Source organism: Sinohyriopsis cumingii, chromosome 2 (assembly GCF_028554795.1).
Source record: "Sinohyriopsis cumingii isolate HCF-2022 chromosome 2, ASM2855479v2, whole genome shotgun sequence".
In the NCBI taxonomy this organism is placed as follows: domain Eukaryota; kingdom Metazoa; phylum Mollusca; class Bivalvia; order Unionida; family Unionidae; genus Sinohyriopsis; species Sinohyriopsis cumingii.
In genome coordinates, this window is record NC_142962.1 from 124,776,503 (window position 1) to 124,892,115 (window position 115,613).

General features: G+C 37.9%; 1 protein-coding gene and 1 non-coding gene across 5 annotated transcripts; one reads left to right on the forward strand and one right to left on the reverse strand.

Moving 5' to 3' along the window:
• Positions 1-3,468: 3,468 nt before the first annotated feature.
• On the reverse strand, positions 3,469-66,143 carry LOC149805753 (protein dispatched homolog 1-like). 4 transcript variants are annotated; one of them, XM_089950423.1, is made up of 5 exons: positions 65,826-66,143; positions 53,879-54,026; positions 39,260-39,383; positions 20,353-20,605; positions 3,469-7,924 (listed from the first exon to the last, which is right to left on the reverse strand). In XM_089950423.1, exons 2-5 carry the CDS (start codon positions 53,884-53,886, stop codon positions 5,118-5,120), a joined length of 3,192 nt encoding a protein of 1,063 aa, XP_089806549.1. In that variant the 5' UTR covers positions 53,887-54,026; positions 65,826-66,143; the 3' UTR covers positions 3,469-5,117. The 4 variants fall into 4 exon arrangements, with proteins under 4 accessions (XP_089806549.1, XP_089806551.1, XP_089806550.1 ...); XM_089950425.1 differs by having other exon boundaries at positions 65,843-65,868; XM_089950424.1 differs by lacking the exon at positions 65,826-66,143 and adding an exon at positions 61,691-63,591.
• A 2,128-nt stretch (positions 66,144-68,271) lies between these two features.
• Trnas-gcu (transfer RNA serine (anticodon GCU)) lies at positions 68,272-68,353 on the forward strand. The gene has a single exon. It is a non-coding gene; the product is annotated as a tRNA-Ser (tRNA).
• The last annotated feature ends 47,260 nt before the right edge of the window (positions 68,354-115,613 follow it).

Genomic DNA, 115,613 nt, shown 5'->3' on the forward strand with positions numbered 1-115,613 from the left:
AACTGACAGTAAATGTAAACGTCACTAGCCTTACCAGTGAATACACACTGTAATAATTGAGACCAATGCTACCTTGGCCATCTAAAATTTTCAGAATTTTTTTCAAAACGAGTAAACGATTTGTCCACTTCTCTTTCTCCGAGAGGAGGCACTAACCTAATATTCTTTGCAACACGAAAACTTAAATTTATTTGAAGTGGGAATGTGTTTTTCACTTGCCAGCTCCATATTTTTTAATTATAAATTGATATTCCCTCTCTTTCTTCCTTATCTAATTGCATTTTTCTTTCTCAAATTGTAACTGCATTTGTTTTTCTTGAAACTGCATGTTTCTTTCTCTTCCTTATCTAATTGCATTTGCATGTTTTTCTATCTTTCCTGTCTCTCTCTTTTCTCTTTCTCAAATTGTAACTGCATTTTTTTTTCTTCTTTTTGTAATAACATTTGTTCTTTCTCTTTTTCCAAATGCAACTGTAACTGCATTTGTTTTTCTTCTTTATCTTTCTGAAGTTTCTGCTTCCTTAACTCTAATTCCTAATTTCATCTTGTATTTTAATTTTAATTCCTTTACTTTTATGTCAGAGTCTGATACAAATTTACTGATCAAAACCAAAGCACCTTTATCCTAAACATTCTTTTCTACCAAGTACGAGACCACAATATTTTTTATTTCTTGCTTCATTAAGGAAACGTTTAAATCAGAAAGATCATATTTTCTGGCAAGTTGAATTAATTCATCTTTTTTGAAAAGGTCTAATTGGTCTTGGGTAGGACTTGAAAGAAAGAGTTCCACTTTTGATGACATTTTAGAAAAAGCTTGCTGATTTCACTAAAGATTTCAAAATCTAGGGGAATTAAAAAAATCAAGTTTTCTGAATCATTTTAGCCAGAATTCAAATATCCTAGATGAGCCCACCATTTCTTATGTTACTTGTTTAGACTCTAATAAACAGTAACAAAGAAAGAGTGAAAACAACAAGCTTTGAAAAATTTAACAAATAATTTATTTCTCTGGAAAAACAATGTAAAAATGAAGAGAAAAAAACAGAATTTATGGTTTTAAGAAATCATTTCCAGAAATAATCCATGAATTAAACTTTAGAAGTCCTAGTAAAGAAATGTTCTAATGAATTTGAGTCCCGACGAAAATTTCAAAATGGAAGGTGATGATGTATACTGTAGCTAGTATTGTGTTGTTATGTCAGTATTTCTTTGTTGTTTCACAAACAATATTCCTGTGTTTGAATTTTTGAATAAAATTTCAAGAAATGTCTTTATCCAGGAATACTGTATGAGCACACAAATATTTCCAGGAAAAAGAATTAATCTTTTAGAATCCAAATAACGTGAATGAAAATTAAGATGCAGCTGCAACTGTTCACAAACACTTTCCAGTGCAAAGGCCCAGCTAACTAATTTCTCTACAGACAAAGGTTATAGTAAAAAAAAAAGATGCAAAATAGATACCCATATGAGGGTCACGTGATCACATTCCAGAACAGGATAGAAGCTATTTACGTGTCTAAGGTCACGTATTCCGGTACAACCTCGATCTCAGTCTATGTATCCCACAATAAAAAAAATATTAAAAAAGAAGTTGTTTACTTGATTCTCAATCAAGGTCAGGAACTAGGTCAGCAAAAAGATACAAAGTTCTAGTCTCAGGTGTTTTCAACTGAACAGTCAGGTCAAACTAATTTCTGGAAAATATCAAATTCCTAGTAAACAAAATTACATTACTCTGACATGTAATAAAACTACAAATAAAAAGATTTTAAAACTTACAAACAATTATATTAAAGCAAATATAAATTAAATCAAATATACATAACACTGGTATTTAACAGTGTTGAGTGAATGAAAAGCTGACTGATTGGTATTTAAGTGATGAGTGAATGAAAGGCTGACTGACAGGTATAGCACGAGTTTTTAGTTAATGATAGGCTGACTGATTGGTATTTAAGTGTTGAGTGAATTATAGGCTGACTGATTGGTATTTAAGTGTCGAGTGGATGATAGGCTGACTTACCGATATTTAAGTATTGAGTGAATGATAGGCTGACTGATATTTAAGTATTGAGTGAATGATAGGCTGACTGATTGGTATTTAAGTGTTGAGTGGACAATAGGCTGACTTACTGATATTTAAGTATTGAGTGAAATGATAGGCTGACGGATTGGTATTTAAGTGTTGAGTGAATGATAGGCTGACAGATTGGTATTTAAGTGTTGAGTGGACGATAGGCTGACTTACTGATATTTAAGTATTGAGTGAAATGATAGGCTGACGGATTGGTATTTAAGTGTTGAGTGAATGATAGGCTGACAGATTGGTATTTAAGTGTCGAGTGGATGATAGGCTGACTTACCGATATTTAAGTATTGAGTGAATGATAGGCTGACTGATATTTAAGTATTGAGTGAATGATAGGCTGACTGATTGGTATTTAAGTGTTGAGTGAATTATAGGCTGACTGATTGGTATTTAAGTGTCGAGTGGATGATAGGCTGACTTACCGATATTTAAGTATTGAGTGAATGATAGGCTGACTGATATTTAAGTATTGAGTGAATGATAGGCTGACTGATTGGTATTTAAGTGTTGAGTGGACGATAGGCTGACTTACTGATATTTAAGTATTGAGTGAAATGATAGGCTGACGGATTGGTATTTAAGTGTTGAGTGAATGATAGGCTGACAGATTGGTATTTAAGTGTTGAGTGAATGACAGGCTGACTTCCTGATATTCAACAGCACATCAAGACAGAAAAAATAATATCATACTGTGGCAACTGGAGTAAAGTACCTTGCTTTGAGACAAACCAAGGCAGCTGACAAAATCTGACCTTGGCAGGATTTGAACCCACACATTTCTGGTTGTGATTATTGCATTCAAACAACTGTGCCACTGCAGATCTCTGAGTGTTAAGTTTGAATCTCTTTCTTGACAGTTAATTCCCAACCTAACCTTATTTATTCAGGTATGAACTTAATTGCTCTTTAGTACAGTGTCTGTAATGACTCTAGTGTACACTCTTTGTTTGGTGGTGACTGGTAAGAATTCTGATAATAACCAGAGTTAAATATTCTCAGAATTCATAGTGCATCATATTAAGAATATTCAGAATAATAATAAAGATTTCAAGATTATTCATATCAAAATTAGAATGGTTGCAAATCCTCAATTATTGAAAACTTATTTTTTCAGCAGGACAAGCATAGCTCTATATATGGTTGGAGTGTATGACATTTGATGGGCAATGGGTATTCTAGTGACTGTTGAACACTTTACTGCAACAAAGGTGCATGATTGCAAACAATATTATTAGATGGTCACTACTAAAATTTGAATGTTGTGCTATATAAATGCAGACATCCTTTGTATAAGAACAGACCTGTGAAATATATGATCATACACGACATTATCAAAGGTATACTATGGAAGGTAAAAAACAAAAACACATCAATAAATTTTCATTGCTGATTTATTTTACTGGTAGAATGATAACGATACTGAGCTACGAATATTATAAAATCTATGCTTATAAAGAAAAAAATGTATGAATGTATATAAAGTTATTGGGAATTCATAGTAAAATTTAAATTGGTATACAATTGAAATTTTGATTAATGCTGTTGCTTTAATATGCAGTCTAATCTCATTAATCCCAAATAACCCGTAAACAAGAGTACTGTGAACAGCACATTATATACCGTTCCTGTGTTCAATAATCCTCTATGTAGGAACAAGCTGATTTTGGAGATCAATGGGTCTGAATGATCTGGCCTGGAACAATAGCTACAGTGCAGAACAAATTATTTTCCTTAAATGACTTACCATGACCATGATCTCTGACCTCATGATCCCAGAAAACTGAAGGTTGCTTTATTACCAAAGTGCAAGGCATCCACGAATATTGGTCAAGGAATTTAATCAATGATAACAGTTATTCTGCAAAATCTATTTTTAATTAAGCACAAATGAAATGACTTTTGAAGTTTTTACCCACAATGCAACAGACCTCTTCCATACCTAAGTGCAAGCCCTACACAAACTTATGAAAAGGTACCTGGTCTAGAACAAACATTATTATGATTATTTTTCTTCTTTGGTCACAGTGATCTTGACCTTTGACCTCCAAACCAATAGGCTTCTTCCAACTCAAAGTGCAAGCTATCCAAAACTTAGTCCAGGTCTTGATGTAAACTCACTTCACAATTTTTTTTCTTTCAGGTAGTGACCTTGACCTTCATCTCGTGACTCTAAAATGGAAAGACTTATTTCCTACCAAATGCGCAAGCAATCCACAAAGTTTGGTCAAGGTATGTTACTGTAGAACCAATGTTATTATGCAGAAACCTTTCTTCTTTCAGTCACTGACCTATGACCCCAAAATCTTTAGGCCTCATTGTTACCATAAGCTCAAACTATCCCAAAAGTCTGGTGATGATATGTGCTGTAGAATTGAAGTTACTTTGCAGAAAAGGAAAAGTTACCAGAGAGACAAGGTTACAGCATATGTTCTGCTGATGAATAAAAACAGGAACCACACAAACTGATACCTATCTATAAGGGGCAGTCAAGGGGCCAAAGATCTTGTCCACTGTGGACAGGTGACCGTACAACTGATATTGTTGTTGTTGTTGTTGTCGTAGGGTTTAACGCCATTTTTCAGCACGATAGGCTATACATGGCGGCCAGTATTAATGGTGGAGGAAGAATCCGGAAAACCCCGGAAAGAACCACCGACCCACGAGAAGCTACTGGCAAGCTTTCTCACATGCCCACATTGGCTGAATCTTAGACTCGAACCGCCGCAGACAGAGGTGAGATGGCAGTGATCCGTAACGAAGAGCGCTCTAGACCACTCGGCCACTCGGGGCCCCACAACTGATATTAAATATACTGATAAAATTGAAAGGCCATTGAATACTGTCCATAATTATCAGGTTTCCTTTATATGGATGTGTAGCTCTCAGCACAGATTTAACTGTAGTTGTATAAAAAGGCAATATTTTGAATGACTTTCCATACAATGTTCCTTTCCATAAGCTTATAATACAGTGATGACAGGTTAAATATGTCATACTGATGTCACTAACCTTATTTTTTTGTCTACACTACAGTTTGTTTTTGAACAAACAGTTTTTCACAACCAGCCATTTGCTGAGTGTCTGATTCACTGAGCAATTTAGGTCTTGGGTACACCTCTGGACTACTTCTAAGACTCACTGTTTGTCCATGATGTCTTCCACTTTTGTGCCGAGAAGGACCAGAGTGGAGTTCTGACCTTTCTGTCAAAGGGTCCTGTTCCTGAGCTTCAGAACTTGTATGTGTACAGGGGTAGCTTGAGCTTGAACTAGAAAGCGTAGATTCTGACATGGTATAGACTGTCCGATCCACTCGCTCTGGTGGTGACATGGAACAGCAGTCTGAACTTGGCCAATGAAATTGACCAAAGCCTCCCTGGGGACCAATCACATTGAGCAACGATTGAAAAAACAGTGTCGAAAATGTCCAGCTAATTGAAATAATGAGCATGAGGAAAATACCAAACTTCTGGTACACAAGAGTCACTGAAGGCATCATAAGTGCTCCTGGAAGGAATGTTGTAAGTGCTGCCATGAATATAACATTACCCACATGAATAATGGAACACTGAACACGCTTTTCTCGATCCAAGTCTGGGGAGAGTTGGTATGCAACTCCATAGTGAAGAGTATGATCCACTGACATGCCAATAGCTACTGTAATAATGACTGACTCTAAAATATTCAACTCCCATCCAAGCAGCACTAGAGCTGCTGTAGTAACAAGCATTATTGCAGCGATTGTAATTATTGCATATAAAGTGATTAAAATATTTAGTGAAGTGAAAAATGTCACAACAGCTGAAACAACCAGAGAAATTCCAAATGCTAGTGGCACTGCCTCAACTAGACTTTTCTGGATCATGAAATATTTTAAGTCACTGATGAACCATCCATTTCTAACTTCTGGTGGAGCATGAACCAGCTGCTTTGTAACCCACTGATTTATGGTATCATAAAAATCCTTTATTTCATAGTAACTGTATGAAAAGGGAGTTGAGCTGGTAAACTCGACTATAAAGGCACTAATATGGTCATTTGTAAACCTCGGTCCTGGAGAATGGTAATCATAATTTAAATATGGTGTTTTCATCAACCTTGGAATGTATTCTCCCATACACTGCACATTAACATCTTTACTGAAAGGGAAAAAAGTCTCATTACAACAAGAGGCATAACCCTTTATTCCTGGAATGCATGGTTTCTCCAAGTAGGATTTAAAATGTTCTGTAAAACAATTGGTATATTCTACTGAGCTAATTCTTTGGTAAAACTTTGAACTCCGTAAGTTTTGACAAAATTTTAAAAACCATATTTGCGCATTTGATGTAGCATACTGAAAACTTGGATCAAATTCAAGCTTTCCTTTTTCATGCGGGTCAAGACCATTGCCATTATCTGTCTCCTGGATTCCCCAGATGATTCGAATTGGCAAAAGGGGGGTATTTTCCTCTAGAGCTCGTTCAAACCCGAAATAGTAGCCAACTTCTTGGTCATACATCTCTAAAAGATGGTCTTTACGAAAGACCTGAAATTTGAACGTTGTTGGGAGACGAAGTTTTGGATAATGAAATACAACTACACCTCCAAATACACCCAGCCCACCTAGCAGGATAATCCATACATAGCGAAGGCGAATAACAAATGCTGGAAGAATCTTTTCAAAGAAAAAGCGGTAATATTCTTTGTATTTGCTGTACATTTTTGGAGGATTTACAAAGCAGAAATTGCACCACTTTTCTTGCACAACAACTGAAGCAGGAATCCAAGTGATCATAAGGATAAAATTACAGATGATAGTTGTTCCTGCATATATACTAAAACATTTTATTGATGTAATTGGACTCACGAGATTTGAAAATATTGCACCAGCTGTTGTAAGACTTGTCACCAGCATCGATAGTGTGGCATGCTTTAATGTGTCAGATACTAGCTTTTCTAGTGTCCCATTATTTCGCTCTTTCTTGGCAAGATGCCAATATTTGGAGTACACAAAAACATCATCTGCTCCAATGGCAATCATCATGAGTATTGTAACCAAGTTCAAATATGGAAAAAATTTGATTTCAAATACAAAAACATATAGAAAATAAGCAATCTCCAATGACCAAAACATGCCTAAAAATGTCGTAAAAGTTAGAAAAATAGAACCAGTAAACATCCAAACAGCTAAAAATATAACACAACCACCTACAGCTAACCATGTGCTATCTTTCTGTAAATAATGCTGAAACAGACTATACTTTATACCAAAGTCAGCTGCAATAACTTCTACATTACTGAATTGTTTTTGGCTCTTCTCAAAACTGAGGTAAAGATCTATGGCATCAAGGGTTTTTTCTTGGGATCCTACATGGAATAACACCGGTAAAAATGTCATGGCAAATTCAAGGGATGATTTTGATGTGATGAAATCTGAATCAGCGATGAAGTGGAAGATGTTATACACTGCATTGTACTGAGTACATATGGGCGGAATGGAGGAACAATCTGAATATGACTCTCCAAATGGTGAATGTATTTTATCGCAGTCATCTGCTAAGGAATAATTCTGATAAAACACACTGCAGTTTTTCAAAATATCAGCAACACTTTTGACATCTTGGTCCGTAATATCTTGGCATCTGGATTTATTGGTCAGAAGAGCAATGTAGTTCCCAATTGACAAACTTCTGCAGCATTGCTTTTTGTCATCTGTTCGCAAGCAATACTTTTGGAAAAGTGAGTGAGAATGAAGTTGATCATCTTCTATAGCACACATCTGATGTATCGAAGCCGCTGTCAGGAGTGTATCCGATAGGCTGCGAAACACTATTTTGGAATACTGGCCATCTGAAAGGAGAAGAAAAAAACAATGCAATCGGTTTGAGCATGCATAATGTGCTGTTTCATTCTGTCTGGTCAGTTTGGGACATGTCTCTAGGCGATCCTTCCTGCAGTGTTCATGCTTCATCAAACAAGACTTATCCTGCATGCATTTGGATGATCTGATTCTAGTCATGGTCACCAGGAGGTATATCAATAAATGGCACTGAACTAGCATCATGAAAGTTGTTGTTTTGGGGTTTAATGGCATTTTTCAGCACAAGATAGGCTATACATGGCAGCCAGCATAAATGGTGGCAGAAGAACCAGGGAAAACCCCAGAAAGAACTACCAACCCATAAAAAGCTACTGGCAAGCTTTCTCACGTACTCACATTGGCCAAGTATGAGCTTTGAACTTATGCAGACAGAGGTGAGATGGCAGTAATCCATAACAGTGAGCGCTTTAGACCACTTGGGGCACCCATTATGACAGTCTATTTCTCTGAATGGAAATGGATCCAACAGTTGTGCACTGATTACTTTCATGAAGACTTTAGTCTCTAACAGCCACTGAAAACATCAATTATCAAGCAGAAAAAAGCACCTCTGACAAAAGTGATCAAATGAAATGATAGCCTTTTCTTCCATTTTTGTTATCTTTACATTTTTTTAAAACTGAACTTTTACTGGCACTATATAGTCAGTATTGTGCTGACATGCCATGAAACAACATACATACATTCGTATAGAAGACAAAATAATAAAGAATAACATTCTTTACAATGTGATGTGATGTGATTTTGATTTTTAACATAGCTTTAACAATTTTTCAGTCATACTGCTACAATGTCTGCAATAAGGCAGTTTATAGTGATGTCTAGCACTGGGGCATCATGCTGCAGACATGTAGCATGATGTCCCACCCAGTCACATTATCATGACACCAGGCTGACCAGTCCTAACACTAACCTCTTAATTCTGAGCACCAAGCGAGGCAGCTGTTAGTACCATTTTTGTAAGTCTCTGGTATGACTTAGCTGGGGATCGAACCCATGACCTCTAGCATAAGAGGCAGATGCTCAAACCACTATACCACCGAAGTGGTCATTCTTTACAATGAAAAACTATAATGAATGGATTAAAAAACATTATTGATTTAAAAGAACTACATGACAATAAATTATGTTCCACAAGCTATTATCATTGGTTGCCTCTAGAAGCCATATTTTTTTACAGTTTCATGATTCTAGGTAAAACAGTACATTAGATGGTGCAAGAAAACCTGCAGTACGTAACCATGAGCTAAATGCAAAAATGCATTAATCCAATGAAGAAATGTAGGTCACAGTGCCGTTTTCTTGCATCTGTGTATACTAATAGAGATGCACAAAATCATCAAGTTTGATTATTCTAGCATGAACAGTGTGAGAAATACATTTAAAAATATGAAAAGTAACCAAAGTAAGGGAAACATGAAACATGGGTTACAGTGATCCATTTTTATGAGTGTGTGATTTTGAGTTTTAATGTAGCTTTAAAAACATTTCAGTCATATCACTAAGATGTATGTGGTATGGCAATTTATAGTGAATCATAGCACTTCGGCATCATGCCACAGATATGTAGCATGATGTCCCACCCAGTCACATTTACCTGACACCAGGCTGACCAGTCCAAACACTAACCTCTTAATGCTTAGCACCTAGAGAGGCAGCTATTAGTACGATTTTTATAAGATTTTAGTATGACTCAGCTGGGGTTTGAACACACAACCTCCCACATCCGAGGCGGATGCTCAAATCACTAAGCCAATGGAACATTTATATCCATTTTTTGGAATGAGAGTGTACTAATCATCAACATGCTTTCAGGTATAACAACATTTATACAATGTGCAAAATCCCTGAGATAACATGCAAATAGCTTGCAACAAGATTGCAGAACAAAGTGTACATGCACAAACTAAGACTCCTCAGCTCCAACCCCAGGTGGTAGGTGATATGAAACCCACTCCAAAAATTGTCCTTGGACTTAGGAAGAAAGAATGGTTGAGATTTAGTGACGCCATACTTACGTGTATGATTTTTCCTTGGACTTGGGAAGAAAGCATGATTGAGATTTAGTGATGCCAGGCCCTAAATGAATATTTAAGACTAAGTCCACATGGGACTCGGACTGATAACCACGCCCTAAATGAATATTTAAGACTAAGTCTAAATGGGACCGAGACTGATAACTAGGCCCTAAATGAATATTTAACACTAAGTCCAAACGGGACCAAGATTGATAACCAGGAGAGCATGCGCCCAATAGTCAAATGAAAGAGAAGTTAGCCAAAAATCTAGAGTAGCAGGAAGCTTTCAGCAACATGCCTTTATTGTACAATACTTGTTGTCAAATTTGGTTAAACCCTGTTGATTGGTTTTTAAGAAGTTGTTTAAAGATTTTTCTATTTGTAGAAATGATGGTCATATTTTACTACAGGTTGGTACATTTGTACATGTTTTATATTACACTGTAAGCCAGGATGCTTTGTTTCAAATTTGCTCTAATTCTGTTTTGTGGTTTCTGAGCAATCATTTAAATGCTTTTCTATTTTTAGTAATGGTGGGTATATTTGATGGTGGACTGGCATCAGGTGAACAAACCTGAAAGACCACCATGCCAGAATACTTTGTCAAATCTGGTTAAATTATGTTGTGCAGTTTTTGAGCCTAAATTTTTTATTCTAGTTTAAGGAATGGTGGCCATATCAATATCATTTGAACAAATGTTAACAACCTTCATGCCAGGTTGCTTTCTTTTAAATCTGGCAAAATTCTGTTAAAATCTTTTTGAGAACAAGTCATGTAAAGATTTGACTTTTTTTTTTCTTTAATAATGATGAACATAACTGACTGCAGATTGGCATCCTTTCAACAAGATTGAAAGACACCTTCATGCCAGTATATTTCAAATTGTGTCAAATTCTGTTATTGCTTTTTGAAAAGGAGTAATTTAATGGATGTACAATAATCAGGAGGCGGTGGGGGGGGGGGCATGAGGCTGAGTGGTCTATGGTGGTTCTATAATCAGGAGGAGGTGGCTGAGTCACCTTTATAGATTCACTCACATATCTCACCTTTGTCCATGTGAGTTTGACTCTTGCCTCGAAAAATGTGGGCATGTGAGATAGCTTGTCAGTAGCAAACAGTGGGTTAGTGGTACTTTCAGCATTCTTCCTCTACCAAATATAATGACTGCCAAGTAAAGACTATCAGATACTGAAAAATGGTGTTCAGCCATAAAACCAATGAAAACACTGTTTTCAGGAGTAGTGACTATATTTGATGACACCTTGGTTGGTATCTTTTGAAAAAATCTGAAAGAACTTCATGCCGAGATGCTTTTCATTGAATCTGGTCAAATTCAATTCAGTAGTGTTTAAGAAGTTGTAAATAGCAGCTGTCAATGGGTGATGCATCTTGTGCGACAGATGAAGGAACATATTATAAACCCACTTAAATATTGTTCAGTTGTTCCAAAAAAGAAGTCTTTTACAGATTTTTCAATTTTTAGTAATGGACATATTTTATGGTAAATCAGCATCACTGGAACAGTTTTGAAGATGGTTAATAATTTTTTATTTTGAGTAATGATAGCCCTGGATGATGGATTGCCATCCGCTGCATAAATCTGAAAGCACTACTGCCAGAATACTTACAGTAAAAATTATGTGCAAACTGGTCCAACCCTTTCAAGAATTATTATTGTGAATGGATGAAAGTCACACATGATGGATGATGAACCATACCTTAGGTCCAGGTGAGCTAAAAGCTGTAACAGTTGATGTGATAAATCCATTTTTATTTGGATCTGAATCAGTAGTTCAATAAATTCAGTTTAACCTCACCTTTTTCTAATCAAACTAGTTAACTTTTCAATTAAGTAAAAGAGAAATGCAGATATTTAAAACTTGAACTACCTTAGAAACAAAGAGCCCCTCAAGCGGATTGTTGCTATGCTAGCTGAAAAGAATTTCCATGAATCTATTATAAAAGCTTCTTTTTTAACAGATGAGTGTTCAAGCCAACATTGATATTCTTTAAGCAATAACAAGATTTTATGTGTAACATGGGCACCAGTTTTGTTTAAGACAAACTATATATCTTTTGGCCATATTGGACGTAGTATCAGTATCACTGTGATTTAGAACCAACAAGACACTGTAAGAAGTCTTCTTTCAAAAACCCCACATGATATGACTTTCCAGCAAGCAAGTGTAGTGATAAACTGATTTTAAAGATGGCTGCCATAGTTGCCTTTACTGAAGGTCAGATTATGTTAATTTGTATGGACATGCACAAAAGATAGATATCATCTGTCATCTTTTCACAGATGATGATTATGCAAGATATCAGAGCGGGGATGGGAGGAGGGCATTTGACAACAGTGGCAGGTAAGTATTGGATAAATAAAATTCGTTTCAGCTCCCTAGAACTAAATTTAAATAGCAGCAAATACTTATCCTGCCACTATTGCATAGTTGAATTCATCAGTCTGGTGGGTAGGCTGGTGCTTTCATCCAACTGATCAAAAACAGTTGTAGAGCGAGAGGTCCATTTATAGAATGTTGATGTCTATCTGAGCCACATATTGTGCCATGACAATAGGCCCCAGAGAGAAGAAAAAAACATGATGTGTGTTGCAGTGCTCTATCCTCCCCAAAGGGATCGAGCAACCTTTGGTTGTAGTGATCCACCTCCCTAATGGAAGGGTGCAAACTTGCTGTTCGAATGCTATACTTCCCTAAAAGAAGGCTGCAACCCACTATTGTTGTGCTCAACCTCCCTAATGGGAGGGTGCAACCTGCTGAAACCAGAGACAGCCAGTGTAGACTGGGCATGAATCTCGCTTCTTTGTCTTCCAGAAAATAGAGTGAGTAGGAATACAGTAGGTTTTGAAAGGAAGCTTCATTCAGTGGTTCACATGGAGTTTGGTTAATGACCATACAACACAAGATTCCATCTGGGCATAAGTGAGTGCAAGACAGGGCTCTGGAGCTCAAAATACTAAATAAGATCAGCAAGGTGATGACAGCTTGATAGATATTGAATAGTGGATACAGAACATCATTTGGTTTTAAAAAGGAACAATGGAATTCAGCAATGGAAGTTACAGATGGACAGATAGAATCAATGTGTTCTTGCTGCACCAATCACAGAAGATTCTCCACCTGGTACCATAGACCTTGGATACAGAAGCTCTCCTGGCCTGAATGATGCAACTGGCAGCGCAGCCCAAAAACTTGTTCTGGCAGAGAGATCACTTGAGATGAGCCAGGCATGAAGGTGGAGAATGTGTGGGCTGTTGTGGAGGAAGGTTCCCTAGTGTTGCAACAGTGATCCCTCTTGTGCGGTAGAGACCTGGGTCAATCAATCAACAGGTCATGGAGATCACTGACCCATAATTGCTGAGGCCAGTGGGGCAATGAGGATCATCTCAGCAGCAGATGTTTTGACGTTTTTTAAAATGTGTGGTAGCAGTTGGAAAGGTGGGAAGGTAAAAGCGAATAAGTGATACCACTGGAAGCTGAATGCATCGAATGCCCATGGTCTCTGATCTGGGACAAGAGACACATAAAATGGAAGTTTGTTGTTCAGCCTGGTCACAAACAGGTCCACAAGGGGAATTCCCCAGAGGGAGAACACAGACTCTGTTACTGAGTGGTGATGAGACCATTCTGTGAGGACAGCTCAGTCTGTTCTGGACAGGCTGTCCACAAACAATTCATCTTGCCTGAAACGTGGCCAATATTTGGATTGAGGAATTCTCTGAGGCTGCTCAGATGAAGAGGTTCCAAACCTCCATGCAAGAAGGTGCATGTGTGGCTCCATGACACAGATATGCTATGATGGATATGTTGTCTGAGGAGGCCAAGACACATCAGCCCCTTATTCTGTTGATACATTCTTGCAATGCAAGAAACACTGCTTTCATTTCTAGGGTGTTGAAGTGGAGAAACAATTCAGCTCAAGTCCAAGAACCATGCAGAATTATGCCCTCTAACCCCAACCACAACATGACATATCAGCAAACAGACTGGAGTGGGTATCAGGTGCATGCATATAAAGCCCTACCAGGAATCTGTCTTGATTCATCCACCAAAGCAAATGGTAGTAAAATAAAAACAGTCCTAGAGGGATCAGGGTTGATAGAGAATCTGTGTGGTTTCCACCTGCGAGGAGGAGGAACTGTAGTGGACGTATATGGAGATATCATAAGGAACCAATCGGCAGTGGCATACAGGTTCCAAGTTGGAAGTGCAAAAGGCAAGCATATAACAGGGTTATGCTAGTAGCATCTCTTGGAGAGCGGGGATTTGATTTACTCAATCAAGAGGAACCCAGACCAAGTTGGTACATGAAGAAGTTCATCCCCACTTAACAAAGTCTTAAGATGGAACAAGTTTTGACTTCTCAAGGTTGGGTAATAGACTCAATTGAGTTACAGATGACCAAGAGTGGAACAGAATCTGATAAAGGAACCAAACTTGTACACTGTGAATCAGCTAGTTATCGAAATATTAGAGAATCAATCTTCATAGCATTTGGAGTTAGGCAGCTACCATCCCATTGATCTGGGTGAAGACTCTGGATGCAGAAGATTACAAATGGCAGAACCTAGAAATGAAAAGGCTTTCTGGTCAAGGCAAAAACAGATATTTGTGGTGTGGAGACAAAATTCGGCATGTGCAAGTCAGCATCCTGAGGGGTGAGGGATACGAGCCAATCAAACGGATGAAGAGTGTTCTGGATTGGGGAGGTTGTTTCTATCCTGAAGCATTCCTCCAGGAGAAACTGGTTGAGTGGGGAGGGATCTCATGATTCAGTTTCCTGCATTTCTTGGAAGATTGGGGAGTAGGAAATAGACTGATCATTCAAGACCCTCTGACTTGCCCCTTTCTGCAAAAGGGTGTGCATATCTTCCCTCAATTTCAACAAATTTGACTGGGGAAAGAAAATGGAGGTCCTTGATAGTTGGGGCTGCACCCAAAACTGGAGTCAGTAACTTCTCGTTATGATGGAGAGGACACACCCAAATTCCATGATGCTTCATCAAGCCCCTGAGAAGATGCCTAGGTGAGCACCTACTGGGACATGTGGGAATGGGATGCACGGTAGAAGAGGGGTTAATTGCTGGGGCTTTACCCTCTTTCTTATTGTAGGAAAGGAAGGAGGATTAGAGAACTTTCTCTTGGACCTGCGGCAACTGGGGCACCAAGGACCTGAGTGAGGAGGTCATCTAGCAGGAGTTTGGGGATTGGACTGGGGTTGCACCTGCTTGAAAAGGTTTGCAGATGGCCCATCAGAGCAATTTTTGCTTCCTGGTCAACTGCAATGGACCAGGAGTGGAGATGAAAGATCAGTTTTGTTGATCCGACAGGTCTTCAGAAGCCATGGTAGGAATGAAGCTCCGAAAGAGGGTCTCGGGTTCTAGTGGAGCAGCCCTTAGGTCTTTACTGTGGTTAAGCAAAACCTTTGATGAGTCCAATGCAGCATCAGATTTGCAGAAAGTTTACTGATAATGCCATGACAATAGAGAGTGCATGCCTGGCCACATCATCCAGTGCACATTGTAATGTAGCTGGATTCAAAGAAACCTCTCTCATCATACTAAAGGATGTAGATGATAATGGGCCGGCATCAAAAGCTGTGGTTATAAGCAACCAGGTTTCCTGCTCCATTGCATCACTTGGGAAGGCGTGCCCAGGCTGCCGTAGAAATATCCCCTTTTGCCGCATTGGTGTCTTAAGGAGGTTGATGGGCCAATTTGGAGAATGTACCCAGTAGCTGGAAGAAATAATAGGTCTCAAAACTGAGAGAGGAACAGACCATCCTCTACGTTGTCAAGCTATATTTTGACCTGGCAAAAACCTCTATGCAGTTTCCTCAGTCATGGATGAATGTGTGAGATGTAAGAGGTCTGGTTGAATTGGTACCCGTAAGATCTTAATCAAAATGGAAAAGATGTTTTCAACTGTGTTCCCAGTGGTTTGGGGCATAAGTCTTGGTTCAACAAATGGCAAATCACTATTTACTGCCTTACCAAAGCACCACATCTCCTCTTCCTCATCCAAGATGAAGGGATGGGGGGGGAGGGGGTAGGTGTCATTGCTAAAGCTCCTATCTAGAACATGCTTTGTCATCATCACCTGAGACTCCTGACGCACTTGCAGTTGCTGCTTGACAGAATCACGAACTGGAAGATATTTCTTAACTGTATCTAGTCACTGTCGAGCTAGTTAAGTTGTGTGAGATTCCATGGATAGCATAGGATCACTCATTGTTATTTGATATTATTATTGATTTAATTACTGACTGCATCGCTACCTTTTTTTACACACACAAGGTGATGACCAACAGTGAGTGTCCTGGGTCAGTAAATGAGGACATATACAAATTTGACACAAAAATGTCGAAAAGTACGCTAGCCCGGTTAGAGGTCTTGGTAATGTTTGTCTGTTCATTTTCGTAGGAATCTTTATTTTCATGAAATAACTGCTCCAGAAACTGGTCTGTTCACCCTTCCAGCCGCTACCCCTGAAGGGCTAAGAAGACTGTCCTCATTTCCAAACTGTAGGTATGGAGGACAGAATCTTCCTTGAACCACAAACCCTGAAGTATCAATCCTTCTGGCTCCGGATGAGTGCTCCATCCTGAATCTGATGCATCTGCAAACAGATAGGAAAGAATTGGTGTGTGTGCAGGGTGGACTTGGGTTAGAAACTTGCCCTATTTGTCCTCCAAATTACATGCTGGTGGACATCCACACCTTGGGAAATCTGAGCATTAAGATGGTCCCTATAAAGTTTCCAGTTTGCCAGATGGAGAAACTGGAGAGGAAGCAAGTGCAGTCTGCTTGAGTAACTAGGTCCACTGAGGAATTTAAGTCCTTGGTAGAGAAAGAAAAACACTGATGACTTGGACTTAGCTCTCAGTGGCTTCAAAAGGGTTAAGATCTTGTCTGCTATGTATGAATGAATCCTCTTCTGTGAGGAAAAAGCTCATCTCCATGAAGACAAATCTTGAGATGAAGCAAGCTAATTTCTCAAGGATGGTAAAAAATCCCAACATGGTCACTATGGACCAACATCAAGACAAACCTAGTCTGAGGGACCCTAGTCAACCCTTGTTTATCAACCAATCATCAAACTACTGGAGAACTGGGATACAGTGACCTTTACTGAAAACTGGCTACTTCCATAACCTTTGTGAATGTTCTGGGTGTGGAGGCTTGGCTGAATGGCAAAGCATGCAGATGGGAGACATCCTCATCCAAGCAAAACCCAAGATACTTTCTCTGAGGAATGACAGGGATGTGAAGGTAAGCATCCAGAAAACTGATGGAGACCACCCAGTGACCAGATCTTATGGCATTTCTGATTGAGAATGTGGTCTCCATCTAGATAGGTTCTTCCTGCAGAAACCAGTTTAGTGAGAAAAGGTCAATAACCAGATGAAAGCTACCCCCTGATAGGTTCCTCCTCCAGAAACCAGTTTAGTGAGAAAAGGTCAAAAACCAGACGAAAGCTTCCACCTGTCATTGGTACCAGGAAATTCCAGGAGTAAAATGCTGAAAATTGGTCACTGAACACACTCACAACTACAGCCTTCTGGAGAAGGGAGTATATCTCTTTCTTTAATCACACTCAATTCAACTGGTGGAAGAAGATGGGGTACCTTGCTAGAGAAGGATGATCCTGACACTCAAGGCAGTAGCCACCTTCTTTGATAGAGAGGACCCAGCCATCAACCATGATGCCTGACAAAGCCTCGGAATGGAGGTTTCAGGGTGCCAAGATGGGGTGTGAACCCAATAGCCAGCTGCAGACTCCAAGGGTTTTAATGTAGCAGGGCCTACAGACCACCCCTCACATTCTCTATCAAAGTCCTGGCTCTTACTAAATCACTGAGAAAACTCCTTAATCAAAGCCAAAAAAGTAAGCATCTGATCAGGATTTAGCCACAGAAAGTTTCTTAAAGCTGTAAAGGATTTTTGTGTCATTGGAGCCTGAAGGTGTGTACACAGATCACTGGGCAAAAGATGGTAAACCATGTTAACTGCTTTGTCAAAAGACCAGATCTCTTGTTTGTTTGCTGCCTTGACTGAAGGATGGGAGGCAGATCAGTAAACAATGAGAGGGAGTAATCACTTTGGCCTGCCATGTATCAAACTCATGTGAATTGATGAGGAAAGAAGGGACATCTTCATTCTGATGTCCAACTCTTGATGTTGGTCCAAAGACTGCAGTAATGAGCTCTCTACCATGTGGTCAAGTCTATGGCTGTATGCAGGGAAAGGGCCAACCACCTTCCTGTGGTGGAAGCCCTGACATAACAGAGGGATTTAGAGGGATTACAGAAAAGGGGGGATGCTCCAATGACCTGTGCCCAGTAGGCACAAACTGTCAATGACTGCTGAGGACAATGAGATCTGTAGGAAGACAATTTCTCAGAACTGATAGCCTTAGATCAAAGCTCTCCTTGCACTGGGTGGCTCAATCTCATCATTGAGAATGGGCCCCCAGGGAAAGAAAAGACATGACTCTCTCTCAGCCCATACCAAGCTGTGGGCTAGTAGAGGGTGCTGTTTATGGGGGTGGGGGTGGGGAGAGCACATGACTCACTTTCTGCTCTTTGCAATGGAAGAGGCTGATGTTCCCCCACTGCAGGAGGATACAACTTTCTCTGTCATAGTGGAAAAGATGGGTTGCTGCACCTCCCTCAATGTAAGACATAACTCACTCTCTGCCCAAAGGGAATAGGGAGGGCACTACTCCTCTCTAATTGGAGGGCATGATTCACCTTCCACTCATTTATTACCTCCTATAGAAAGGGGCCCCACTAACCCTAAGCATCTATTAAGAGACTTTAGTAATCCTTCTCTGAGACCCAAAGGGCTAAGGGAAGGAAAAACCCAAAATTCTGAGGAAGATAAAAAAGGAACATTTTTTCTTTTTTTTATGCCTATATATCTGTGTTCAGAATGGTCCCAAAAGTTGTCCAACCATATACTGCAAAAGGAATAACCATCTGTCCTCTTGCTGCCTGCACAAGATAGGCAAGGGGATGGGTTTCTCAGGGTGTTCTCCTGTGACTACACCTACCTACACCCTGCTGTAAAAGAATGTTGGCAAGAAGATTTAAAAAAGTTTTATATGTAAGTATTATGTAAAAATGTGATGTATTTGCATAAATGAAATCTATGCTAATATATAGAGAAAAGTTGTAGAACTCATATTTTCTCCATGTTGACCAAAGAACTAAAATGGTCACTGATGTTTAAATGCAAAAAGGTTAGCAATGCTGAGCTGAGTGCTGAAGATTACTGTAAAGAATTAAAACAACCAATATTATACTGATCAAATATGACATCAACCAGGCCATTCGAGAACTGGAGACGAATAATTAGTTAAAACCCTGCTCTGCAAGATTGCTAATAATAAGAATAATAGTAAAGAATACTATTCAGCACTAACTTCTAAGAACAGACTGGTGTTCAATTAATGAACACATGACATAAAAGGAACAACTGGTGTTTAACCTGCTTTTTCAAGACAAAAATCACACCAGTCACATATCTGATCATTTGTTACTATAATAAAACAAAATCAAGACGAGTCTGCAGACCAGTTTTGGCAAGGAAAGAGATAATTATATAACCACCTGAGCTAGAAAAAGAAATCAAATAATTCCAAAACACATAAATAATTATGCCAACACTCCTGTGGTGCTGTAACTTAACTACAAAATGTAACATGAAGAATGTTGTTGTTGTTGTTGTTTTGGGGCTTAACGTCATTTTTCAGCACACGATAGGCTATATATGGCGGCCAGTATTAATGGTGGAGGAAGAACCCTGGAAAACGCAGTGAAGAACCACCGACCCACGAGAAGCTACCGGCAGGCTTTCCCACGTACCCACGCTAGCCGAGCCTTGGACTCGAACTCATGCAGACAGAGGTGAGATGGCAGTGATCCGGAACGGTAAGCGCTTTAGACCACTCGGGGCCCCAACATGAAGAATGTGAATAACTACTGAGAAAGATAATACTGAACAGAACCCCCCAAACAACTTAATCTATGTGTAATTCCACACAATAAAAATGATGCACAAGGACAAATGCTCAAATCACGACGTAAAACTTGAATCAAAGGCTATTGTTTTTCAATGTAATTCAAGCTGCAGTAATGCAGCAACAACAACAACAAAAAAAGGGATAGTATATATCAACAAGGTAGCTACAGGTTAGGCATTTTGGAATCAAGAACTTTCCAACCACATTATGGGAGGATGAATTCTCATCATACAGTCAAGAGTATCTTCCACCTGCAAAAGATCAGCTATGTGACAACAATAAGTTAGATATTACTGATATTAAAAAAGTATTCAAAACAAAGAGAATTATACCAGGTACATCACAGAAAAACTGTGAAGACTTGCTCCTTTTCTTTCTGCGGTATTGTTTGTGGTTCTCCTCTGCTGTATGGTTCCCATGGTGACCCATCTGAGTTACAGACAGCTTGTTATGCGAGTGCTGAATGACAGCAGACTGGAGCTGAGAAGGGGATGGTGTCAAGGAAAGTACATTGTTCACATTGTTGATCAAATTGGTGTAGGCAACCAGTCTATTGCTGATCTCGGTACCCCGAGGTTCAAAACCCTGAGAACAGACAAAAAGAAACATTCAGCACAACTTAGAATGATTTTCTTTTAAACAAATTTATATGGCAAACAGTTATTTTTAAAAGAAATCAACTTTTTTAAATTGAAAAAGTGGGTTTGTTACCCCCCCACCTCATCTCTATGTCCCTTTGCAAAATGCTCTGCAAAGTTTGAAGACAATCAACAAATGCAAAAATGAGGTAGATTATTTTAAGAAATTTCAGCAACTTTATGAGTTAAAAATTTATAGTCATACTGGGACACTGTATGTTCCATTAGTATGAAAATGTTTCAGATGGATAACAAGTTTACTGACTATTACAAAAGTGGTGAGAAGTGAAGTTTTGTGATGTTAAGAAATTAATTATGGTTTGAAAACTTGACGGAGAACAGTAAACTCAATGAAAATCACTTTCTGAAAAATCCCTTTATAGTTGAAAATAGCCTATAATATTGCGGAAAAATATTCTTTATTTAAGAAATGAATCAGTTGTCTACTGAAAATCTAACAAAGTTAAAATATTACCTGGCAAAAAGATGCACTGAGATTTCTTACTTTGATGATATGCAAAGAAGTTGGCCTGGAAATCTGGGACTTTAGAAATTTATTCAAATGCACATTCTGCGTCATAAAAACAACTGTTTAAAGGCATCTCTACTTTTGGTACCTTTATCCATAAAATAACTGTACATCAGCAGCATTAGGCCAATAATGAAAAGATTCAGTGCTAGGATTCTTTCTGTCAAAGTTGGTCAAACTGTTAAGAATTTTGCTTTAGATAAAGTTGTTTATATGATTTTCTATTTTTAGCAACAGTGGCATATTTGAAAAGACTTAAGTTAAGATGCTTTTCAGTAACAGCAGCCATTTTTGGAGACAGATCATCATCATTTAAAAGTCCTCTGTGCCATGATGATTTCATTCAAATTTGGTCACAATATGGGCAGCTAATTTTTGAGAAGTTGTTAAAAAGTTTTTTTATTTTTGTTAACAGTGGCAATATTTTCTAGTGGTTCATTGTAATTTGTACAAACTTGAAATCCCAATATGCCAGGATGGATGCTTTTTGACAAGAAATCATTTAAAGTTTTTTCTATTTAAAGGCAGATTGCTACCTTTTGAATGAATTTTAAAAGTCCGCATGTTACGATGTTATCTGCCAAGTCTGATTCAAAATAATAAGTGGTTTTTGAGAAGATGAAACCTGCAATTGATGGATGGATGACGCATGATGGACACAGGGCCATACCACAAGCTCCTCTCTCAATAAGCTTGGAGATTTAGAATAGACCCAATGCATCCTCATGCAAAGAGGAATACAGCATAAACAACCTTGCACTAAGGGATCTGTCCATACAATTATTTTCTAGTAAGGATTATGTATTTTTAAAAAAATAACCCCAAAACAAACAAAAAAAACCCCCCAAAATAAAGCTGTCTTTTTAAAGGTTTGTACTCTTCTTGCCCTCATCTTTGTTTTCTATGGCTTTTTGGGATACCAAAATATGCATGGTAATGTGCAGCCTGCACACACAAACACACACACACACAAACATACACACTGAAAATAATGCTAACCTGACAAACAATATGGCCACCACTGCAGCTAATTTGAAAATCATTTTATTGCTGAAGGTTATCAGCCAGCCAATTAGTCCTTTCAAGGGACTCGTTTTTATATTAAGCCTCTTGGAATGTGGAGTAAAAGATTTATAATTTTAAGCTTCATAAAGACATTGAAAATCTAGATGTTTGCACTTTGAATATTGTAATGTACATTTATATTTTTATTTTTTTTTAAAATTTTTTTTGAGAGTGTGTGGCTGTTGTAAATGTGGGGAAAAAAATGGGTTGGCAATGAAAAACAGGGTCAGTCGGTTGACCAGAAACACATACTTTTTGTTTGGCCTAAGAATAACTATATTGATAACACATTATGATGGTAACATAAGTTGTTATATTGATGATATAACATGATGGTAACACAAGTATTATACTGATAATATAACATGACAGTAGCTTAAGTATACTGAAGATGCCACCAGTAATTATTAAAATACTGGAGACTTAGCAGTTACAGTGTTATATCTTGTCCCACAATTGACAGTAATATATGGTGTTCAGAAAATCACTAAATCTTAAGGTAATTTCTAATGCCAAACATCCTCAGTTATAAAGTTATTTTAGCTCACTTGGCTGCAAAATGTAAAACAAGTGATGGTAAAAGTATTTATAAAATCGCTCAGTTTCACATCATAATGGATATGGCAATAATTTTCTTCATCCAATGATTGTCCCTTTGTGACTGATAGTGATGAAACTGAAAGTTCCATAGTTCATGATCACTGTCACATCACTGGTGCATACCAAGGAGCTGCACACATCACACACAATCAATAATTACAGATTTATCCAAACAAAACACAACTTCCTTAAGTACTTCACACAATGCAAGCAGTTGCAATAGTGTCAAATGAATCAACAAGTGTCATCCCCAACATGACTGAAAATACATGACATTCTGACTCCGGGAACTGCAGTTATTCATTTCCAGGTTGTACAAACTTGTGAACAATCTGTCAGTAGGAAGTGGAGCTTCCCATGGAAATGATCAATTAAAAATCAGTAGTTGATTTGGTGTGCCAGCAATGGAACATTCAGCTTGCTTACCTGCAAGGGAATCTATCCATACAAGTACAAGAGCGATTGGAACAAGTTTGCTGAAAGTCAATTACCATGGACACTTCTTCGAATTTGATCTGAAGTATCCAGACAAGGTTCACTACTTCACAAGAACTATCTACTACACCCAGAAGCACTGGTGGTACCTCATGGCTAGTTGTCCCTGTGTCAGTGTGCAATCGTGGATGAATCCAAATGTGAACTGAATGCAAAGTTAACCCAAATCTATATCATTTGAATTACCTCATACTGTATTAGAGTAGTCTAAATAGGGTTGTATGTAAGTGTTATAAAATAGTTTTCTATGCCTATCAGGAGAAAATGTCTTATCCTGTTGAGAGCTATAAACTTGAATTAACTTTTTTAGTGATATATTTGATATGTTCAGTCCACGATAAGTTATTATCTACCAAAACACTCATGCCAGACCATTTGCAAATTTTATCCTTCTATATCATAGTTCATCACTAGTGAGATTTGTTTTGTTTTGTAATGTTGAGATAGGTAATATTTTAGTTTTACCAGTACATGTGTTTACCACCATGCCAATGCATATGGACCAGTTGTCCAGTTTGTTCCTGTAAAAAGATTTCCAGTTCATGCTTTATGCTTTGGATATCTGACAATGTTGTGTCATCTGCATAGAGATTTGTAGATGAAATTGAGTCCCTTAGTAAAATTGGTAGGTCATTAATAAAAAAAAATGAATAGTAGTGGACCTATAATTGAGCCTTGTGGTACTCCATATCTAATTGTTCAAAGATTTAGACAGAACATTATTTATATAAACATGTGTTCTTTCACTTAAGTATGAAGAAAACATTCTAATTGTGCTTTCATCACATTGGTAAATTTTCAGTTTCTTCGAAAGGATTTCATGGTGATTGGTAAATTTTCAGTTTCTTCAAAAGGATTTCATGATCCACCATGTCAAAAGTTTTCATGAAATCGACAAATATAGATGCTAGTATTCTACCTTGGTCAAGTGCTTGAAGCCATTTACCAGTTAGAGAGATCAAGGTAGTCTCACATGAATATTTCTGTTTAAAGCCTGATTGATTAGGGTGTAACTGCAAGTGTTTGGTTAAATATGACACGAACGAGTCATGGACATGTTTTTCAATCAATTTTGCCAAGTTTGGTAGTACTGATATTTGCTGGTAGTTATCAGCATCATCCTAAGAACCAGATTTGTGAATAGGAGTTACTTTTGCAGTTTTCCTTTCCATATTTTGGGGACAGATGAGGTTGCAATACTTAAATTGATTATGAATATTATACTATCTGAAATAGCTGAGGTAGAAGTTTTTATAGGTCGTGGACCAATCTGATGAATTCTTGTAGCTTTCTTGGTATCAAGTTCACCGAGACCTTTTTTTAAACAGTTTTTTTAAACTGGTGGGATAGAGAAACATACCTCCTTAAGGATTTTGCTGCTGCATAACTGTTTTAGTTAATTAAAGTTGTTTTCAATCACTGGTTCTTTTAACTATGTGGTAATGTTCTTGAAAAATCATTGAAAACATCTGCAATGTTAGTGTCATCAGTGACTATGGTGTCCTTTACCACAAGTGATAGAATTTTATTAGTCTGATCTTTTTGTTTTCCCCTAATGAGTTCACTGCAGGCTTTCCAAATAGAGCTTGCATTGATCTTTTTTGATAACACTTTTTAAACTTTTTTAATCATACCTGTTATTTTATTTCTCCATATTTTATTTTGTGCATCATTCTCACAGCCCTGAATTGGTCTCATGCTTTCATAGCATCTAGGACAGGGGTTGGCAAACTACAGCCCGTGGGCCACATGTGGCCCCCCAAGGGTTTTCATGTGGCCTAGGAACAAGTCATCATTCGCACTGACTCTGTTTATGTTACTCTGTTTATCAAATAAATGTGCTTCTTTTTAAGTTTAAGTTTTCAAATATTAACAACGCATTAACAACTGAAAATTAATTATGATGTTATTTAGAAAAACCTTTTGTTTTTGCTATTTCAAATATCAAGTATTTTACTTAATGAACTATGTGGCCCGCAACAAGGTGTAAATTTGTGTATGCGGCACTTGCACTGGAAAGTTTGCCCACCTCTAATCTAGGATTTCAGTAGTAAGCCAATTAGGTTGGATTTCGTACTTTACTCGCTGTACTTTCATTGGTGCATACTTAGAAACTACATCCATAAATAAGTCAGTCCATACTCTCACAGCTTCATCTATGTCATCAAAATTTTGGATTATAATCCATGGAACTTGATATAGGTCATCAAGAAATTGTTCTTTATTAAAAGTTCTGACTGATCTATAAGTGATAGTTCTCTGTGTATATTTCCTATTCCTCTTGCATCTTTCACAAAAAAAGTAGGATAGTGGTCACTAAGACCAATATTCAGTACATTAACATAAGCCACATTGTCTGGTAGGTTGGTATAAATGTGATCAATAAGAGTGCTTGATTTTTCTGTTACCCTTGTGGGTTCATTTACCAGCTGGACTAGGCCTAATGATTCAATAAATTCCATCCAGTTCTTCCATATCTGAATACTGAGCAGGTCCTTATTTACATTACCGAGTATGTATGTTTCTTTCTGCTGTGCATGAACATTTTTGATTTGTTTCAAAAAGTTATATAGATTACTCTTTTCATGCTGAGTGCACTTTTTTGTCACTCGTATTAGTAATAATTATGCTTACTGGGTATACCTCTCTGGCTGTTGACATGTATGAATTCAACAAGCCAGTTCAGGTTCACATTTAATATAATTTCCCTTTGATCGAGTACCTGGGTAACGATCATTAGGATCAACGGATTCCTGGATGACTTTTTCTAAAAGTTTAACATCTTTACTCTTCAATTTGAAACTGTTGTGTCACAGATTCACTATAGCTTGATATTTAAACTTAGGTAGCAGACAAGTCTATATCGTAAAAAACATGGTGCCAAATACTAAGCAAAATCGAATTTATTGATGTGAATTGTAAATGTTATATGACTGAAAAATGTTAGAGGATCAAGAGCAAATTTGTTAAACTGAAGAACATGCAGCATCAGGAAAAGAATAAATCAATAGCAACTTACAAATTTTGAAAGAGGAATTCAACAGTGACTAACTGCATATTCAAAATTTGTGGACTTGGCTTGACAACCATTCAAGGAAACTTATACATGTACCCCCAATGACAATTTAGTCCACAAGTGACCACTGCATGTTGATCACTTTTAATTTTGTCTGTGGGGGGTGTAAGCACCCCACACCCTACACATGAGTAAGCCAGTCATAGGGGTGGGGGGTAGGGTATAATTTTGTCCAAATGGAAGTGCCCCTAAGGATTCCAAAAAAAAGGACAAAACCACCATTTGATACTACTTGGCTGCAATTGTAGAAATGCAATCATGCAGAGTGTAATTATTCAGGCAAGAATATGGTAGAGATCAATACAAAGAGTGAGCTAATATACTGATGACTGATACACCAGTTCTCTGCATGAAGATTGTTTTCTCTAAGTTTGACTTTTCCTGTCTCTGAATCTGCACTGTTTTTTTTGGGTTTTTCATTCGCGTATCTATCTGTAAATTTCCATTTCCACCAGTACAGTCTATGTGTAATTCCACACAATAAAGTCATATTGAGACTGTTTGGAATAGGTGTGGATTTGTGAATGCAGTAGCATCAAAATTATTTACCTAGCACCGCACGAGACACAGATTACTATCGATATAGCTCCGACAATAATACTGACTGGTGCACCTACAATGGTTGATGTGGTCATGATTCCAGTCACACCATGACCAGCAGATGCCATGGCAGCAAGACTGCAAATAGCATCTATGACTAAACATGTGCATTTGTATCTCAAGATCAGCAATGCATGGTTAACTTGGTAATTTCAGTTTGCAGCTGCTGTTCCACTTTATTTTTTCAGGCAAGTAAGATTGAGAGTCAGTCATAGTTCTTCTATTAATAATACAATTGCATATTTTAACTCCATGACAGGAAGACCTAATCTACACATGCCTTCTAGCCAATTACCCTTTCTTATTAGAACAATGGGAATACAGTTAAAAAATCATCTGCCTCAGGAATACTTAAATGTCCAGTGATTGTACATTCTGGTGGTTTGGCATGATTGCTTAAAAACACACATATTATGCTAGCATCTCTGACACCTAACAACCATCTTGCCCAATAACTGGTACCAGATCAAGTGCACTTCCTGTCAAATGACAGTCAATTAAGATCATTTTTGTCTCAACTGAGTCAATGTTGGCATAAAATATTCATTGGTAAATGTAAATTTGGTCGATATATTGGTGATTTGCCACCTCACCATTGCAGTAACAGTCCCAGAATGTTCTTACACCTGGTGCTGCAGTCAACACTGGAGTATTTTCATGCGCACATGCGATGATTCCAAACTGACCTAAGTTGGTAGTGATATATCAGGGTTATTCCAAATGCCAATTTCTACTTGGGCCTTAAGAAAATTATATAACAATTCGTACGTAGGTTTGGTAACACAAATCTGAAACAGATAGTCCTTGACGAGTGGAGAATTTTTTTATCAATGTTAACATCCATTGTCTGAAGACCTGTAGTAAATTCTCCAACTTCACCACAGTCAGAATCCATTACTATATATATAATGATAAACAAGTATGATCCAGACTCGAATACCTTTAAGATATGAATTTTAGGTCTGTTAAAGGCATGTTCAGCAAAAGATGTGAAAATAAGCTGGTCATTTGTTAAGGTCCTTACATTAGTTCTTTCTCTCCTTTAATTATGATTTCTGAAAAATAATTCCATGAAGTTATTAAGCGTGTGGTGCAGGTACTTTAGCGATCTGCTGGTCCACATATTTTTCATCCCCCCTAATGCTAGTACCAACATAGTCTTTGATAAACACAACCGACATGCTGTCTCTGATTCCAACACTATTAGTGAACTCACCCAGGTTCTTTACCACAATGTCTTTCAAATTGACAATAATATCCTGAAGGTCTATGTTTGACATTTTCAGTTTGTCAGTCTGATCTTCAAAAATCGCAAGCTCACATGGACTGACACCAACAATGTGACTAGTCAACTCAGACAAATCCACTTTAGTGACAAATAAGCTAAAATCCACTTCAGTACCATGTCATCGAGTACGTCCTTAAATGTTAATTGACAATGTTGTGTAATATCACATGTATTTAAATGTGAAATCAGTAAGTGTGTGAGGTGTTGGTGAATGTTCTGGTGCATGCAATGCTTCATTACTACTGCATATAGGACTATCCAAACAAGTCTGAATGGGTTAAGTTTGAATAAAACTGTTTTGTTCATGTCCAACATGTAGGGCACTAGTGCCCCCGAGATGAATAATTCACAACTTCAACTGGATGTTTAAGTCCATACTAGTTAAAATATAAACTCTGTTCAGGAGTTACCATGTATGCGACCCAGTGAGTGCCAGGGCCTTTTGATGAAACCAGACTGAAGATGCCAGTTTCATATGTCATTAGAACCACTGATACAAGTTCATCTCATATAAAAAGACAAAAAAACTGTTTGACTGATTTTGCCATCACAAGTAAATAAAAACTGGCCAATGAAAGGGTCAATGGCATGCTCTTCTGTGTCCTCGTAATTGAAGACACGGTATTCAATGACTTGTACCTAGCAATTGAAGGCCTCCTCTTTTACATATGACCACCAACTGCCTTTTTAAAAGCCATTCTTGAAACAGATTGGACAGCCCCTAATGGTGCAGATTCTGCAACTGCTGGAACTGCTCCTAAAAACAAATGATGGAATCACTGCAAGGAATGGAAATATTCCACCAGTCTTCCACATTTGGGTCACCTCTGACTTTGATAATTTTAATATCACTGAGGTGTTATTGTGTTTGGCTGCATTAAGCTGAGCAAGCTGTGTTTGAATCAACCACACAGGGACATTTCCAGTTAATTTTGCTGGAGAAAGTTTCATTGTGATCTCATGGGGCCCCAAGTGGCCTAAAGCACTCATCGTTACACATCACGGCCATCTCACCTCTGTCTGCGTGAGTTAGTCTCAGGCTCGGCTAACGTTGGTACATGAGAAAGCCTGCCAGCAGCTTCTCGTGGGTCGGTTGTTCTTCCTCCATCAATTATACTGGCCGCCATGTATAGCCTATCTTGTGCTGAAAAATGGCATTAAACTCTACAACAACAACGTGATCCCACAATTGTTTTTGATTGCGGTTTTTATTTTTGCAAGGTCATTTTCAGTAAGGTCGACCTTCACTTTATGATAGGACATCATAATCTAAATATGGTTTTATTATGAATTTTCTACAGGTGCAATGATTACCCTCATTCGACCACCAGCACCCTTCAACAACAGTGCCTTGTCAGAGGACAGCATCTGTAATTAATTACACTGGGGGTTACACATGCATAAAAATACATGTCAATAATAGATTGACTGAACAACACCAGATGTTCCAGTGACAAGTAATAAATCACGAACAACATAGACAAGTCATGTTAGAAAATGTGTAGACCAGTGTTGATGATTTGACATCAGTCCATTAGGGGTGAAATGATACACTTGTGGCGTGTATCGGTATGATTTACAATACGCAGCCTGTGATAAGATACATACCGATACAAATATGAACTTGATGTTCTTTCCATCTTTGGAAGTTAGATGGTGCCCTTTCATGTTGATTGACAGTCTGGTCCTATTTTCACTATGTGGACTACAGATAGACATATAGGTATAATATATTTATTTGCAATTCTCATTGATGAGAAGATAACAACAAAACTTTCAAACAGACTACCTGTTGGTGGCAGTGAGGTTTATTCAATGTTTCAGGCCATTTAATGGTGGCTCCTTTTTAACTCCCTTTGTTTTGTACAACATGAATGATTTGAAAAGATATTATTACCAATTTTGTGTCTCTGTTACAAGTAGAATAAAATTACGATGTTTTCTTCAGAGCTGAAGAAATAATGCAATTTCCTTGTGCAAAGAAAATCTCATCTAGAACAAATCCTGGCATGGGAATAAAGTTAAATACCAAAAAACAAATATATCACATTCTACTTCCAGCAGATGCAAAAAAACTGTTGCAGCCAGAGGTGCTTGTATTTGTTAGTGAAAAAGGAAAACTACTGACTACACCCAGTCCTATTCTGAATTTTTTAACTTACAAAAGGTGATAAACTTTTGAAATGTGCCTCAAAGCTCATTCTATGCTAATTTCATTTATAGCACCTTCCTTCAATGATTAAATATCTCTGAATAAAAAAGAGAAATTCCATATTGGTTTCCCATGTACAATTTAAGGAGAAATGATGACAGGATTTTATCTTAAGGGAGATGTCCCTCTTTATCAAAGAAAAAGGAGGGGGAGGAAGAAACGTTCATATGTCAATATTTATCTAAACTTCAATATATGTCTTTCTTTCATCCTGTTCCAATTTCTTAGAGCTCTACCGAAATCAACGTCTTTGACAGATGTCACCTCTAGTTGTACAATCATTAACCTGTTAATTATTTCTGAGCATGCTCTGCTCCTCTTCTTTTTATCAATATTGTTCTGTGTTTCTTCTAAAGGGGAATATACATAGCTAGTCTAATAAATCAACCCCCCAAATCTGTGTTGATAATGATGGACAATATGTGGGTCTGATGTCACTTATTCATTAAAATGTGCAATTGTTCTGTACGAGAATCTTTCTGGAACAAAAATGTGTACATTTTAGACACATACAAGTAATTGGTAACAGTCATATCAAGCGTGAAATTCTAAATGGCCAAATGACAGTTGTGCTATTCCAAGTGGATTTACTAGTCAACAAACACAGGATTTGCTCCTGAAATATAATGTACATGTCACTGAATAAACCCTTCAGCCGACGGTAGCTGAACAACCACAAGAAATACCGTTAAGTGTATAAAGTGTACACCAATTTGTGCAGCCAAAATTAATTTGTGCAGCCAAAATTCTTTGCTGATAATTGCAGCTTTTAATAATTAGGTGATATCAGCCCCAAACCTGAAAATCAATATCCTCACAGGGGAGGGATGATTTATCGACCTAATACATAGCTAGCTTTGTCAACTTGAATATGTTGAGGAACAGATCTTTGTGACTAATATGTGCAATTTTCCAGAGCTCAAAGATATTATCTTTTGGAGACATCTGCTCCAAAACAGAATTTTTCACTGACAAAAACTTCCTTTGTTAAATCAATAGTTTACTGACTACCATGCCAAATTTCTTAACTGTTCCATAATGCTGAATAAGGGTATTTAATCCATCAATGAAAGTGCAGACAGAGGAACTGTTGTTGTTGTTGTTGTTGTTGTGGGGTTTAATGCCATTTTTCAGCACACGATAGGCTATACATGGCGGCCAGTTTTAATGGTGGAGGAAGAACCCGGGAAAACCCTGGAAAGAACCACTGACCCACGAGAAGCTACTGGCATGCTTTCTCACATACCTACATTGGCTGAATCCGAGACTCGAACCCACGCAGACAGGTGAGATGGCAGTGGTCCGTAACGGAGACCGATTCAGACCACTCAGCCACTCGGGGCCCCCGACAGAGGAATTAAAATAAATATCTTTACTTCTCAATTTCATATTTTTACCCTATTTTATTCAATTTATCTTGACCGTATTATGGACACATAAACATGGTTCTGTAGCATATGATCCGCAGGGCGAAACTGAATAATTAAAAAATTGAAAATTGCATTATATGTTTAAAATGTCTGTATTTTAATTAGGCTCAGTATTCTGCCCTTTGTACATTTCATTTTGAAATACCACTGTAAGTGTCATGCAGTCTATTTTTTGTCCATCTAACATGTACATCTGACTCATATTTAACACCATTTCAGGCTCAAAATCACTCACTGGTATCTCCATTAACACTTTCCAAGCTCCAATAATCTGCTATACTTCATAACTTTACAAATTATTGTCATCATCACTATCATCAGCAAGTATCTGCCAAACAAAATAATAATGAACCATGCCAGGAACAAGACTTTTGGGGTTTTCTATGTAGCCCATGTTTTAAACATGCATTTGTAAAACTTACTTCATGGATGGTTTCAAACTATGCCATAATGCTTATTCTTGGGCACGTTGTGCTAATAAAATTTAGTTTCACAACCATTCAAGTCATACTTGAAGAACCTAGATGTGGAACAGTTGCTATCCTAGAAACAGATGTCACAACAGTTAAATAAAAATTGCATACTTTGCCAAACACATTATAATATGTGAGATTTTAAACGAATTTGCAGGAGTTCTCATGCTTCACTGTTCTCTGAGCATGTGAATTCATACAAATTTTGCACGATTCATGCAATGGCACAATCTAACAGCATCTCCTCGTAATTACTTGACATATCTAGTGACTTTCCCCCAAAGACTCTGTTGCTCTGCCAATACTTCCTGTTTGTCATGCAGACTATAAGCTACATTGATATCTGTTTGTTTTAACCTGCACCGGAACAAGAAATAACCACAAATGAGAATCCAATGTAACATACTTCACTGTGCAACAAACTGTAGCATAGCTTTCAAATAGATCAAAGGAGTCAAGATACAATTCAAGGTAGAAACTGTGCATGAAAGTGTGTTATTAAATTGATGAGTAAAGTACTTCATTATACATGTGGAACATGTTTGGAATGTACGATGAATATAAGATAATTAGCATAAAATGGGGTGGGGTGGGCCAGATTATCAACTATGTCATTTTCTGTTAACTTGTAGATGGCAAATGGGTATTCTCAAATAGTCTTTTTCGTTTGTACTAATAAACATGAGTGACTGTGACTGCAAATTCCGTTTCAGATGGATCAACATTTTTACAGAATAAGAAGGCAACTAATATATATTCATGACTGCTGAAAACTAAAATAACATGCATGTGCTAAATATCGTTTTGTATTGATTCTCAGTCTCTTGTATTGATATATGTATTATTTCAGCAAACGTATTGATGCATCACTATATCGATGAATCATTTTACCCCTACAGTCCATGTACCACCAAAGATTGTGATTTGTATGTGCCACTTGAGAAGTGAATACCACATAGTCAAGCTGACTTTCTTCAGAGGGTTTCTAATGACTGTTTAATAACAATGAAACTTCAGTCACTCCTAAGGTGTCAAATATAATTTTGCTCTGGATTGACTATTATCTTGGTGTACACACAGTAAGAACATATTGGGTACTTATGTGCAAAGTAAAATGGCCCACAATACCAGTTTTTGAGTGTGCATCTGTGGTATGTGCAAGAAAGGATAACACTCAAGTGATGCCTGACTGCATAAATGATAATAAAAATGATTCAGATTCTGTAGAAAGTGAAGTGGATAACATAGGCATCAATAATGTTGACATTTCTAATGTAACTTTACCAGCAGCACCTTCTACATGTTTATGACACATAATTGCTGTGTTTGGCTCCAAATATAACCTTACAAGATCTCTACCAAATCCATAGATGTGACTGAGGGGGAACTGCTTAAAAATCTCCATGATTCACCAATGAGTTGTGATAAACACTATACAAATCCAAGGTTAAAGTTTGGGTTAGGACCTCTCACGAGAGGTCGTGGCACCAGGTCTGGGATCCATACCAGTGAGTTGTGGGTCCACAAAAGAGTACCACACAATTAGCTGAAATTTAAGTGGTTCATGATCTATATAATTAATTACATTTTTCACAAACATCACTGTTGGGCCAGCTGTTCTTGTGTAATCATCACTGTATCTGGCAAGTCCAGTAATTGTTGTGGCTACCTAAAAGTTGTTTAGAATTTATTTGATTTCCTTTTCACTGATGGAATAATGTGCACTGTTAAACAGTGCCATGATTCCATTGTTAACAAATCCCACTTGAGCATCAGCAGGGTAATCAGTACCACTTTTACCTCAACTTCCAAAAAATGCCTCACATGGAAGGAAAAACCTAAATGTGTCTTGTACTTGCAATTCTATATTTCATTGAATGGGGGTCTCTGAGTGGATATGAGTACTGAAAATCAATCTTGGTTCAATCCACTAACACAGAAACTCCCATATCAAATACATCTTTGAACTGAGCCAGTGCAAAATTATACATTATTGATATTCTTTAATACCACTTACCATCCAAATCAACCTCAGTACCAGATTTGCAATTGCTGAATCTGAAAATGGCATTGGAGCAGCCTCATTAATGATTTTACAAACTGTGGACGGCATTGATTCTACTGATGGTACATAACTGAAACTTGGTGTATTCAATCTCGAAGTGACCGAGCTGCCTGCAAGCCCAGTTGTTTTAACTGATCCAATGTAGCACTTTTAATACTATCCACAACTCACATTGCAACTTGTTTAGTCATGGGTACAGCACATGACAATAATCCCACAAGTACTTTTGGTGCACCTGCAAATAATCCATGAAAAACATCACAGCGTGCAGTTCCATAATATGTCATGTGCACAGGTTTTTGCATTAACAAAATGAATGGGTTTCACATGTCCATGCACAAGTCATTATTGTTATTATTATATAAATGTCAGGTTGATCCTAAAGTACAGTTGCATCATAAATGTTTCATAGTGCAGATCAACAATGTGTCCATCTTGATTAACAAGGGAAAAATGAATGTGTCAGCCGATTATTATGGTATGGCAATTAGACAGGTGTTGTGGGTATAATTGATATCAAATCACCTGGTTTTACAGTTGGCAAAAACCCAAACAGAATATAACTACTCAGTTGTTTCAGACCTGCTTGCATAACTACAAATGATGGTTTCACAAGTTAAAATGACTAGGGTTGTTGAAGTAATTCTCTCAATGTCAGATGTGACATGATATCCCACATGCTAAAAAAATCATTTATTGCCTTGAATGTTGCCAGGCCAACCTAAAAGTGATTTTAAAGTTGACTGTGCAATGTCAACCGCATATGATTGCAATTCTATTGCCCTGACAGAACTTAGTGTAGGCTCACTGTATAGAAATTTTAGAGTCTTTTCTAGTTACCAATATAATTCTTCATCGAATTTCTTCGCTGACTAATTCTAATGTTGTATGTACCAGAGGTCAGTTCAATAGTATGCAAGTCTGCACCAGTGTCTACTGAAACACAGATGAGTTATTTGAAAGCAGACCACCACGTGGTTGTTATCTGATATTAACCAACTGTAATAGTCATTGCAATGCAAGTGTGATCTCATGTGTGTTTGAGTAACAAGTGGCCACAGGTACAGAACAAGTGACACTTAATTCTGGTTTTGTTTATGACATGGTGATCATTGAGGTAATGCTCACAGCTGTATTTACAATCACTTGATGTACTGAAGTATAGATTTCATGCAAATATTTAAATAGTTTCTGAACTAATCATCAGTGTTGTATATATCATGAATATCTTCAAAAAGTTCATGCATCAATGGGCGATATGCGTCTCTGTACATAAGATCATTAGTGAGTAACCACTGACAAATGAAGTTGCCTCACTGATGACTTTGGGTGCATTGTTGCCTGCATGAACTGATCCCACAAGTATTTCCAATCATTCTTCAAGATGGTTAGGGTCACACAGTTCACCAAGATCCTCTACTTCATTTGATGGATATTCTTTATACCGTTTTACTTGTTTGACTGACCATTAGTTGTATTTCTTCCTTTTTCACAGAACAATTATCATGCTTAGGTTGTTGATCTAACCACTTTGTTTTTCCATTTTTGCTTGTAATTCAGCAAACTCGGCTGGAGACAACTAGATCTTCTGCTGTGAATAAATGACATTTATCCACCCACCTCTGAAATTCTTCTTCCTCCTGTGTGCAAGCAGGTCTTTGTTTGGTTAGACCATTTCCCTATTTTGGTGGAAATGCAGGTCTTTGTTTGGTTTGACCATTTCCCTATTTTGGTGGAAATGCAGGTCTTTGTTTGGTTAGACCATTTCCCTATTTTGGTGGAGATGCAGGTCTTTGTTTGGTTAGACCATTTTCCTATTTTGGTGGAGATGCAGTTCTTTGTTTGATTAGACCATTTTCCTATTTTGGTGGAAATGCAGGTCTTTGTTTGGTTAGACCATTTCCCTATTTTGGTGGAAATGCAGGTCTTTGTTTGGTTAGACCATTTCCCTATTTTGGTGGAAATGCAGGTCTTTGTTTGGTTAGACCATTTCCCTATTTTGGTGGAGATGCAGGTACAGCAGGTTGTCTTTGTTCTTGCCATCTATTTCTTGTTCTTGTCAATGTGTCTCTTTTTCCCTTAATCGAAATTTGGGTTTAGGTTGTTGTGCAGACCACCTTTTAAATTCCTGAAATTTACATCACACTTCCTGTGTTTCAGTGATTGGCTGAGGTATTCCTGATCAAGGACATTGTTTTGCTGTATGTTGCCTTGATAATTCTTGCTGTGGTTGTGCTTGCATTAGTGGTGGGCCACACCTTTTCAAAAGCTCTCCATAATGCTACACCTTCTTCAATCTCTTCACCACAAATGCGTTCAGTATTTGTTCAAAATGAGTCCAGAGAATATGGGTAGCTTGTTTCTTTTCAGTAAATTGCCATTTCACTTCCACAATAAGTGGGGGCCCGGAGTGGCCGAGTGGTCTAAAGCGCTCTTCGTTACAGATCACTGCCATCTCACCTCTGTCTGCGGCAGTTCAAGTCTAGGATTCAGCCAATGTGGGTATGTGAGAAAGCTTGCCAGTAGCTTCTCGTAGGTTGGTGTTTTTTTCCGGTGTTTTCCCGGGTTCTTCCTCCACCATTAATACTGGCCACCATGTATAGCCTATTGTGTGCTGAAAAATGGCGTTAAACCCCACAACAACAACAACCACAATAAGTGCCTCATGATCTCACGAGATGACATTGGTCATGTGGCTGATCAGAACAACGCTTGCATGTAAGTTATCATTTTCAGAGCAAGATCATAAAGACGAAAACGTAAAATATAACAGCATAATTTACGATTTCTGCAGAAAAGTATTGCAGTCATCGTTTGGGGGCATTCAGGTGCAGTAATGTTCACAAATTGGGTTGCATCTTTGCAGAGGCAATGTGTTGCAGGTAGTTTCCCAATTTTTCTGAGTTTTCACTGGACTTCAACTTTAAGATAGTGGAGAGTGCAAACCATCCAAGGCAGATCCCAAATGGGACAGGCTCAATGAGTGAAATACTCAGAAATTGTCAGAAACACATGAAAAGCATCACAGATGATGTAAATACATTTTCAGCCAAGTGATGGGGAAATGACTGTGTTTGCCATCAGCAACTGCCTCCTTATATGAGAGGTCATCTAGTGAGGCACATGTTGGCCAGCTTGGAAAAGCTACATTAAGTCAGCCATTACAACAAGAACATGTGACATCATTGTCTGGCTTTACTTGCACAAGTCATGTGATTTCCACCCAAAGTACCAATGTGGCTACCCTGGATAAAGAATTAGCCATGCAATGTTGGTTGCAGGCACAAAATGAATGTGTGCATGCCAAAAATGGAAGAGATCATGGCCAGTGTTATGTATATTTGATTTAATTTAAATCTGATTTTATTGTTTGAAAGTTTTTTCTAAAAAATAATTTTTCAATTTCATTATATGTCAAAATAATGTAGTTCTATTTACTAGGAACTCGATACTTTTTCCAGAAAATAGTTTGACCTTGACTGTTCATTTTTGTAAATACATAAGGCTGACCTGGTTCCCAACCTTAATTCAAAATTAGTAACAGTCATGTCAACAAGTTTTTTAAAATTTTTATTGTGGGAATAATAAGGTTGAGATCGAGGCTTTGTTGGATACATGATCCTCAACTTGTAAATAGATTTTAGTGAAGTAAACAGCTTTTTTTAATTTTATTTTTTGAGTAAAATGATTTGTTCTTGTCAGGGCCATGCTGAGAGTACATGATGTAAACATGATCATGTGACCCTTATCCGGGCATCTGTTTTATGCAATATTCAAGTTTTAAACCATTGCTTAGAGAGAAATCTTACAGTTGGGCTGTAATGCCTGAATTTTTATGAGGCAAATTGTCTTTAGTGAGGGACAACACCATAATGCTCTGAACTTTAGTGATCTCTGATGACTAGTGAAATGCCTATATATTATCTGAGAAATCCATACAAATGACAGTGCTGCAAAGAAAGACTAAAAACATGAAGAATTCATCCTTAACAGAACTAAAGCTATTAATGGTTTAGCGGGGTCACAACCATTTGTTTGGCAGGGTCCAAATATAAAAACTGAATGAGCAATCAGGGGCCATAACTCTTGCAAATGATAATGTGTAATGCTAGAAATTAAATTCTTTCAACATCTCATCAGTACAAAGGTGCCTGCCAACACATCCAACAACCCTTGGTAGAGTAATGCTGCAGAAACTATAGACAGATGGATGAACAATCAGGGGGCATAACTTCTGCAAATGATATCATGGAATGCTGGAAACTGAACTCCTTCAAGGTTTCATCAATCTAAAGCTGCATACCAGATTTGGTTTAAATCCAACAGCTCTGGTAAAGTCAGGCTGCAGAAAGATGGCATAATTCCTGTGAATTATGTCGCGGAATACTGCAATTCGATCTTATAAAAGGTAACATCAATATAGAACAATATGCAAAGTTTGGTTGATGTCAAATAATACTTGGGAAAATTAAGCTACGGCAACAAAAGTTAGGGGAATAAGCAAAAAGGGTCGCTAATTCCTCTAAATGATGAAGACCTGCAATCTAATTCTATTGAGAACTTGTAAAAAAATTTAACAATTATCTGAAATATTATCTTGTGGAAACCCAAATCTTGACAGACAAAGGAATACTTGGTCAGACAGCTGGGTAGACAGATATCATTACAACAGGTCTCCACTGATTTTGGTATCTGAGACCATAATTATAACATGTGCATTACAATATTGGTGAGATATTTTTAAACCATAAAAATGTGTGGTACTTACTGCCATAGGATCCTCAAAGCTGGGTGTGTCTCCAACAGTAAGCGTAACTATGAGACTGGTAATGGACACAATCAAAACAGCCACCATCACCACATAAGGGTAGTGGGCAAGAATTCTTGCGTAACTGAAAGAAAAATAAAATTAAAAAAATGCTTATTAATGCTATCTGCTGCATACACATAACAAGAGTCTTTCAAAGGTATTAACCTGACTGGGTGGAAAGAATTTCCAGGAATTCAAGATACAGCAGTGTTATAACAGCCATTAGACACAACAGAATGATGTACTGGAGAACTGCCAGTGTGTAACAAAGCCAAGTGTGTTCTTTGATCTTTACTGCCAAGTGAGGCTGAAATAAACAACGGTATGAAAATGAGATGTTAATTTGCAACAGTGGGAGATTTTGTGTCCAGTACACATGTACACAAGTGACATTAGTTGTTTGGTATTCTTTTATGTGGAGCTGTAGATATGAGAGGCCTGACTGTCAATATTACTGAAAGTACTTGCGTTAATATAATTATTTCTCACTGATTACTATGATGGTGCTAAATTATGAAGAGATAATTTCACAGTACATTCTGTCATGGCCAGCGTGACACATAAAACATTAAGTTTGACATATGGGCTAGACTTGCAATAAATTGCTGACTGCGAGGGGTGGGATCTGCTCTGTTTTGGAGCATGAACTGAATTTTAAAGAGTCCATTCGACAATGGTCCAATGTAGGGTTAAGTATAAGTAATGAATGGGTTGAGACAAACCAGAGCAAAATCTTTGAAGAAATCTTGGGCCATTTGAAACAGGTGTACATCATAAATTGATTTTTTCTAGAATACTTATTGATAAAGGCAGACAAGGAAGGACTATTCTGGCTTTGATGGGAGTGTTACAGTTTTGGCATTTGGAGAAAGTAATTCTGATTGGCTAAACAAGGGTGTGTGTCTCCCAGATGAAATTCAGGGTTTTAAAACAATCTCCCTTGCGACATTAGTTGGTCCGAATTTTTCCGTCAAAAGGAGAAGCTGGCTCCAAGATCAGTAAAAAGTACTCCTCTCATTAAATAAATTGTCCAAGGGTTGGTTTCTGGAAATTTGAGAGTCCTGAAACCACAGAGGAGACAGAGGGAATTCTCTGATGATAAGCAAGTTAGTGATCAGGAAGCAATAAGGTATTGTCTCAACTGAATACAATATGTTTGTTGATATAAGACTGCACTTATTTATTGAATTTATTCATTTTAAATTCATATTTAAATTTTTCTTTTGAGTTCAGAAAATAATCCTGCATTAGTGGTCTTGAATATTATATGATTTATGTATTGTAAGAATATCATACAATATTTTGTTGGTATGAATGAGTTTGGATTTAGTCGTTTTGTATGTAATAGAAATCATGTATCATAGCAATTTCACGTATTTCTTCCGATACAAATTGTGAGAAGTTAAATGATTTGTATCATGTATGCTGAGAATTGATTTTCCTATGTTTTGAAATGTATGTCAACGAATCACTAATTAGCCAAGTATTGGTGGTATGACAAGGAGTGTGTGTGTTTTTAAATTTTTAACATGGCTTTAGCAATTTTTCAGTCATATCGCTATAATGTCTGCAGTGCGGCAGTTTACAGTGATGTATATCACTGGGGCATCATGCCATAGACATATTGCATGATGTCACATCATCCTGACACCAGGCTTACCAATCCTAACACAAACCTCTTAATGCTGAGCACCTAAAGAGGCAGCTGTCAGTACCAATTTTATAAGTCTTTGGTATGACTCGGCAGGGGTTCAAACCCATGACCTTCCGCGTCTGAGGTGGATGCTCTAGCCACTGGGCCACCTGAGCGGTCTGGTAAGACAAGGAGTGGAAGTCCATTAATTTGTTTGCGTAATTAAGTGAATTCTTTTCAACCGAGACTTGACAGTGTTAGCATTAGGAACATGTATCGACTAACATAGTTCAGCTAGTAATTTACAGCCTACAGCGGGGTGTGAATGTTTTTGTAAGAGGACTAATTATGTCAAAGTTCCAGAAAAAAAGTCAACTGCTCATGTAAAGACATTAGCATGTTCTTTTTCTTTGATTAACATTCCCATAATTACACTCCTTAAAGTTACTATGTGTGGCTGTGTGGTCACATGAGTGATTTCAACTTGGACGTATTTTCTCATTGCAATAGTAGCTTTACTAACAGTCTTTGATAAACATGAATGACACAGTGGTGTCTCTGATTCCACTGTTATTAGTAAGCTCAATCAGATTCTTTAACACAAAGTTGCCTTTCAACTTGATGATAATATCTTGACCGTCTATGTTTGACGTTTTCATTTTGCCAGTGAAAACTTCAAAAATCACAAGTTCACCTGGATCAATACAGATAACACGACTAGTAAAATCAGACAAATTTGCTTTGGTGGCAAACCTGCTGAGATCCACATCAGCTCTGTGTGGTTGAGCTGATCAATATCCATAAATGTTAATAGGCATTGTTGCATAATATTGCATGTACTTTAATGTGAAATCAATAAGTATTTGTGGTGTTGGTTAGCACTCAAGTGCAACCAATGATTCAATGACAAGATGACTGCATATGGGACCATCCAGCATTGTATGCGCTGACATAGGCAAATGAAACAATAGTTGTTTGCCACCAGGACAGCTACTAACTTCATAAATGGCAACATCTGTGATTCTGTACACAGTGATGTGGATAACACAGGCATCCACAATTTTAATAATTCTAATGCAACTCTACCATCGGCAGCTGTACCATACCAAACTACATCTTTGGATTTATTCTTGTGGGTTAATCCTGGCTGTACATTTTCCGAGGTTGGAATTTTGACCTAAAATCTTGGACGTCCAAGGTATTTCCATGGTTTTCCTAGGAAAACCTGGGAAACCTTGGACGATGCTGATATTATGTCCAAAGTTTTATAAGCAAACACCAGACATTATCTCATACATAAAAAAAATTTAGGAAATACCTTGGACAAAGCCTTGGACATGAGAACTTTCATTTTTTGGGGGGGCTTGGAAAAACCTCAAAAATAAGAACTTAGTCATTTTTGTTTTTAGCTCTAACTTAGCTCAGAAATGTAGACTTAGAAATTTTTTAGCTAGGAAATGGACTTGGTCTGTTTTAACTGTGCACTTAAGAGATATCTCTATATTTATTCAGAATGTATTTTTACAGTTTTTTAAAATGAATAATGTTTGTCATTACCAAAACAGCAAACAATTCTAGGACTTTAATTAAAATATTGACTTAATGTTGATTGCTTGCTTGACATGGGATTTACAGTGTACCATTTCAGTTCAGGCTTCATGGTGCCAAACAGGTTCACAGATTCTGGTTCCACATCTTATTTACGTGGAGATAAAATTATGAGATAAAGAACCAAAACCTATATACATGCGGGAATCCCCCCCCCATTAGAAAAATTCTTAGCATTCCTACACTTTTAATCACTTCATACAATCATGTTACTGTAACACAGTGGTCCCAATTCTAATGCCCTGTAACCACACAGGATAACTGTAAAAATGTATTTTCTAACAACTGATTCTAAAGTAAAGTCTTCAATGCTTAAAGGATCACATGACATCTTTCTTAAAATTTGTGTTTGTGTGTTAGTTATAGGAATAATAATTTAAAGTACCCGTTCAGAAGGATAATAAACTATTACATTATTAGTGTAAAAATGTTTTCTGAAAAATTGTATGACTGTTTATTTGTCACATTAGTTCTGAGAATAATAATTAGAAATATACAACTGAGTCTGAAAAAATTGCATGGATGATTGACATGGTACTCTTTTTAATTATCATTTTTAATATGACAGCTGATAATAGCACAGTTACATGAAGTTTAGTCCCTTTAAAAATGATTTGGGACGAATATACCAAACACTTGATAATGTTTTCTGACAACAAAAAGCGGTTGTACTCTGCTTGTACAATACTGATTCCATCTCTGAAGCACATATAATCATTTGGGGATTTTAAAAATATTAAACTTCACAAAGAAAGTTGTCTTTTGATGTTTAAATAACATTAAAAATGATCTCCAATGTTATTGATGACATAAATTTGAACAATGTTTTCACTCTGAGTTTAAATTGGTGTAAAATCTTTTTTATTTGCAATTAGTTCATATATAGTTCAAGTATTCATGAAACGTAGTAAAACAAGTAAAAAGGCAACATTTGTAATCTTCATTTAAGCTTTGCCAAGCTACATCTGACCTTTCAGTGATCAAGTAAAAATGTATGTCAATAGTTAAATTGTAGCTAAATTGTGTGTGATTTGGATTTTTAACGCAGCTTTAGTCATATCACTACGATGTCTGTGGTTTGGCAATTTATAGTGATATCTAGCACTGGGATATCATGCAGCAGACATGTAGCATGATGTCCCACCCAGTCACATTATCCTTACACCAGGCCGACGAGTCCTAACACTAACCTCTTAATGATGAGTGCCAAGCGAGGCAGCTGTTAGTACCATTTTTGTACATCTTTGGTATGACTCAGCCGGGGATCGAACCCATGACCTTCCGTATCCAAGGCAGATGCTCTAACCACTAGAGCGCTTCCTAAATTGTGAGTGGTAAATGATCACATAAAAAACACAAGCTTATATTAGTGTACATGTAGTTGATAAAGATTTTAATTTATACACCTTAATTCTAATACCTGAAGATGAACTCTTCCCTCTATATTTCCTTTGGACACAAATAGTTTCTCAACTGCAAATACATGGCAAGTTTATACATAGAGAAGGTATCTCTGAACTTCAATAGCTTCTTCTCCAATTTATTTCTTTTTTTCAAATGCATTTGTAAAAGAGTTCTGCTTCTTGACCTTGTTTGTCTTAAAAACACTGATAATGTCAGTGCTTTGTTAAAGCCTCCTTGGTATATATGTTTATGAGACCAACCCACCCCACCCCATGTGTATTTCCTATTGCACTAAGCACTTCAAGTTTTGTCGGGAGTTTTACAAATTATTTTTAATATTTTTTTAGTTTTTTATTTTTAACTCTTGGAAATAGTGCTAGTGTCAGCAGCTTAAATAGCGATGGTTGGCAGACTGGGAACTTTTATTTGTTTGGCCTTATACGGCACTCCTGGTCTGTGGACGATTGGAATCTTGGGGATAATTTTATCTTATAGAACAGAATTTAGATAAATGAAGGACCCTTAGTAATGCTCATAGCAGGTGCTTATCTACTTACTGCTTTTAAATTAAAAAAAATACTTCAGTTGTGGAAAGTTCTGGGAAATATCTTTTGTATTCTTCCATTGGTTGCAGAGCATGGAATTATCCAATCACAGCAGCCGATTCTTCAATCAATCTTGTATGCACCATAATAATAAATTCGAAATTGGTCAGTTTAAAGCAAACTGGTCTGTGAAAACTTGCGTTACAAAGGAGTGTATTCATCAATTGCCATAACTTGTTTGCATTATGTATGTGATAATCCTAATACCGGAAATGATCGTAACCTCCTAAATATTGTTCAGCCAAGAAAGGCACTCAAAGATTACAAAGTCGGAGATTTGGTGTCTGCAAGGTTGCAGAGTTTTGGGATTACAGAAGGAATTATTGGAAGGATTGGAGGTATGTCTGCTTTTTTTTTTAATTATGTTACATTAAATTTGAAATAGATAAAAAAAACATTTAATGGCTTTCGTTTCATAGGTCGGCTGTACACTGCATCAGTTTTTCAGTCGATTGTGTCTGTTTTTTGGTGGGAATGGGGTTGTTTGGTGAACTATAAATAGTGTATAATGTCATTTATCCACTAGGCATTGCACTGTCAGCCATACTGTTTTCGAACAAACATGTAGGTATACAGAGTTCAGTAAATTTTATTGTTATTTTCATCTTTATCTCATTGATAGTTTGTGTGTGTTGTAGAAGATGGATGTTTCAAAACAAATAATTGTCATGAAACAATGGTATGGAAATTGGACCGAGTGTTCCTGCTTCTATGCATCGTTTAATCCTTATAGATATATGATAATCATAATAATAATCATGATATTAATAATAACTATTGTTATTGTTTTTCTAATTTTATCTATACGATTCAGTTTAAGTTCTTTGGAAGACTACAGTACATTTTATGATAAAAATTATTTAACTATGCCCATTTTTAATAGAGCAGAGCAAACAAATCCATTAACATTTGTTGAATTTAGAAGAAAAGAATCAATGGTTTTAATTCTTTATTATTATTATTAATCATGAAAATGAGGTCATGTTTAAAATCGTTGAAAGAACAATAAAATCTGAAAACATTTAATGACTCAAAAATGGATCGAAGAATAACTGAGTACATAATTATTATAGTGAATCAGAAAAATAGGTTTATGAATAGTGTTAAACAGAACAGAACATCCATGCATATAGGTTGTTAGGCAGCAAGAAAATCTACAAAGCAATCAATCAGATTCATTATTGCTTCAGTATACTGATGAAAAGCTATATTACTTAATCCATTTTCTTTAAGTACAGCATTTTATAATTTAAATAATTGTACTTGTCTGCCATATTATCAAGTGTTTGTCCGAAATTGCTTCTGCTTTCTACTTTGAGATAGGAGTAGTGACTCGCGACATCACATGATGGCCACTGTTTGACAACTTTATAGACATTGCAATCCCACATAGTATATGCCCTTCATTTTGGGTGTAAATTTGTGCACCATATTAAAATGATTAATGCTCATGCATGTCGTATGTTGATGATATTAAACAGTACTTAAACTGGATTTCCTTTGTTTGTCCAATTGAAAAGAAAATATGAAGTTCATGATACCAATCTCATGCAGCTCTATTTTACCTGTTGCATATGAATTCACAAAAACGCAAACAACACTATCTCTTAACTTTATAAAGGATGTCAGGTTACATAATTAAAATGACTATCATTTTTATTTTTAAAGGCCAACATGCCAAACCACATTTTTTTCAGCAATAAATATGGATATATGTATTATTTTTCCCTAAGTAATCAATTCCCATTACTAGTAAATGGCATGGAATGCATTTCATATTTTTTTAAAAGTTTGCACTTTTTTTTTTTAATTTAGGGTTCAAACAAGATAAGGTGCAAATCCACAATCACCAAAACCTGCCAAGACAATAGCAACAAAATAGACCACCAAGATGGCAACACCAAAACATATTAAGACAGTAACACCCAAAACGTCCAAGGTATGATAAAGCCGCAGCCATTTAAAACTTTTTAAAAACTTTCCAAGCAACAAGTATTGTGTCGTATTTTTAAGGGTTGATTACAGTAGCCTGGAATGCTGTATTATCACGATACTTAATGTCGTTATCAGTGTATATTAAAACCTATCTGTTATTGATGTATTGTTACAAATTGTAAAGTTTCTCTGACGTTCCCTCTACCTATGTCTATTAAAAATCTTGGTCAATCCAATCGTGTAAATTAAACTGTACCATGGGGGAATAACGCTACATTATTGCGGTATTACCTAACTTACGCATGGTAGCACGCACATATTATAATAAACATAAATTTCAACTTAGTGATAAGATGGTCAAACTTGCACTGGCTGAATATTTACACCAAAAAAGGATGCATTGACTCAATTGAATACACTTATGTCCATTAAGTTAAAATCCATGATAAAAACAGAAATTAAAAATGAAAAAAAAAAAATATATCACTTTGTCTGCATTTTAAGTGCAATGTGGGCAGAGAAATATATATATACAAATGAATCTATTATTAATATTATCATTAATACTGATATATTAATGATTTTAAAAATAGTTTAACTATTATTGCTTTCCTATTTGTGTAAGATAAATAGGATCATAAGCAATGTTGTGCTTATGTTGGTCCGTATCGGCTACCATGGAATGAAATTCCAAGCGTAATCGCATAAGGACATGTGTGTCACTATCAGTATATGACCTTCAATCATCAAACATCAGACGATACACTGAATATTTTTCATAATCAAAGCCAATGCAGGTATAGCAAATTTGATTGGAGGTTTGTATTATTAACATACAAGTAATTGCATGCACTTTACAAAAAAGTGATGTTTCTTCTTTTTCATTGTAAACTTATTTAAAAAATGTTGACATTTTGAGGAAATTGCACAAAAAATATTTGCATCCTTACTAGCTACAACTTTTACTTTGTAAACAATCGATAGACGGCACGTATCCAAAATTAATCAGAAAATCCCATTTGCCATGATAATAAAGCATTGGAGTATACAGTGAAATAATGATACATTAGTTTGAACTTTTGAGGCATCGAGTCAGGAACAGAATATAGTCTTGACTATAGTTGTTATAAAAAGTTTAGAATGATGGTCCCAAATTCAAAGAACAGTCAGTTGAAGAGATATAGCATTTTCAGGTTTAATACCTTTGTTTTCAGAACTAAGGATTCCAAAATTGATTTGTAAATTTAAGGCTGCCAATAACAGTTATGTTACACACAAACTGTTTGTTATACATGTATTAATTCATGACATTTTATATTTTTTTAAAAATACTGTTTTTTATAGAACTGATCCAATCGAAATGGCAGAATATCAAAGAGGCGATGATAAACAAGAAAATCTGTGAAGTGCTAAAACTATCATGAAACCAGTATATAGGTCGATGGATTTTCAAAATTAAATGGACAATTAGGCACCAAAGGAACCTTATGGGCATTCTTGATATTTGGACCTTTTAAAAATTGTATTTGTATGTGTTGAACATTATTGTTGATCTGATGTTTTATGCCAGGAAGGTGTAATAGAAATCCTCAGAAAATATGTACAAGGAATCCTTGGATGATATGTCCAAGGAAGGAATTCTCAGAATGTTTGAAAACCATGAACATGTCTTAAGATTCCTAAGAAACCTCTGAGCATTGGTTACAAAAGACCTTGGAAGTCCAAGGTCAACCTCGGACATTAGACAATAAAAACCTTGGACATAGGTTTAAAATAAATTTGTCATTGGACTATTACCTTGGAAAGTCAACAACCAACACTCCAAGGTTTTTCCTATGAACATTTGTCCAAGGTTTCCTGGGAAACCTCAGAATATGTACAGCTGGGATGTGACTGTGTTGCAACTGTTTGGCTCAACAAAAAAAACCTGCATCCCTGTAAAAAACCCAAATACATGACTGAGAGGAATTGTGCATGAAAATTGTAATGAGGCTCCACAACGTTGCCCTTGGCACTGAGCAATTCCACCAATGAAAGAAGTGCTGTTTGGGTCACAACTACAGCTTGTACATCTGCATTATTCGCAAGGGTGGTGTGTGTTTTAGACCTGATAATTGAGTATTGTTGAGATTCTGCATTATTGATGTATCCCTGATAAACATCATTGTTGGAGCAGCTGTTCTTGTATAATCATCATTGTATTTATTTGGCAAGTCCTATTAATACCATGGCCATGTCAACATTGTCCAAAATGGATTTTATTTTCCTTTCCAAGGTATCACTGCTGGACATATTTCTTATGACTGTGCTTTGATTGTTAAAATGATGCACCCGCATGAGACATATTCAAGTAAAGACCAGCACGATACCTGGCTGGTCCACCAGTCAAACCAATGGTAAGAAAACTACACAAATCTGAAGTAATCCACATAAACATGTCACAAAATTCATCCCATGTGTGGTCGGCGGCACACCAAGTCCAATGAGTATTTCCAAGACCATGTGTGTCACTGCTACAGAATATCATGTTACAGTTGTCATGGATCACGTCTGGCACATGGGTGTATCGTTGAATCTAATAGATCACATCAGTGTTTTTGTGCTGACCTCCGAAAATATTTTTGCAGGACTGACTTGATTTTCAAGCATCATTATCATCGTACACCACATGATTGATTTTGTTTGCATCCAAATTGCCAATGGTAGGTTCATCGTCAATGGTGGGGAAAAAATCGATGGAGGCTTCGCTTCCCATGGATGACAAAGTCATCTTGGTGTTATTACCACTTACCAACCATTTTTCAACATTTTTTAAACCAATATAACATGGTTAATCATCAGCTGATGGCACAATCACATACAAACAATTCCAGGTTAACCATTGTAAAATATTCAGCAACAGTTGTGTTTTTTATCAGATCCTGCAAGGCCAGTGACTAGTACACAAACTGAGTTTGGAAACATGGTTCCATGATCATGCTTGGCTGGTTTAGGTGATGCTTGTGCAGAGAAATCAATGACGTTGAAAGCGGAGCTTTTCTTATCTTTGCTCTTACCAAGAGCATCTTTGAATTTTCTTTTTCATGATGCCATTGAATAACTGACTGTTCTATAATATGATCATATGTCTTCATATTGTGTACAATGCCAGCCATATGTCTTCATATTGTGTACAATGCCAGCCATATGTCTTCATATTGTGTACAATGCCAGCCATGTTTTCATATTGTGTACAATGCCATCCATATGTCTTCATATTGTGTACAATGCCAGCCATATGTCTTCATATTGTGTACAATGCCAGCCATATGTCTTCATATTGTGTACAATGCCAGCCATATGTCTTCATACTGTGTACAGTGCCAGCCATGTTTTCATATTGTGTACAATGCCAGCCATATGTCTTCCTATTGTGTACAATGCCAGCCATATGTCTTCATATTGTGTACAATGCCAGCCATATGTCTTCATATTGTGTACAGTGCCAGCGATGTCTTCATATTGTGTACAATGCCAGCCATATGTCTTCATATTGTGTACAGTACCAGCCAAAACATGTACCAGAAATCCAACACGAGTTCAAACACATAATGGGCAAACCGTGATTACCAGAACTTGCACCTGGATACAAGTACTGTGGCCTGGCAAAGCACCTATCAATCATGCATGTTACCGACATGACCTTGTATGTAAAGCATCCAATGACAACCATCGACATCAACATGCCAATCATGACATCAACATGCCAACCATGACATTAACATGCCAACCTTGACATCAACATGCCAACCTTGACCTCATCCATGACTTAAATGTGATTAATGCAACAATGGGAGAAAGAATCACACAATTAGCCATCAAAGCTGGTATGAAAGCCAAGACTGCACTTGGTGTCGCTTCTTAAAAGTAAAAATTAAACCAATATAAACAAAAAATGGACACAAAAAGCCGAACATTATCCAAAAAGTCAGACATTATGGAATCATCATGGTTGTTGGAAAGGTTAAGCAATCTTGGAACAGTTAGCCAGTGTGGCCAATGTCATTCATGCACTTGAGCATATTAATACAAGTGGCTCATTCACATGGCCATGATTGTTACAAGTAGATCCTGGCAAAGAATTTCTGAGGCTGTGATGCTGGCCAAACACTATGCGTGAGTATGTTCCAGGCATGTCAGTGTACATCATGACCAGGTTTTTGCGGAACGATTTAATCATACTCTTCAAGAACGGTGATTTAGAGCGGTTAAGGCAGATATGAAACACCATTATTTGTGTTAATATGTCATTCACAAGTATCAATCGTAAGTTGGCTTGCAATTTCATGATGAGCAAACACTGATGATGATTCCGTGGAAGGGTATAGATACTGCTTGGTATCAAGCTGGGACACTCACTTTGGTGCACTGGTAAACACCAAGGATGCTTTTTGGATCAGATCAAATTTGTGGTGTGTAAATTCAAGACAGTCTCAAAGACACTCCAGGTACAGTTTGTATTTGAAATCCTTTTGCACAATCACCCATGGAACACCTTAGGCCTTTTTAATGTTTTTGGATCGAACCAGTCAAATAAATTTTGGATGGCAGCCCCACATACTCTTCTACTAGTAAATCCAAGTAATCGTCTTTGTACTTACCAACCACCTTTCTATTGGTGTTATAAAACAACGGTTGTTCTTTCAGATACTCAAAGGTATTAAATTCGCTGGCCAAGCTTGGGTGTGCCATGTACACATCATCAGTGGAGATATGCATCAGCAGTGAGTCAGTAGCGGTGCAAATCATCTTGACCTGATCCTGATAAAATTGTTCGAATCTTGTCATAGTAAAACTCATACATGAGTAGCTTCGACAAGTCCAGCACAGATGAACTCACAAAGATTGTTTTTTTTCTTCAGTTTGAGTTTTGACTTTGTACTGTGAATGGCAGCAAGTCCACAATCAAAATATTTTCTGAATTCAAAGGCCAGTTCAGTGATGAGCCATTTTAGTTTGTCTTGCACACTATCGTCATCAAAATCGACTCGGATTCATTTGCACAGATTCCCCCAAACATTGCACTGTTCATGAGCTTGAAAAAGTCCAATTCAGAATCATTGGTGGCCTTTATGCACATGACTGTATTCATCCAGGCTTTCTGACCAAATTCTAGCACTTAATCGATTTTGGTTATACTCATTCCCAATTGCAGATACAACTGCAATTTTTTATATGCGCAGTACATAGTTGTTTTCCATCCGAAGACTTGGTGCCAGTTTGGTTCATTTGGTGTATTTGTGACCGGACTAATGAATGATCAATCACGGCTACAAATTCTTTGCTACTTGCCAATTTCAGTTTATGCCATAACCTAGGAGAAACATCTATGGCATAAACTGAGCATCTCCTGTATTTGAAAGAATCAATTTAGGAAATAATTTTTTTAAAATCAGTATTTTCCACCACATAAGCCATATTTCTTACCTTAAAGATAACAATAGAAACCATACACAAGTAGAGTCCAGCTGCAAGCAACAAACACCCTGAACAACAATTCATATAATGTACTGGGCAATCTGGGTCTATGTTCATTGTCCTCCTGATTTCTCCTACAGAATTTACACCCTCTTATTTCTATGTACCCCACTACAGATTTAAAAACCAAAAGAATCAGTGATATACAAAATGCATAAAACGTAGTCATTTCATTGAATTGATTTCTAATTTCTAATCTGACTGTCCCCAAGGAGTCCGACCGTTGACCTAATGGTATTTCAAAGCAAACTGTAGCTATCGATGTAAACAAGCAGACTACTCGCTGTTTATTTCTTGTTTCTAGAATAGTTTATTTCAGTAAAAACTGTGAAGTCTGCATCCAATCTTTGCAGTGTCTAGTTGCAGACCCGGGTACTTGCCCGCTGATAATAACACGGGTAATAAAATGAACAACTGGGTAATAAAATGAACAATATAAATGTCTGGTTTAACTAATATCATTTTTGCCTAACAGCTGTGACCCTGGAGTGAGTATTAGCTGTTCAAGTTAGGGCCGCTGTTCACATGTTCATTTACTGGAACTTTTTTATTAGCGGGAAGTCCAAGACATATTTTTGTCATGGCAAAGGCAGCACAAAAAATTGCTTACTGTAACATACACTCCTTATACTAAGTTAGGAAAATATGAATGAAATGGACAACTGTATAGAATGCGATTTTTCACTGAAATTTTTAAATATAAGGGAAATCTTTGTTATTTAATAACACTGAAGAAAAGAAAATCTAATAAAAATTTACCATGCATGTAAATATTGTAATTTCTGCATTAATTTTATATGAAAAAGTTCCAATTAAACAGATGGATTCTTGAATGTGAAACCACTTTGTCACCGATTCTATTTTGATACTACATACATAGCGGACCAGTCTAAATTGAAAATAAATGGCGTCAGATATCATTTCTACTAATCCACATCGACTTAGCCGATTTGTGACATAATTTTAACTGCAGATCCAGGTAAGTTGCAAAAATAAATGTATGTTTAAAAAAAATATGTTTTTCATACAGTTTTCTGTAATTATGGCATGTAATATATGGGTTGCTCTTTTTATGCTCAGATTATGCTTTTTTGCCACTTATATTAGTAAAAAATTACACTCGTACCTCTCTTGAGGAATGGCATGTGTGAACCTTAAACAAAGCAGTTCAGGTTCACATTTAATACAATTTCCCTTTCATCAGGTACCCGGGTAACCTACTGTTACAATTGATGAGTACCCTGTAGATATTACACAAAATTGTGACATCTCTACTCTAGTTTAATATTTCAAAAACAAACTGAACAAATATATAGGGGAAACCCTTGCAGACATGTGTTCAAAGAGCTGAAACTCTTCAATCAATGAAATTATTGAGATCATCAAAGACAATAACTACATGACATCTGATGCTTGATAACACAGACAGGCCATAGCAAATATGGCGACAATATTACTAAAGAAACTCCTGTTTGATTTTAAATGCAAACAAGTTGACAGTGTTTGGGACCCTCTGATGACAACCAGATTAGAATTTATAAATCAATGAATGAAATGACTAAGTTTTATGCATTTTTTATGTTTTTAATGCCTTCTGTTTTTAAAATTGGTAGGGTGGTACAAACGGGATGGTGTGAGAACACAATAACAAACTGTATATACCTAGAGCTGCACATCATCTGAGTCTCTGCCTCAGGTTACAAGTGAGTATATACGGTACTATGAAATAATTCTGTTGGTCCAACGAGGTTGATTTAATAAGTACTTCACTGTACTTAAAATATGACTTTAGTGTATCTGAACATTTTGTTACATTCAACTTCTTCAAAGAAATGGATTGTATTGCAACACTAACTACGTAGAGGATACACTTACCACCACATACTGTGCCATACACGATGATAATTCTTCTGTAAAAGCTGTTGCTGTCAAATCTAGACTTTTATTTAAATATTTAACATCTGTGACAAAATCTTGCAATCATTTCATCTGACCATTTCCACTGTATAGTATATATAGTGTCCTGTGGAAAAAAAAAAGAGAAAATAAACCAGTGTTTCTGTTTTCTTTCTGAGTTAAGTAAGTAATGCTTACCTACATAATTGTAGAGTATCGATATATATATATATATATATATATATATATATATATATATATATATATATATATATATATATATATATATATATATATTTCCCCAAAGCATTCAAATATACTATTTGTTCTGTTATGTTTACCACTCTGAAGATACTCTGAAATAAATAACACTTAAAAACAAAACTATTAATAAATATGTTCAATAATAATTTGTCTGCTCCTTTTATACCAATGAGGATAAATGCTGTATTAAAGATGAGTTCTCTGAATCATGTCTTAGTTGTTTACTTCCAGTCTGGCTGAATTGAATGATTCCTAGGTCATCGTCCAAGAAGAGGAATCCTTACCTCCCACCTCCTTAAAAATAACTTCACTGACAGGTCAATAGATTTTTACCAGTGGCAGCACAGAATACACACAAACATTTTGAAACACATTATTCCTAGTGACCTCAAAATACATAATGCAATAGCTGAATTTTATTCTCAAGTCACAGGGTAGAATTAATGTAATGTACAGATTTCTTCCTGTATATAAAGTGAACGGCAGGCACTATACAGTATTCTCTTGAATCCATCCTACTGCATAGACTATACAGTCCAATAAAGTGCTACTACTTTTAATTAAAAGCAAAGACTACAAGCCATAAACAACTGTGTACTATTATTGGTGGAGTGATGGGAATGATTGCACTTGTTACTAGTCTATGCTCTTAAAATAATTAACAGAAAAGAGTGAAGTCAACAAGCTTTGTTAAATTTAACAAATAATTTTAGAATACAAAGTGAAAATGCGAAAAAAGAGGTCATGGTATTGCGAATTAAATCCCAAAATAATCCAAGAATTATAGACACAATTCCTAATAATAAAAAGTGCTGAATAAAACTCAGTTTAAGTCCAGAAGAGATCCAAAATTGAAGGCAATGATGTGTATGTTATAGCCTATGGAGTACAGATGTGTGAACAGCCTCCTGTTGAATCACAGAAATATTTTTCCAACTTTAAATTCAGTATAAATTCCAGTGAATGTCTTTATCCAAGAATTTTATCAGAGTACTTTTGCCTTTACAGACAAAATAATCACTTGAATTCAAAAACTAATAACTAAAAGTGCTAGATGTTAAAGCGATACTGGTCAGATCCTCACAGTCACAAGATTATATAGTTCTCTACCCTCAGGTCACAATTAGCATTTTCTAAAAACCATTACCCAATGGAAAATAACCTTCAAGAATGATCTAACAAACCTTGTTTATTTACAATATAATAACCTGCAAAATTCACTTAAGAATCTCCGAAACCCTGACCCAAATCAACATATTTACTCCTTGTTTACCTAAATAATAATCCTGATAACAAACTCATATACCCAGAGAATAATGAAGCTATTATTAGTTGTTGACATAAATGAAATATATAAAAAAGTCAATCAGGTCAAACAGAAATAAACTCAATTTTGGACAAAGTCAAGTCCAGCATACAAAGTTACATTACAATCACATATAATCAAATTTTTTAAAATTTAAAACAAACAATCAATTTAAATAGAAAGAAGTCCTAGTAATAAAAAGTCCTATGGAAACTGAATTCAAATCGCAATGAAAACCAAAATGGAAGGCTATGATGTATGCTGTGGCCAGTGTCATAGTGATGTGTCAACAGTTCATTGTTGAATCAAGGAAAATAATATTCCAGTGTTTGAATTCTGTGTAAATTTCAATAACTGTCCTTGTCTAAGAATTAATTTAGAGCACAAGTATTTCCAGGGAAAACAAACCTGAAATCCAAATAAATTGAAGAAAATAATAATTAGCCCCAAAACTAGTCACAACATAAAACACTTTAACTTCTCAAGTGATAACACATTAATGACTATTCTTTCTCAAAACATCAATAATAAATCTAGCTACAACGCAGAACAGATGCCTGGATGTCAGTCAATCCTCTGGAAAAACCTAATTGATACATGTTATTTGTCATGTACTCCAACTATGACCTCGATTCTATTTATTAATCTTACTCTGAGAAAGAATTTAAATATTTTTTTAAAAAGTTGTTTACTACAACTCTTATTGATTCTGAATCAAGGTCAGGAACTACATTAGGTCAGTATTAGATACAATGTCTCTATAAAGTTGTTTATGACAAAAATAAAAAACTGAACTGAACAATATCAAATCCAGTAAATAAAGTTACATTACAATAGTATGTAACAGAATATTTAAAAAAAATTTAAATTAACAAACAATTAAATTAAATCAAATATAAATTACCGGTAAATCTTATATACATAACAATAGTACCGTTTCAGCACACTGTAATTTCTGCCATGAGCTCAGACTTAACTCTTAACACCCACACCGCATTTTAAGCAAGGCTTGGGTCCTAAACAACTCATCCCAATGCTTGCTGAATGATAGCTGTTACACTCGTAATAATGTTTTCCACATGGGGTTGTTGATCCAAGGATCACTTATATTGCTCATGACATCATTATATAATAATCTTAAAGAACATTTTTGCCTCAGTTATATAATGAGCATGTGGAATGTGGCAAGGGAATTAAGGGAGAAATATTTTCAGCTAACTGGAATTAAAATTCCATTTCCTTGATCAAAGGTTGCCCAAGAAAATTTGAGAAATCAGATTAGGGTCTAAGAAGCCAAGAAGGAGTTTGCAAGATTAGCTATGATTAAGCCACAGGAGGCTACAAGGTTTGATTCTGATAGAGTAACCATTAAGAAAAAATGCATTAAAATACCATATGATTTACAATTATATGAATATATCTGTGCGCTAAGGAGTTTAGGCTTGATGGTGTTGTGCACATTTGGTCAACGTTACAGATTGACAATCCTGGGATTGATCCCCATGACAACATTTTCATCGATGTGTCAATGAATGACCAGAGGGCAAGGATGATTATAGATTGCCTAGGGGACGATAAGAGGCATTTTTAAAAAAAAATCAAATATACTGTCACTGGCAATCTTGTTGCCAATGATGGGATCGATGCCCCAATGTGGAATAACCAGGATAAATTTGACCCTGTTCGGGAATCATGACGATGCCAACACATCATCATTTTCAATCAAAATTTTAAGCTGGGAATGTTGACAGGTATTGACAGGCCATATTATGAACAAGCATATCCCATGACTGCTGTTTGTTTATGCGCTTTATGCATTAAATGAACCTAATATTGATGCTCTTCAACCAATAAGAGGTGCTAGCACCCAGATTGTTATCTTAAACTGCATAGCTCAGTGGGTAATATAACATTTCATGAACACACTAGATGAGGAAATGGACTGATAGAATTACAAGCAGTTAGAAAAAAAAGAAGAAAAAAAGGCTGAAAGTGTTAGATGGAATAGAAGATATTGCCGTGTTGGATTTTTTTCTCCCTAAAGTAGCAAAAGCAGCATATTGATTAGGTTTTGTAAAGTTCAGGCAACTATCAAATGCAAGGTGCCCTAATAGTGATAGTCAACCACAATGCCCATGAGTGGACTGCAAATGTAACAAGATTTCCACCTTTAAAAAAACTACCTGATTTTATAATGGTAATATTTTAAATGTATTTATAATATTGCATTAACAATCAAGTATCAGTCTGGGATCCGATGGTGGGTTTGATCAATTCCTACTACCATCTGGCAAACTTTATCATCCACAATCTCTTCATGAGCAGATGACACAGGTAGCATTATAATCCAAAGATGACACAAATGTTGATGACTTGCTGAATAATTGTTTTACAATCTTGTCTGTCATTGCTCACTTTTGCCAGCAAAAAAAAATTGTGGCGCCCAACACAAAGGGACATTACTGAGTCTATACTGTGTTCATGCATTGAATTAGGACGCGGTGGCCTTTGGAACACAAATTCAAACTTTGATGATGTAATTTCTGTTCATATGGTAGCTTGTAATCCTGCTAGTTTTCTTAGAAAGGGTGAATGCGAGCCATATTTTAAGTGATTTGGTCATCTGACTGACACATGAAATGACAAGAGTTGCAATCAACAGTCTGTTGCTGGCGGATCCCATTGATTTAACTGGACTTGCTGAGATCAAATTATTTGAGTTTGCCTAAAAAATTCATCTGGTTATTCCTGCTTGGTTTGGTCACCACATTAATAAACCAGACTGAGACTACTACTCCAGAAAATAAATGCGGTTGGGCTCAAATAGTATTATTGAGATTCATGCTTGATTAGGGGATAATAATGTCGCTGACAGTGACAGAAATATTCAACCAGTTTCCTGCTTGGTTTGGTCACCACTTTAATAAACCAGACCACTGACATGTCTTGAAAGCAACTGACGTTGAGGAGCTAGTGCCCTGATTTGCTAGTGAATCAATGCTGGTGGTAATTGTGTATTTTCCAGAAATATCTGTAACTGTTCATGGACAAATCAACTTTGAGAAGCCATAAAATCTAGCATGTAGATTGCAGCCCTACCAGCCGATCTTACCACATGGGAAATTTTATGTGTGGCTACACTCCATATAAAATCAGTTGCTTTTACCCCTTCCAAGTTCATATAAATACCTGACTGTCACGTTGCTACCCAGCAGTTGGCTCACAGGCGAATCCTGTTGCTTAGCATGTTTGTTTTTCTTCATAATTGCAGTGATGGCTTTCATAGCAATTCCATGTGAGACTGCATTGTTTATTGCAGCTATTATGATTGTCAGCCTCGCAAATCATTCATAAGATTGAGTGTCCATCAGTAATTCCTGGGTGTACTGATATCCAAGCAATCGCTCAGCAAGTGTTCAATTAAATCACTCAACGATTGTCTGATCATGATGGATCTCACTTCAACATTACATTTCTGCATCAGCAATATTACTGCACCAATAAATTCTTTGCCAGGATCAACCTGTAGCAATCATGGTCATTATAAATGTCCATGTTGATAAATTGTTAAAACGCTGCTGGAACTTCAATTTCTGTTTTAGTTGATGATTCCACTTCCTAGTATATAGGTGAAAAGTCATTGACTGTCAGCGTGTATTTGTATGTGCATTATCGACTCTACTCTTACGCACCCTGTAGCGGAGCAAAAACATATCTGCTTGATGAACTTTGTTGGGAATGCTGACATCAAACCGTCCATAGTGAATCATTTTAGGTGGTTGCAGATAAATATGAAATATTGCTTGTCAAGACAATCAGTCGGTGGCAATATCAAGCTTGACACCACTGTACCAGCAAGTTTGCTAATCGTCAATGCATTTCCTGTAATAGTCTATAATCATGGTCTATAATAGATTCCATGATATAATTATCGGACAATTAAGTGTCTGTTCCCAAAACTAGTTTATTGCTCATTGCCGATCTTATCAACCAGTTGACTACACACTCCCTTATACTTTTATTTTTTATAGACTTCAGCGTGTTGATAAGCTTGACATCAGTGATATGTCATTGTTGCGGATCTTTATTTTTATAAGGAACGTCACGAGCATTGCACACATGATCAATCGCATTCACTAGAAATTCGCCAGCTTTTGGTCAGTTTTTCCTCGTCAAATCTAATATGAAGTCGGGTTTCAGGACTACAATAATTATATCCCGGAATATATTTTCACCCTGGTATTTACCCCATGGAGTTCCTGGTAATTTGCCCAAGTGGCGCAGCGATATCACCACCGCTGCCTAGCATCTCACGAGAACATGTTGGAGATTCATAAATCATGTAAGATGCAAACTTATAAGATCTCAACATTTTTTAGTGCATTGATTTTAATAATGGACCCGCAAAAATGGTCAGTTCACACACATACACCCCGCTGCTGATATAAATCGACCTGGTCAAAAGGGGTCCATGGTACTCTTGACCAGAAGAAAGCTTCTGACAGATTGGAACATAATAACATACAAAAAGTATTATAAAAATTTGGCTTCAGAAAACATTTCCAAAAATGGACCGAAATACTGTACATGGAATAACCTCAACAGTACAGGCAAATGGAGCAATTACAGAAGAATGGCAAATGAGCAGATGATTGCACACATTTCATCAAGGAAGCAAAATCCTTTAAGCACCTGCAAAAAGAATTTGAAAATTTTGGAAAAACTTCTGGCTCCAAATCAACCATGACAAAAACTAAAATTGCAAAGATAGGAATCTGGAAGGGGAATCACCTGGGATACCCATAAGGCAAAAAAAGACAACTACAAATACATAGTATCAAAGATAAAAGAGAATATAGCTATCTGGGCCCTTATGCCACAAAGCATAATAAAGCAAACCCAAATAGTGAAGACGTACATGTATAGTACAATGAATTATGCATATCATAAAATCCATCGACCTGGTTTTACTTTTAAAAACCGACCGGATATATATATATATATATATATATATATATATATATATATATATATATATATATATATATATATATATGAATAACCTTTTAACTAAAAGACTAGATGTTCCACAGAAATATAAACATATCAAAGAAATAATTATATAATACAGGGACAAAAGAGAATAATGGGAAACAAAAAGTGAGAGAGAGAGAACATATGAGTGGATCAGGGAGAAAATAACTAAAAATGTAAGATGCAAAGTCTAAGAACAAAACTGAAGGATTAACAGAGAAAAAATGTGTCAAAGACATGGGTGGGTATAAAATTGTTAAAAATTCAAAGTATGATATTCAAATTTTCACATTATGTATAGCTTAATGTTGAAGTGGCTCTTTAATGCCATATGATAAAAGAGACATCCAAATAAAGATGTAAAATTTTTTGAAAACTTTTATTGATCCTAACAATCCATTACCCAGGTACCCAATCAAAGAGCAATTAAATGAGTACAAACCTTAAGTAAGTCAACAGTTTAAAAAAATTCACAGCATCCTATAAATATCACTACCTAATATCATCTGGTATGAAGTCCAGGAATTCATCCTCATTATCTGATAAAGTTCTGAAATCCTCCATCGTTGTCTAGTAACCATCGTGGTCTAATCATCATAAATATCATCCGACTTCCCTTCCTTACCCTCACTATCATATGTGGATGCTTATTCAGATACTGAGCTTGAGCTTGAACTTTAATCATACAGTTTGTAAAATCTATTCAAGGTTGCAACTTAACACGTCATTTTGTTTGGCAAGATGAAATAACCACCCTATGTTACTTGCCACTGTACAACACTGGTGGCTCGATCAAAGAGTTGTCACATGGGAAAACATTGGATTCAGGTAAATTATTTTACTGGATGAGGCACCTCTGCTTGGCACTGTAAAAGTACATGTATTTGCAGCTCAATCCACCTTGTAAACAAAGTCAGTGCCGCCTTTACAAGCACTGGCAGAAAACTTGTATATAGAAAACAGGTACCCTATGGCTGATATCATTACACAGGTTATTATTAATGGGAGGCTACCTGAGTAGAAAGAATTAATTAAGCAGATATGCAGACAAGGGAGATATGGAATAAAAACTTATTTTATCAAGATGGAATATCAGACAAACATTATACAAATTATAACAGATTATATTGTTAAAACAATGTTGAAATGTGGTCAGGTAGTTAGGATCAAAATAATAAGAGCTTTACTTGTATAGCAAATTTCTTGCACCCCTGTGGGAGACCAGTGTGCAGGATGGGCTCCAGTTCATCGTACCACTTACGGGGTGGTTCCAGCCATTGCGTGGACTGAGGTTCCTCTCTCACCAATCATAAGTACACGGGGATATGGGAAATATAAATTTTATACTTAAATTTAAAGGACTGAAATATATGAATGAGCAAGAATATCCTTCCAGTAACCCTGGGAATGACCACTGTGGGGGATGGGCTTCAGTTCATTACGTGTGGGCTAGAGCTCCTCTCTCACATGTTAGAAGTATACAAGGATGCCAGAATGGAATTTTGGAATTTGGAATTTTGTGTTCTAATGGTATCTACCTTAGATTTTTCTTTTCTTTGAATTTTCACTATTTAACACAATCTAACACCATATATAACATCACAGAAAAAGAGTAACCCATGTAATATTTACACTTTCTTTAGACAGATCCACAAAGCTTTGCAGATGGGTAACAGGGACCCTGTGTACCAGAGGAAGTAATGAGCGTAGATAACACAGGGCTATGTCAAATGCTGCCAAACACTTTCAGCCAACATAAAGTATCCACAAGATGGAGATGGCACAGCCAAAACCGGAGACCATCAAAGTCAGATCGACTACATCATGGTGAAGTGGCACATACAGTCAAGTGTAAACATCGCCAAGACTAGAAGCTTTCCCGTAGTGGACATAGGAAGTGATCATGGTCTGGTGATGATGACCTTCAGGCTACAAGTAAAGAAGGTCAAGAAAGAGAGGCACACAAGAATAAAATCTGATCTTGAGAAATTGAAGGATCACGAAGTAGCAAAAGCCTTCCGAACAATGATTGGTGGGAAATTTGCACAGCTCATCATCCTCAGTGCTGACATTAACCGACATGGACACGTTGATCACCACCTTCAATACAGCAATGATTGATGTTGTTGTTGTTGTAGGGTTTAACGCCATTTTTCAGCACAAGATAGGCTATACATGGCGGCCAGTATAATTGGTGAAGGTAGAACCCTGGAAAACCCCGGAAAGAACCACTGACCCACGAGAAGCTACTGGCAGGCTTTCTCACATACCAACGTTAGCCGAGGCTGAGACTCGAACTCACGCAGACAGAGGTGAGATGGCAGCGATCCGTAACGGTGAGCGCTTTAGACCACTCGGCCACTCGGGGCCCCAGCAATGATTGAAACAGCCAGCAAGATCCTTGGTAGACATTGTCTAGTCAAGAAGCTCTGGGTCACAGCTGAGGTCCTGAACCTGTGTGACAAGAGGAGGGAACTGAAGAATAAAAAGAACAATACAGAAGGGGCAGAGCAGTACAAGGCAGTCAACTGGAAAGTTAAGAAAACATGAAAAAAGCAAAATAGAACTGGATAGAAGAAAAGTCCAAAGACACTGAGGGAAAGTTGAAAAAGAACAACAACAGGAAAGCATACTAACTGATCCAAGTTCTAACAAACACAAACCAACAATGAGTTACCTCCTTACAGGACAAAGCCAGAAACTGCCTCACAAAAGAGAAAGATATTCTGGAAAGATGGACAGACATGGTTCATCCTGGGCTTTGCCAATGTCGCAAAGTGCGATTTTTATTCTCCCTTATTGGCAACAAAATATTCCATTTGGCGATTTTTTTGGCAACAGCCTTTTTGGTTTTCTAATTTGTACATTCAATCATGGATTTGGAGTGGAGAAATTCAAAGGGACAACAAAAATAAGCCACAACTTGGCTACACAATGCACTGGAATCTGTTACATAAACAAATCCTTTGTTTGTATTGACAAACCTATCTTTACAGTGCATTGTTACATCATAATCCGCTTATGTTGACATCTGGCTTGAGTATTGTATGCTGTGATACACTCAATCATGCTACAGGACTATACCTACAATCGACCGACCTCTGAAGACACAAACAGAAACAGCTACAATTAATTGAACCGTCAATCCTTCTGTTCTTTTTTAAAAATATACCAATAAAATAGTTTTGCTAAAACTTCAATGAAAACTGATTACCTTTGAAGTACCAACTGCTGTGTATAAATACAACGCAAATGGAAAAAACTCAATCACAATTATATACTGTCGACAGTGCAACATCAACATGGGTAAACGTAAGTTAGATGTTGCATGTTCATCATCTCATCCTAACAGTAAGTTAAAAAAAATAACAGCATTTGGATTTAGTGCAAATTCATCAGACAACACAGTCAATGAACTTGATATTAAACCTGGCAGTCCAACATCATCTACATGTAGTGATGGTAGTAATGCTTCAAGTGCAACACCACATCATGATGAATGGGTCAAAAGTTCCCGAAAAATTATTGACAGCTGGAAACCTGGGTGTCCGTGGCTGAGATATAATACAAAGTTAAAGCAGATGTTCTGTGATGTATGTATCAAGGCAAGTCATCGATTCATTTACAACTGGCTGTCATATTTTGAAGAAGGAGTGTGTCACCAAACATGAATCTAGGCAGGGTAAGTAACATATGCTAATTTTGCTCTTTGATCTTTTCCTTTTGCCATCAGTCCCGTGTTACAACTGCAGAGACTTAAACTATGCATCAAGAAATAGCAAAGCAAAGAAGGTTTGCATAATTAAAAATAATTTATTTCTCAAAATACAAGAGCGAAAGAATTAAATTAACTTAAGCATGGTGAATGAATTCCTAGTTCATAAAAGTCCTATCAATTCCAATAGTTGCAAGAAATCTGAATACATTCCAATGAATAAAAAATGCCTTTTCTGTGTTGGAAGTTTCAAATGTACATAAAGAATTCATTAATTTCCAAAGAATTCAAATAGTCGTTGAATAAATTTAGTTAATACCGTACCATACAGTACAGTTATTCTAGCGTGTCACGTAAAAAAATAAATCTTTTCAAAAGCCAAGTTGGGAGATTGAATCCAAAAACAGGCAGATTGAGACCTACCAGCAGTAAGTTTTTTTTGCAGCATATTTAAGCGTCATGTAATTATTTATTTTGTAATATTATAGCTGTATTGCTTGTTGTTAATAAAGTGATAACTATCCCATCTTTTGCAATTTTCATTGCCTATTAGATTAATAGACTTTTCATTGCCTATTACATTTATAGACTTGGAAAAATATTCACTACTTGTTCTGGTGACATTTTTGGAAAATTGGCGACAAAATATTGAGGTTGGTGATTTTTTGGCGACTACTTTTTAAAAGCCAGGACCATCCCTGACAAGAGTGCTGCACAGAACTTTACAACCACTAAACCACAATAGATCCAGGGGTACTGAAGGTCCCTCCAGCAACTAATGACAGCCACCCTATCCTGCGTGAAAAAGTAGAAGCCACATTGAGATCGCTAAAAAGGGGAAATCAGCAGGAGTGGGCAACATCCCAGTAGAACTGATCCAAGCTGGGGGAGAAGCAATGATTAGCATCCTCACAAACATCTGCAACAAGATCTGGCAAACAGGAGTATGGCCATCACCGTGGACCCAATCACTGTCCATCACCTTCCCCAAGAAAGGCAACTTGCAACAGTGTCAATACCACCGTGCATTAGGATAGTCTTGATTTTCACCATTGATTGAAACTTTAGTGAAAGGTACAATAAAATTATCCAGTTATTTCCATGCTATCGTCTACTTGTATTTAGCGCTGAACTACAGACTCGAGGTTGTTCGGATCTTACCTTTCGGTCAATGGTGAAATCCAAGACTATTCCGAACTATTCGAATGCAAACGGCACTGCCAGACAGTATTTGTCCAGACGTCAAAATCGGCGAAAAATTATTGCATTTTCTCCAATATGTCACAAACTGAACGAAGTGTGTTAAGATGTTTTGAAAATTGAACTGTTCTTGATTACGACTGGCTTAAGTTGTAAATTAAAAGACGCAATTAGGATAAACTAGCAGGGTTGGAACTACCGAGGATGCGGACTCGTGTCTTCGCTGGTGTTACCTTGTTACAGATTAGAACCCCTATCTCTTGATTCATGGACGGATACTCCAAATTTTCTTTGTAACGAACCCCTGTGCGAACAACAATGAAAATATTAGCGCAGAAACTATAATGATTTGTCCATATGCAAATTTAAATGGCAATGTAAAGTTTATATTTAAAAAAATGTCTTACATCGGATGACTTGTTACCTTTTCCCTCCGTGAACGGTCTGCCGTAGAAAATGCACTTTCGTGACAAAGACTTTTTGGACTGGAATTTAATTAGTAATGGGGCGCTCTATAGGGAGTGACGGGTGGATGGTGAAGTTGTTCTCATATGTTACTTTCATGTACTGTGGCTGAAATTTCTTTGTATATTGTACTTGAGGATATTGTAAATGATCTAAGCACGCAGTTAATCAAAATGACTGTTCATATGTTCACGAAAAATCAGCCTGTATTACTCTAAAGTACATCTTTTTCAGTTATTATTTTTTTTTTTTTTTTTGAGCACCAGACAGATGCCCCACCCCCACCTAGCCAAAGAATAAAAGTGTTTTTATGTTTCACTGAGTCCCCCAGATATGTTGCTTTGTTTTTTAAATTTAAACAGAATTTGGATCAAAAATTTTAAATGAATTTTTGACGGGGTATTTATTTCCTAGTGTATTCTATAGGATTGTTCTTCCGAGTCGGTTTCGATCACCTGACTCGGAGTTATTAGAATAGGGTAAGTGAACTTTGCCACACTAAACCAATGGAGTCTGACGTTGAATCAATAAAGTACGACTTATACGAAGTACCGATAAGGTGATTTCATGTTGTCAGAGATTTCGTCGTATTTTATTGATAAAACTAATGACTATTGTGCACTAAACAATACCAAACTTAAAAAGTGCAGTGGACGAATTATAAAAAGTATACGCTGTTTACTTTACTATTGACCACTGAAGCCAAGACGTAGATACGGGTTATAGTATCAGAACCTTGCCTAGCTAAGATGGTACTACCGCCTAATCATCGTACTACAAATTATCGTAGGAACGTGTATGATGCCAACGGTGCTGAATGATATTACATCTACCCTAGGTATGATAATTTTTTTTAAAAAAAGAAGATAGTTATACTGTGTAATATTTGGAAGAATGTGCTTATAAAAATCTCATTGAGACTTTCTGCCTCAAAATATAAGTATACAAATCTTTAAATTTCCGGATCAGTGTAACATTTTAATAATTCCAATTTTATTTTAATGTCTGTAACCAGCAGCTATAATTTTCTGTTCTATCCCCCCCCCCCCCACGTTTCTTTTGTTCATGGCCAAATTGAATACATTGCTGTCCTATGCATTTCTGTATTTCACCGCAAAGATTGCTTTGCCTTTATTAGGGGACGTCCATTAATTATGTCAACAACTTTTAGGCAATTTTTTACCCCCGTCCCCCCCTTGTCAACAACTATCAAACTTTCAGTGACCCCCCTAATAAAATCCCCCCCCCCAAACTAACAATATTTTATACAGCTTGCTTTTATGCTAAAAATAGAATTATGGAAATTAAAAGGTCTACAAATAAATTTTAAGACATTTTTTTTTACTTGTTTACCAGATTTCAAATTGACTATAACACTTTGAATTCATAAAAAAATCGAGAGTTTATATTCTAGCTTCTATCATCTTACCATGGGGAAGCCAAATGTTCCTCAATTGTTATAATGGGCATAGTGGCTGATTCATTACTTTCTTGTGAAACCGATACACCCGACAAGTCAACATCATCTTCATCTAACCATTCTGCGCTTAACATCTCTCCATGAGCAATAATTGCCATCAGTTCTCTCTGTCTTTTGGCAGCCACTCGTATTGGCCGAATTCTTTGCGGTTGAGGAGCATGTGATAATTGCCTAGGCCCAAGATAGCGTTGTCGGTGCGAGCGAGTGTGTGCCATACCAACGCACCGACTAATTTCCTATTTTTTGATTTATTAAATTTATTGTAAAAAATAACATTGTTGACGTCAATTTATCTCGAACTCCCCCCTCCCCCATGTCAACAATTGTCAAACTTCTTCAAACCCCCTCCCCCCATTTTGTTGACATAATTAATGGACGACCCCTTATGTACATTAATGCTGTTTTATTGAACATTTGTAAGCGTATCATTATTTCAGGTTTTATTTTGTATTTCTATTTTTTTAGTTATCACTCCAACTTCCACCCCTTGTACACGTTTATGCACGAGTGCCCATCCCCTCCCCTAGATATGCAACAAGGACATTGATCCATTTACCGGAAAGACTATGTACAGCTGTGATCAAATCCCAAAGTTTTATATCTTAATCGCCGAGTTCGCAACGTTAGTCCATTAGAGACTCTGATACGATAATTATATGACGAATAGACAACAATTCGAAGTCAGTCCAAAGCACCTCTGTGATAAGGAAGACTAATTGCAACATTTATTGTGCCATCTTTTTGCAGCGTACTATTACTTGTCAGTTTCTGGTGAAAATAGGCATAGGGACCATTATCTTAATATATCCTAATTGAACTGGTGTGTTAGAAAATAAAGGTAATAAATATTGGTAACAAGCCACTGAGTTTTTAAATTTAGATAATTGTTTTAGATAAGTAGGTATATTGACGAGGTGGCCGAGTGGTTAAGGCGATGGACTGCTAATCCATTGGGGTCTCCCCGCGTGGGTTCGAATCCCATCCTCGTCGAACTATTATTTTTACTATAAAAATAATTTGATATTGGTATCTTTTATTTTCCAAAATAATAGTAACATAAACACACATTAAAGATCATTATTTTTTTTTTTCTATTTCATAACAAGTGCTTATTTCGTATCTGTATTTTACACAAATATATTTAACATACAAATTAAAGACCACCACTTCATTTGATAATAGCGATAATAGGCGATGATAACGTGAAAAATCTCACAGAGCTCTGAGTTTGATAGGTTCCCCAACCTGCTTGTCAGTAATCTCTTTCAAAGATGACTGGGTTTACTAACCCCTCCCCCACTTTGTTGTATTATTGAAATGGACTATAGAATCTACATTATGTGTACATTTTTCTTCACCGCTCCGGTGGCCTGGTGGTTCGAGTCCGCATCGGAAGCGGAAGGTCGTGGGTTCGATCCACGGCCGAGTCATACCAAAGACTTACAAAAATGGTATTAAGAGGTTAGTGTTAGGATTGGTCGGCCTGGTGTCAGGATATTGTGACTAGGTTGGACATAATGCTACATGTCTGCAGCATGATGCCCCAGTGCTAGACATCACTACAAACTGCCACATTGCAGACATTGTAGCGATATGACTGAAAAACTGTTAAAGCTACGTTAAAAATCCTAATCACACACACACACACACACACACACACACATTTTTCTTGAACTTATATACGCATGCGTTGTTTGGGACCTGCTTTGTGGATTGCTTATATGAGTCACTCTAAGAAATAAAGTCTTAGAAGCAATAGCCTTGTGTCAGTTCCAACATGCATACATACATACATACATACATACATACATACATACATATACATCTCACTTGAGATAATTCATAACAAGATACACAACACCCTTCCTTTATGGTTCACTTAGTCGTGTTCACGTATTGTCAGGACTTATCTATTTCTAACTTGATGGGGAAAAAAACACTAGATATATTAATAAATTAGACACCTTCAAATATATTAAGCAACCATATAAAGAAGTGCAATACCCGAAGGGGGTTCTTTTAAGTTACCTTTTAGGCTAAAAAGTTTATTCGTGAAAACAGCTTAGTTTAGTAGTTTACCGCCTGTAAACGTTTACAAACCTGGAAACCGACTTTTCTTTTAATAATCTTTCAGATAAACGCTCCATGTAGTTTTAGAGTTGTCAATAGAAACGATATATTGAGAATTAATGTTTTCACTGTAATAAATGTGAAAAATGTAATTTACAGGTGAATCAAAGGGTCAAAACATTGCCTTCTATGTCAGAGACATTGATTTTAATCAGATTGAGTATGCAAGTCACTAAATAATTTCTTAGTCATTGCATTGCAGTTTTCTTAGTCATGGCATAACCAATAAAACCACTGCTTTGCGCATGTCAAAGCAGAACGTCGGATTGTATTATATATTTTTGAATCAAGGACACAATCAAAACATAATTTAAATCTTGCCACTAATTGTCCTGACATGGGTTTTCACCACAGTGTACTAATGGTGTTTTCTTTTTGAAAATAGCGTCAATGTTACGTCTAACATGGCTGTCACGGTGACTAATTTAAAATCGTGTCGCTCACAGATGGTTTCAACACTCAGCATTTAAGAAGATGAAATGTCCGTATCTTGAATACCGGGAAATTCATTTCTATGGAACGCCAGCGTGGTCTTAAGATGATAAAAAAATTTGGATATAAAAGCAAGATGCGAAAGGTTGGAAGATGGGATGACAGCTATCAATGAGAATCTTTTGCAATTAGAATGGAAGAATGAATCCGAACAACTCAAAAGAAAGATAGTAAATGTACAAAATAACTTTGTGAATAAAATTACGATTATATCTAAGAAGACGATGTGTTATTTCTAAGTCTCTTATTTGATTTCTAAAATATAACTTTGAAAATAGCTTGACTTAGGAGCTCTCAAAGATGAATAATTACAGTTGCATCCGCTGATAAGATGGCAGGGGACAGTTTTGTAAATTGGCCCCTGTCAAATTTCTTAACTTAAGGCCATGGTGTGACTTTTTGAGCTATTATTGTATAATAATTAAAGATATGGATATATTTGTGAATTTATTCATTCCGAGCAGCAGGGAGGGGATCCGAGCTTTGGTTTGGAGGGCGACAATCACCCCCACCCCTGCCTTTCCCCCACAGTCAGGGCCTTGGAAAATGTTTGTTTTTTTAATTGCCAAAGGCCAATCCGAACCTTGTTCTGTGACCAGCCCCACCACCACCACCACTCCACCCCATCCGGACCTTAGAAAATGCTGATTTCTTTGTTGCCAAAGGCCAATCCGAGCCTTGTATGTAAGCTTGGTTGGTTTGAAATCCTTTACCGAAGCACGACAACAATAACGCCCAGATATGGTCGAAGGGTGCAAAAAATCAAATTATGTACCGCGCATATCGCTGCGTTTACTTAGTTTGATGTGCGCGTTGCTCAACCAAATATTCTTTCAAGACCAATGCGATAACGTGTTTTGGGATCATTTAAACCAATTCTAATGAATCCTTGTGGAGTTCTGAGCTTGTGCAAAGAAATTTTTTAATGTTTTTATGTCCATGTCGCCGGGACACTAAGTTTGGTGAATATTTCGCAGTGTGTGTATATCAACGCCGTTAAAGGTAACCAAAAATATACAATTATCTCCTATCACTTTGAGCAGAGGTGGGCAAACTTTCCAGTGCAAGTGCCGCATACACAAATTTACACCTTGTCGCGGGCCGCATATTTCATTAAGTAAAATAATTAATATTTGAAATAGCAAAAAAAAAAAAAAAAAAACACTAAAGGTTTTTCTAAATAACATCATAATTAATTTTCAGTTGTTAATATGTTGTTAATATTTGAAAACTTAAACTTAAACTTCAAAAGAAGCACACTTATTTGATAAACAGAGTAACATAAACAGAGTCAGTGCGAATGATGACTTGTTCCTAGGCCGTATGAAGACCCTTGGCGGGCCGCATGAAAGCCCACCCCTGACTTTGAGGAATTGAGTGTACGTCTGTGTAACGTAAATGGCATGTATATTGTCTGCCTCGTGAAACTATTTTGGCTGGATTTGGTTGTTTCCTAAGCATGACATCATCATAAACCACAAAACTATTAATACTACAATCAAGATCTTTGACCCGTATCAGACGACAAGGAAATCATTTGCAACTTCACTGAATTCCTAGATGACATCATAACATCGCTGGTCGTCTGCAGATGGCGCTACTAATAAATTTGTCCCATTTTAACCACCTCATTAACAGGTTGAGCAGCAATTGACTTTTACCAGATCAAGGCGGACCGATGATAATGGCCCTAAAACAGTTTGGTAATGCTAAAACAGCTTGGTAATGCTGGATGATGTTTGATGGGTGTTTGCGTTTGTGTCGCTGAAAAGTCAATCACTTCGTATTGTAGCAATATGTATTATTTATAATCATGAGTCTATATTGTGTTAAATGCAAGTCGGTCACGGATACAACTACGCTAAGAGCAACAACGACAAAGAATAACATGCAGCACTTACGGGCAAGTGTTTAAAATGTGACATAAAAATGTAAGTTTCTGAGTATGCCTAGTGTGCAGTGGGGTGGTGATATTGCTGTGGCGCTCGGGAGATTGCCAGGAACTCTATGGGCTAAGTGTTCCGGTGAAAAGCATCTTCCGGGATACAATTAATGTGGTTTTGGAACATGACTTGATATCAGAATTGACGGAAAACTCAACCTGAACCGGGCGAATTTCCGGTGAATGAGATTGATCAAGCATGCCACACCCATGACGACGCGTATAAATAAACAACTGTGTAATATCAAATAGTGAATTTGCTGCAATTAGTGATATTTATTATTGGTATAACAAGACAGACGTTAGCGGCGATACATTGCGTGCGAAAACGTTTCAAACACCGCATTTAGAATCCGTATACATTTAAAGACCGCAGGAATAACTATTCGACTGCAACAGATTATCGCTAATATAACTCCACCGACGACCACAATGATATCGGTGACGTTAAAGCAGCCAGAATTCGATATTGGTTTTCCAACTCCGATAAAAGCGACTATCGGACATGGAGGGTCCAATAGGTGACTTGAGATCGCACTGGCACTATTACAACTTTATTATTATTTAGCCAAATACAAGAGCAAATCAGTTGGTTGATTACCCTCTAACATTTCACTGCTATTCCCGTATAAGAATAAGTAGGGGTCAGAGGATCCTGACGGGAACGTCGTTTGAATTCCAACAGGATCATATCAAATCGATCAAGTCAATGATGAACTTCAACGCTAAATTAAATCTATAACGGAAAAAAAATCGAATATCGCTATCAAAGTACGTGCGCCAAAGCTGAGTGCCGCAGAGTATATTTTTAGGTCGCTTAGAAAAATATGTATGTTTTTAAAAACCCGTTGTTTTAGATGTAACGATTCAGCAGAACGGGAACCATTTCCATCCAGCGATTCTGTCACAAGTTTACTTAGCTGTCTAGCACATACACCTACAGCCGCTTGAGTTTCATATTGGTGAGACAGCTCTCTAATTTTCTCAATGGTGCCTGCCAGTGGAACAAATTTAGCATTGCTATAATCACTGTCATTGGCCGGTAAACCAGCCAGGGACAATTCCATTTCACGATATAGTAATTGATAAATCTAATTTCCGCCGCTAGTGTATATCTAACTTCTTCCTGTCGCTGCTGTATCAATTCAAAGTAGTCGTTGATTTTTACACCATCAAGCTGAACCGCGAGACCGTCACGTTGTAATCCCTCAATCTCAGAAATAATTGTGTTAAGATTTTCTTGGTTCATTATACAGTAAATGTATTTCTTTAATAAAAAGAGACCTCATCGCGGCCTGGACTAACTATTTGCGATATCGTGCTGCATGATCGTGTAAACTGATTGTAATGAATTCATGTGGAGTTCTCTAAGCATGTGCAAAGAAGTACCTGAACTTACGTACGTCCATCTCGCCGGCTCGCCAAGTCTGATTTATATTTCGCAGTGTATGTGTATCAATGCCGTTAAAGATAACCCAAACATTACTGTTATCTCTGATCACTTTTGAGATCTGAACATATCCTTTGGTAACGTAAATGACATCTGTGAAAATATTCTGGCTGAATTTGTTTCTTTGTCAAACATGATATCATTGTAAACCACAAGAGTATTGATAGTTCGTCAAGATCTTCGACGGACGATGCATCATTGATGTCAGTGATAAATTCAACAGTACCTGTAGAGTTCGCGGCTTTATTAAAGGGTGTAAAATGTGGCACAAACGTTTGCAGGTGGCGACGAGCTATCACCGGTCGCTACGGTCGCTGACGGTGATATTTCCGCGGGACTCGGAAACTTTCTAGGAACACCATGGGGAAAGTACCCGGATGAAAAACATCTATCGGGAAATAATTGATGTGGCCCTGTAACACGAATTGATATCAGACTTGACGAAAAATCTCAACAAAAACCGGGCCATTTTCCAGGAAATGTGATTGATCACCCATGACGTCGCATATAAAAATAAAGATCTGAAACAACAACATATCACTGATGTCTAGTCGATTCAGACGCTTAAGTCAATAAAAATAAAAACGTGCGAGACTCGCTAGCCAACTAGTTGATTATATCGGCTATGAGTGGTAAACTAGCGGTGGTGATGGACAATTAAATGTCTGGCAATTATAATAATATAGTCGATTTATTATAATCCAAGATGTTGGGAAGGTAAAGCATCGACTAACAAACTCGCCGATGCAGCAGGTGTCGCGCGTGATGTTGTCGCAGATTAGTTGTCCCGACAGACCATACGGCAAATTTATCTGCCGCCGCCATGAACAATTGAATATGAAGGGTTTGATTACAACACTCCAAGCGAAGTTCATTAGTCAGACATTTTGCTTTTGTCACATGACACTATCACTGGCGCAGCACGGAAACGACAGACTTGTACATTGAAATAAACGTTGATGGTCATGGACCTTGCAAGGAGATAAAACAAGTCGATCCGCTATCGACTAAAACAGTCACTGAAGTCTCAGCAACGTCTGAACGAATTTAGTCACGTGTTTCCGGTGGCCTGTGCTGGCCACGATTGCTGCAGGTTGATCCTGGAAAAGAATTTACAGGTGCAGTACCATTGCTGATGAAACAACATAACGTTGAAATCAGACGCGGGCACAGCACATTAGATCGTGATCAGGCATTCGCTGAACGATTTAATCCAATGCTTGTTTAGCTATTGTTTGGGTATCAGTACACCCAGTAATTACTGAACAAGGACAGATCTCGTGAATGGGCTGCAAGACTATCGCTCGTGGTAGCCGCGGTAAAACAACCAAGTCACCTGTTGAATTGCTATGAAACCCGTCGATTCAATCGCAAAGAAACACGTACAAGCTAAGCAGCGCGACTCGAGGTGAAACCAGTGCTGGGCAGCAACGTGACAGTCAGGTATTTATATGAACCTAGTGAACTTGAAGATGTTAAAAGTTGACCAACTGATCATTTCAAGGAGTGTAAGATATAAGGGTAGGTTCATAGGTTCACAATATACAGACTAGATTCAGCGGCTACTCATCGTGGATTTGTCTATGAACAATTACAGGTAATTCCGAAAAATCCACAAATATCACCAGATTGGAATCGCGCTAACAACAAAGGGTACTAGCTCCTCGACGTCGGTTACACTTAATACAGGTCAACACTATATTTTCGCGTGTGGCCGAGCCTAATATTCATTCTGTCCACGGTCAATTCTCGTACTTCATTAGAAAAATATTCCCACAATATTATTGGGTTATAGCAGGCCCAGTGATTTTTTTGTCGTTTTTTTCTTCAGCGCCATGATAAATTCATCATCAAGATCAAACTCGCGTTTATTTATTTATTTGTTTTGCCATCTCGCTGATAGCCAGGTAATGTTTTCTTTACCGTGTCGGTAATTTTAGTGGTAGGATAATAAACCATCTTCGAACTGTTGTAGACTATTTTCTGCAGCTGAAACATTTTCTTAACTCTCGATGCTGCCAGATACACTACATTTCACGATTCGCCATGATCGTAGACAATCCAAACATTAGAATCTAAGATTGTTTGTCCCTGCGATGAGTGAATTGTTATTGCACATCCTAGAGTCCAGAATGATGGTTACTGGGCATGTGCCTGCTCAACAACCTCTAAAAGAACATCAATGATATCATTAGGAACGAGATTTTGCAGAGTACTCGTTTCTGGAATAACGACGCGATTATTTTGGCGACGAGTATCCGCTGAACGATACCATACTGGAACTGCCAGCAAGGGATTATCTTCCCCGGTCAATTTCAAACAGTCTACATTGAAGAGAATCGTGATTTGTTTTCCCTGGATGCAACTATCAGATCTTTTATACGCCGTTGATAGTAGAAGTCGTTGATTACCTTTTCTGGAATTTCACTGCGCGTCGATTTGTTTTTATCTAGTTATGTGGACATTCTCCCATAAATGGAGGAGTTTGCACATGATCGACGTACATGATAAGCGCAATTTGTTTTTGTTTCTAACTAACCAAGAAATAATTCTAATATTTCTTTGGACACAGTACATATTTCGTCCCAAATAATGATTTTGGGAATATGTTTCTCATCCATTCGAGCTGGTGTCCACGCATCTTCCTTCCATGGAAACAAGCCGTGATACGTGCAAAACTTAACGCCGTTCTGTCTCATGTCCCTGGCAAGCCTGTGAGTTGGGGTTAGCATATCATATCAGAATTTCTAATTAATTCTAACGCACATTTTGTTTTACCAGTACCTCCAGAAACATTAAGGTGAACCGTTGTATACCGTGAAATGGGATCACGAACAGATGGTGCCGATGACGGATGTGATAATTTATCGTTACAGTAATACGCACGATGAAGTTTATAATCTGCAAATTTAGAATAATTACGCATTCGTTCACTTTTTATTATCCAATTACCCCATGTAGTAGCACAGTCGATGTTCATCATTGGAAGATTTTTAGAATAGCCTATGCTTGATTTACTTTATATAAAATCAATCCGTGACGACTTTAACAGCGTCATTTGGAAATCGGTTAATCATCGATAACATGTTTATTAATGCATATACAAGCATGCAGGACCTGAGATGAGTAAACTGGGGAAAATCGCCCTCCCAGCAGCTCATGACAATACCAATCCGTCTAGTGAGTTTGCACACTCCCAGGACACTAATATGCCCTTCGGTTCCGTATCTGCCATTTCAAGATCATGTTCTGCCTTCAGCAGCACTTATCAGAAGAGATTCAGTGGCTAAATTTGTCAATAATTTTTCGGCTCATTTCTTTTGCAAAAAAATATCGTCATTCTCTGGCAGCTAGACTTGCTTTTGTGGCCTGTATGAAATTATCGCGGTACTCACTGTCAGCTATGTCAATATATTCTTCTCAAGCATAAATCTCAACAGAGTCCAACCACGTTTATTTTTGCACAGCAGTCTAGGATGTTTATCTCCGTATCTGGTTTATTAAAATGACAAAATGTCGACCAAGCCAAACAACAGTAACCGGATGAATGTTTGCTGCAAACTCAGATGATACAATCTCGGCAAACCCAGTTAGATCCACTGCTGCCAACTATTACCTTGGTGAAATCTAGTAGGTTTTTTCGGCAGAAAATTTGTTACGCTTGCCGTCCACTCATGAGCGTTGTCGTAGACTATCACTAGCGGGACACCTTTGCTACGACAGTTGCCGGAATCGTTCAAGATGTGGTCGGTTATTGCATTTACCACGTTGAGAAACTTTAGTCACTTTTCCAATACTGCCCTGTCTTCCAGGCGGGCTCCATTATCGTTAACATGCTTTGCCCATTTGTTTAACTTTTTTATTCGTGTTTCTGCCAGTCCATTTCCTCGTGGAGTGTTCATAAAATGTTCTCTGACCTGCTGAGTCACACATTTTAAGATACCAGGGGTCGCGACAGAATCAGGGATGTTTGCATCCCGCATCGATTGAAGAGCATTAATATCAGGCTCGTGTAAACGATAAACTTTTATCTGCAACGGAGATATGCTGGCCATGTGCTCGTGATTGTGTAACAGGGTCGAGTTTATCCCAGATAATCCACGTTGGGCCATCCTGGTCATCTTTTTCGACAATCATTTTAAATAAAAATAAATACATTTTATCATCAGTTAAACAATCAATAATCATTGCTCCCGTTGGTCATTCATTTTAGTATTAAGAAAATATCGTCATGATCTGTCTGGAACGTTGACCAAACATGAGTTACACCGACCCGCTTGAATTCATCCTTGGTCATTCTGATATGTTCGTGTAATTGTAAATCAAAGGGTGGGTGTTTTTTCTTATCGTCTACTCTATCAAAATCAAACATGACCATTGCTAGTGTAATACTTTTTAATCTTTCAAACCACTTCGTAGTTTCTAACAATTTAATCTGATTTCGCAAATTTTCTAAGTCAATTTTTGATCCAGCAAGTGCGTGTCTAACACCGGTGGGATTATAATACTATTCTTGCACTTGTTTTGCTACAGTCCACCCACATATTATTTAATTAAGGGAAGTTATTCTGTAATTGACCATCATCACCTAATATTATACAGTAATGTCACGAGCAAAAAATGATTGTTAGTGGCTTATGATTTGATTGAGAACCCCATGTGGTAAAAATTGTTCTTATTAGTATCGTAGTTTTCATAGTATTCGTCGAGGAAGTTTAGCACCATAACCATGCGTGAAATGCGGATTGGGGGAGGGGAAATCCGAATTTTGTGTCCAATGTGGAGAGAGACAATATGGAGCGGTAAAACGATCCTATGAACGACGAAGCGATGTCTTGGGTGCCGCAATAAACGATTCCACAGATTAATGACTTCTAAGCAGAAAATGAGGGATGTTCCATGATTAGAAACCAATCTTATTAATTGGAGAAAAAATTGTACTCTGTATCGAAGCAGTATAATGAAAACATAAGATATACTTTATGTAGTAATGTACTGTATTTTTTTTTTACCTACTACAACCCATCTGAACTCGCGCTGATTTTTACAACATGAAATTCCCAGTAACGGTATTTCAAGTTCAACGATCTCTCAATAACACCCATTATTAGCCATGTACAGAACAATAACTGTATCAATGCTGCCAATTAAACACAAATAAATACACACAATAAGATTATATTATTATTTTTGCCCTACGTTCATATAAAATCCATCAGTGTAAATTATGTGTTTCAATACCCCTGCTTGTGATTTACCTGGTGCAGAATCAATGATCTGTTGTGGGCGGTAACCGACACACAGGTATCACCATATATTAGTTTTCAGATATATTTTACAACTGGCTCATAGTCTAGAGGTTAATGTTGCGAGTCTTTGGTCGCCAAGCGGAAATTCGTTCGGGTGCGAATCCACGCGTCGGACACTTTGTCGGCGTTTGTAAAAAAATATTATAATTGGGGGGACAACTGCGAATATGTTGAAATATCAATGTGGTGCTTGATTACACATTAATAATTATAACAAATTAACAAGAAATATAATATCATTAAGTTGGAAGTTGTCTCTATTTGCTACTTTTTTTGTTGTTGCTGCTCCAAGCAGGCTTACATACAAAGTTCGGATCTTCTGTTGGCATTTTTTAAAATAATCAGCATTTCCAGTGTCTGGATGATGGGGATTTGGCCCGGGGGTGGTGGTGTTTGTTGGCCCGCTCATCAAAGGTCGGTTACCCCCCCCCCCCCCCCCCCGGTGCTCCTCAAATTGTTAATGAACACGAAATTAGATTTAAAGAAGCGAAACTTGGTTACTCACTGTCTGGACAATACAGATTCTGCGAAGTCAAAGGAAACTCATGAGAGCATCAAATGCAAAAGTCATTTGTATGTCAAACAGTATAACGCATCATTCGCTTTTGATGTTGAACTTCTACTCAGATCACATATGCCAATTTAGATGAAAGATTAAGGACATACTGTGGAATGTTCAAAACCTTAGATCGCCTACCATTGGTAGAATTCTTTGTTTGGTGTTGACGTAGCTATTACGTTGCAGATGGAGAATACCCTGTTCTATAAATAGTACGTAGCAGACACCCTCTACAAGAATTCATAAGCTTAAACATGTCACTAAGACTGATAGGAAATATCTTTGGGGAAAAAATTAAATGATAAAGAATTATAATTATAAGAGTTTAATGCTGTTTTTTTCTAAGATTTTCGTAGTATGAACTGTCATTGGCCGAATCATACAGCTTACATAATGCCTTTCGAAAGTTATTTGCAGTGTGATTCGGCAGCTGACAGTTTATACAACGATAAACTAAAGTAAAGCAGCATTACACTCTTAAATAATCTGCTAAAACGCAACACATGGATTGAATAGATCATCAAGTTCAAGTTATTATGGGATATACTAACAGATTAAGAAAATATTTAAACTCCAAGACTAGTACTTTATAGGGCCTAGATAAATATAATGTTGAAACTGTAACACACTTTATTACCTAATTGCTAATTAATGAGTGTCTAAACGACGAACAACTAAATAATAAAAAAATAAGTTATTGAGCAGTTATATAAAGGGTTAAAATATTAAGAAACGTTGTAAATAAAACAGATGTATCTTTAACTTAAACATTCACATAAACGGGAGTAAGGCTTTTGCATTTTTGATTATATTAAGAAAATGGTCTTTGAGCATAATAAAATATTATTGTAAATTTTATGAGGTGCTATTACAGGTATATTACTTCTTATCCTCCTTATAGCTCGCATTAACTCATGTTGGTTGACGATATAAAAACACCATATTCAGTGGCGTCGCTGGGGGGGGTGTGTGCGGGGGGTGCGGACCGCACCTGGTGACACCATCTCAGAGGGGTGACACCAAAATGAAAAACTGCAAATTTTACAGAGCACACCCAATCTGTCTAGTCGGATTTCATAAGCGGATAACCGATCATAGTTAAATACATGACTAGCAGGCACAGGGTACCACCATGCAGTCTGCAGAGCGTCTGGTGCTTATTTTTGTCATTTTTATACTGTGGACTTATTTTAAGAAGAAGAAATCCATGGTGGAAGTCTGGAGGGGTAACACCATGAGTTTACCGCACTGGGTGACACCAACCCTAGCGACGCCACTGACCATATTCTCTTGCATATGTCGGAGATGAACCACATAATATCAACTCCTTAAACCCCTTTTCTTCTCATTTTTAAATATTTGCTAGCTTAACAATATCGTTGCTAGCCAAGCTGTAAATATGGTTAACACATCAGAACTTTATCATGCCAGGATGGTTTAACAACGTTACAAACAAAAATTTACACGGATTTGACTATGCTCATAAAACAATTTGTATTTGTATTATGACATTATTTGCTTTACAATCAGGGATTATATAATGTGTGTGTATATATATATATATATATATATATATATATATATATATATATATATATATATATATATATATATATATATATATGTGTGTGTGTGTGTGTGTGTGTGTGTGTGTGTGTGATCTAAAACATATATAATTTTGTGTTTTATACCGATTTAGAGACAACTAGTAAAAATGATACCTTTAAGATATATGTGGACAAAGAATTGATAAATCAGGGTTGTAGGCAGACTACATTCAAGAATCTGGAATTAATTCGGAACATTCGATTCTTTTGCACGTGTGTAAAATTGTTTTAGAATTACTTTTGATTTAATTCATAATAATCTACATTATTCTTAAATTGTCATTTTATCATTTTAATAATTAAATTATTTGTTGAGTTTTACAAACGTGTCAATTTTGCTTCTTTTTGTTACCTAGTTTATGACCATCGAGTCGTAACAAGAGATATTATATTCAATTACAGTTAAAATTTACTCCGGGTGACACCATACAAATTTGCTATCATTACATAAAATTGCCGCAATAATAATAAAAGGAGCAATTCCTAATGCTTTAGCATTCAGTTAAATTAATTACAGTTATTTGATCGCAAGGATCTAAGGAAGGGAGAATAAGACACGATAGTAGTAAGGTGGGACGGTCTAGGGACTAGGGGAGTTCCATGTTAAAAAGGCAATATCCACTTTGGGGACTATGTAAAATTTAACATGGGAGAAAAAAATATCGACTCTGGGGACAAGGGAATTGAACATGGGAGAAAAAAAAGCAATTCTAGGGACAAGGGGAAATTAACATGGGATTTTTAAATAAAATAAAAAAAAAAAAAATAAAAAGGGGTAGGCAATGGAAAGTCAATCTCTTTTCGAGACCTATGAGTGGCCCTGAAAAGGGCCTTTGGATTTATGTTAATATGCCCTTAACATAAAGGGCATCTGCGGCATCTTCTTGTCCTCAAGCTGCGTCTTAGTGTAGGGCCATAAATCAGAGTCCTCTTGAGGCAACCTTGTCTTTCCACATAGACTCTTCGTACACACAGACTGGTGTCTGACTTGTGGACAACTGTCCACTTGGATCGGACATACATTAGCATGTCCGTCCTAAACATCATTGAAGACACAAGGGTGGATGATTCGACTGTGGTCCACATCTTGAGGCGCCGAGAACAGGTGAATCAATGCAGTGAACTGCGCTTATTTATAGGTAGAGGAAGGATTGAAACGGATTGAGTTCATTGACCAATCCAAACACGCGTTACAAAATTCAGTCAGTCCGCATCCAATCCGAAGAGAACAGTCTGTGACGTCACGTGGTCTATATAGATTCGCTAGCGCCTGTACGGTGTCAATCCATGCGACAGTGATTCAACATGACGGAAACTCAGAAAACGATTCATTGGGGTGCACCAGCAGTGGAGACCACCCAAGAGAACCCGGACTTACTTTCAGAAGAGGTGAATTGGGATTTTGTGGATTTTCTTACCTCGCAAGAATTTGTTCCGGAACCTTCGTCACCTTCATTACCACACGTGGAGAATTTTAGACAGAGACAGAAAGAAGAATTGGAGAAATTTATACAACGACAAAAGGAAGCGGAACAAGCTTTTCTTTTACAGCAACAACAGCAAGAAGAGGTAAGAAAAAAAAAACAACAACAAGAAGAAGAAGCAGCAGCAAAGAAACAAGAGGGTGAAAATCAAACGGTCACGGTACTGTTAGACATTTTAGCGGAGTTAAGAAGACTGAAACAAATGTATCAGACTTCTTTATCACGACCGAACAGAATACGACCTTCCCGAGCTAAACACGCCAACCCTGTGACTAAGCCTACCGTACCACCCTTAGTGATTTCAACCCAATCATCAGAAGTAGGCCTCGGCCGTGGCAAAGGCTTAAGGCAGTTAAAGTTGATTGCTTAAACTCACCCCTACACCAAAAACCAACGGCCCTTTTCAGGGCCACCCACTTCTCTCGAAAAGAGATACACTTTCAATTGCCAATAACTCAAAAAAAAAACCAAAAAAAAACCAAACCATTTTACCCCTATAGTACGTGTATATGAGTGCGTGAGTGTACGTTCTTATTTTAAAATCAAAACCCAACGACACTTACCTTATATAATTAATGTATTCTTTTATCAGTAGTTACAATCCAATTCACAATTCACAACAGAGCACTTTAAAAAGTTCATACAATTCTTCTGTCTCACTGTTTAGTCTCTCTGTTTTTTAAATTTCTTCACCGTCACAGTCTTTTCCTCCTCCTCTTCCTCCTCACTTTCTTCCCTTCTTTTTTTCTTATCCTGTTTCTTTTACTTTACCTGGCTGCTTTCTTCCTCTGAAGAATCCCTCTCTTCTTCTGAAGAATCCCTCTTTTCTTCTGACTCCTCTTGTTTCTTTTTTGGGCAATCTGGAGACCAATGTCCTTTTTCTTGACAATAATAACAGGTATCTTGACTTTTGTCTTTTCTAGCCCCTTTTTTTCTTTTTTGACGGTCTGGACACTCTGAAGACCAATGCCCTTTCTTCTGACAGATATAGCAAGTATCTTCACTTTTCTCTCGAAAGGAAGGAGAGTAGTCCGTCGGCTGGTCTGAAGAGAACTTTCTAATGACCCCTCGCAAAGCTCTGATGAAACGTTCCATCTGAGTAGTCTCTTCCATCGTTGTGCTCGGTTTGAGAGTGAAATGAATAGTGAAAGGACAAGACAAACACCCTTTTATATGCGCTGGTCTGCCAGGACTATATATTAGTCCATGGTGTTTAAACTTGAGTCATTTGACGTTTTTCACTCGAGATGAAACGATCCAATTCATTTGAGAAGAAAGAAGAAGAAAGTAAGAGGCAGAAACGTGATCTATCGCCTCGTACCAGGGCTGAAGTCTTGGCACAAATTCATGCCAGTGATTTTGAAGAGGACATGCGTGAACCAGAATCCGAACCCTCTAAACAAAGTTCACCACCCTCAGTCAACCCTGAAAAGTACTATGACATTCGAGAGACGGAAGAGCGCTCCTCTAGAAAATTTAGAACCACGGCTTACAAATACACGGTGAAGTTTAAAGATTTCAAGGCCGAAGTACCGTTAGAGAAAGCAGAAGGGTTCATCACCGGGGTGTGGGATTCTTTGCTCACCACACTCAAGCGACAATGTCAACCCAAAGAAGACGATCGCTTGAGACTTTCCAAACAACACGACGGTTTGAAATCCCCTGTTTGGATCGAGTTTAGCATCCCTGCAGAATTGACTGCTTCCAAAGTCATGGACAAGATTCAACACGTACAACAATCCAATGACCAGTTTGACATCACCGATGGAAAAGCCACACTGTCCATGACTCACGTCTCTCCTCCTCAAGGGACCGGACAACGCAATATGGTGTTATTGGTGAACGACCTTCGCATCACCAAAACGAGCCTCGTCCAAATTCACAACCCTCAAGACCAGATGTGTTTAGCCAGGGCTATCGTGGTGGGACGAACCTATGCCAACAAGAACGACACGGTAGAATGGAAAAGAGCCTGGGAGAACATTCGAAAATCGAACCGACCCAAACAACGAAGTGAAGCAGAACTCCTGTTACAGCAAGCTGGCCTGTCCAAAGACACACCCTGCGGTATTCCTGAAATGCAAACATTGCAAGATGTCCTAGCTCCATTCTACACCTTGAAAGTGCACCCTCAAGAAGTGCGCGGGCCTCTGTTGTTTCGAGGGAAAGACTTTAAGGATGGAAAATACATTCACCTTTATCATCACGATGACCATTTCAATACCATTACCACTATCACCGGATTCCTGGGATACAAATATTACTGTGAGAAATGTGACTATGGCTATAACAATAGAGAGCAACACAAGCATTGCGGATGGAAATGTTCAGGATGTTTGGCCTCTCCACCCTGTCTGAGCGAAGGGCAAAAACCATTGCATTGTCCTGCTTCTCTGCGCACGTTTGTCAGCCCTGTCTGTTACCAACAACATCTGAAGACGCAAGGTTCACAGCAGAAATGTGCTTGTCAAATGCTGAGATTGTGCCCTACGTGTGGACAAGGCCTACGTACCAATAATGCCAAGGCACACTTATGTTCAGGAAAGAAAAAATGTCACATTTGTCACCACATCGTGGACTTGGAACACGAATGCTACGTGCATAAATACCAACCCCCACCAGAGAAAGAGGACGGTCACAAGAAGAAAGGCAATTTCATCTTTTTCGATTTCGAATGCATGGAAGAGACCGGCATTGACATTCCTAATTTCTGGGTGGCTCATCGAGCGTGCGAGAAGTGCATTCAGGAACCTATCTTGAGTCATTGCCCTCACTGCAGTAAGATTCCCGGAGGGCGTGAAAAAATCTTTCGAGGACCGAACATGTTAGCCGATTTTGCCCAATGGGTCTTAGACCCCATCGACAAGACGTGGAGCCAAGAGGACATCGAACGTTACGGAGATTGTCATCGTCATGCCACAGTGATGGCTCACAATTTTTCTGGACACGATGGACAGTTTCTTTTGAGATACTATACGGAACAAGGCACCGAACGTCCTAAAGTCACTTTGAACGGAGCCAAAATCATTTTCATGCAAGTAGAACAAGTGCAGTTTAAAGATTCGATGAGTTACTTGGCCATGCCTTTGAGCCGAATGCCTAAAACGTTTGGAATGACAGAAATGGCTAAAGGGTACTTTCCACACTTTTTCAATACGGAAGACAATCAACACGCCGTTCTACCCCATTTACCTGAGGCTCACTATTACGACCCCGACAACATGCGTACCGAACAACGAGAAGCTTTCTACGCTTGGTACCAGGCTCATGCCTCCGACCCCTTCAACTTTCAGGAAGAAATGCTAAAGTATTGTCGTTCCGACGTGGACATTTTACGGCGTTGCTGTGGAAAATTTCGAGAACTGTTCATGGAACACGGAGGGGTCGATCCTTTGAAAGAAGCTTGCACCATTGCCAAAGCGTGTTCCTTAGTGTATCGACAACGATTCATGCCTGAAAACACCGTGGCTGTCATCAGTCCTCAAACGACCAACTATGTCAAACGTCAATACTCGGTCAAAGCCCTACGCTGGTTACATTACTTGTGTGACAAGAAAGACAAATGGATTCAGCATGCCCGCAACGGAGGAGGCGAAAAGACCATCGGAACGCATTCGGTCGATGGCTGGGACTTAGAAAACCCCAAGATCGTGTACGAGTTTAACGGTTGCTTATTTCACGGATGTCCCGTCTGTTACCCTGACCGTGACACTAAAAATCAGTTTTTGCAACGAACCATGGAAGACTTGTACCAGGACACTTGTCAGCGACGCCTAAAGTTAGAACAGCAAGGATACCAAGTGGTGGAAATGTGGGAACACGAGTACGATCACCGTACGAAAACTGATCCCGAGTTTAAACGCCTCGTGGAAAGTTACCAGTTCATGGACCCGCTGAACCCGAGGGAAAGTTTGTACGGAGGAAGGACCAATGCCACCTGTTTGCTGTACCAAGCCGACGAAGAGAAAGGAGAAGAAATGAAATACTTGGACGTGTGTTCGCTGTATCCCTACGTGTGCAAATATTGTCGCTTTTCTGTAGGGCACCCACAATTGTTGACGGAACACATCGACCTGAAAAACATTCGACAATACGAAGGTCTGATCAAGTGCAAAGTTTTGCCTCCCAAGGACTTGTACCATCCCGTGTTACCTCACCATTGCCAAGGCAAACTGATGTTTCCTTTGTGCCGTACTTGTGCCGAAACGTGCAACCAAGACCAACCTTGTCAGCACACCCAGGAAGAACGTGCCTTGACGGGAACCTGGGTCAGCGTAGAATTGTTCAAAGCTCTGGACATGGGATACGAACTGTTAGAAGTGTACGAAATTTGTCACTTTCCCAAGACACAACAATACCACAAGGGTGACCCCACGCAGAAAGGCATTTTCGCCGACCACGTGGATGCCTTTTTGAAACTGAAGCAAGAAGCCAGCGGCTATCCTTCCTGGTGTCACACTCCCGAAGACGAAAAGACATTCAAAGAGAAATACTATGAACAAGAAGGCATCACTTTAGATCACATCGAGAAAAACGAAGGCAGGCGATCGTTTGCCAAAGTGATGTTAAATTGCTTGTGGGGTAAAATGGCACAACGACCGTGTTTACCCAAGACGGAGTATTTGACCGAACCTTCCCGCTACTTCCAGATGATTCACGACAAAACCAAATACATGAAACACGTGGACGTCGTTCGTGAGGATTTGATCTTGGTCAATTACGAAGATCTGGACTTTGTACAAGACGACCCCTTTGGAAATGTCATCATTGCGGCTTACGTGACAGCCCATGCTCGCTTAAAATTGTACGAAGCTTTAGAACTGTTAGGGGAACGCGTCCTTTACTTTGACACGGACAGTTGCATTTACATCCATCACCCGAGTCAACAGCACCCTGACATCGAAGGAGACCGTTTAGGAGTCTGGACAGACGAGCATCCCGACGACAAGATTCTAAGTTTCGTCAGTGGCGGTCCAAAAAATTACGGCTACGAATACCGGGACAAACAAGGAGAAGTGCACACGAAGTGTAAAGTGAAAGGATTGACTCTGAATTATCGTACCAGTCGAGTGGTCGACTTTGGGGTACTGAAAGAAGCCTTGCAGTCTGGAAAAGATCAACACTTTAAAGTGACCACCTATTAACCGAACAAGATTGTACGTTTACCCACTCACCACATCGTCAGTCGACCCTTGGAAAAAGTCTATCAAATCGTGTACCAGAAGCGAGTGTGACTACCCAACCACTTTACTTTGCCGTATGGACACGTTGGTATAAAACATTGGTTGTAAGAGGATAGCCACCCACCAGAAGGATGACTTCGCCACAGCAAGAATCGAGTGAGAAACCCGATGAGAACTCCAAGTTCAAACCCTACCATTTTCCAGTCTTCTTACCTGACTATTGTGATTGTGCCCGTCTGTTGGACACGTTTCAGAAATGGCCTACGGATAGGGAAGGATTACCTTCTTCGCATGTTTTAGCTAGAACAGGATTTGTCTACTTGGGACCTGAGTCAGGATTGGGATATGAAGTACAGTGTTTCGCTTGTGGCCTGAAGTTACGAATGGATCTATGTATCTATAAAGATTCAGCTATTCTGGAACATACTCGATGGTCTCCGCACTGCCCTTACCTTTCTATGGCCTTTCCACCCATGACATTACGGTACAATGATGACGGTACCTTAGAGACGGTACCTTCCAAAACAAGACATAAAAAACATAAAAAAGGAACGATGTACAAGCTTGAGACTGCATTGCGACTAGTTTAAAAAGGGGCTATGGTCAAGATCGATAGTTCATTGGGACTACCAAGACCGAGCGAACAAGATGAATACTTTCAGAGAAACACAAAACAAGTTTAGACAGGCACAATTCAAGTGTGGGGCTTCGGAAGTGGAATGCGATTGTGAGCCTTGCGATGGGTACGATGCTGTACGTTGTGACCTTAGCGATGCCGTAAAGCATCATGGGAACTTTGTTCTCACTACCCCTATCATGGAAAGTGATGCTGTGCGTGTCAAACCTGAGGGATGCGAAAGCGATGCCGCTCGTCCTCTTGGACATTTTACTGGGTTTCTTTTTAAAGGTGGATGTTCACCTTCACGTCTACCCCCCTACGGATGTCATCCAGCTCTGAGCAAACTCCTGTCCATGTCACCCAACCCTCATCGAAACGAACCTATGAAAGACGAATATTCGTTTCCTGTGCGTTTGTCGGAATATTGCGACTTTGAAAATCGTCTTCAATCGTTCAAAGGAAAATGGCCTAAGTATCTGGGAGGACCGACCCCCGAAGAATTAGCCAGAGCCGGATTGTTCTACTTGGGCGAAGGATATAAAGTCAAGTGCTTCAGTTGCGGTGTGTCACTTCACCACTGGGAACCACAAGATTCGGCCTACGAAGAACATGCTCGATGGTCACCGAATTGTCATTACTTACCCTTAGTGGGACCGAGACATTGAAGTAACTTACCATGTCGTTGACGAAGAAGAAACCAGATTGGTTAGGAGTCAAATGTTGGACATCACCGAGACCAGTATTTAAACTTCATTTCAAAAACGATATTGAATCATTACCCAAAGAACTGCAAGAGAAGATTTACAAAGAAGTTTGGCAGGGGTTTGCCAGAGTGAAATCTCAATGGGTCACTGTAGAACTTTTGTGTCGAGAAATTCATAAGAGGAAAGTGAAAAAAGTCAACCAGTGTGTTAGATTTCTTTGGGTCAAGGGTGCATTCGTCCTATTATATCGCTTTAGACCGCTTACATCAAAAGAGTTCAGTGACATTCTTGGACGTTACCCTGAATGGCAGTTGCCAGAAATTACTCACTATGTGAATTACTTTTGCTCTAGGAGAAGATTGTGAATTGTACGGACTGACCTATTCATGGATACTTTACAAGAGAACATTCGTGCTTTGCTTGTGGAGTTAAGAGAACGCATTTACCGAGAGCTGGTCAAAATACAAGTCAAACGTAAAGAACAGTTGCATCCGTTACGTCACCGGTGTTTGAACCACTGGTACCTGAATGCTATACAAGGACTGATTGAGTTGAAAGTGTTCCATTGGACAGACATTGATCAACGACCCCTGGTTTTAAAAAGGAATGGTTTGGTATGGATAATTCTATCTACTACATTGTAAACGTACTGGATCCAATTCCAGAGGATGAGTTAACGAATTAGCAACATCTTTTACGCAATGTCGACTTAGTGAAAGAGGAAACTTCTGAACGAATTGTAACGTGTAGATTAGTGTTTAAACGATTTAGATTCGACAATGAATTAAAACCATGTCTGTGCAAACAGTACATGTCTTGTGTCAGACAAAAAGAGGATTTAGCATGACCTATTCATGGATACTTTACAAGAGAACATTCGTGCTTTGCCTGTGGAGTTGAGAGAACGCATTTACCGAGAGCTGGTCAAAATACAAGTCAAACGTAAAGAACAGTTGCATTCGTTACGTCACCAGATCTTTAACCACTGGTACCTGAATGGTATAAGAGAACTGATTCATCAGAAATTGTTTCAGTGGTGAGACCTTGTTCAATACTTCCAGGGCCCCGATGATCCACGTGTTGATTATTTTGGTTACTTCGAGATTCACCTAGTACAACGCATTGAGGAAGACAAGGTAAAGGATTACCGACATATTTTACGTGGAATCTACTTAGCGGAAGAGGAAACTTCTAAACAAACTCTGACGTTTCGGTTACAGTATGCAACATTTAAATTCCCCACTGGAAAACGAAGATCTCTGGCTAGAAAGTAAGTGTATTCTTTCCGAAACAAAGAGACTATAAAAACAGGCTGCCATGCCACGACTTTTATCACATGTAATCCAACAGATTCCGTGGAAGGAACTCAATGACCATATTCAAACCGTGGATCATTACCATCGATTATTACAAGAACTATATCCATTCAATTTGGGTCGACAAGTGGTGTGTGTCTTAGTGACTTGTTTTCTGGGATTTCGTTTACCAGCCGATTCCTTGTGGACTCTTTACGAACAGTATTTACCACCCCATTCAACATGAAAGTGGTGCCTTTAAATGTTCACGAGAGACTCCTTTTGCTCAAAGCCTTACGTTTTCATCTGGATACTTCTCGACAATCTACGGGAAAAAAAGATTCGTCAACTTTTAGCTACCCAAGACGTGTATGACGATGTGTGTGTAGCTTGTGACTTACACCCCCACTGAACAGATGTCCGTGCCTGGAAAAAATGGGATTTTGAGGCTTGGACCCAAGAAGTGGCCCAGTATGCTCGAGAGTTGTGATCCTTCCTTTCAACGTCCAAAGAAAAAAGTTACTTTTCAACCTGTGTTAGTGACGGTGCCAGAAGAACCCGTCACCCAGGACAGGACTGTCGTGGACAGGCCTGAAAGACCCTTTCGGGAGGACACTTGTGTGACCTTACCCCCTATAGAACTGGGCAGAACTTTACCCAAAACATGTTGTACAGACACTTATTTTTATTCCACGTTAATTATTTTCATGTGCCTTTTATCGTTGTACTTAAGCCTTTGGCTTTTATGTATTTTTGTCTTTCGTATTCATGTTTAAAACATTCAATAAGCGTGTTCTCAGAAAAAGTATATAAACTCTCGTCTTGTTTGTTTTCGTGTCACAAGTGACATTCCTGACACTATGACTACTTCTGCTGTCTCTGCTCCCTCTTCCTCCACTGTCAAAGTCATCGACGAACACTTAGATCGTGCCAGTTGGGAGGCTTTGTATCTTCGCCATCCCTTTAACATGCTCATTGCTGGACCTAGCGGTTCAGGCAAAACCGAATTCGTCAAACGTTTGATCGAACATAAACATCATTTGATCGATCGGCCACCTCAGCGGATCGTGTGGTGTTGCAAAGAGTGGCAATCGGCGTACAGCCTCTTGCGAGAAAGTCAAGGCGATTCCATCGTGTTTGTGGAAGGCATTCCTAAAGAAGACGACGGCATCGTCTCTGACTCCCGTCAAACCCATTTGGTCATTTTTGACGACATGTTAGGAGAAGACGAAGAAGAAATTAAACTGTGGTTCACGCGCAAAGGGATCACCGTAATGCCAGTGTCGTTTACATCACCCAAAATTTGTTTCAACAAAGTAAAGCCCATCGCACCATCAGTCTCAATGCGCATTACGTGGTCTTGTTTAAAAGCCCTCGAGATAAATCGCAAGTGCAAGTCTTAGCCAAATAGTTAGGAACGCCTTGGCTGACTCAGGCGTACGACGATGCCACTCAAACTCCACACGCCTATTTACTCGTCGATTTGAAACCTACGACCCCGATGATTTGCGATTTCGAACACAATTGTTTCACCACTGGTGCCAAGACGGAGGGCCTGTCCTTTACACGTCTCCGTCCTCGACTTCATTTCACTCGACAAAAAAATCCATAAAAACCTCAGACCCTTTTCGTCTGTCTCACACAACGTCAACATGACGTCCCTTCAGTCGCATCTTCCCGTCAAATTGATTCGTGCCTTGTATGGCATCAGTCGAGAAAAAAAAATCCACAAACACGAGCTCGTGTCTTAGAAGCTAGTCTCAAAGAAGTCTTACGATGGTTCACGGTGACGGCACGTCAATTACTCCAAGGAATCATTCAGATTCCTCATCAAACCAAACGCTTTTTTGATCGAAACAAAGTCGCTTTGACCCAACTGGCCGATCCCCGCATCGACACTCAAACCAAAAAACAAATCATTTTGAAACCTGGAGGGAGCGGTACTCTAGGAGGGGTCATCATTCGCTCTCTCTTAAGATGGGATCCTAATGCTCCCAAACTACTCCCCAAGAAAAAAGTCAAACGAAGCTCCAAGAAGAAGAAAAAGACCAGGTCCCCAAGGAGAACTTCTCCAGTGGCGGGACCCTCCTCTCACCAGACACCACCCCGGAAAAAGAAAAGAAGCCCCCAGAAAAAGAAACAGAGAAAAAGTCCCCAGAAAAAGAAAAGCCCACAGAAGAAAACTAGTCGCATGAGAGGCACTTCGGCCAGGACACAACCTTACACTTGCAAACCACGAACTGCAACGGCGGTGACTGCGTCTCCGGCAGCCTCACGTTCATCCACTTCTCCGTTGATGACACCAAGAACTGAAGAGTACTTGGAGACGTTGATCACACCAAGAACTTCTCCGTTGATGACCCCAAGAACTTCCCCAGTGGCAGGACCCTCCAATTTAGTCACAGTGGCTGCTGCTCACAAAGTAAGTGCTCCCAAAATCAAAGTTCAAGAAAGATCGGGCATGTTACAAAGTTTACTGGATTTGTCCAAGCAAGAACTGGCTCGATTTAGTCCGTTGCGTACCCCTGCACGACGTGTCATGCCTGTCCTGAAGTTGATACGACGTAAAGACAATCAGTGGCGACGCGTTCCAGTATAAAAAAAGGCCTGTGACCAAGTCGGGGGTATCAGTGTTTTTGGTGCTGAAGACTCAAAGATGTCACCCTCCAGAAAACATCCCTCTTCTAAACAGCCCCAAGGAAAGAAAAGGAAAGGACTGCCTCCTCGTTTAGTCAAACATGGGGACATGTTATCTGTCCTGTCCAAAGCTTCTCCGCCCCTACGAAAAAAACTCATTCAATCAGCCTCCAAAGAGGTCATCGATACCGTGTGCGAATGTTGTTTGAACGTCTTGAAAGGCACGATCCCTTTGTCCAAACACCAGAAACAATGCTTAGGCAAACATCGTCACGTTCTTCGCCAAATGGTTCAAAAGAAAATTCCTCTTCGTCAAAAGAAGAAGATGTTGGTCCAGCGTGGAGGCATTTTACCCCTCTTGTTAGGCCCCTTGCTGAAAGGAGTCTTGGGAACCATGTTGGGAGGACTGGTAGGAGCAAGATAAAAAGGCTCTCTGAAGTCCCAAGATCTCAGAATCGACCCCTGACAACCCCATGGAAGGACAAAAACTAGCTTTAGTGCCTTACAAACGATGGATGGAATACCATCGTTGGCAAGAACAACGCACCCCGCATTTACCTCCCAATCCCCATTTGAGCGAGATGTCCCAGTTACAACACGAATTGCAGTCCTTGATGGATCGCCAAGATTTTTCCGAAACAGAAAAATCGCAAAAGTACGGTCAACTCTTGCAACGACTGCAACTCTTTCACCAGAAAGCTTTAGACGAAACAACTCTTCCCACTCTGAAAGATTTTAAAACCTTGATGAAAAGTCCAGCACCATCACCAGTACCAGTCCCACCATTACCAGTGACCAAGACAGAAAAAGGAGAAGAAGAAGAAGGGTTTCAAACTCCACCAGAAAAAGTACGCAAGTTAACAACACCACCTACCTCCAGAATTGGATGGATTAAAAAGATGATGGCCACCCCTTCTTCATCACAAGAGAAAAAGAAAGTGAAGACAGAAGTGAAACAAGAACCGATATCCCCTGTTCACACATCCTCCTCGACACCTATTGCCGGTCGCACACGCAAAGCATTGCAATCCAAGAAAATATCCCAAGAGAAAAAGAGTAGCATCCTCCAAGAGTGGGTGTCTTATTAACACACAAACACAAAAAATGGAAAAAGTGTTAGCCAGCATTTACTACGATCCCTCCCATCCTGCAGGTTACGCAGGAGTTCAAAAATTGTATCGTGCTGCCAAAATGCGACTGAAAAGTCTCCGTTTACCTCAAGTGCAACGATGGTTACAAGAACAAGCTACCTACACTTTACACAAACCCATTCGACGCAAGTTTTCCAGAAGTCGCACCCAAGTGGAAGGCATCGATCATCAATGGTAAACCGATTTAGCCGATGTCTCTCATTTGGCCAGTTACAATCGCGGCTACAAATATTTGTTTTGTGTCATCGACGTCTTTTCCAAATTTGCCTGGGTCGTGCCCTTGACTTCCAAATCGAGCAGCGAGTTAGTGCGAGTCCTACAACGGGTGTTGAAACAAAGCGGTCGTCACCCTCTTCGATGGCAAACGGACAAAGGTACCGAATTTCTGAACCAAGCTTTCCAAAAAGAATTAAAGAAACGTGACATTCATTTTTTTACCACCGAGAATCCCGAAACCAAAGCTAGCATCGTAGAACGTTTTCAACGCACTTTGAAAGAACGCATGTGGAAATATTTTACGCATCACCACACTCTGAAGTACATCGACATCTTACCGCATCTGGTGCAAGCGTACAACCAATCTTACCATCGAAGCATCGGACGTGCCCCGCAAGAAGTGACTCCCGACAACGAAGTGATGGTGTTTGAGCGCCTGTTTGGTACGTCCCTGACGACGGCTGTCCCCCAAGAAAAGTGGAGAGTTGACCCTAGGAGATTGGGTACGCATTGGCAAAACCAAACGCACTTTCGACAAAGGTTACTTACCTAACTGGACGACCGAATTGTTTCGTGTCACTGGACGAGTGCATGGCCGTCATCCTGCCGTCTATAAATTGGAAGATATGAACGGAGAAGTGCTCAAAGGAACGTTTTATTTGCCCGAGTTACAACGTGTCACCAAAAAAGAAGACGACGTGTACGACATCGAAAGCATTCTCGAACGCAGAACCCGTAAAGTGGGTAAACGACGTGTCAAAGAAGTCAAAGTACGTTGGAAAGGATATCCACCCAGTTTTGATTCTTGGATCGACGCTTCGCAAGTCATCGACTATAAAAAGAAGTGACCATCATGCCCTTTCACACAGACGCAGCTACGTCGACCACTCCTTCACCTAGTTCTTCTGTGCAAGATTTACAAAAACAACCTTTGTGGGTGTGGTGTGGAGAACGTGTGCCTAAAACGCAAATCGTCTTTTTCTGCCAAATCTTCGTGGTGTATTGTGTCATCGGTGCAGCCATCGCCAACTTGAGTTTGCAAGAGGGAGACAAACAATTGTGGACCATTTTATTGAGCAGTTGCATCGGTTACCTGCTTCCCAATCCCTCCCTGAAATTCTCCTCGAACGGGAACCTTGTGTCCAGTGCCAGTGCCAGTCACCACTCCAACAACAACAACCCTATTTTGGGCGGAGACACGCCTCTCACGTCCAGTAACCCCTCGGACAGCCACAGAACTCTGGAATTATGAGTCACCAAAACCAATTTTACTTAACCTTACCTAGTGACAGTTCCATGGAGGTGTTTCCCAACAACACGTTGTGCTGTTACACGGCCAAATTACCTCAGGCCATCCCATTAGATCACGAAGCCCATTGGGAAGTGGCTTTAGTGGAAATCATTCACCCGACCCAAGTCCTCAATGACCTTCCCAATCAAAACTTTTTTGATGTGGAAGTTTATGACGAGCAAATGCAACAGTACTTGGATACTCATGGCAAATATGACAAGAAAACCCCTGGCACAAAAAATCAAAAGTACACCACCTATCACTTGTTCATTTCCCCAGGCTATTATTTTAGTGGTCAACATTTGGTGAGCACCATTGCCTCCAGGTTTAATGTCGTGTTTCTGAAAGCTTTGGAAAGTGTCAAAAAAAGTGTCACTATGGAATACCACAAATCAGCTCGTCGCTTCTTGATGAAATTTGACGGGAGTAAAATCGTGTCCATTTTATTTTGTCCTGAATTGTTTGACATGTTGGGCGGAGACATGGAATTGAGGAAGAAAGTAGAACAACAAAAAGGCGAATCAGCAGTTATTTACGACAATGATTCTTTTAGCAAGTTTGTTCATGTCCGGGTAGAGCTGAACCATGGACTGAATTTGATGTTTGTGTACTCCGATGTGGTGGAGTATAACGTGGTGGGACACACCTCCGTACCGTTACTGCGTGTCATTCCTTTCAAAGTGGATTCTTCCACGGCCGCTGACGAGGAAGGTGGAAACACCTATCATGTACACCGCGACTTTGTAGATCCTCATTATTTGCCTGTCAGCAAGTCTTATTTGGACACGGTCAACATTGCTATAAAAGGAGATCTGGGACAAAATATTCCATTCACCAAAGGAAAAGTCACGGTGAAACTCCATTTTCGAAAACGGTTCTCTCACGATTTGTAAGTCATGTATCCAGTGTACCAAGGGGTTGCTCGACAGCGAGGACACGGTTTAGGAGATATGTTGAAATCGGGCTTTCGTTCGGTGGCACCGGTGTTGAAACCGATGGTGACACGACGATTGCACGCCTTGAAAGATGCGGCACTGACACAAGGCAAAGAATTTCTCCAAAATGTGATCATCGACAAACAAAACCCCAAAGAAGCCTTCATGAGGGCAGGCAAAAATGTCTTGCTGCAAACGGGCAAAGACCTTTTGGGCCGACGAGAAAAACCTATAAATGCCCTGCACACTACCGAGTCAGGCATTCAGCAAGGACAAGGCAGAAAGAGACGACGAAGAAAACATCCTTTCACCAGACTTCACACGTTTAAAGCTAGAAAGACAAAGAAAAGAAGAACCGTTCGAGACTTAGACGTTTTCGATTATTGAGAAAGAACAAAAAATGATGCACCGAGACTCTTGCGCTTGTTCCAAGTCGGAACTGGATCTGTTTGCCATGCCCCCCACCATGATGACCATGCAAGAATCCCAGTGGGTGGAATTTCATCCCGTCTCCTCTTTGACAGCCTCAGCTCCCATCGAGTTTGAAATCAGAGGACACCCCGAAGATTACATCGATCTGAATAGCCGTTACTTGTACCTGAAAGTCAAAGTTGTCGATGAGGATTATACGCCCCTAGATGGTGATGAGGTAATAGCTCCCGTCAACAATTTCATGCATTCCTTGTTCAGTGGAGTGGACTTGTACTTGAATAACAAACTAGTCAGTAGCAGCATGGATACTTACCCTTATCGAGCGTACCTGGAAAATCTCTTGACGTACGGAATAAACGCCAAGAACACTCATCTCAATGCCTGTGTGGTATGGGAAGCTGACGATGCAGGCCAGTTTGAAGAATTCGAAATTGATACAAAGAAAGAACACTATGCGGGATTTGTAGAACGAAGAGACAGAATCAAAAGTGGAGATAGTTTAGAACTGATGGATCGCTTGCATTTGGACATGTGGTTACAAGAAAAGTATTTGCTGAACGGAGTGAATCTCCGCCTGAGACTGAATCGTAGTAGTGCCGCTTTCCATTTGATAGGTACTAGTGCTTGCAAAACTGTCATCGAGGAAGCCAGGCTCTACGTACGACGCGTGGAAGTGTTACCTAAAGTGGGTAACGACATCAGTCAGACGTTGAGCAGAACGACCGCCAAGTATCCCATACGACGCGTGGAAGTGAAAACCTTCACCATTCCTACGGGGCTGCGATCCATGATCGAAGATCATCTATTCCAAGGACAGTTACCAAAACGTTTGATCCTTGGTATCGTCTAGAATGCAGCCTTCAACGGAGCTGCCAATAAAAATCCTTTCTACTTTAAACACTTTGACGTGTCCAAGATCGAAGTCAGTCGCGATGGCAAGACCTTGTGTACCCGACCTTTCGAACCTAACTTTGACAAGAAGAATTACTTAAGGTCGTACTTGTCCCTGTACGAAGCCACCGGTCAGTTAGGAACCAACACCAGTCATGGCATTACGTACGAGGATTACGCAGGAGGCTACGCTTTGTGGGCTTTCGATTTCACTCCAGACCAAGGCAGCGACGAGGGACATTTCCACCCTATAAAATCGGGCCAGATTCGTGTGGAAATTCAGTTTACTACAAATCTAACAGAGACGGTGAACGTCCTCCTGTATGCCGAATTCGATAATACGATAGAAATCAACAGTTTGAGAGAAGTCATTCTAGACTATTAGATGCAATGGAAGACTGTTATCCCTCTTTACCTAGTGGAGAAACTTTGGAGATGGAATGTGAGGAGACCGTGGAAGGAGAATCCCAAGACAAAGACGATGAAGTTATGATGAAGTCAAGATGGCCAGAACAAGAAGCCCATTTAGTCTCCTGTTTTGCCAAACACTTGGTCGAAAAAATGACGGAATTGATCAAGAAAGATTGCTATGGATGTCAGAACGATCATCCCAGTCAAATTCAACACGATAAATGCCCGATGCTGAGTCAAGAAGAAAAATTGGATGAGTATCTGGACGAAGCTTGGAGTCTCATCTCGGACGAAGTCGTGTTGCATCAGTGGTATAAAGACTTGCGTGAACATTCTTGTCCACCATTAACCACACTAGAGATTCATCGTATCGAAGCTGTCCAGAATCAGAGTGGGGAGACGAAGCGAAGAAACGGTTACTTGTCAGACATTTTGAAGCAAAAAGTCAGGATCGAATTGATCACTTATCATTACCTGTGAAGAAGAAAAAAACATGGATACCTGGCAACTTTATTACCTTTTGAACCACAGCTCGTACACGGCTTCTTGGAATCCTGTCGTCTGTGCTAAAGATGAACTCCCTCATCGCAAACCTCAAGACCATCAAGCTTGTGTGATCAACACGGACGACAGTCATCTCCCAGGAACCCACTGGGTAGCCGTCTACTTTCCTCAAGAAGGATGTGTGGAATATTTCGATTCGTACGGATTGCCCCCTTTGGAAGACGATATCATCGACTTTATGAGAAGAAATGCTCAGACCACCCGATTCAATAATGTGAAATTACAAGGCACAGATTCCTTGGTGTGTGGACAGTACTGTGTGTATTTTCTGCATCATCGCAGCCTGGGCTATTCCTTAGAACATTTAGTGACTCATTTTGATCCTCGTTCTTCTTCAAGAAACGATGTGAAAGTAGATCGATGGTTTTGTGACCATTATGCTTATCTTTTGTCTCAAGCTAGGAAACGTAGTGTCCATCAATGGCCTAATGACTTCCATCAGTGGAAATCACAATTTCATTCACAACGTTGTCAACCCTGTCCAAAATAATGTGTAAATTGAAAAAAATGTTTGTGATTTGAAAAAAATGGTTGATGTTATATTGTTGGATTATTGTTAAAAATGTTAGAGTTATTGGTTAGTGTTAAGTGATTTTGAATAAAAAATGTTGTGTTTTGAAAAAAAAATGCTTTTGTCTTTTGTTTGGCTATAAGAATGTTGATTCATGCTCTTTGACTTCTTACTATCCCTCTCATGACACTCATTGAACGTTGCGGCTCGAAAACCGTAGAGGGATGTTTTCATTCACGTCCGCGCTTTGACTTTAAGAACCGGGGTAGTTTCCAGTCTAACCATTTATACAAAAATTTAAATACAATTAATTAGGAACTGGGACGGCCGGATAGGTCCTGTGGGTTCACGGACTAACACGACCGTCCAGGGACCTGATTAACTAAAACAAACTAAGGAATTACTTTCCTTAAAAAACTGAAATTTATACAAAATTTAAATACAATGAATTAGGAACTGGGACGGCCGGATAGGTCTTGTGGGTTCACGGACCAACACGACCGTGCAGGGACCTGATTAACTAAAACAAACTAAGGCATTACTTTACTTAAACAAACAGAAGTTTATGCAAAAATTTAAATACAATTAATTAGGAACTGGGACGCCCGGATAGATCTTGTGGGTTCACAGACTAACACGACCGTTCAGGGACCAGATAAACTAAAACAAAATAAGGAATTACTTTCATTAAAAAACCGAACTTTATACAAAAATTTAAATACAATTAATTAGGAACTGGGACGGCCGGATAGGTATTGTGGGTTCACGGACTAACACGACCGTTCAGGGACCTGATTAACTAAAACAAACTAAGGAATTACTGTTCTCAAAAAACTGAAATTTATACAAAAATTTAAACACAAATAATTAGGAACTGGGACGGCCGGATAGGTCCTGTGGGTTCACGGACCAACACGACCGTGCAGGGACCTGATTAACTAAAACAAACTAAGGATAAATCCAAACAATTATAAGCAAAACAAATCCACTGGCTGATAAAACTTTACAAATAACAAGAATAAAATAAAAAACACCAACCACAAAAAACAACTAGTACAAAAACCAGGAAGGAATATACAGGGGGGTAGGTGGTGAAAATAAAAATCCTACTCCACTCCTCCTTACCTATCCTTCTCCTAACATCCTAACCAACAGCTACAAAAACTCTTTTCTCTATACATAGGTGACAGCTAAGATAAACCTAGATATAACTATGTAATCCCAAAAATAGAACGCATAAGGTGGTTGCAAGAATAGACCATCAGGGATACCCTTATTAAGACCCCAAAACTTACACATATGAGGTAGTCGAAAAACCCAACGACTATCAGGGCCGGCGGCACAATGCTGCAAATACAACAATAACATAGATCAATACCCCAAAACATTACAAGCATAAGGTAGTCAAAAAACCCAATGACTATCAGGGCCAGCAGCACAAGGCTGCAACCAAAACTTATAACTAGAAAAATAGGACCTTAAATAATTACTCAATAAGATGGAATAAACACCAATTCCATCCAGGGCCAGCAGCACAATGCTGCAAAACAAACCAATCAAATTGCTGTCACCTATTAGCTAACATCTACCTCAATAAACTCTACCTCTCTTAAAAACAGCAGTTTTTTTATTCAAATTCCAAAAGACGGAAATTTAGAACAAATATCCTGGATCGGAAAAACCATGCTAACCTGTGACAAGACAACTCCGCCCGAGCCCGACCACTTTCACCCCTTACCACGGACAGACATCAAAACCCATACGTGCAATGCACGCATCATAAATTAAAACTCGAACTAGATCGGGTCCAATCCCACTGGTCGCTCATCAATGCAAATGAATGGCAGAGTGCGTGCTGGGTCCAATCCCACTCATACAAACAAAAATATAGGCCTTACAATCAGGTCGATATGTACACAGGGGTACTTCGACCTGACGGCCCAATCAATAAGTGTTCTGTGAACACATAAATGCCTGGAGGAAGTGGCACCATTCCTTCCCCCAGGAGTAATCAAAAAGGTGCCTGTGGCATCACAAACCAGTGCTACATGCTCATTGCGAGCGCACACCACTATAATCCAACTCAACAACAACAAACAGTCTAACCATCCATTGTCGACTCATCCTCCTACGAAGATGTGCTCCAAACTAGCTAAGCTAAACGAAGCCTACGTGAATTTGCATAGGGTCAGACACAGTCTGATACCGAAGCCAGAAGAGATAGAGAATGTGAGAATGCTAAAAGTCACTGAAGACCTGATAGAAGAGCTCTTCAGAGAAGAAGTGAACAGGGAGAAAGAAGAATGGACAGAGAAGTACAGACTTCAGAGACAGCAGCAACAGCAACAACAACAACAACAGCAGCAGCAACATCAGCAGCAGCAGCAACCTGAACCTGACAGAGGCTTTGTCGATTGTCGTATCGACACCAAAGAGTTCTTCTTCTCTTTCCGAAGAAGCAGACCTATCGTCAGAAAATCTATCCTCAGAGGACGTCGCATTCTTAGAAACTAAAAGATTGCCATAGCAAACACAAAAACAGCCCTTTTCAGGGCTACCCAATACTCTAGAAAAGAAATAACAATCGATTTGCGTGTGTGTTTGTCGAGTAGTGTGAATATAAACACTGACTCTTTTGTGATGTGAGTGTATGTGTTTGTGTATAGGATTGTTTGTTTGTAAGTGCTCACGTACCTTTCTGTGGATGGTAGATTAAGATCATGTTTTTTGCCGTTTGAGGTGTGGGGAGAGTAGATTTGGGGTTTGATTGGATTGCTTTGCGTATGTGAATAGTATATTGAAGTGATTAATGAATATTTTTTAGAATAGTGATGGACAGTATAAAAAAGTGAGTGTTTCTTTTAGGTCCGCGCGTTTGTTGGGTCATGATCTAGGTAAGATCAATTTTGTTTTAGGGGGATGTTTTCCTTCACGTCCGCGCTTTAACTATAAATTAAAAATCGCTTGGCAGTCTAGCTACCCTGTTCATTCGTTAACAAGACAATGAATACCAGAATTGTAGAGCTTCTAGAACTCCAAATGCACCTGGAATATGCCAGGCGCATACTAAATGAACTGGCCGCGGAGGCCATTGTCGAAGAGGGAAGGATGAAAGAGGAGGAGGAAAGAAGAAAAAAAGAAGAGGAGGAAAAGGAGAGAAGAAATTTCAGAATCCCAGAGACAGAAAATTGGGATTCTGAAGCCACTTATCCCGCCTCTGCACTCCCAAGAAAAAAGGTAAAAGGAGACTGGGGAAGAAGATGTGTGTGTGTGGTGCCAGGCCAGGAAGGTGCCAACATTAGATGCATCTGGAGTTAAAAACAAACAGCCCTTTTCAGGGCTACCCAGACCTTTAGAAAAGAAATAGTAATCGATTTGCCAATGTGTGTAGGTAGAGTAGTGTGAAAATAAACACTCTTTTTTTTTCCTTGTGTGTGTGTGGTTTTTTTTGTAAGCGCTCACGTACGTTTGTGTGGATAGTAGATTTGGGTTTCATTTTAATGATTTGCGTGTGTGAATAGTAGATTAGGGGTTTGTTTATTGATGCTTCACGTATGTGGATAGTAGATCATATGAAATGAGAAAAGTAGGGGATGTTTTCTTTCACGTCCGCACGTTTTAAGTGATGATCTAGGTAATATAACTTTTGGCTTTAGGGGGATGTTTTCCATCACGTCCGCGCTTTAACTATAAAACTAACAGTGTTTGCCATTGGAGCCCATTCCACGGAATAAGCAAACAAGAAGATGCCAGCAGCTTCAGCTTTGTATAACAACCTTATGGGAAGTTGGTATTGGATGGTGGATGTAACGAATGTAGCAGAAAGGCTTGAACAGGAATGAAGGCATGCAGTGACAAAAGACTTCGTCTCAAGACAAGTAACCAGCCTCCACTTAGCCATCGATATTGTGAAAGAAATGATAGAGGATGAGGAGAAGAGAATCAGAGGTTTCATTAACCCACCGTATGTGAAAGTGGGCAAGTTGAAAGAAGCCATAGTTCATGTGACGAGTGTAAGGTGTTTTTTAGAAGACATTGTAGAATGGACAGATTGGTCTTTTGTGAAGTGGGGCTTAGACAAGATTAAGAAAGCGGAAGAAGTAATGAGGAATGTGCTGACCGAAGAGGTCAAGAAGATCAAAGAAAAGTGGTCAAAGGAAAGAAAAGAAGAAGAAAATAGAAAGAAAAAGGAAGAACTAGAGAAACTAAACGCTAACTGGATGAAAATCCAACAGAAGTTCCGAGCCATGGGTCACCCGGACTGGATACCGGAAACAGAAAAGAAGAAGAAGAAGAAGAAAGGAATGATGGAAAAAATAAGAGGATGGATAAAGAAGTTAAGGAGTTAGAAGAAGAAGAAGAAGAAAACCAAAGGCCCTTTTCAGGGCCACTCATAGGTCTCGAAAAGAGATTGACTTTCCATTGCCCTTTTTTATTTTTTATTTTTTTAATTTTTAAAAAAATAAAAAATCCCATGTTAATTTCCCCTTGTCCCTAGAATTGCTTTTTTTTCCCATGTTCAATTCCCTTTGTCCCTAGAATGGATATTTTTTTCTCCCATGTTCAATTCCCTTTGTCCCTAGAATGGATATTTGTTCTCCCATGTTAAATTCCCTTGTCCTCAGAGTCGATATTTTTTTTCTCCCATGTTAAATTTTACATAGTCCCCAGAGTGGATATTACCTTTTTAACATGGAACTCCCCTAGTCCCTAGACCGTCCCACCTTACTACTCACGATAATTTCTTTGAGTTCAATGGAAACTGAGCAAGGTCGCGTATAAATTAACGATTAAGAGAGCAATGTTCGCCAACTCAGCATTTAAGTGATTCGAATGTCTTCTACTCATCCTGTTGCTTCATTAGAATAACTTTGGTAGCCTAAACTTATTGTTTTTACCAATCTTTCTGATAAACAGATAACTTGGGAGTTATCCATGTATTGTAGTGGCATTGCTGTTTATAAGTGAGTAGAGTATGAAAAGCGTAAGAAATTTGAATAATTTCTTATTTATACGCCCTAGATTTCGTAAAACAAAACTTAACTAAATCAAAAGGATGGCAACATACGGAAAGTATAGAACTCAAAAGAAACAGGAAACCATCAACATCAAAGCAGCATACAATCTTAATAGTATTTACAGGATGGAACACCTAGGCTAAGGCCAAATGTGCTAATTTGTGTCGTTTTTATTGGTGTAAAGGGTAAAGAAGATACGAATGATGCAATTAGGAACAATCTTGAAACAATGACAATTTTATTTTCGAATTAAATGATTAGAACGGTATCATGAAATTCAGAAATTTAAGGATACCAACATCTGTGGGAAGAAATACAATAGAGACAATTGAAATGAGTGAAAATGAAGAATGTTCAGACCAATGGCTGCTTATGCACAAAACACTGGTACGGAAGCTATTCAGTGTATTGTTTACTCAGAGAAATGTAGAATTCCTATCAATACTGATGAATCAATTCATCCTTGTGTTCTTCATCAGGATATGAGATTATAATGGCACTTCAAAGCATTCGAAATTATAGAATGTGCAAACTGACATTATCAATTGGAGAATATTTACTACCATCAGGATATGATTATTTCTGATCTAATGTCTAAAGCTGTAATCAATAAGTACAGAATGGCTTATTTCTTTCTTGATTATATCACAAGAGAGAGATAATTCGTGAAAAAGCTGTTTGTACGACCTGAACAAAACGTAATACTCGATTCACCAAGAACGAATTTCAAAGGAGTCTTGATAAAGTACCAGAATAAGGTTGGATAAAGAGATGCTGAAAAGTATTAAAATTTAGCAACAAAAACATAACATGGGATTTTTTGCGTTTTTTGTGCGGAAGGATTACGTAACATATTATATCTAGAAGGTTATAAAGTAGATCCTCAATTTTCAGAAATACATAAACATTCTCTTGACGAGCAATACAAAGTCGCTGAAATGAAAAATATCAATAGAAAAACATTTTTTATACTAATCCCCATTCTTGATGGTTTGATTTTTAAGAAGCACACATACCAAACAATACAGGAACAGCTTATAAATTAACTAATGTTCTACACGGAATACAACTACAGATAAACATGCAAGAGAATGTGGATGCACATCAATTGGATAATTAGCTTGTTTCTGATGCACATGCAAATATTCAGAAAAATAATGACAATATGTTCTCTTCTAGTCATGAAGTTCTGATTAAACACCAAATAAATGTACCTTAAAGACAGAGTCATGACGCCCCGATGAAGCACCAAACAAATATATCTTAAAGACAGAGTCATGACGCCCCGTTGAAGCACTAAATAAATGTATCTTAAAGACAGAGTCATGACGCCCCGATGAAGCAACAACTAAATGTACCTTGAAGACAGAGTCATGACGCCCAGATGAAGCACTAAATAAATGTATCTTAAAGACAGAGTCATGACGCCCCGATGAAGCACCAAATAAATGTATCTTAAAGACAGAGTCATGACGCACCTATGAAGCACTAAATAAATGTACCTTAAAGACAGAGTCATGACGCCCCGATGAAGCACTAAATAAATGTACCTTAAAGACAGATGACGCCCCGATGAAGCACTAAATAAATGTATCTTAAAGACAGAGTCATGACGCCCCGATGAAGCACTAAATAAATGTACCTTAAAGACAGAGTCATGACGCCCAGATGAAGCACCAAATAAATGTACCTTAAAGACAGAGTCATGACGCCCCGATGAAGCACTAAATAAATGTACCTTAAAGACAGAGTCATGACGCCCAGATGAAGCACCAAATAAATGTACCTTAAAGACAGAGTCATGACGCCCAGATGAAGTACCAAATAAATGTACCTTAAAGACAGAGTCATGACGCCCAGATGAAGCACCAAATAAATGTATCTTAAAGACAGAGTCATGACGCCTCGATGAAGCAACAACTAAATGTACCTTGAAGACAGAGTCATGACGCCCCGATGAAGCACTAAATAAATGTATCTTAAAGACAGAGTCATGACGCACCTATGAAGCACTAAATAAATGTACCTTAAAGACAGAGTCATGACGCCCCGATGAAGCACTAAATAAATGTACCTTAAAGACAGATGACGCCCCGATGAAGCACTAAATAAATGTATCTTAAAGACAGAGTCATGACGCCCCGATGAAGCACTAAATAAATGTACCTTAAAGACAGTCATGACGCCCAGATGAAGCACCAAATAAATGTACCTTAAAGACAGAGTCATGACGCCCCGATGAAGCACTAAATAAATGTATCTTAAAGACAGAGTCATGACGCCCCGATGAAGCACTAAATAAATGTACCTTAAATATATAACCTCATAATATGATTACAGGTGATAATACAACTTGCTGCAAAATTTGCATTCGATTTAGAACATCAAACCTTTTCTGACTTTGTTGTAATTATATGTTCAACACATATATAGCAATATTTAGAACATAATATGTTTTAGATAGATAAATATATAATTCGAATAGATCCTGGTGATCGATTAGATAAACTACAAGAACTACTTATTAGTGTATGTCAGGAATCTAATGCTGTTTCATGTAGAAGATTGCGCAAATTTATATGATAGAAAAAAAAAAACCAACTTAACAAAGCTAGCATTTAGTGGTAGAAACAGTGGAATATATTTTCAGGCACAAAAGCATAACTCTGTCATAAAAGAACGCCATGAAAATGTTATATTGTTGATGTTACAATGATAAGGTGAAAATAAAATAAAATGAATACGCCTTTAATGAGGCTGGAATATTAGATTGATTACAAGGTAGAAAGGGATTAATCTGATAACCGTATGATAAGGTATTTATTAGTAACCAAATGACGATGTATATTTGGAGATGATGTAATAACATTAAATTAGTTTCTTTATCATTGCTTATCTGGTTAATAATCAGAGAATCTAGAGTCATAAAGCTAATGTCTAAGGCCACAAGATGGATGTACTTATACGCCATCAGTCTGACCATTGTGTGTAAGTGGGATTTGGATTTTTAACGTAGCTTTAACAATTTTTCAGTCATATCGCTACGATGTCTGAAGTGTGGCAGTTTATAGTGATGTCTAGCACTCGGGCATCATGTCGCAGGCATGTAACATGATGTCCCACTCAGTCACATTATCCTGACACCAGGCCGACTAGTCCTAACACTAACCTCTTAATGCTGAGCGCCAAGCGAGGAAGTTGTTAGTACCATTTTTATAAGTTTTTCATATGACTCGACCGGGGATCGAACCCACGATCTTCCGCCTCCGAAGCAGACGCTCTAACCGCCAGGTCACCGGAGCGTCTGACCTTTAAACAGTAGGAAAAATTATCTTGGTAGATAATCGTATTCCACATCTCTTGTCACTTTTGTAATAAAATATATCATGAGACTATTTGTTTCTTTCATATTATTATAAAACATCTCTGTTTCAACATTAATGCATCAGATAAGTTATATTGGTCATTAATTGCTTCATTTTTATCACCCTATTGGTTCATTAGCTTGTTGTAGTAAAATTCATACATCAGCATTTTAAATACTTTTAGCACTCTAAAGCCACCATAAATTGGCTCGTCTAGCTGTTTTTCTTTATTCTGGCTGTTAATATAAGTGTCTGGAAAATTGAATATCCTCAAGAAGTTTTAAAACATTATCTTCTTCGGTAACTATTTTTGCATTGGTTAGTTTTCATTAATTTTTCATTCGTTTCCCAAAGGCAATCACTCATTAACTTTAAAAAATATGTGATGAAATATTAATAAAGAATTTACTCCAAATATGGGATGAAATATTAATGAATTATTAACTCCAAATATGGGATGAAATATTAGCGAAATTATTTACCACAGAATATGGGATGAAATATTAGCTAAATTGTTTACCACAGAATATGGGATGAAATATTAGCTAAATTATTTACCACAGAATATGGGATGAAATATTAATAAATATTTACCACATAACTTGGGATGAAACATTATTAAATTATTTCCTCCAAAATAATTAAAGGAGACAATTATTGGCATAATCTCCTTTACATATAATTAAAATATCTACATGTCTGTCTCTTTTTCATTCCTTTACTGTAATGATAATGATTTTATTTGCTTCATATTAACAGAAATATTTAATTCGACTAATGTCTCTGGGAATCTAGTATAATTACTGAACATTTACTAAACCAGTGTTTATATTCATCAAGGATATATTTGTGTGGACTATACAGAGATTCCAAAGTGAGTTTAATACCGATTGTATTGCATAAAGTAACCATGTATTGCCCGTAATTTTGTACAATAGTGCCAGCGCTTCTGTTTTTATCCCCCGGTATGGGTAATCAATGCATGGATTTTCTTGTATTGGTGTAAATTTGTTAAGATGCAAAATTAAATAATTTATCTTTTTAAAAAAATGTATATTTAAATCTGTTTCTTGATCAAATATTGTCTCTTGTTTATCAAACAATACTTGAGCTTTACTTTCTATTTCAATTTTGTTTATAATGTTTTAGTTTGTATTTTATGACCCCAATCTTCATGACGATAACTATGTATTTCGTCTTAATCTATTGCCTTGCCTTCAAGTTGAATTGATAAATCTAGCTGGAGTTTTACTGAATGTAATCTTATTTGTTTTAAATCTTCGTGACAAGGCCAGGATCGGCAACAAGCTTATCCCGTCGCGTTACATTGTTGACTAGCTAACCATTGGTTTGCCATATATGGAGTTGTTCATGACTTTAAAGAAGTCAGTGTGAAAATCACTTGTTGCAGCTGCTCTCCGGGCCGTATTGAGATCGACATCAGACCTGAGCCAAGATTCCTGCCTGACTTTTACCACGCGATGAATTCTGCAATCCTATGTCGAGAATCTGATTCAAGTTTGTAAAGTGTACTAAGTAGCGCGTTTTATCCAGCATATTTGGAGTCAGTTTTGGTACATTACAATTTCCCATCCTAAGTTGTTTTTAAGTGGTGTCGAAAAAAAGTCTTAGATTTGAATCGTCCACTAGTATTCTTTCTGGTAACAAAGGCCGTCGTTGTGCCGATCATGTGGATCTTCTGGGTTGATCAAACATCGACCTAAAAAATATAGCATGTGTCGTAGCTACGCAAAATATTCACCCATATAATGTTCTGGAAGCATTCATGAGAAAAGGCTTCATTGACAAGGCCCAGTCATAACGATTGTTTAATTTAAGTTGTATAAGATACTTTGCCTCCTGCATTTCATTATAACACTAGCAGATACTTGTCGTTGACCATTGTGATGACAGAAATTCAGAAAAGGATTATATTTTTTCGATAAACTTGTTCATCTAAATATCAGTGAGCAACTCAAGCTGAACTGGTATTATTCAAGCTGATTTTATTCCGACTGAGTTCAGTCCAAAACAGTCCGTGGCAGCAATATTAGTAAGCAGGATCAAAATTTTAATACGATAGGTAGAGATCACGAAAGTTTTCAAAATTACCTGCCAGCAACAGTATGTCCACTTTCAGAAACAAAACACGATACGCGCCTAGATTTCTTTTAGATGAAATCTTTATCAACATCATCCAAACCTGTAGATTTTTTTTGTGACAGAGTTGTCGCATCAAATGTTTCCCACAAGGTCATGTTGTCAAAAGGGTGAATATCCGTGCCCGTCAACAAAATAACTTTGTAGCCAGCGAATTCTTTTGCCATATGCATGCATACGACTTTGTTCTTGAATAATTATTCTAGCGAAGTTGTTTTGAATTGCAGACTATCAATGAAATCTTCTCGCCGAAAAATAACGATAATTATTTTCTGTGTTGTTTAAGATGCAATTTACTTTTTTCCTCATATTTTACATTTTTTTTCAGAGTTGCGAGTAGTACCAACATAATTTAGTCGCTCAAGTTTTGCATGTCATTTAGTTGTACAGCGATGGCTATCCCAGAAAAATTTAAGTTTAAGGTTTTTTAATAGACGGCGTACTTACTCATTGTGTTATACTATTTTGCTGCATACTACAGTGCAGTCAATACGGCTAGTTTTTATTTCTGCGAGTACCTCCAAATATGACCGACAACGTAGCAGATAATATTTTGACATACAACAAATCGTAAAACTCCAAGCAGAATCCAATCAAAACGGTTGCACCGAAAGTTATCAACCTTGTCTTTTATGGAGCTAAACTATTTTTGAGATCGATGTTGCTGTTAAAGCTGAGTAAAAGTTTTGGAATTACAAAGTGCCCATTAATACGTCGTAGACATCATTGTTTTTGGGATTACTGTGAATTCATTGAAGTGCATTTTGGATTATATCATTGTGATTCATCAAGCCTGTTAGCACATTGCCACATTCCACGCTATTCGCACAATAGTACATTCAACATCTGAATTAATTCGGAACACCAGTGAGATTCATTCAGAACATTTGATCTTGTGAAATAAATTTTGATTTATTTTGGATTTAAGTTACAATATTGTGAGTTATTTTGAAATTTTCACTTTGTATTTTAGAGAAAGAATTTTTGTGCTGAAATTTTCAATTTTTTTCTGTTTTCGCCCTATTCCTTTACTTAATTTAAGACCATATAATCGTATTAAAAGATTGGGGAACTCGTCCGAGACATGATTATTTCTAAAATATTTCAGAAAACTTCAATTTGTTTTTTAAATATAAATTCACTTTGTTTCGGAATTTTCTTATCCCATGTATTTTAGTTTCACATATTTGAGAAATCTATACTGAAACCAGGAAGCTTTCACAATGTCATCTAAATGAAGAAAGTTATTTTAAATCCTGTGCAGTAAGGGTTAGTGTTTCTGTTCATAACGATCTTTCCGAAGCGAAGGTTTCTATAACAAAGCAATAATAAAAAAATTGGTTTGAAACATTTTGGGGATTAAAGTGCTTTTGGTTTGATTAGTCACTCTCTATATAGCCCTGAAATGAAAGTAATATACTTAAAATTAAAAACTCAGAAGGAAACAGAGTTAAAAAGGCTTCAGCTTCAGAAAGAGGAAAAATAATTCTGCAATTGCAGAAAATGGAAATAGAAAGGGAAAGAAAGAGAAGATGGGTAAATGCAGATGAAGGTTGAGAAAGGAATTACAGAGACAAAGATATAAAGAAGAAAATGAAATTAAATTTAGATTAAAAGAATTAAAACTGGCAAGCGGAAAGCACTCTCCTACTTTACACCCAAGTTCAGGTTTTGATGTTACCCGAAATATTAAGTTAGTACCCCCTTTTCAGGAATCAAAAGTTGATCAAACTTTTCTTCATTTGGAGAAAATTGCTGAAAGCTTGAAACGGCAAATAGAGCGCTGGATATTGATATTACAAAGTCTGCTTATTCGAAGAGACTGTAATTTTACATTTCACTGTCAATATAACAGAGTGCTGATTATGATGCGGTAACTGAATATATCTTGAAGGATTATGAGTTAGTACATGAGGCATATCGACAAATGCTTAGGAATTATAGAGGAGCAACTGACCAGACCTATGTCAGCTTTGCATGGGAAAATGCTCTTCTAAAATGTTTGGTAACGGTTATTATAATATGATACCCTTAGAATCTCATATTATTTGAATATTTCAAGAATTTTATCCATAGTAATGTCAAGATCTGTCTTGATGAGCAAAAGGTCGAAAATTTAGAAAATGCTGATCGTACAGCTGAGGATTATTCCTTGACTCACAACGTTTCCTTTGTCAATAAGTCTTAATCGCAGCAGCTTTTTGGTTTTTAAAAAATCATAAACATCTCAATCTCATACTTGCGCTTGTAAGTCTCAGTCTTACACAAATTTTAGGAATCAGACTTCTGATACGACTGATCAGAAATCCTTATATCGCCCTATGTGCATATATTGCAAGAAAAAGGACATGTTATTTCTAATTGTTAGAGATTAAAAAATAAGCAACAGAATCAAGAGAGAGCTATTCAAAATGCTCTAATTTCTAAGAGGTGCAGTCATGCTCTTGTGTTGAAAGCAATACATTTGTTGGATCAAATGATAGGGACACCCAATCAGATGATATCTAAGGTTCATTTGCAAATTACTCCTGCATTTGACGAACCATTTAGCAGAAAAATGGTAGACTGTGCTGGTACCTTACCTATAACCAAATCAGGCAACCAGTACTTGTTGACCATAACGTGTACGTCTACAAGATTTCCAGAGACTTTTCCTTCGAGGAATATTGAAACTAAAACCTTATTAAAAGCCTTGGTACTTTTTTTTTTAAAAAAAAAAACATTTTTTGGCCTTTCCAAATCATTTAAATCTGATCATGGATCAAACTTTTTGCCTGGAATTTTCCAGCACGCTATGCACACATTAGGTATCCAACAGTTTGTATTCTGCCTGTCACCCTGAATATCAACGAACTTTAGAAGGATTTAATCAAACTTTGAAGATTATGATTCGTATTGCTTTGATACAGGAAAAGATTGGACGAGGGTGTTCAATTGTTGTTGTTTCCTGTTAGGGAATCAGTTCAAGAATCATTAGGTTTTAGTCCTTTTGAATTAGTTTATTTTTGGACACACTGTCAAAAGAGAAACTTCTTTCAGACAAAAATTCGGAGATTACTTTTCTTGACAAGGTCTTTGAGTTCAAAGTTAAGTTTTTAAAGGCATGTGAAGCTGCAAGAACTAATGTTCGCGTCATTCAATCAAAAATCTAATTAAGGCATGACAGAAATACAAAGGAAAGTAGTTTTACAGCCTGGTGAAAGAGTACTGGCTCTTTTGCCCATACCTCAAAATCCTCTTCAGGCTAAGTATTTTGCTCTTTATACAGTTGAAAAGAAAGTAAGTAACTTAAATTACATCATTAACACACCTGGGAGGTGAAACAAGAAACAACTTTGCCGTATAAATATATGTAAAAGGAGTATGTGATGGAGATAGCCAATTCATTTTAGTAGTGCACTGTCCCATACACTGAAGATTTAAATGATGGAACAAAACAGGACTTGACTTTGGTGTAACCAATCCTCGAAATTCAGAAACATTAAATAACCTGGACCAGAAACTTTCACATCTACGGCCACAAGAAAGGGTGAACTAAAACATCTATACATGAATATGAGCACTTGTTTACAGGACGGATCCTCTCACACAAAAATGTTTCAAAATAGAAATTCAGTACCTGCTGAGGAATGATTTTATACAAAAGTAAAAGTAACTGAAGTTTATCACGTATTCATGTGTTGAAACCTGATAATACTTTCAGCATCTGCGCCGACAGTGTCACCAAATCAGATTCATTTCCAATGTCAAGGATCGATGACTGCATTGACAACATTGGAATGCAAAATATGACACCAAATTTGACTAGTTTGAAAGGATTCTGACAAATTCCATTAACGGAAGGAACAAAGAAATTTCGACATTCATAACTCCAGATGGACTTTATCAATGCCTTTTGGGATGAAATGTTTGCCTTGTACTTTCCACCGTTTAACGAACACGATTACATCCCGGCTAGATAATTGTGAAGTTTGCATCGATAAAGGCATCGTCTACAACGATACCTGAAAAGATCACGTGTAAATCATTAGGAAATTCTTTGATCGACTTACTGATTGTAATTTGTCAATTACTTTAATGTGAGTTTTGCTGTGCTTTTGTTACACTTTTAGGACATTGTGCGACACGGTCAAGTTAAACCTATATAAGTTGAGGTCAAGGCTATCTCAGAATTACCTCTTTATAAAGAAACTGATGGTATTTTAGGTATGGTTGGATATTGTTCCAAAATTTCCATAATTGCTGATCCACTGACAAAGTTAATGAGCAAAATAATACAAGTTTCATTGGTCTGACAAATGTTAGGATTCTTTTGATAAATTAAAGGATATACTTAAGAGCACACCAGTTCTTTCAGCTCCAAATTTTAGACAATCATTTAAAATGTCTGTTGATGCAAGTGAGGTAGGGAATGGTGGATTAGATCTAAGAAGACAAAAATGGTGTTGATCGTCCAATTATTGTATTTAGTGATCACAACCCCCTTACGTTCATCAACAAAATAAAAAAATGAAAATCAGTGATTATTAAGGTTGAGATTGATGCTGCAGGAATACATTATTAACATCAGGCACATCAAGAGAAAGGATAATCTATTTATATATGTACCTTTACGTGTATATAAATACCATTCTATAATGTTTTATGTATATTTTGTTTCAGTCATAAAACTTAATGCGATGTGATTTTAATTATATGTTTATTTGACTAATATGTAAAAGAACGCTTTATTGTATGAATCTTTCTCTTTCTTATGAGAGGAAGTATTATGTATATTTCATTTTTATTGTGTGATGGCTTTTCTCAATGATTATATGATATATATATATATATATATATATATATATATATATATATATATATATATATATATATATATATATATATATATATAATGTGTGTTGGACGTTGGTCAGTAACTGAGTTAAGAACCTACCTTGCCATTCACATTTTATTTCATTTTGGTAAACAAAACATTACATAGCTAATACGTGTCTATGATTTTAGGTAATATTTTAACATCATTATTAATTGTAGGTAAACATGTTTACTGATGTTGAGTTCAGGTTCTAGCTTTATTTAGAAATTAAGAGTGTTCTAAAAGAAACTTGTTTATGAATTTAATGAAAAATTTCATTAAGTTAAGAGTATTTCCAGACAATGATTATTGATATATAGGTCAGGTGTAGAGTTATATAAGGCTAGTTACTCCAGAATTACTCATCTCTACCTTAACATCCAAAGTGGAATCAGTCTTATTCTTGTGTTCAGTTTTTATTGAGAGGATTTATGTATTTAAATTATTCACTGGAATTACAATGTGCTCAATAATGCTTCTTGGGCATTATCACTATTTTAGGATTACTCTGAATTCATTCAAAGATATTTAGGATTATGTCATTATGATACATCAATATCGTTAGCACATCGCCACATTCCAAACTATTGGTCCATCAGTACATTCAGTAACGGAATTAATTCGGAACACAGCCGTGTGTTATTTAATTTAATTTTCATGTTGTAGTTAGGGAAATAAATGAAATTGTTGAATTTTACAGAACTTGTTGGTTTTCGCTCATTAATGTTACTTCATTTAAGACAATAGAATCCTGACTCTCTCTCTTTCTCTCTCTCTCTCTCTCTCTCTCTCTCTCTAGATATATAGATGTGTGTGTGTGTGTGTGTGTGTGTGTGTGGACATAGAACTGCATCCCTCCCCCCTCACGATTTCAATTCTAAACATGTTATGGCCTGTATCCGTAAAACTTAATAGCTGACCACTTAATGTTTGCCCTCCCCACATATACGACCCCCACCCACCCCCAATCCGGAAACAATCTCTGCGGGCGCCCTTAACAACGAGATGCATACATAGCAGCTAACGTGATTTGTAG

Excerpts from the sequence above, each read along its gene's own strand:
- LOC149805753 (XM_089950423.1), bottom strand. Across the intron at positions 20,606-39,259 it reads GCTTTGAGGATCCTATGGCA|GGTTTTGAACCTCGGGGTAC; the intron begins GTAAGTACCACA and ends GTCTGTTCTCAG. Across the intron at positions 7,925-20,352 it reads GTTTTTCTGTGATGTACCTG|ATGGCCAGTATTCCAAAATA; the intron begins GTATAATTCTCT and ends TTCTCCTTTCAG.